A 141565-nucleotide genomic window follows, 5' to 3' on the forward strand; every position below is an offset into this window, starting at 1 on the left:
GGTAAGTCCCTTCCTCTCTCTGTGCCTCCGTTTTCCCCTCCGTCAAAGAAAGGGGGTAGACTAGATGGTCTCTAAGGCCTTCCAGCTCCAAATCTTATGATCCCAAGGCATCTCCAGTGTAGGGTTAGTAACTGTTAGTAACTCTCTGGCCAAATTGATGAAGAATAGTATGAGAATTCTAACCCTCTAAGTAAGTGAGAAGATATGTCCCAGAAGCACTGTGCTTTCAGAAGCTCCATTTTCAAAGGTGGAAATTTTCCTGGAGGTAGAGGGTGATGTGGCAGGCCATCAGAAAGGGGTGTAAAGGTAGGAGAATATTACTAGATAATAACTAAAATCAGCTCAAGTAGCTGGAAGATATAAACTATACACCTGAGAATGGCGGGGCAGACAGGCCTGCTCTTTGCTCAGATGGGAAAGGAAACAGGATGGGGCAGGTGGGCAGGTACTTAGCCTGGAAGAAGCTGAGAAAAATGGAACACATACTTGTCCACTCCCAGGCAACTTCTAATAAGAAGTCTCTGGTTTGGGAGAATTCTTACCCTTTTTTGTGCCCTGGACCCCTGGTGAAGCCTAGGGACCCCTTCTTAGAGTACTGCTCGTAAATGCATAACGTAAAATACATATAGTGAATATGCTATACACTATATGGTACTCTATATGGTTTTTGAAATATTTAAAAAAACAAGTCCCCAGACCCCAGCTTAAGAACTCTTGCTCTGGCCACTTAATCCACAGCTAGACCAACTCATAACTTTTTCTCCCCACAGGAGTCACCATGGACCACTGCTTTCTGACTAGCCCTGTCTCTATCCCAAGCCAGGCTCCATTATGTTTGTATACCCCAATTTGTTTAGCCATTCCCTATTGGAGGGATAGGTACCCCCTTAGTTTTTAGTTCTTTAACACTACAAAAAGAGCCGCTAGAAATATTTTTGTACATATGGGTTGGGTTCTTTTCCTCTTTGATTTCTTTGGGGATATAGGCCTAGTAGCCAGATGCACAGTTCAGAACTTTTGGGACATAAGTTCCAAACTGCTTTCCAGAGATGGCAGGAACAATTTACAGCTCTTCTTTCCCACAACCTTTCCAAATCTGTAATTTTCTTTTTGGTCATTTTTGACAATCTGTTGGGTGTGAGGTGGAACCTGAGAGTTGCTGTCCATTTGCATCTCTCCAATTATGATTTGGAGAATTTTTTCATCTGGCTGTTGATAGCCTGGATTTCCTCCTTTGAAAACGTCCTGTTCATATCCGTTGATCTTATTGGATAATGAACAACTAATTTATAAGTGACCTTTGAAAATTGGGTCCTCTGTTATTTAGGAATTCTCTGTATAAAGTAGGGTCAATTCTAAACCTCAGGGAGCTTGCCAGCTAACAAAGACAGGAAGACTCAAAGAGCAGTCTCCCTCCCTCCCCAAAATTCATCATTCTTTGATCAGCTGGTGCTGAGTCTCTCTGCTGGGCCCAACAGGAAGGATACATGATTTCCACTAAATCAGGGAAGGTGTTAGGTCTGTGAGTGGGTTTTCCATTAGCAAACAGAACAGACTGGCTCTTGAGGGCTATCTCTGAATGGAGCAAGGATTGAGCACAAGGTCCATCAAAATGACCCTCAGCATCCTGCCATCAGAAGCCTCAGCTTCCAAAGCTACAAGTCCACTAATGGCTACCATTTCTCCAGTGCTTTAAGATTTGAGAAACACTTTCCTTATACCAACTTATTAAGCCTTATTAGCTACAATTTACAAGTGGGAAAACTAAGGCTCATAGAGACTCCCTGACTTGTCTGGGAACATAAGGCTAGCAAGAAGCAGAACAAAGATTCCAACCCAAGTCTCTCTCTCCTGCCTACTGAGCCAACACCCTGCATTATGTTATAATGCCTCTCTAGAAATGTAACTTTCCATAGCTACCCAACACGTGGAGGCCAGGGTGGCCTTGGTCGTGAGAGATCAGAGTCATAATCCAAGCGTGGGCTCCTTCCTACGTGCTTGAGTCCAAGCCATCTTGGTGGGAGGTGGGGGTGGAGGTAGTTGGGTGAAGTACGGTATGACCTTGACCGTATCTCATGGATATCCGGCTCTGTCCCTCCTTAAGGACCCAAGGGATGGTATTTACCCAATGGCCTGATGAGCAAAGGGCTGGGAATCAAATCACTCATCACTGATAGCATTCCTGATAGAATGACCGAGGCAGACCTAGTGACGACAGCCTAATAAGATAGATAAACGGAGCAAGAACAGGCTGTTCTGATTAGAACTAAAGTCTTGAGGCACAGTATACTTTGTTTTTAAGGGCATGTAGTGGCTAGATTCCATCTTTTTTTTCCTAACAAAAATGTTTCTTGTCCATCTCATGGAATCAGTGTGAAAGCTAAGGGACTGAGCTTGTCACACTGTATCTCTTCTTGAGCTAGACTCAAATCCAGCCTCCTTGGACTTACTTCTTTTCTGACCTTAGCTAGAGAAAGAGGATGGCATGGTATCATGGCAAGAATAGTGGACAAGGTGTCAGGAATCTGGGTTCTAGTCCTGTTTCTAACACAGCTTCACTGTGTGACCCTGGGTGAATCCTTCCCTTAGCTGAACTTTGGTTTCTCAATCCATAAAAAGAGGGAGCTGGAATAGATTGACCCACAATAAGATGCTTCTTACTCTAAAATGTTATGATTATGTAGGTGACCAGGAGAACCAGTGACTATTGGCAACTTCTATAAGAGGTGAGAAGGGCAAGGATTCTTACCCAGTAGCTGGGTAAGTGGAGATTAAGAGGATAGCAGCATCTATGTAGCCAAACTTAGAAATTGTTCCTCCATGTTTGTAACAGTACAAGATGGTTTTGAGAAATCACAAAACTTCTCACAAGTGACAAAACTTGCTGCCTGAACAACTAATAGCCAGAGCATGGGGTTCCCTCAGAGCTAACCATATGTCAGGATGAATTGGGCACATTCATGGGGAAAGGTAGGTAAGCAAAAATATCAGAGTTCCTTAGTTCATTTGTTTGTTCACTCGTTCCTTCCTTCCTGGCAATAAGGGTGAAGTGACTTGCCCAGGGTCACATAGCTAGTAAGTGTCTGAGGCCAGAATTGAACTCAGGTCCTCTTAACTCCACGGCCTATGTTCTATCTGCTACGCCACCCAGCTGCCCCAGTAAAAATATTAGAATGACCATGCTGGGTCAGACCCACAGTCTCACGGTCTGCTCAACCACAGAATGCTAGGCACATATAACATTTACTGGACTTAATAAAGTTTTTACTTTCTCTGCTGAAGACCTTGTCTCATACTTTCTTGAAAAAATTAAGGTTATTTACCAAGAGTTCTCCTTATCACACACCATTTGGATATCTATCACTTCTACCTCTTCCTTCACTCCAGTCTCTCATGAAGAGGTGGGCCTTCTCCTTGCCATGGCAAATTCCTAAATCCCTGTACATGCATTCTTGATCCTAGCTTATTCTGTCTTCTCCAGCAGATTGTCCCTTCTGTCCTCCCCACTCTGTCTAAACTTCAATATCCCCTATCTACAGGCTCCTTCCCCACTGTCTACAAAAGAACTAGTGTCTTCTCTATCCTTAAAAAAATAAACCCAGAAACAAACCACTTAATCTGAACATCTCTGTTAGCTATTAACCTTTGTCTTGAATTCCTTTAGAAAGCCATATATAATCAGTACCTCCATTTCCCTTCCTCTCACTGGATTTTAAACCCTCTGCAATCTGTTCCAGTCTTATTCAACTGAAATCAGTCTTTCCAAAGCTAAATCGAATGGTCTTTTCTAAATCTTCATCCATCTTGACCTTTCTGCAGCTTTTGACTGTATCGATAGCCTCCTCTGCCATACTTAAACTTCTATAGATTTTTGTGATGCTGCTCTCTCTTAGTTCTCCTCCTATTTCTCTGACCACTTCTTCTTGGTACCTTTTAATAGTTCTTCATCTACGACATGCCCGCTAACCATGGGTATCCCTGATGTCTCTGTCCTGAGCCCTCTCTTCTTCTCCCTCTATGCTATTTTCTTTGGTGATCTCATCAGTTCCCTTGGGTTTGATGATCATATCTAAGCAGATATCTATCCCAGATCTCTATATATCCAGCTCTAACCTCTCTTCTGAGCTCCATTCTCAGATCACTAACTTGAATTGGATGTTCCATAGGAAATCTCAACCTCAACACAGCCAAAATAGAACTCATCTTTTCCCGAAGTCCTGTCCCCTTCTGAATCTCCCTCTTACTACAGAGGGTACCACAATTCTCCTCATTACTAGGCTTACACCATCAGTGTAATCTTGTACTCACTCTTGCACTTACTCTACGTGTCCAGTCCATTACCAAGTCTTATTATTTCTTCCTTCATAACAACATCTCTTTCTCTCCTTTCTCACAGCCATGGCCCTGGAGCAAGCCCTCATTACCTCACTATAATATAATATTATATGTTATCATATATAATATTATTATATTATAGACTATTATAATTGCCTTTTGTCTGGTCTCTGTCTCCAGGCTCTTCCTTCTCCAGTCCTCCTCCGCTCAGCTGCCGAAGTGATCTTCCTAAAGTGCAGGTCTGATCATGTTACCCTCCTACTCAATAAACTGCAGTGGCTCCCTCTCACCTCCAAGATCAAATAGCAAATGCTGTGTTTGGCTTTTAAGGCCCTCCATAACCTGGCCCCTTCCTCCTTTACCAGACTCTATGAGCTGGCACCACTTGTCATTCCTCACCAGTGATACTCCAACTCCCATCTCTGGGCTCTTTGAACGACTGTCTTCCATGTCTGGAATGTTCTCTCTCCTCACTTCCTCCACCTGCATTTGTTTATTTATTCACCAAACATTCATTGTCTAGAGCAGGGCCATCCAACCTTAGGTTTTTACTGAAACAATAGACAGTATATTTTGATTTGCCATTTTAGTGAGAGCTCTGCGGTAGCTCGGCTTCGTTTACTAAAGCATTTATGTAAATTTCTATGCTTGTAGGCCGGTCCCTGATCTACAATGTAGAACACCATGCTAGATATTAGGAGAGGTAAAAAACCAAGATAAAACACAGTCCCTGCCCTCATGGTCTCCTTACTTTCAGATCAAGGCTATTTCCACTCCATATTTACAATATCATAGAATTGCACAATAAAGTATTATATGAAACAAAATGCGAAATATCAAGGTGTCATGCCAATATAAAATTATGATAATAGTTGTTGTTGAGTTGTTCCAGTCATGCCTGACTCTCCATGATCCCACTTGGGGTTTTCTTGGCAAAGATGCTGAGGTGGTTTGCCATGACCTTCTCTAGCTCATTTTACAGGATGACGGGATTTGTTCTGTGGAGTTTGGATTCAGTCAAAGAGCCATACAAGGACCTGGAGGGCCACATGTGGCCTCAAGGCCACAGGTTCTCCACCCCTGACCTAGGACAACACTAACAAGAAGAATTTAGAAAGGACCAAAGATAGAGAAAGAAGTTGTCTGGGTGCCTTCTCCCCTGCCCTCCAGTAGCTAGGCAGGACTGAGAGACCTGTGCTGGTCATAGCCTAGGGAGACCCGAATCCCCTATACTTACTGGTAAAAGGAGAGGTGGAGCAGAATAGGGTCTGGGGAGGAATTACCCAGAATGCCTCGGTGGCTGGGCTGGGAGCTGAGTAGCTAACCCTGTCTATTCTCTGCAGCAACAGGAGGGAAAGATCTAAATTTTAACCCCCAAACTATTAGCTCTTCAAATTCCTGGATTTTCTTGGGGCTTCCTTACAGACAATAGGGACTTATTCATTTAAGCCCCGGAACCACCTTTGGACTGGCCCATAGACTAAAAGGTTTGGGACTGCCCGGAGGAGCTTTGGGTGCCCAGTCAGTGAGGTAGCTCTTGGAGTAAATGTGACACAGCTTTCTCTTGGTTCTCCTTTCTTGTCTGACTTCCTTCTCATTCTCTTTCATTGGGTTTTTCTTCCTTTCTTTTCCTTCTGTGGTTACAGTTCTGCTGTGTTGGTGTGATTCACTCCACTACAGCATGCTTCTGTGACAGAATTCCAGGGAGATGGAGGGAAGGTGCCTTCCTCCCTCAGCCTTCGGGTGGGAACGCCAGGAGCCAAGATCGCCCTACGTACAACACCCCTGCTCTAAGAAGAGGAGGGTGGCCACTCCCCAAAGGGATGGAGCTAGCTAGAGAATGGAGAGACCCATAGAGAGATCAGTGGCTACCTAGCCACTGGGATCAGCTTGTGATGGCTAGTACTTTTTGAGTTGAGTAGGATCAGATAACTGGACAGCATTGCCCTCTGGTGGCTGAATGTAATGCATGTGGATAAAATTAGATAATGTCTATTCAATGCTTTCCAAATGTTAAAGAGCCCTTCAGATGTCAGCTATTGAAGGCCTGGTAGTTGCTGACGTTGGGATCCAACGCTGACTGTCCAAGCCCTTTGTTGTAGGCCATGCCTTAAAGACCTGCAGCCCTTTTCAGGAGGGTTTAGTGCTTGAGATTCTCTCCAGAGACACACAACACAGGGAAATATGACACAGACAAAGCTACCCAGGTAACCAGACTCCCCAGAGTGTCCTGCTCTGCCTCACAGAATTCACCTGGCTCTTTTACTCCCTTTTCTGACCAGCCAGGAAGCTCCATACTATGAAGGACAGTCTAGAAAAACTGCCCTGGAAGTCTTGGCTAGGCTGTTTTAGACAGGCTGGCTTTAGGCATCGAGAGTGGATGAGGAAGGCAGGTGTCCTTCCTGGGTTTCCAGGCATTCCCCACTGCCTTCCTGATTGTGGTAACTGAAGAGGCATCAGCCAGTCTTGTTTTCCTTGGCCCGGGAAGGAAGAACTAGGACTCGATAGAAGAAAAAGCTTCCTAATAATTCGAGATATCTCCAAGTAGAATGAGCCCCCATGGGAAGTGGACTGGACATCTTAACATCAGGCTGCACGACCACTTGTTGGGTGGGTGGGTATGGCATAGAGAACTGGGAGGGGCCTCTGGGGGCCCTTTCACCTTGGATAAAAGGAAAGAATAAGACTGGAAGAGGGGAGCTTGAGATTGGAGTGCCCCATTTGCTCTCTCCTGTCTCTGTATACTGTAGACATCGGTCTGTACAGCTGGAATGATCCATTTGAGGCCTCCCAGGCAAATATAATTTGGGGGCCTCCTCACCGTTTTCTACAAGAACACATCTAAAAACATGACCATTTGGTGACATGAGGGGGCAGCAGCAGGTGATACTTTCTTTAGGGCTCTATGAATTTGCCCATTTCAAGACCTTGTCTCTAGTACCCCTTGTTTCTAGCCATAATTCTGAAGCCTTACATGTTGATGGCATCTGGGAAATGACAGATTTTTACTGGGTGAGCTCTAAGAGCCAAATTCGTGAAGGATTGATTGTAGGTAGCTGATGTTGCTGCAAAAATCATAGGAAGAGCTGATGTTTATATGGCGTTTGAAACTGTTCAAAAGCATTTCATGCCCACTATGTGTGCTCGTTGAGCCACTCAGCAGCATTATGGGATAGGTGATACGGGCATTAGCAGCAGTATTTTGATTTTACAGATAAGGAAACTGAAGCTCAGAGAGATGAAGGGTAATGATGCCCATGGGCTACATTGAGAGTAAAGATCAGAGGCGGGGTTTGTATCCAGTGCTTCCTTTTTCCCAATCCAAGGTGGAAAATGGCAAAGAGAAAATACCGACTGTTTGGGGGCCCACATTTTACTTATTTTTGCAGTTTAAACTTGTATCAACACCTTTGCATAATTAAGACAGCAGCCAGAAAAGGGACAAATAAAGCTTGGTCAGGGAGGCTCAAAATTCCTCATTTATGTTCATGTTTATTTTTGCTCCCTTGGCATACCCTGCCCTCTACAGTTTATATGGAGTTTTTGAATATGTATAAATGAATTTTCTAGGAGCCTTTCTAGTCATGTGCTTCATACTGCAAACAGGCTTTAAGTTTTCGGCATTCATCCTAAGACATATCTTAGTTGTGTTGGAGATCACTTTTTATGAGCTATATCTTGATGGACCTTCCTGTATCTAGACTCTCTCCCTCTAATTCGTCTTCCACACAGTTGACAATTTGATATTTCTAAGATCTGACTGTGTTACTACCTTGCTAAGGAAGCTTCAGTGGCTCCCCAGTACCTCTATAATCAAAGAAAAGCTCCTTCGTTTGGCATTTAAAGCCCTCCACTATCTGACTCCAATCTACTTCTCAAGGCCTATATAGCATATAACTCTTCTTCATGCATTCTACACGTCAGAAAAACAAATTTGCTTGTTAGTTCCCATATGCGATATTCTATGTCCCACCTCTCTTCCTTTGCACAGGCTGAGCCCCATCCGTGGAATGCTCTTCCTCACCTCTACCTTGTGGAATTCCTGGCTCCCTTGGGGCTTGGTGGCAGTGCTACACCCCCCCCCCCCAGGCCTTTCTTCTCAGCTGTCAGTGCTTTGTAAGAATTTTGTATTTATTTTATACTTCTTTGTGTACTGTTGTCTCTTTCCAGTAGTCTATGAGCACCTTGAGGACAGGGACCATTTTTATAGTTATTGCTTCCCCAGTGCAATGGGCTCAGCATCTGACCCCTGTGTGGCAGGTACTTAAGAAATCTGTATTGAAATACTATATGAAATGAGGGGTGGGGTGGGCTAGGGGATTTCTAAGGCCTCCTCCATGTTTTGAATTTTCTGATTCATAATTTGATCCCTATTAATTTGCGTGGAAAAGCACACTTTCGTTGTTTAGACTGTTATTTTGGAGGCCAAATGTTCTGCCCCTCCTTCTTGTACCTGGCCTGGCCCAAGCAGGGCCTGCACGCACATCCATTTGGCTGGCCTGTTATTAACTTGCTGGTAAAGGCTGGGGAGAGAAGGGGAAGAGACAGTGAAGAAGTAGGCAGCCTCTTGCCATTTCTCTCCTGCCTTATTGGGCCATCGTCCTTATCCTCATCCTCTTATTCTTCTTCCCCAATCTTGACCAACAAGATGGAGGACTGGCCATTTTCTCTGGTCCCCAGGACCTCCCAAACCTCTCCAAAACAGGATTTCGGAGCCAAGGGAGAAACTTCAGCTATCTCCATAGGACATCAAGAGCTCCCAAGAAGGTAAAAACTCTGCCAACTAACACGCCTCTCTCCCTCTGTAGTGCTTGAGGTTTGTGACGTCTTTGTGCAGCTCTGCCGCCCCTAAATCCACTTCATGCACAAGTCAAGAAGAACGAGGTTTGCAAAGGGATTTCCTTACAAGTGTCCTGTGGCGTAGGTAGCACAAGTATTATAATCACCACTTTACAAATGAGCAAACTGAACCTTGGAGACATTAAGTTTGAGAAGCAGTATAGCACAGTGACTGGAGAGCTGGGTTTGGAGATAGAAAGATGAGGGTTCAAATCTTACTTCAGACAATTCCCAGCTGTGTAACCCTGGGCATGTCAGCTAACTTCTTTGGATCTCAGTTTCCTCATCTGTAAAATGGGGATAATGTAAAATGTAGCACCTCCTTCCCAGGGTTTTGGTTTTTTTTTTTTATGTGAGGCTCAAGTGAGCTCATATATATAAAGTACTCTGCAAACTTTAAAGTGCTATCTGAATCCATCATCCATTCAGCTCTCAAAGAGCTTTTCCTAAAGGACAGGGCCAACCATGCCACCCCCACCATGGAACAAATGAGAGCCTAATGAGTAGCAGGTAGGGTCCTGCTCTTGGAGTCAGGCAGACCTGGTTCAGATTATACCTGACACTTACTAGCTGTGTAATCCTAGGCAAATCACTGTGCCTCAGTGTCATCATCTGTAAAATGAGGGGGTTGGACTTGATGGCCCTTTCAGCTCTAAATCTGAGGGGGCATATTAGAGAGAAGTTACAGAGATGAAATCAACAGGATTTGGCCACAGATTGGATGGTGGGGAGGGGTGAAAGGGAGTGAGGAGTTGAGGAGGACTCCTAGCTTGTGAACCCGACGGATGGGAGGATGATGTTGCCCTTTACAGTACTAGGGAAGGTAGGAGGTGGAGGAGGGTTTGGGGAGAAAGATAATGAGTTCAGTTTTGGATATGTTGAATTTAAGATGTGTACTGGACATATTCAAATTGTCTGGTAGTTTCCAATTGTCCAGAAAGTAGTTGCAGATGTGACATTGGAGGTCAGCAGAGAGTTTGGGGCAGGATGGGTAGATTTGAGAATTGTCAGTATGGTAGCTGATGAGATCACCAAGTAAAGTAGTATAGATGGAGAAGAGAGGAGGGCCCAGGACAGAACCTTGTGGAACACTATGGTCCAAGGGCATGAGGTATATGAGGATCTGGCAAGGGAGACTGAGGAGTGGTCAGAGAGACAGGAGGAGAACCAGGAGAGAATGGGGTCCCGAAAACCTAGAGAGAAGAGAGTATCAAGGAGGAGAGAATGATCAACAGTGTCAAAGGCTGAAGAGGGGTCAAGGTGAGTGAGGCTTGAGAAAAGGCCGTTGGATTTGGGAACTAAGAGATCCCTGGCAATTTTGGAGGGAGCCATTCAGTGGAGCCATAAGGTTGGAAGCTGGATTGTAAGGGGTTAAGAAGAGAGTGAGAGGAGAGAAAATGGAAGTGTCTGTTGTAGAGGCTCTTTTGAAGAGTTCAGCTACAAAGGGCTGAAGAGATATAGGAGTATGGTGGGGATGGAAGGATCAAGGTAGAGTTTTTCAGGTTGTGGGAGACATTTGGGAAAGAGCTAGTAGATGGAGAGATTGAAGAGAAGAGATTGAGTGAGGATGACAGAGGGGCGATCTGTGGAGGGTGTAGAAAGGAACAGGATCACTTGAGTTGGTGGAAGGCTTAGTTTGGTATGGAGTAAGATCACCTTGTCATGTGAGTCAGGGTGAGGAGGAGATAGTGGCAGAAGGTGTCTGAGTGGTAAGAGTGGAGGAAGGGTGAAGAGGAGGGAACTCCTGATGGATGGCCTCCATTTTCCCCTATAAAAGATGAGGCAAAGTTCTCAGCTGAGAGACAAAGGGTAGGGCATGGGAGGTTTGAGGAGGGATGAGAAGGTTTGGGAGAGTTGATATGGACGGTGGCGGGTAGAAAAGGACTGCCCAGCAGTAGCGATGATCCAAGTATGCCCATCACCCACTGTGGCTACACCGTACTGTGAATACATAGACATCTCCCTGAACCGTCCCACCTCCAAGATCCCAGACTCTGAATTTGATCACTGACCTTCACCTTTCTTCTGTCCTTTCACTAAATTATTCTTCGAAAACAAAGGACCAAGAACCACAACAAGAACTTTGATCTTCTCCTAAAAGTGGTTCTGAGACCCTGTCCTGTAATTTCATCCAATTTCTTCCTTCCTTCTTCCGAGTTCACTTACCTCCTCTCCAGGCTTCACTCCATCCAGTCGGCCCCTTCAGGAGTTCCTTAACCACCAGCCTAGAATCTCTTTGCCCCCTTCTGAACCTTCCACCACAGTTGCCCTCCTAATTCTCCATCCAAGGTGCCGCCCAGTATCTGATTTCTCTGCTTCTGTTCCCAGGCTGCTGAATGTTGCTGGACAAAGTCTGAAAATTGTGTTGAAAATACCCACCATAGATTTGGGTCCACGCTGTTCCTCAGCAATGCTTCTGTTCAACATTTATTGATTCTTTATATCATTCTGTGCCATCACTGCTCCCAACTTCTTTCCTGTTCCTCAAGCAGTCAGCCCCACCTCTACCACCTCCACTTAAAGCACACAACTCATCCCCTATTTCACTGAGATCTAGGCTGTCCAGTTTGGACTCTTCCTTCATGGGCATCTAGGTGCTCAGTGGCTAGAGAATGAGACCTGGAGTAAGGGAGGCCTCAGTTCCAATGTGGTCTTAGATACTTGCTGTGTGACTTTGGGCAAGTCACTTCACCACTAGCTGCCTCAGTTTCCACATCTGTAAAATGGGGATAATAATAGAACTCATAATATATCACACTTAGCACAGTACCCGGCACATAGTAGGCACTATATAAATATTATCTATTATGATAATCCAACTTTTTGTTCTCACCCCTGCACTGAAACTCCTTTGTCAAAGGTCAATGACCTCCTCGTTGCCAAATCCGGTGACCTTAACTCAGCCCTTTATGTTATTGAACATCCCCTTTTAGATATTATCTCCTCTCACCTTGAAAATACCATACTCTGTTGTATCTCCTCCTCCTCCTTTCTCTCTCTCTCTCTCTCTCTCTCTCTCTCTCTCTCTCTCCCTCTCCTCCTCCTCCTCCTCCTCTCTGTGCCTCGCACCCCCACCCTCACTATTTCTTTCCCCAATTTCTTAGTGTTTTGGCTCCTCTGAGTTCTGTCCTCACAGCTTTTTTCTCTTCTCCCAGGTTTCACCTGCTCCCTATCTGTGGCTGACCGGCACATCTAGATGTTTAGCCTTTATCCTCCCTTTTGGGTTGGAGATCCTCCTTTATGACTCCCTACTTCATATCTCTACCTGCCTGTCCTATGCTGTCTCAAATTCAACGAGTCCAAAATGGAATTTTCCCACCCTCCCTCAATACCACAGCCATTCACTTCCTGCCCCACAATGGAGACCTTGCTATCACCCCTTGCTCTTCCCTCTCATTATCTCTTCATGGCCAACCAGGTCAATTGCAGTTGATTCTTCCTTTGTCATGTCTCTTGTTGATTAGGATAGTGTGGAGATCTTGGGCTGAATGGTGAGATAAAGAGTTGGCCCTGAAGGCAGGAAGGCTTCAGGTTCAATCCTGCCTCTGACATTTCCTAGCTGAATAAACTTGGGCAAATCATCTGGGTCACAGTTTCCCGATCTGCAAAATGGGGATGATAATCCCCATAGTGCCTACCTCCAAGGGTTGTTTTGAGGCTCTAATGTGATATAAATAATGTGTGCAAAACATTTTGTGAGCCTTAAAGCACTGTAGAAATGTCAGTGCAATTATTCCCCAGCCTCCTATCCATTTTCACTGCCACCACCCTGGCATGCCCTCCTATCTATCCACCTGCCTGATCAGCTGTGAGAGCCTCCCAAGCTGTCTCCCTCCCCTTGGGTCTTACGTTCATACTGTTTTGAGGCTGGTTTCCCACTTGCTCGAACATTATTGTACAACTCCACTGCTCAAAACTCTCCACAGGCTCCCTGTTATCCTTGTCTGATAGTAGCTGGGTGACCCTGGGCAAATCAACAGCCCTAAGCCTTGGTCTTCCCCCTCTAGAATGGGGATGATAGTGCTTACAAAGAGTGTCTCTGAAAGTTATTGTGAGGAAAATACTTTGTAAAGCTGAAAATGTATATGTGAGCTATTATTATTAGTCAATCAATCAAAAAATTTGTTAGGAACTTCCTCTGTATCAGTTAAAATTGAAACTCCTTAGGTTGGCATTGAAGGCCCTCAACAGTCTGGTGCTAGCACTTCTTTCCATTCTCCCCTTCTACTACTTCCCTCCAGATGCTCCCTGCTCCAAACTAGATTATTTGCTCATCTCCTGTAAATGTCCTGCCCACCGTCATGCCAAACCTTGCTCCCTAGCATCTCCTCTGTCTATTAACAGACCCAACTTAAGTGCTGTCTCCTCTAGGAAATGTCTTTGCTCCTCACCATCTTTCAGAGATTGTGGACAGTGGCTCACACCTGCCAATTCTTCCAGTACCCAAAGATGTTGTTCATCGGGTCTAGGTGACTTGAGCTCTCCAAGGACAGCTAAGTGATTTCCAATCTCCTCACTTGCTATCAACTCCCTAGTAGTCATTTTTGCTCTGTCTTTTCTAGTCCAAAGGTCATTCTCCTTGGCAAAGAAAACAGAAGCAAAAAATGTATATAACAGAAGTAAATAAAGTAAGTCTTTAAATACCAGGTTGTTTGTATCTTATCTTTGAGGCAATGGGAAATCTTTGAAATGAGGAAGTGATAGGGTCAGACTCCGGCCATAGGAAGGCTATTTTGGCAGCACTGTGGAGGATGGATTGAAGCGTAGGGATCAAATTAGAAGGTGGTCAGAATGGTCCTGGTGAAATATGACGGGAGCCTTGTGAGTTTAGAGGAAATGGATGCAAGAGTATAAGAAGGAGAGTCACTAAGATCTGGCCATTGATTAGATCCGAGGGATAATGGAGAGGTTATAATCAAAGATGACTCCGAAGTTGAGAAGGATGGTGGCACCCTTGAAAGAAATTGGGAAGTCTGGTGGAGGGGTAGGTTTAGGGAAAAGCTAATGCATTCTCTTTTGGACATGTTGAAAATTTGAGATGGTTAGGGGACATCCGGGCAGAGATGTGCAGTTGGCAGTTGACAATGAGAAACTCTAGTTCAAGAAAGAGTTTGTACTTTATTTAGGTATCTGGGGCAGCATAATACCTCTTCTAAGCCATCTTGGATCTAGGCCTCAGCACAGTGAAGATACTTGGGACCTTTTGCTTCCAGGGACTCAGGAGAGAGCTGAGTGCCTGCATCATGGGTAGGGTGTCTTTTGGTTGTGACTCATTCCAAGATAGCATGGGTACAGAGTATGAGCTCAGCCCAAAGACCTTATCACTGTCCTATCCCCAGCTTCTGGGAGTCAGAAGCAGTGAGGATAGAGGTTTCCTCTTAACTAATCATCCCCCAATCTATGGTGGACAAATCCCTCTCTCCCACTCTCTTTATCCCCATGTTACAGAGTCCATGAGACAAAAATCCTTTCCCCATCCCATTTCTCCTCATACTTTCATCTGTTCAGCCTTACCCCTCCACAATCCATATCCTCTCATCCTTCCATTCTATTACCCCCTCTGAAATCTTCACTCTCTTGTTAGCCGACTCTCCTTTATCCTGAATCACTTCACATTTTTCATTCTCTTAGGCTATCAGAAACTTAGCTTTCTTCAAGATTAGCTCCATCCATCTTTATTACCTGAACCAACTCCTTCTCAGTAATCTATTGGCTTCCGGATTGTTTTCCCTTCTTTCTCAGTTTGGTATCTGGCTTGGGATACCTCTCCACTCCAACCTCTGCCTTCATATTTGGAGATCTCAACATACATGTCAATGTCCCCCTGAGCCCTCAGGCTTCTTCTTCAACCACCCCATAGCTTCCTTCTACTTCAGCCACTTACTATTGATCTGACCGTCACCCAGAATTATTTCATTTGCTTGATCCAGAGCTCTGAAATTCTTTTCCCCAAATACAACCCCCTGTTATTCAATCTCTCCTTTTGATTCACTTCTCTTAAACCTATTCTTTGTCCTCATCATGACCCCAGGCCCTCCAATCTTCCCTGTTCTCCCAATCTATCACCCCTACTCTGGCCTCCCTGCCTGCCTTTCAGTTGTGACCCCATGCAGCTGTACTGACTGGGTTCACTACAACTATAGATCTAATCATAGCCGGGCCTTCATCCCTATATGGTCGTTGTTTTATCCTTCCCCCATTGACTACCATACTCTCCAGAGCTGCTTATTCTAAACCTTTTGTTCTCTTGCTAGGCCTCCTCCCTAGTAGCAGAGGACCTTACCACCTGCTTCCCTGAAAAATAAGGGTCATGGTTGCTCTCTTCTCCATTTCGCAGCTCAGAAGATCCTTTCGTCATACTCCATTTCTCTGTTTCTTTACTCTAGTCCTGGACAAAAAGGTGAACCTTCCCTTTGCCAAGGCTAATCCTCCCACTTATGCTGTTGACTTGAAGTATATACTAACAATTATGGAGGCAGCCAGTGATCCAGGGGCAGGAGTGACCAACTGAATCTCTTGCTTCGTCTTCCAAACAGCTTAGGCTGATGGCACAGAAGACATCGTCAGGGCTCCCTTCCTTTACCTCCCCTACCCACTTTGGTAGACTGTACACATTGTTTAACTGACAAACCAGAAGGATGGGCTGTGAGAGGAGGTCATTGAATCTCAGCTACTTCTCTGGTCTCCCTTATTTCAACACTTCCTGCTTCCCTCCCCGCCCCAACCTCCCCTACTCCTATCTCTCCCCCCTCCCCCCTGCATTGATCTGGGTGCTCTGTTCAGGACATTAAGAGTGTGAGTGAGAAAGACTAAGTGTGCTTGGTTTCTTAGCTGTTCTTTTAAATGTTTTGATTAAGCAGCAGAGATTCTCCATCAGAGAAGGGCTGTTTGGGAAGGAGAATTGCCGTATGATATCACTTTTCAAAGGCTTGCCTACATAGGGAATGAAGGGTGATCATAGTTTTGTCTTTCAATGGCTTTCCCATTGAAACATTACTGATCCATAGCAGTGCTGATCTTTGAAGGGGCCATCTTTTTAATATCTTACAGAATAATATCTCTACAGAACTCCACCTTACAGAATAACATGAAGCAGACTTTTTGTTCCTGTGCCAAGTACTTGTAAGTGCTCTTTCTTTCTAATGGAAAATTCAGGGTCAGAGATCCACATTCTGGCCTCAGTTCTGCCACTATATGGCATATAGGACCTTGGGCAAATTACCTCACTACCATGGGCCTCTGTAAAGGGACTAGAATAAGTGAATTCTAAGATCTCTTCCAGCTCTAACATCTTATGATTCTAGCTCCATGCTCGAGGAATTGCTGCTCTGCATTGGTGGAAGGTGTTTCCACGCTGGGAGCTGCCTAACACTAATGAACTCCCAGGTCTGAACTGAAAAGAAAAGGTCTAAAGTAACTTGCCAAGATTTACACAGAGGCAGAAAAGAAAGGAACAGAGAACTGACTGTCCCTGTTGTATTGGTGTAGGAATTTAAAGTGTGCTGAATTATCGGACTAAGTTTGAAATCTCTCTGGGTCAAGCGTAATGCCATATCAAAGGTTTTAAAAGTTGGTCACTGAGGGATCTGAACTGTGGCCTATGGTGGGAATCCTTTCTTTCTCTCCCTGCTCATCAGGAGATACATATGAGCCCCCAAGAGCGTAGGACACTGGCAGACCCAGAGCCAATGAACAAAATGAACACAATTCTGCAGTTCTCTCATGGCAGTTTATTATGGCATGAAGGAAGAACCATCCTGTGCTCAAAGCTGATGCTATATTACAAATGTATGGCTGAAGTAGGATGTGACTATTAAAATAGGATTCCACAAAGCATGAACATTTTAAGGCATTTACAATACAGTGGCTCTTCTATAAACAGACACTTAAATATACATGACTGTAGCTGCAGACAGAAACCATCAGAGAGACAAATCCCAAATTAACTCTTCATATCAATAGACTCTTCTCCTGAACTCCAAGTCTTACATTCAAACACATATTGAAAGGCCTTATAACCAGGAACAAATCACCTGTACACTACAGATATACACGCTAGGGGTGCCGAGACCGGAGGCAGCCTTTTTTCCAGTCTGAATGAGAATGGTAAGGATGCTTTGCAGTCTCTCCAAGGTCATCATTCAGAGCAAGGCGAGCTTCTCCAGGAGACTTGCATGGGGTGGCCCATCCAGGGCTTAAAAGATTCCTTCCAATTGTCAGTATTTCTCATCATGGAGGAGGTTGCTGCTTAGCCCATCTCCACGCTAGACACTTAGCATGCTCATCAGAGGCATCCAAGAGAAATGGGAAGGAGACAAGAAGTCCCAAGGCATTCGTATTCCTGGTCTTCCATTTGGCACTTGCTCAGTTTGCCTAACACCCCTAGTTTGCCTTACATTATGTCAAACGCACGCGTGTTTCAAGCGGTAATACACAGTATTACGGAAACTAACAAAATGATTTGCATATTTGTAACAAGGTGTAACAAGCAAAACTTCTATAATAAAACAATACATAAGCCAGAGATTTATTTACAAACTGTCACAAAGAGAAGTATAAATACTTCTATATTGAATGCTTAAGAAAACACCATTTACAAAATTTGGATATATACAGTCACTTGAAAAATGGCCAATATTCAACTTTGTCACAGGTAAAGAACTGGCTCCAACTCAGTAATGGACAAAAACTAGCTTTGGGTATGTGCCTGTATGGTTGGGGTTTTGTTTTTATTTTTGTTTGATGTGTGTGTGTGTGTGTGTGTGTGTGTGTGTGTGTGTATGAGTGTGATTGTGTGAGTGTGATTGTGTGTGTGTGTGTGTGTGTGTGTGTGGGCGTGCGCATGTGCGCAGTGGGACTATGTTGTTCTGTTTTGTTTCCTCACACCACCACCCCCAGCCGGGGAAGGAGGGGATCAAATGTGGGTACCTGCCGAGAGCTAAACGTGACCAGAACTCTGAGTGTGCTGGCCCAAGATGTCGTCGATCATTCTCAGGTTGTTCAGCCACTCTTCATCATTGTTGCTGCTGCTTTTCATGAGGGAATCGATGAAGTCTGTCTCACTGCAGCTGTCTGGCAAAATGGAATCATTCTGCTGGGGGCCGAAATCATACTGGGCCAGCTCGGCCGAAGCACCCATCCTGCTGAAGGTCCCAGACGCCTGGCTTGTGATGGGATAGCTCGGTGGCTCGATGCCTTGGGCTGGGCTGATTGGGTTGAAACTAGACACGCTTTGGGGTATGGGTTTCATGACATTCATAGCTGGCAATGGGGTTCGAGTTAGACTTTGTCTCAAACTCTGGCTGTTAAGCATGTTGAGGCTTTGAGCAGGCTGGCCTACGTTCACTTTTGGAATCTGCCTGACTCCAGGGGCAATCTGATTGGGGGGTATCACTGACTGAGGTGAAAATTGTTGACCTGTTAGATTGGATCTCACATTTTGTTTGGAGAAAAGAGGATTGGTGGAGAACTGCTGAATGCTGGTGTCTATTTGGCTCTGATTTGGCATTCGAGAGGCCACTGTAGAGATCCATGCCTGAGGGGAGGAATTGGGATACATGTTGGAAATCCGGGGCATATTGGGCTGCCGTAACTGGTGAGGGCTTGCAGATTGGTTTGCTAAGGAGCTGGAACTGAACCCAGTCAGGGTCATTCCAGGTTTGATTGCTGAATGACTGCTGTGAACCGTCTGGCTGACAGAGCTCAGACTAGCTGAAGTTTGGTTCTGGCGCATGGAGACATTGAAGTCGGAGCCAGAGGGAAAAATTCCCTGTTGTTTCCCCGGGGTCTGGGGGATCATAACCATGCCCCCTGCGCTCTGGTTTCCAGTAGTTGAACTGATTCCAGGGGTCAAGGTGTTCTGAAGGATCCCAGGTGTGGATGGCATCCTGCGAGGACTAGGTGAGGGAGTCGGCATGGACTGGCCACAGTCAGAAGGCATCTGCTGTGGCATGGCTGCTCAAAGAAAGGAACATGGTAAATGGAACATTCTTGCTCTAGTGGCATGATGAGAGTGGGGTGGGTAGGAAAGAGCTACACCAGGTGCAGTGTGGGAAGAGGAGGATGGAAGTACCCGTGGGGAAGCATTGGGTAGGAGAAAACCAGGTATCACCTGACCTGCAAGGTACGGGCGAGTTAGGGGAAAGCAGAGTCATGAACCAGATCTTTGCCCTCCCACCCCTAAGTCTGTTTTTGCTATGGTACTTTGAATTTACTCTCAGAATCATTGCTAGTTAGTCCTTTGTCTAGTATCTGTTTGTCTGTCCATCCATCCATCTATCTCTCTATTTTTAAGACTAGATCTCCTATCTCACCCTGGGTGGAAGGGCCCAGGCCTGATCCCGGTATTGATCGGCATAGAAGCTTTAACCTGCTCCATTTTTCTGACCTGGGTTGGTTTGCCCCTCCTTAGGCAGCCTAGTGAACTTCTGCCCTACAGGGTTTACCATATTGGTGCCACACTTAGTGTAGATATCCAACTAGCTTTAGTCCTACTGCAGCTCAGAACTCCCGAGCTCCAGCGATACACCGGTTTCTGTCTTCTCAACAGTAAGGACTATATGCATATGTGCTACCATACCCAGGATCAACTGTTAGTCTTCAAGAGACAAATTTATTTTGATTTCTCTCTTGAGCTAAATAGGAAATTTTCATTTTGGAAAACTTTTCTTTCAATTGAGATACCACTTGGGCCATAAGCAAATGGCTATACCACATGTTGAGCTTTAAGGGCAACAGATTCCAACTAGAAATATTTCATGAAAGACCTTGCTGGCTTCTAGACCTCATGTCCCCTCTAAAGTTTGAATAAGAGTGAGGTTAGCTCCTTACTTGAAAACTGACTCATCTGTTGGCAGAGAAAGGGAGTCCGCTGGTCAGATGGCACTGCCATGACATTTGGTCTCTGCTTTTCCTGCTAAAGAGAAAATGCAAAAGACACATTACATGAGGGCTATTAAGAACACCGATGAGGAACAGCATCTGGCAAGCACTAAGCGAGCGAGGCTATGACACTGTCTGCGTATGGGAGAGTGAACAGGCACATCATAGATTTGGCAAAGGAAAAATGACAGCCAGTCACTTGCACCATGCACCTGAGTTCGCCTAGTTCAACGCAATGCAATTTGAGGCACCACTGGAGATACAAAGACAAGGATGAAATAGTCCTGTCCCTCAAGAATTTTACATTCTACTTGGAGTGATGCAACATGAGTATAAGAAAGCAAGGATAAACTCTACAAAAAGTCATTTTGGTAAGGCCTTGAATAGGAGGCAGCGACCGAGCTGTGCTTTGAAGGAAGCCAGGGATTCTAGAAGGTGGAGGGGAGACAGAGAGGATCACCTACGTAAAGGCAAAGAGGTAAGAGATGAAATGAAATGTCATTTGACTGGAACAGAGAATACATTAAGGGGAGTAATATAAAATCAGATTGGAGCCATGGGTGGAGCCAGGTTGTAGGGATTTCAGTGTAAGACTGAGGACATTTGTATTTTATTCTAGAGGCAATAGGGAGCCATTAAAGATTTTTGAAAAGGAGGTGTGTGGTCAGATATGTGTTTTAGGAACATTAACTTGGCAGTGGTGTGGAGGATGGATCTTTCTTTTTGCCTTTAAAAATACTTTGTCTGTTTTAATTGACAAAAATCTGCCTTCTGATCCTTAGAACCCCCACTCCTCCAGCTGAGAACAGAAGATAAACAAAACCTGTCACAAACATTTATAGTCAATCAAAACAAATGTCCACATGGGCCACGTCCAAAAAATGCTTGTCTCATTCCACACTCTGAGTCCTCCACCTCTCTATCTGAAGGTGGGTGGGATGCTTCATCATTAGTTCCCTAGAATCCTGGCTGGTCATTACACTGAAAAGAGTTCCTAATTCTTTCAGGGTTGTTTGCCTTTACCGTATTGTTGTCATTGTATAAATTATTCTCCTGGTTATGTTCACTTTACTCTGTAACAGTTCATACAAGTCTTCCAGGTTTCTCTGAAACCCTTGGAAGATAGATTGGAAGGCTGGATGCAGGAACACCAATTAGGAGGCTATTTCAGTGGTTTAGTTGAGAAGTTATAAACCCTGACCTGGGAACTAGGGGAAAGGTTGTATGAGCAGAGAGAAGTGGACAGATGCAAGAGACATTGTGGCAGTACGATCAAGAAGACTTGGTAGCTTAATGAGGGAAGGATAACAATCAAAGAATGACTTCAGAGTTGGCAGCCTAAGTAACTGGTAGGATGGTGGTGTCCTCAACAGACGTGGGGGAATTTGTAGGAGGGGTCACTTTGGGGGAAAATAGAATGGGTTCTAGTTGGGTATGTTGAGTTAGAAATGTTTATGGAATATTCAGGTAGAAACGTCTAGTTGGCACTTGGCTATATGGGGTGAACTTTGGGAGAGAGACGAGGTCCAGATATATAAAGATTTGGGTGTCATCTGTATAGAGGTCATAATTGACCCCCTCAAGAGTAGAGAACTGAGAGAGAAGAAAAGGCCCAGGACAGAGTGTTGGGGGATTGTCTACGTTTAGTGGAGAAGAAAATGATAATGAAGATCCAACAAAGGAGAATGAGAAGGAAATCAGATAGGAAAAGAGAACCAAGAGAAACAAAAGCTAAGGGAGGAGTGTCCAGGAAAGGAGTAGGTAATCAACAGCATCAAAAAATTGGCAAGACATCAAGAGGGATGAAGACTGAAATAAATAGTTTTATACTGTAAGTAACCACGCTCTCATTGCCAAACATTCTTCTCCTTTAACTCCTGACACCCTTCAAATCTAGAGAGAAACCTGTCTTTAGCCTCAAACCTACTGGGAGACCAGACAGGGAGCTTGGTGTCTTCCAGTGGAAAAGCAAGAATGGAAGGGGCAAGTGGGCCATTGTCCTAGTCCACAATCCTGAAGCATCTCAGAGTTGGCAGAGGGAGGGACAGAGGAGCCAGCCATAGTTGGCCAAGGGGCATAGAAGTCACATAAAATCTTTGGCTAGCTAGTTTGGCAGAAAAATTTGTAGCTCCACCACTGAGTTCTGTACTCACTCCACCATGGAAGCCTGCTAACTGGGGTGCCAGTAGGATATGATGGCAGCTTCTAGGATCTACATGGACAACTGATGATTTGAGATGCAACATTAAGTGTTCTAAGGCCAATCCGCACCTGCCTTTCCAACCCCCTCCACCCAAATAAGAAACTCAGCTCCCGTGAACTGAAGAACGCCTGTCAAACTACTTGGGTACACACTGCCCATGGAAGCTGCATGACTCAAACCTGCATGATATGCTGCCTGCGCAGGATCTGCTGCTTGAGCAGATGGTTTCTCATGCATCCATTCACTGTGGCCGGAGTGGCTGCTGAAATGGAGCTGCCTGCACTCTGGAGAGGGCCTGCTTCCTGAAGTCTGGCAGCAATGCCGGGATTCCCATCCTGCCAAGAAAGTAGAAAGAACAAAATTGTACAGGGAAGATTACAAAAGAAACCATTTTAATGAGCAGTGGGTTTTCCTTTCTGTCCCAACCTCAGCCCACTTCCTGTCTTATGTCCCACTACACCCTCCAGTAGACCTTTCAGAGCATGGGGATAGAAGGGCGCATTGATCAGCGGACCATGGGGAACTGAGAGGTTCTGTTTGAACTCCTCTTCCTGGTACCTGATTGTGTCAGAGCATTAAGGAGAAGGGAATGTGGCATTTTGGGGGGACTCAGAGATACCTCTTCCCTTCCTCCCTGATCTGGTCTCCAGACACGGCTCAGATTAAACCAAAGTCCTAAGCACTTTGCCATAGTTACAGCTCTGTCTAGAAAATGGTGGGGGAGGAGAATCTCTACAGAAGGACAAAGAGAAAAATGAGCAAAGGACATGGAGAGGAATGAAAGGCTGCCCTACGAGACTGTATGAAGTAAGGGCAGTAATTTTACTCTATGGCACACATGACAACAATAATATAAATACTAGCAGCTGACATTCATTTAATACTTTAAGGTTTGCAAAGTGTTTTAAATGCATTTACCTCATGTGATCCTCATAAGAACTCTCTGAGGTAGATGCTATTATTACTGTCACTTTTCACATGAGGAAACTGAGGCTCAGAGAGGTTAAGTCATTTATCCTGGGTCACACAACTAGTAGCTAGTTAGTGTCTGAGATAGGATTTGAACCCAAGTCTTCCCGATTCCAAGTTCGGTACTCTAATTGTGATCCTGGAAGGCTTATATCAAAAGGGGTAAGCAAATCAAAGTGTGAGTAGCTCAAAGGAATAAAATGGCTAGCCCAACCATGGAGGGATTCCCAAGTCACAGTAGCACTGACAATACATGTATACCCCACACCATGGATTGCCAGGTTTTCGGCATCTTCATCAATTTTGAACAGCCGATGTTGAGTACCACTTCCCAGCATGATTCACTTCACAACATCTGAGTGTGAAAGTGAACACCTGGTTGGTAAAAAGCTGAAAGAAAGGAATCAGAGAAAAACCCTAACTCAGATATGAAGAAAAGAACCACAGAAAGTTAAAGTTTAAGGAACTTTGGGGAGTCTTCTACTCAAAACCTTTCATGTTACAGATGGGGAAACTGAGGTGGGAGGGGTGACTTGGCAAAAGTCATAGAGCTAATTAACAACAGAGCTGAAACTAGCACCTAGTTAGCGGACACGTAGTCCAGTGCTTTTTCCACCATGCCATATTGCCAAACAGAGCATCGACACTCAGATTCCTATTCCTGCTTTCATATCCAACTTTCCCATTATTAGGGTTTGTTATCATTGGCAGAAAGAACCATGCACATTCTCTCCAGCATTCTTCCCGAGGCCATGCTTCCTTTGTTTTCCAAATGGAGGCCCCCCATCCTTTGTTTCGGAATCAATGTTATCAAAGAGAAACCCAAAGAAAAGAGTTGCAGCCTTTTGACACTGAGAATTAGAAGCTTGTGAAAACAGAGAAAACAGGAAATGACCAATGTTTTTAGTGACCAGAAGGAAATGTGGCTAAAACTTGCTGCTTAGTAGCGGGATACTCTAGTTTTTTGCTTAAATACAAGAGATTACCCAAGTTTTTGGAGGATTAAAAAAAATAAAAGTAACGATGAAAGTCATCAAAATGACTCAGTGCTCCTTAGTTGAGCATTAAGTTATAGTAAGGCACAGTGGATGGCAGAGAAATGTCTAAAAACAAGTTTGTCCAAAGATTTCTCCCTAAAATCCAAAGCAATCACTGGCATTGTCACCATGATTTTCTATGTGTTAGGTGGATGTGGGCTTTGCTATGAGGATAGGTATGCTGCCATACCATATTTTTCGGAGGCTGCCACATTTTGTCCCTCCCTCTTTCAGTGTTTCTATTGCACTTCAAAGTGGGAAAGAACATTCAGTCACTTTCACTTTGCTAGAAGCAAGGTCTGGGGACCTTTCATTGAATAGGGCCCGTCTGGATGTCTTAAAGCTTCCTGAGTGGTTCTTTTGTGTGCCAGCTGGGTAGGGTTGAGAGACTAACATAGCTGAAAATATGTTGACTAGCTCTGAGGCATGTTGGCCAGGGTGGCCTCACTCTGAAAGAATGACAACACGTTCCAAAAGCAGCAGCAAGGCAGTGGTGCAATGTGGCATAGTTTTGGTGGATGGCTGCTATAGCGAGAGAGGAAAGAAATGGAGCAGCAGGCTTCCAGCTCTCACCAAGAATGATACAGGGTAGAAGGGCTATGAAAAGAGAGTTCTTGACCATGCCAAGGAGCTACAAGAAGTAGAGCTGAAAAGCAGAAAGGTACAATTGGTTGCTGGGAAATGGAGCCATGAGGACTCAGGCAGGAGATATTTTCTAGCTATGGATAATACCAAAGGTTAAACCCTTCTCTGCCTCAAAACGTGGGATTTCCATGGATTTGCTTTGGGAAAAGGCCCTTCTCCACTAGCATGCTACTCAGTGGGAGATTTTATTCTTTTGTGTAGGAGGGCAAGGCTTGAGATGGTGTTGAGAACGATTCTATTTGACTTTTCCCTGTTGTTTACTTTGTTTTTCTGTCCCAGTTAACTTATAGTTCCAGCCTGGTATGTTGGTGGAATAGGTACTAGGCAGGGGCTTGGACCATACATTATCCCTCCATGGAACTCAGTAGCCTCTAAGAATTCCAGAGTGACAACATTAGTTTATATAAATTTTCCCGTGTTTATCTAAATTCTTCATCATTTCTTATGATGTAATAATATTCCATTACATTCATATCACAGTTTGTCCAGTCATCCCCAAATTGAAGGGCACCTACTTTCCTTCCAGTTCTTTGTTAATGCTAAAATTACTGCTGGGAATATTTGGATATATGAGACCTTTCTATCTTCCTTGGGGTATATGTCAAGTAGTGGGATCTTTGGGTCAAAGGATATGAACATTTTAACAAGTCTAAAATATTTTCCAGAATGCCCAGACCAATTCATGTTTCCACCAACAGTGTACCTAAGACTACTAACCTGTAATAGCACAAATAAATATGTATCATGAAAAAAAGGATTCCAGAGTGAATGGAACGTATGAATCACATATAGTAGTAGAAAAACCCATAAACCTCTACAAAGCTTCAGAAGGGTGGCAAGCATAGTAACTAGATACTTTCTCATCTACTGTGGTCTATATTCCTGCCCTAGTACCATCTATGTCCCTTTTACTCCTGATTTCTATTAATATGGAAAATAAGGATAAATTTCCTGCTTTTAGCCTTAAACCCTTTGGTGATCAGATTGACACTGGCAGTGAAAGGGAATTAAATTCTGCCATTTATTCATTCATTAATTCATTCATTCAGCCAATAGCCTACTATAATAAGCTACCGATTATGTGTAAAAACCTATTATATTACTACTCTGTGCAAATCCCTGCCCTCATGAGTTCTGTTTTGGATACGAGTTGAGTTTGAGGAGATCAAATGTAATATAGGCTGTCCCAAAAGTCCCAGTGCAATTTTAAACTTAAATAACTTTAAGCATTAATAGCTTAGTGCTACATTGAGACTTCTGGAACACCCTGTATATAGAAAATACTCTGAAATTTAATTCAGATAAACATTCATTAATCACTTAAGAGCACTGTGTTAGGTGCAGAAGGAGATATAAAGTTTTTGTAAGGCCTAGTCTCTACCCTTACAAACCTTCTAGTTAAGGAACAGGACAGACACAATTATAATATGATATTAAATGTGTATGGGAGAAGTACAAAGTGATGTATAAGCTCCAAGGAGAGGTCTCTTTGGCTGATCTTTGAGAGAAGTTACAGCAAAGTGGGGGTGGGGTAGGGCCCCAAAAAACGATATTGTAAGGGATGGAGGTGGGGGGGATAGGGAGTGAGAAAGGGTGGTAAGGAAGTAGAGATAATGGGTATAGAAAATTTTGTTAGGAAGTTTGGCAGTAAAGAAAATATACCACCCACATCTCTGCTATCACTTCAATTTTTCCCTAACTTGTCTTGCAGTGTGCAGACTGTCTGTGCTTACTGAAGCAAATGAGTTTGAGGCAAGGACAACCGTGTTGATGCTTAGCTCAGGGCTATTGCATTAGCAAGTCATAACATTAATGTCTCCCTTACTAATCTGTTCGCCCAATTTTAAGATTGTCTAAACTTCCCCTGGAAAATCATGTGAGTTTTCCCATCATGTTATTATTGCCGAGGAGGAGAAATTTCATTATTAATCCAACCACTTCACCAGGCAAAGAGACTAATTGTTGTTGCGGGGAAGGACCATCAGTGGGGATGGCTCAGTACAACTCACCAGCCAATGCCTAGAGAGGATTTCTCCATTTCAGAAAGAACTTGTACTTCTCATTATCCACTAGAGAAAAGAATCTTTACCTTGAGGAGAATTAGAATGAAATAGCTTCCATGGGAAGACAGGGAGTGAATGCAAAATCTCTTATTTTTCTAAAACATGATTAGACCAAGCCAAAAGAAAAAAAAAAGAGAGAGACTGAAATGCACAGAGACACAGAGAAATGAGGTGATGGGTTTTTTTTAACCACCACTAGTGGGAACTACTGAATTCTTTTCCAGGAGAAAACACCCTAGAAGTGTCAATACTAAGAATAGTTCTCTGATGTAGCCCAGAAAACTCCACTATCTGTAACAGAGGTTAATGAACCTCAAGATTATTCTTTTCTTTGCTCTACAAGAAAGAAAAAAAATACCTTCCTTTCTTGTCTGTGGTCAAACCAAAGCAACCCACATTTGAAACTGTCCACCTTTTGATTTTCCTATTGAAATGGACAGGAGAATACCATCTGCACAAATGACCTATAAAATCAAAGTCCCTAAAAACTATGGGTGTTCCCACATCTACAGGGGAGTGCAGTGAAGTGGGGCATTTCTAGATGAGATTGACGGATGTAAATTTGTACAAAATAGCAGGAAGCCCAGTTTGGAGAAGAATGAAAATTCCTAGACAAAAATCAACCATATATGTAGTGACGTGTGATGTATGTTGTAGGTCTGTCCTTTCTCCACAAAGCTTTTAAGGAACTAAAGATACGACCATAAAGTCTCAGAATGGCAGAATCTCTGAGTTGGTGGGGATCTCAGAGGACATCAATTCTAATCCAGACACGACCAGGAATCCCCTCTCCAATGTCCTGGCCAGACAAGCGGTCTCAAATACAGAGATACTTCAGCAGACTATTCAGTAGGTGATTGTTACATAAGACAAAGGCATTGTGGTCAAGGAAAGGACTGAAAATTTTCTTTCAGTGTAGAGTTTATCAAATCAGGATTATCTCTACTAAGGGATGCTTTGAAAAAAAGGACAAAGAACCTGAAAAGTCATTTTATTTAGGGGCTTGGAGGAAAGAATTTGGATGTAAACTCAGCTCTCACTTTTCTAAGAACATGACAAACAAATGGGGCAGGCAATGTTGGTACTACTGTGCTAAGTTTAGTTGACATTTAAAAAAAACCCAAGAAGTTGTGTGTATCAGTCACAGTTTCATATATGATCTTCTTTTTCTATTCTTTGCATATGGAATGTTCATTTTGGCCAATGTCTGTCAAATTCATAAAAAAATAAAATCACTGAAATTTAAAAAAAAATTATCTAAGTGCATGTTATTGGTATTGTGTGCAACAACTAAAGAAAAACCATCCTTCCTGATAGCCTCCCTGCCCCTCAAATTTAGCCCTTTGAAAGTCTCAAATTAGGTTTGCTGTTAGGGCTGGCTTCAGCATAGTGTGGTATCTGGGATTCCCCTTGTCCCTATCCCAAACTTCCCACCTACTTACTGAAGCCTGAAAAGTCGTTGGATGTGAGCTTTTCATTCCTACTAGGAATGAAGCCCCTTGAGGGCTGCTGTAATCTCTGCTCTGTATACAGTGGTTTAACCAGTGTTTGTTCTCCATGATTAACTACAAAAAGCTTAACATGTCCTTGTTGTATGAAGCATAGGCTCAGTATGAATGAGTTGCAGTCAAAGTGCAGTCATTAATAATAGCCAAGGAAATGATGTCCCCAAGGTCATACAAATGGGACAGCCTAGGTCTTCTGATCCTAAGGCCAAGGCTCTTTCTACCATATTGTATAATCCATGTTATCGCAGCCTTCGCTGCTTCGATAAGAGCATACATAATTCATTGGAAAGAATGTTGGCTTTGGAACCTGATAGCCTGGGTTGAGATCCTGGTTCTCCTCTTCTCCTTTACTACCTATGTGACCACAAGCAAGTCACTTTCCCTCTTAGGGACTCAGTTTCCTCATCTGTAAAATGAGGTCACTGGACTAAATGACTTTAGGTCCCTTTCAGCACTAAATTGAGGATCCTGTGATAAGGAGAGAAAGTGAAGAAGGCAGGATTGTGTAACAGAAGGAGCCCTAGATTTGGGGTCAAAAGACCCTGAGTTCAAATTCTGATTCTGATATTTAATGTGTGAGGCTGGTTAAATCACTACCCATTTCTGAGCCTTGTATTCCAAGATGCCATCTATCAACTCTATATCATCTGATCTCTGAATTGAACAAGAGGCCAAAAGAGCCTTGAGTGGTATGACTATAGAGAGAGGTCTTAGCACCTGTGGGTAGTGGGGGGAGCAGAAAGGAGCCAAATCTGGCTTATGAAGACTTGGGGTGCATTTTGGGGAGCTGCTGCTGCATCTGAAACCACTGCAGTGATTACTCTAGTAAATAATCTGTGGGCAGACATTTGGATGCTAAGAGGACTTTAAGGGAAGGACCTTGTGGGGAAGGATTTTGTCATGCCAATAACTGCTCTTCCCCATCCTCAATTTGCCTATTCTGTAAACGTGGATTTTTGAGTCTGAGTTTTTTTAAAAATAGGAACCAAAGTCTATCTGGAAGTTATCAACTGGCACATGCAGAGGATCTAGCTTAGAGTAGAATTTGGGAAGATTTTTGCAGTGAATTTTTCCACTAATGGTACAATGTATTTGTTTTTTGAAAGACACTGCTCTGATAAATCAAGCTACTGTCCTATCAGATGTATGTATGGAAAGAATTTCCATCTTGATTTTTCACTTCTACAGAGTGCATAGACTTTACCGTTTCATTTTATAGATGAAGAAACTGAGGCCCAGAGAGGAGAAGTAGCTTGTTTGAACCCAGGGCCTCTCTAACGCTTCAAATCCAACACTCTTTCTACTATACCAGCTGTTAATTGTTTTTTTTTTCCTTGTGAAAGCCTCACCTCATGAATAAACACACAAGAGTAAGTGATGCCCTTGAGACTTTGTGGATACTGTAAAAGTCCTCAGGAAATTCCTGCAATTCAGAAGCCAGTAGTTTTTGGATTTACTCTTAGAACATACAGATGGGAATCCAGGACAAAATACTAAAGTGAACCTGACAGAGTACCCATACCTGAAGCCTTTCTAGCTTAGCAGAATCTGCCACAGCTTGTATTTCATTGGCATAATCTTGGAGAACCTAGGGACAACTCTGTGCCAAGTGAAGGTGATAGAGTAAGTCTTCTCCTTAATACAATATGATTAGACTCCTCTTTATAAGGACTGACCATTGATGGGCTATGGGCTGGAGGAATCACAGGTTCCCCAAGGTAAGGATGAACTCTTGGAGGGGAAAAGAGGAGGGATTCCTGCTCATGTATGAGAAGTACTAGAAGTCATCTGTAGATCCTACCAGCTTCGATTCTGAGCTTCCAAGGAAGGATGGATTGAAATGTTGTCAATGACCTAAGGGTGCACGGTATTTTTAAGAAGTCATTCAAGTTTGAAGTTCAATTCTTCTCTTCTGTAGCACCTGTTCCTCTCAAGTGTGGGGCGGGGTAAGAATTGAGACAAAAGATGGCCCAATGTACCATCACTTGCCGCTGGACTATAAAGACTCTGGAGGAGAGAGTGAGGCTGATGGAATACCTCACTTAAATCCAGTTCACATGATGTGATTGGTCCTCTCGGAGAATGAAGAACAAACAACACAAAGTTTAACCTACTAATGTGAGTGGAAACAAGTACGGGACTGCCAGACCAACCTGGACAGTGAGTAGAAGATTGCTCTGGTACTACAGAAACAGCACAAGTGTGTCGTCCCCCTCCCCACCCCATTTCTTTGGTTAAGTTTGAAGTTTTGTATATTTCAACAGAGTGGTAGTGTGGTTAGAGTGGTTGAAGACCCTGTCCTGGGTTCCAGTCTTGACTCTGACACTCACCAGCCCTGTGGCCATGGACAAATCATTTTATCTCTCTAAGCCTCAGTCTCCACGCCTGTTGAATAGGGCAACAATATTTGTACCACCTACTTCATATGACTTCTATGAGGACAATGCTTCCTAAATCTTAAAGGATGACAGAATTGTGAGTAATTCTTGCTATTATTAGGGATAATAACAATAGCAGCTCAAATAGGATCATAGACTTGTTCCTGCCAGAAAGGACCTAAATAGATGGGGGAGGGGTGGTGACTACATCACAAGAGGATTCTTCACTTTATAAAAAGAATTTGTCGCAAGATTTCTCTAAGTCAGAGGGACTAGTCAAACAAATGCTACAGAGATGAAAAACAAAGTGAAAGTCACTTGACAACCTGAGTATAATCAGAAATTTTAAAAAAATGTCTATTTAGAATGATGTCATTGAGAAAAATCTATGTCCAATCATCTTTTCAGAGGGTATGTCTATCATATCTGTATAGTACAGCCTGTTCCAAGAGGCTGGTAAAGTTCAGCCATTATGTCTCCCTGCTGTCCTCGCAGGCCCTTCACCCCTCCTCCCCCCCCCCTGCATTAGGAGAGTTGCCCAACAGAAGATTAGGTCTCTGATGCATCTACTGGATCACAAGGTAGGCTGCTCAGAACCCAGCACTAGCAAGGGCCCCAGCTCCCAGGTACTCCCCTCTGCCCGGGCCTCTCTTTTAGCTCCTTGATGTTCTGCCAGGCAAGGACATGCCCAAGGGAACCTGCTCCCTAGTTCCAAAATATATGTCCAAAGGGGACTCTTCCCTTACCCGGAGCCCCTGGGATTTCTTTAGACCATAGTCCACCAGTACTTAATCGTGGCTCTGACTGAGCCCACCCTTCCCAAAAAGTGTTTTAAGCTATAAAAATGTCTCCACAGTAGCGACATTCACCACTGGGAACAGCTCTCAGTGGCCAATTGTAAGAACGCTGGTACTAAGCAGCTTGGGAGAAGGCTTTCCTGGGTCTGAAAAGAAAGAAAACAACTTCCTGAGCTTAGTCAACTCTGAATTATCTGTCTGGGTTTATAAATATTTGGGATCTTATTTGCAAAGCTGGACTGACACTGTCACCTAGTCTATTTAAATGGGAGCTCAGTTAACATTAACAGAATTTTTGTTTACTCAAGTCTAGTAGGAGCTAGAAGGGAGGCTCTTTGAAAACTGAAATAATGACCTCCCAGCCCCAGGGGGAAGATGTGAATCAGCAAGCTAATTACCTCCCTCCCCCAGCCAGCTCTGCTTTCCTCTGCTAGTTCTCTCTAACAGTCTGCCAGGCAATGGAGGCTAGACCCAGCAATGGAGTGGGAAACAGGGGCCAACATAGGACAGTTGGGCTGATTTCTAGCATCTTCTCAGAGCATGCTTTTATTACTTGATTTCAAGTATTGGGACATCAGATATTCCTATATTCAAACAGGAGTACCAAAACACCTTCCAGAGTCAGAGAAATGATTTGGAGAGCAACCAACATTTTGGATGGCCCAGGGCACTGCTTCCCTAAGTTACAGCAGGTGACCTTGGGGCCATTTGGGAAGGGAGGAAGAAAATAGTCTCTGATGAAAGTTAGAACCTCCTCAGAGTAGGAGGGACTTAGAGTTGGAATCCTTGACCACTACAGGTTGGACTAGAAGGCTAACTAGAGATTCTGGGATTTCTTCCTTTCCATGTCCATTTACCACTAAGTTCCTGCAAAATAGCAGCTATAAAGCATTTTGCAAATCCTAAAGTGCTCCATAACTGTTAGCTGTGATTATTATCCTTATGATTCTTCTTCTCTTAGTGGTTTCTGAGGGCAGGGCAAGGCAGGGCTGGTAACAGACTCTATCTTCAGTTGAAGAATGCCCCGCTGTCTGCTTTGTTAGGGTTATTTTCCTGAAGGGTGAGCAGATGGAAAGCACTGGGGCTTGGAGAGCACACAGAGAAAAAGAAAAAACCCCAAATCGCTAACCTCCAAGTGGAAAGCACTGCTTGTTCTCACACAAAGGCTGCTTGCAAACAGACCCGCCATTAAAGGGCACAGGCCTAAGATACTTCTTCATTGTGGTGACTGCCCTCTGATCACTATCACTTATAATGCATCCATTTTCTCCGAAAACAGATGCAGACATTTTGTACGCAGCTATATTTCATACGCTAAAGCTATAAGGCCATGGTCTGCATCAAATCTTCCGCCAAAGCACATGTTGGCTGTTTCCACTGTCCTGAGATTCCAGCCCTTAATGTGAGAGTTTGGGGCTGACAGGAGGGCAGTTGACCCATAAATTTGGGAAGATAATCTTAAATCGCATTCCTCTCCAATATAGTTTTGGCTGGTGGCCTTTCAGCCTATCTCAACTAGGCTGTCTTGGCTCTAGCAACATGGTACATTTCTCATTTGTATCAAATACCCTTTGACTCGAGTAATCTGTTATGCTGGGCTGTGTCCTAACAAGGATCACAGTACCAACTGATTTGCCATGAGGTTCTAACTATAGCACATACATCTGGGAAGAGATCACTGAGCCCCCCGACTTTTCAACTCACTTTATGGAATACCACAACCAATTGAGGATTAAAGCAACTGTGAAGTAAATTAGTTGCTTAGCCAAGAAGTTGTTTTGACTTATTTTGTCACTGACTTGACTGAATAGACTGACTACTTGGGTGTTATGTCTGTCTATACACACAGACTGGTTTGGGGGAGAGTGGGCAACAACAGTTGAATTCGGCCAAACAATCAGTTACTTGAACATTTTTCACTGAAATCAAATAACTGGTTAGTCATGGAATCATGGATTTGGCGGGGGGGCTTTAGAGGTCCAGGCCCCTCATTTGATAAGTGAGGAAACCCTAGCATAGAGAAGTTAAATGATTTGTTCAACATCATACAGGTAGTCAGAGGCAGAGTCAAAAGTTGAACCCAGGTCCTCTAACTCCAAATTTAGATTTCTTTCCGATTCATACAACCAGGCTCCAGGTACTAATAGATTTTTTTTGTTAATCATTTTTGAAAGACCAGTTTGACTACATTTGAAAAATGATGTACTCATTGTTTCATATACGTTGGCCAAAGAAAGGCAGTAGGGTATAGTGGATAGTGCACTTCGCCTGAAATCAAGGAGACCTTAGTTCCAATGCCGTCTGTTTCACTTATAACCTTATGACCATAGGCAAGTCCTTTAACCTCAGTGAACCTTGGGCTACTTCCAGTTTTACAAAGAGGAGCTGTCAGGAAATCACAGGGCTAAATACATCAGTACCCAAGTTCTCATTATAACAACGCAAGTCTCCAGGGTCCTACATATTTGGTGCAGTAGCCTATCTTCTCGTATTTAGAAAGGTGGGGAAAAAGTTTGTGCTTGGCTTAAGCATGCCGCTCAAGTATTTTTGTGTCAATGCCTCAGTTGATACTACATGTGCATATGGACCAAGACTTTAAAAATCAGAATCAGGTGATTGTAACCACATAGAAGTTTAGGACAGTGTACCTCCTCTCTGAAAGGACAGGTCTGCATAAAGGAAAACCTTCTCCAACAAGGAGCAGAAACCCCCCCAAGTCTTTCCATGTGAAATGGGAAGTAAACATGCCCTGGGTAACAGAGGGAGTAAGGAGAAAATTTAAGACTTAAAGGTAATGGAGGACTGGAGATGGAATTCTTAGGTATAAGGTGAAATAAATGGCTAACTCTGATTTGGGGATTCCCTTCCCTCAAGATTTCACTGGCAAGACTCAGTGGTATCAACCTATCACTAAACATCCAGATAGAAACTGAAATAGCCACATCAAATTTAAGTGTTTGATCTGCATGATACCACTGTCTGGGTATTTTAGGTAATTAAAAGGCAACTTGGCAGCTAGGTGGCACTGCAGTGGATAAAAAGCTGGGACCGAAAGTAAGGAAGGCTCCTCTTCCAGTGTTCAAATCCAGCCTCAGACACTTACTTACTAGCTGTGTGACCCTGGGCAAGTCACTTCACCCTGTTTGCCTCAGTTTCCTCATCTGTAAAATGAACTGGAGAAGGAAAAGGCAAACCACTCCAGTATCTTTGCTAAGAAAAGCCCAAATGGGGTCACGAAGAGTCGGACATGACTGAAAACAGCCAAGCAGCAAAGGCAGCTAGGTGGTGCAATGGATAGAGTGCTGGGCCTGGAGTCAAGAAGACCTGGGTTAAAATTTGACCTCAGACACAGGCTATGTGATCTTGGGCAAATCACTAAAATGCTGACTGCCTCAGTCTCCTCAACTGTAAAATGGGGACGATAATAATGATAATAGCACCTACTTCCCAGGGTCATTGTGAGGCTCAAATGAGATGATACTTCTAAAGCATTTTGCAAACCTTCAAGTTCTGGTGATTATTATGATTATGGTTATCTTGGTTTGGAACGGATTTTAAAAAAAATTTCCAGCTGGATGTTTGTTGCTATGTAGTCACAGCCCTTGTTATTCATGAACTCTATTCCAAACTAGCTTGAAAACAGCCACTCTTCAAACTGGCAAGTTGGTAAAAGGGAAGAGCTCCAGATGAATTTTTATGGCCCAATTACAAACTCTTAAGAATGGGTTAATGGAGACAGCCTCACCTCAAACCATTCTCATTTGCAAAGGCAGTATTTTGATATGGTGACCCACCAAGAAAGGGCTACAGTATTCTCACCAAGTCAATGCTGTAACGTACTCATAAACCATCTATCCTCAGCCTTCTAACTATTTATAAACTGTCTATGGCTCATTTTTTCTTTGTCATTTCATTATTACAGATTTGAGATCACTAGCCATCTGGAGCTTCATTTCATCAAGCTCTGATTTGTCCTTGGAGCAAGGTAACGTGGGACACAAGCATAAATGCTGCCTTTCCCCCCATAAATGTCCTTGCTAATTTTAAATCATTTATTTTCTACTACTTTGGTTTATTTAAAATTGCTCATACATTCATTCATACATACATACATACCATACATGTATGGTTATATGTATTAAGGAGAATATTATTTAACCACTGCAAAAGACAATTAAAAGCAATTAATCAGTTTTACTTGTAGATAACTTTCAGACTGTGGCCTAGAAGTGCCCAGTAGCTTCATGTGACTTATGGTATATTATCAATGGGTCAAGAATTTCGCCTCTATCTTGCCACACCCCCTCTCCATCATACATACATACTAGCATTAACATCCACCTGGGGGACCACAGCATCCTACAGAGAAGAATAGAAACTCTGGATGTCACACCCCAATTTTCTGTTCAGTCATTTCAGTCGTGTCTTCTCTTTGTGACCCCACTTGGGCAAAGATACTGGAATGGTTTACCATTTCCTTCTCCAGCTTATTTTATAGATGAGGAAACCAAGGCAAACAGGGTTAAGTGACTTGCCCAGGGTCACACAGCTACTAAGTGAAACTAGGTTTGAACTTAGGTCTTTCTGACTCCAGCCCTGGCACTCTATCCACTGCAGCATCACCTAGCTGCCTCCACTTCCCAATTACTACTATAGAAGATGCCTCTCTGGCCAGGGATATTTTAATAAAAGTGACAGGTAAAATCCACATTCATTCACTAAATTCCAAGAGAATGGTATGAAACGTTTCTCAGACTTCCCCAATTCTGCTTCACTTGTATTTTCTCTGGAGGGAAGGGTCTTTTGGATCTTTTTTTTCAGCTTGCGGACATTGAAGAGTTTGTGGGATGCTAGAGGAGAGGCAGTGTGGGGCAGTGGTAGTGAGAAGCCCAGCTCTGCCAGTTGCTACTGTGAGATCTTTGGCCATGCCACTTGAATTCTCTAGGCTTCGGTACCTCCTCTGGAGAATAAGGTGGCACTGAGTGCCCTTTGAGGTCCGCTCCGCCTGTAAATCTATGATCCAAAAGCTCCGAGATCTCGGGATAAATTAGTCCAAGTCCCTTATTTTCCAGAGGAGGGCAATGAGACCCAGAGAGATTAAGAGATGAGCTTAAGGTTACAGAGGACCTTGGACAAGTGGAACCTAGGGGCCAATTCATCTCCAGGCCCACGAATTGACACAAATCACAAGCCAGCGAGTAATGAAATCAGCCCAACTTGGCTACTTACTTGCGCAGGCTCAAATATGTCCCTTCCTCTCTCTGGGCTTAAGTTTCCTCTTCTTGTAAAATGAGACATTGGATCTCAGTCCCACTCCTTACCTATTTGTGTGACTTTGGAAGGGCAAAGTGTAATAACGGGGACAGTACAGGTCTTAGCATCATAAGCACGTGGACTTGAATGCTGCTCTCTGTCACTTACTAGTGGTATGACTGTGGAAACAAGTCACTTCACTTTTTTGGAGCCTCAGTTTCCTCATCTGTAAAATGGGGGCATTATACCTGTAGTACCTACCCCATGGACTGGTTATGCAGCGCAATGGAGATCATGTGTACAAAATGCCACCTATATAAATATTAGCCGTTGGTATCATCATTTACCTTTCAGGGCCTATTTCCTTATCTGTAAAATGACCAGCTTAGACTAGATGATCTCCAAAGTTTCTCGTAGCGCAGATATTCTGAAATTCTCTGACGTTCATTCAGAGGAATCAGCCCTTGTTCCTGCAGTCCAGTCTTCATTCCCAACAGGGCTCAGGCCTAATCAGGGCTTCTGAGAACATCAGTAGCACCGTGGATGGATGAAGATGGATTTGCACAGTGGATGGGGAGTTTAGGCACATGTGTCCACTTTACTAATATCTTTTTTGGCCTGAACTTCCAAGATAATAATAGTAGCTAACATTTATATTACACTTACTGTGTACCAGGCTCTGTGCTAAGCGCTTTACAATTACTATCTCATTCAATCCTCATAACAACCCTGGGAGGCAGGTGCTATTATGATCCCCATTTTACAGGTGAAGAAACCAAGGCGCACAGAGGTGAAATGACTTGAGGTGGCAGGGCCACCCTGCTAGTAAGTGTCTGAGGCCAGATTTGGACTCAGGTCTTCCTCACTCCATGCCTAGCCATGGCCAGAAATCTCACGGTAGCAAGTGGCAGAGCTGGGCCTCTCACTACCACTGCACCACACTGCCCCTCCTCTAGCATCCCACGAACTCCTCAATGTCCACATGTTGAAAAATAAATCACCGAATTCTGCTTCTTCCTTTACTTTTTTCCCACTTCTACTGCACTGACGGAGTTTTTCTCTTTTAAATGTTATCTCCTTTGCTGCTCTTATCAGTAGATGAGAATTAAGACTTAAATAGCTGCAACCTTAGCCTGAACCACTTGTAGCTTTGGAAACCCAGAGGCATAAATAAAATCACGGGAGACATGAAAACAAAATAGGGTACCAAGAAAGGGTGGGCATCAGTTAGATTTGTTTTTAATTTAAGAAATGCTTTTCTACCCTTGTCCTATGCAAGTGAGGGAAAAAGTGAGCTTTTGTGCAATATTGACCCTAAGCCTGGTAAGACCATTCAGTGGCTCTTGTTCTGGAAGTGAACAGTGGGATCACTTTCATTTGAGGCCCCTCTTAGAGCTTAAGGCCCAGTCCCTGCCCTTCTGTCTGCTTGGCCTAGGAACTGGTAACTCTCCTTAGATGATACTCAGGTCGCAGTATAAACCCTCAGGATGATATTACTGTAGCTTCCCCATGTTGGGTATGGTCCAAAGAGTCAGAGGGAATGCTGGCCCCATGGTTACTGATATCTACTCTCATGTTATGAATTATTTAACAGGTTAAAGATTGGTCTCATCTTCTCTAGCCAATATATAGCCATTGCAGTCTACAGGAGGAGGCAAGCAGGCATTAATAAGTTTAAAGTCATCCACTCTAACTTCACTGGCCCTGGGGGACTTGAAGCTTCACTGGCCTCTTCCACTTTGATCTTTCTCTGATGACCAACCATAAGACAGAACTCTCAATAGAAGTAACTAGGGAGAGAAGTAGGAGAGAAAGGTGGGGGGGGCACAGAGAGAAAGACAGACAGACAGAGACAGACAGACAGAGAGACAAGGTGAAATCACAAGCTCAGAAGCTGAAAGGGACCTTGGAGGTCTTCTGAGTCCAACCCCCTCACTGCAGAGAATGAAGGAGTCATGACATAAATTCAGAACTGTCTCTAGATATATAAAACTGTCTAACGATATCTTTATGGACTAGGTTTCCTGGTTAAAAGGGACATTTATTAGTGCCCCATTATAATACTTTCAAGCAACGCAACTCAAGTTTATCCCTTTGGACTCCACTCAAGTCTATCTCCCTCACCCCCATCCATTCCTCTCTGAGTATACCATGATGCAGAACATTATGGAAAGAGTTTTACCTTCGTTTCTGATTGGGGCAGCCTTACCATTTCCTTCCTTAATTCTTTGGTAGAGGTAGAAATCATTTTTCTCAATCCATGGGCCTTTGGTCAGGCTATATTTTTTCTTTTATTACCCACAAACTTGCTATGGGTCAAATTCTAGTATCCAAGACATGCCTTGGCTACTGTCGGAAGTAGCTCAGTCTTTCAGGCCAGTACTTAAGAAATTTAAGTGCTTGAAAGTGGCTGAAAGAGTTGATGGTGCATGGAGCTTATATTTTAGGAGGACTTGAGCAAATCAGTCAATTTCTCCACTCTCTCAGTGTATGGAAAAATGACTATGCTGTCCTTGCTCCATCAGCCTCCTCCCCCAGTGGACTAAAGCGATGACCCAGACAGGAAAGAAGAATCCCACAATTTACCAACAGGCAGTGAAAAGCCTAACAAGGCACTCAAAAGAGAAATCCAGCTTTATATTTTGTAAACCTTTTAGTCTCCATATATCATGAGGAGACTGGGAGCCAACTAGTCTGAAATGAAAGATTTTCCAAGTTGGCCAAATATTATATTTTGGTTTTCCTGATAAATTGCTTTCTATTTAATCAAATTGAAGAGTCAGGTATTATTCCCCAAAGTACAAATATCCAGAACAGAGCTCCTTGCCCATCAAAGATTATTGAAATTGCCTATAGTCTGAAATCAAGTCCTAAATGGCTTAGACGTTTCTCAGAATTAGGTTTGAATCAAAGGATTATATTGAACTGGTAACTTGCTATTTACTTGCTCTGAAAAAACACCACCTCTCTCCTCTCCCTCCCCACAACTATCAGCATAAAAAGGCAGGGAAAAATCTGATAATTTATAAATCAATAAGTAAATGGGATTCGATCTGAAAATGTATCCTAATAAGGAGCTAGATTGTACACTCCTAAAGGACAGGGACTATGTCTTTGTTATTTTTGTACTCTGCACAGCACCAACCACAGTAGTAGGCCCATTGAAGTCATTCAATAACCATTTGTTGAATGAATGGATAAACCAGTTTAATGGCCTATTCCCCCTAAATGCCTTTTTAAACAAGACAAAGAGATTGGCCTATTAGAGGGAATTTTTATGGTATGATCAATGTTGCTCTTGGGCCAGCTGGTCCATCTGAAGGTCAGAGGTGATGATGATTTCTTAGGCTTAGTACCGCTTTTGGGAAAGGGGAGAAATTCTGAAGGTCTTCTGCCCTCTCCTCTTCCCTCCTCTCCCCTGCTCTCCCCTCCTCTCTTCTCCCCTCCTCTCCTTTCCTCTCCTCTCTCCACCCTCCTCTCTCACCTTTCAAGCCTATTTCCCTAACTTGGTCCAAATGGTAAAATATTTCCAGATTGAGAACTGTGAAGCTTCAATGATGGTTTTCTTGCCCCTACTGAGCAGATGAAACATTCCTGACCCACCGCTGCCCTGTATCTCTAAATGAATGTTCCTAGGGAGACATCCAACTGCCATATTCAGGGAAATTGATCAAATGAGAGACACAAGATTTCCTTTAGAATAAGTGGAAGTCACACAAGTGGAAAATGAGATGCTCTTTCAAAAGGACAGCCCAAGTTGAAATGAAATCATCAAAACTTTAGTGGAGAAAATGGTCTTTTGGCATCTAAGCATCCTTTTTTTTCCGTTTTCTGCTACAAATCAACTGCTTTTCCAGGAGGGACTCCTGTCGGACAGGATTAAGGCTGTGTCAAAGCTGCAGGACCAAGCACCGATTTCTCTATTTATGTGACTTGGGATTTGGTTGCTAGCCCCGGTGAGCACAGCTGCTCCTTGTTTACTCGCTATGTTCTGGTCAGGAATGGCAATCTTTCCATGGCTCAGAATCTTCAACCTGCCCTCTCACTCCACAGGCCTAAATTCAGACAAATAATAAAGTTGGTATTTCCATTGCCAGATGATGTTGTGTTTCCTTTCCTTCTCCTCTCATAATCACCCCTTTGGTCATTCTCCTTCCTTCCCTTGGGGTTCCATCAGATTCTCTCTTCTCTTTTAGGCTCACTGACCTCCCCCCAGTTCCTATTCCTCAGTTTACCACCCTAGCATTTTAATTTTGTTTAAAGCATTTGAATGGGCCCTAGAGATCACCTATTTCAACACCTTTATTTTATAGATGAAGAAAGGGGAGCTAAGAGATGGTGAATAATTTGTCCCAAGTCACCTAGTGAGGTAAGGGCAGACCTGGGAGAAGAACCAAGGTCTGCTGATCCCCACCTTAGGGTTTTTCGCCTCTTGGAAATCCACTTTTATGCCCTTTGTGGGACTCCAATTCATAATCCCTGATTTAGCAGGGGAGCCCCTCACCCATTAAGCCAGCAGGACAGGTATATTAGGTTACCCTGCTTAGGTATCCTTGAGCCTGGAACAGGACTGCTTATTCTTTCTACCCTCTAATCTCCACCCCCAGCTCCAGTTACCTCTTAAGCTAGCACCATCTAGATCATTAGGGAGCAAAACCTCGGGCAGAGTCCATGCTTGTCATCTGTCCTCAGTATGCCCCTTTTCAACCATTCATGAAACCCACCCAACCACCCAAATTCTTTTTAGCCAATCCAAAATCCATGTCATATTCCTCTGGTATGATATATGTATGTGTCTCCCAGACTATGTTCAGAGACAGCCCCAGAGAATTCTCTCTTGGTCCTGTTTGGGTTCACTAACTTTGTATAAGCTATTTAGAGACATCTTGGTTGGGGGTAGGAGCTAAGGAGGAACACAGAGAAATGAGGGCCAGAGGAACATACTGGCCTGGTCTAGGGACAGATGAGAACTTTTTGTTTGTACTCTCCAAAGACTAGGTGAACGTTCTCCATACTCTGCTGCCTCCCCTCCCCTCTCCCCCCCCCCCCAAATACCTGTTGACTAATGAAAACAATTTTGTACAGTGCTGGCCCAAACTCTTATATACTACATATTCTAGATATTATGTTATTATGTCAAATATGTTGGGATAGGACCAATTCCATTGGTTTAGGGCGCTCCCAAAGGAGGCACTTAGCTCTTCTTTGCCCTTTAAATAGCTTCAGAGAGTTACCTAGCCCTAGAGCACTGGGTAGCTAAGAGGCTTAGACCCCATACTGATCCAGCCAGTATGTGTCAGAGGCAAGACATGTGGCCAGGTCTCCCAGGCTTGGAGGCCAGCTCTCTACAGAAGTCAAGCATTTGGGTGACAGACCCCAGTGAGATTTGAACTCAGGAAGAGGTCAGCTCTCTATGCAGGAAGTTAGGCTACATAGGTGACTGGGAGTCAGGAATACCTGAGTTCAAATCCTGCCTCACATACTTCTTAGCTGGGTGACCCTGGACAAGTCACTTAACTCCTTTCAGCCTCACTTTCCTCACCTGAAAATGAGGATACTAATAGCACCTCCTTCACATTGTAGTTGTGAGAACCATGTAAGATGACATATATATGTAAAGGACTTTGTAAACCTTCAAAGTGTCAGATAAATGCTTGCTAACTATCGATAGTCTTATGAACTATTACCCACCATGCCATACTGCCTTTCTGAAAAGGTTTTACACATTCAGTCAGTCTCTAAGAAAATAAATGGACAGCAAGTATTCCTTAAATAAACAGGGTCGTGTTCTCGAAAATCTTAGTTGCTCTCAAACTCTTGGCCACTTTTTGTACCGCCTCTAACCCAATGACATCATATGAGCTCATTTAGTTTGCCTAGTTTGCCCTATAGAACTTCCTTCCTACCTGAATCTGCCCCAAAGGGTCGTGTTTTTGGAGAAATACATAGGAATAGGGCCAAGAAAAGTGTGAAATGGTGACCGTACACATGTGTGGTGGGTGGAGGGGTAATCTTTGCTCCTGAACTGACAGGGGAAATGTGGCCACATGTCAGGCCCTGAATATAGAACTAAAATCAGGTCTCCTGTCTTTTAAAATATTTAATGGCTAGAATTAGGCTCAGGGTTTAGTACATATAAGGAGTATGGTATTGTGGGCAGAACTTTGCATTGGCAATCAAAGAAACTTGGGTTTGGGGCAGCTAGGTGGCGCTGCAGTAGAGTGCTGGCCGTGGAGTCAGGGGACCTAAGTTCAAATCCAGCCTCAGACACTTACTACCTGTGTGACCCTGGGCAAGTCACTTCACCCAAATCACCTTAAAAAAAGAAAGAAACTCAGGTTCACGTTCTAGCTGTGCCATTTATGAGCTGTGTGACTTAGGCCGGGTTATTGGCCCTCTTAGGACCTCAGGCTCCTCCTCTAAAAGAAGAAAGTTGGATTGAATGACCATTGAGGTCTCTCAGCCTTGGCATTCTATGACATTTCAGGAACACGACCTTATTGAAAAAAGAAACACATTCTAAATCAAACTAGTAGAATTAAAGGCCTGATATTTTTCACTTATTCTTTAAAAAACCTTACTTTTTCATTTCACACCTTACCCCCCCCTCCACACACACACACACACACACACACACACACACACACAATGGTCTTTAGATTGCTGGGACAGAAGTTACTACCTACAAATGAGTTCATGTCATTTCAAATTCTTCCAAATCAACAAGGTTGATTTCCCTAGAACTGGGAAGGTAGTGGGGACACCAACAGAAGGAACCATACAACCCTGCCCCCCCAAGAATGGACAGAATGATACAAGGTTAAAGAATGAAGGATAGCTCCAAACTTATAAAGGCTGATTTTGCCTTAACAGTCACAGTCATCAAGAAAATTCTGCCTGGTGCCTCTTTTGTCAGTTATCTGCCAGGGATGTGGGAAAGGGATTATCTTGCTGCCTACCTCACCTGACACTTGAAAAGCACCCTTCCTAACAGAGCTGCAACTAGGAATCCTTTTACCCAGGCACGTCTCAGGAGAGGGGACCCACAGTGATGAGACCCTGGGGCAGGGTGAAGGGGCCAGGCAAATGAGTGAGTTCATGATACCCAGTGCAAGGAGGCATGGGGACAGTGGCTTCTGAATTGCTGCAGGGAGAAAGTATATTCTCCCTAGGCAGTAAATATATATTCCCTTAGATGTTAGCACCCTGGAGAAAAGTCCCAGTCACCACACCCTAGTTGTGTGTTTGCTTCTCAGCCACAATTTCCAAAGGAAAATACAGTTGGCTGCCACTCTTTTCTCCCAGAAAAAAATTGTATACTACATATAGAAGGAATGATCTCATAAACACCTTTCCCAACAAACAATACAAGAATAGGTCTCTAGGGGCTTCCATTAGGCATTCTTTTCACAGTCCAATGAATTAATTCCTTACAATTTGAACTTTACTGTGGTTACTTTCCATTTCCTGGACCAGATATATATGTCATTTTCCTCTCTGTCATTTCCCTTCTTCACCTCACTCATGAATCCTTGTTGTCTTCTCTTTCTCACTTAAGGAAGAGAGAGAGAGAGACCTGTTGAAATGGGAAGTCCGTGTAGGCCCTGCACACAGACATCTTGCAGCTGGTGCAGCTCTGTCAGCTGACTTCAATGCTTGGAACGGAAATCTTAACTCTTCCAGAAGAGGACCATTGGCTTTAAAATGAACTGAACATCAATAGAAAGTCACTCCTCTTTTCATGAATTACAGTAATACCATCTTTTTTTTAAACAAAAGCTCATTACATTAAGTGCAACAGAGGCCTCTTAATAAATCTCTCTATGGCAACCAAAGTCCATCACCAATCAGGAGTAGCCTGTGCCTGCCTTTCTGCTCCTAACCTGCCAGGGCCTCCCAGGGTCACAAGAGGTTTGTTTGGCTTTTTAAAAACTCCAAGAATTATCTTTAAGGGCAAGAAAGCCAGTAAGTTATAACTTGTCACTTTGTCTGGGGGCAACAAGCCTCATTTGGATGTATTAGAACCCCTAAGAGGAGAGTTATAATCAGCTAATTGAAGGATCAATTAGGGTGAGAAAAGAGACACTCGAGAACAATTTGAGTAAGACTAGAGACAGAGAGAGGTATTTCCTGATCTCTGATGGATTTGATCATACATATATCTCTGAAAAGTCATTTTTTCTTTTTGAAAAATGCTTGAGCAGATTTTACTAAAGAATAGCATTTGCTTCCAAGAACAGAAGGCAAAGATTCAACCATAAAAAGTTTGAGAAGTTAATGCTTTAAGACAGGGTCAGCAGTCACTGATGGATGGATGGATATAAGGCCTTCCTGCCTCCCCCAAAATATTTTTCCTTGGCTTAAGGCCTTGTCTCCAAGAAAGCCCATTAAAATGGGAGGAGTAAGGCACTGGGAACCACGAACCACACTTTATCACTCTGGGCTTTTGTTTTCTGTTATTCTTTCTCTTTGAGATGTCTTCTTTCCCCTTCCTCACCTGTTGATTGCTATGCCCTCTTGAGAGGTCAATTCAAATGCTACCTCTTTAAGGAAACCTTTCCTTGGCACTCCTACCTCCCACCCCCAGGCCCAGAAGCCTCTCCTTTGGACCTTTCCCCTCACTAATGTGCTTAATCATATATTACTAGGAATTACATTTAACTGGGCATCTGTCTTTTTCTACTGACACTCCCTTAAGCTCTTGGAGAACACGATGTCCCTAAGGCATGATCTTTGGTCTGGAAAGGACAGAACAAAATTGGCTAATATGGAGGTGAAACACAAGATAAGTAGGGAGATAGTAAGAGAATACCCAGCTCCCCTTAATAATGAGATCAAATCAGCAGGCACAGGTCAACAACATCCCATGGGGCCGAATGAGGTGGGGGATTATCATTGTGGTGCCAGCGTCACTGATTTTTTCAAGACAGTGGAAAACAGGAGAGACTGGTTAAGGACAAATACTGCTGTGATTTTTGGAAAAAAAGCGACATACGCAAATTATAGACCAGTGAGCTTGACGTCAATTCCTTGCAAAATTCTAAAATATTCTTAAGGAAATGGTTAGTGAACATCTAGAAAAGAAAATGGTGGTCACAAAGAACTAACATGGCTTCATCAAAGAGTAGGTCTTAGCAGGTTACAGATTAACTTCATTTTTTCTTCTCTTTTTGAAGGGTTACTAGACTGAGAGAGCAGGGAAATTCATTAGAAATAGTTTATCAGGATTTCATGAAATTTTAAAAAATTTTTGTTGATGCCTTTTGGTTTTACATCACACTCATTTCCAGATATTAAAACTCTTTCCCCAGCCCAGCCCATAAGCCTTCCTTTGTTTATCTAGAGTTTAGCAAAGCACTTAACAAAGTTTCTCATGCTATTCTTATGTACAAGATGGAGAGATATGAGCCCCACGAAAGGCCAGTTAGGTGGATTTGGAACTGGGTGAATGATCAGCCCCCCAAAAGTAGGCATTTATGGTTTTATGAGGTCAACATTGGAATGCCCCAAGTATCTGTGTTCAGCCCCATGCCGTTTAAAATTTTTAACAATAACTTAGATAAGGTCATAGATAGCATGCTTAGCAAAGGTGCAGATGACATAAGGATGGGAGGGACAACAAGCTCAAAAGAGATCTTTATAGTCTAAAACATTAGGCTAAATATTATGATTAAACTTCATAGGGATAAATGTAAAATCGACACTTGGATTCCAAAGGGCAACATTACAAGTATAGGGTGGGGAAGGTTTGGCTAGAGAGCGGATCATCTGAAAAAGACCTGGAGGTTTTAGTAGGCTTAAGTCTCAATATAAGTGAACAGTGTGATCTGGGAACCAAGGAAGCTAATTCAGACAGGCCATGTTGAGAGAGGCTGAGTTGCCAGGACTAGGGCCATGCTGGTCTTGCTTCCCCTGCCCTGGTCAAACCACAGCTGGAAAATTTCTTGATGCCACATTTTAGGAACGACACTGATAATCTAGAGAGTAACTAGGATGTCAGAAAGCTTTGGGATCATGCCCCATATGAAGATCCATTGAAGAAACAGGGGAAGTTTAGCCTAGAGAAAAGAAGACTTAGGTGGGACATGTTAGATGTCTCCAAGTATTTGACAGTCTGGCACACAGAAACAGATTTGGGTTGTTCTTGGCCTAAGAGGGGCAGAAGTAGTAGCAACAGGTCCAGGTTACAAAGAGGCAGACTTAGGTCTGAAGGAAACTTCATACCAACTAGAGCTAACCCCAAATGGAACGGGCTGCCTCTGGAGATAATGGGTTGCCACTCACCAGAGGTCTTCAAAAAAAAAATAACAGGCATGTTATAGTGAGGATTCCTGTTCAGATGCCCATAGAGGTCCCACCCCACTCTGAAATGCTATGATTCTGCGACAGGGCCCATGTCTTATCTAAGCTATGTTTTCCCCCATACCTAGCACATTTAATAAATGTCTGCCAAATTGTAAGTTGGATTATTTATGTATCCCAGGGAGATTGTGATTGAAGGGAGAGGTAGAGAAAGACTAGAGTAAGGAGCAGGTCCAGGAGTGGCCTGGCAGTAGGATCAACATAAGGACTGCTGGAGGCTGGGACAGGGGCACTGAAAGGGGGAGAAGACTACACTCTTCACTTACTAGGCAGCTAGGTCATGAGGTGGATAGAGCATTAGATCTGGAGTCAGGAAGATCTGAGTAGAAATCCAGCCTCACATTCTTACTAGCTGTGTGACCCTGGGCAGATCACTTAACCTCTGTTTGCCTCAATTTTCTCATCTGTAAAATGGGGATAATAATAGCATATACCTCCCAGGGTTGGCCTTAGGATAAAATGAGGTAATATTTATAAAACACTTTGCAAATTTTAAAGTACTATATAAATGCTAGCTACTACTACCACCACTACCACTACTAGTACTATTACTACTCATTACTTATTTACTACTACTACACTACTAGTATTTCAGGATTTTGCCTAGACTCCTTCTTGAAGACCCCACTTAACATTCATATTGCTTTAGCAGGATCCTCTGTAAAGGAAAACTCAGAATATAACCTTTCAAGTTAAGGACTCTGTCCTGGACACTACATCTGGCCAAAATAGTGGAATGTGTCCTAGACAGAGCAATCCTGTTTATGCAATTCCAGAATATTATCAACTTTTCAAAAGCCCCAAGGTAAGACTCAGTTTAATTCATACTTGTTGAAAATGAACATAAAACAAGCTCTGGGAAGCTTATCAAAACAAACAAATAAACAACAACAAAGCCATGCCATGTTTCAGTAAGACTCAGAGAATATTTGTGTTGTCAGGACCTCAGATGTCATCTAAACAACTCCCTCATTTTAGGAAACTGAGGTCCAGATAGGGGAAGGGATTCATTCAAAGTCACCCAGGGAGTGAGGGGATCATTAAGAAAGATCCTAATGCTTATGAATCGGTACTTTGAAGCTCTGTTTACGCTTTAGCCTTGCAATTTTCCTTTATTGACAGTGAAGCTCAGAATGTCCCTCTGCCACACATCATCAAACATGTTCAGTCAAGACATGATAAAATCATAATGTCCCTGTTCCCTCTAATCTTGAGTAGAGTCACCCATTGTGCATTAATGGAATACTATGTACATTTGATCAACAAATCATCTATTTTGACAATATTATGATCCTATATGGGCTTGAATACATACTTTGTGGTTTTGGGTGAGGCAAAAAAACGAACAAAACCCCTAAACCCCAAGTGGAATTCATATATAGAAAATGGGCAGAGCTAGTCTCTTAGAAGCAACAAATGGCATCAGATTCCTCAATGTGAACATTACTCAAGATCTCCAAGAACAGATCAAGGTTTGATTCCTGAAAGCAGAAACCAAAAGTCTCTAAGAGTCATTATAGGATAAGACTGGAAACATCTAAGAGATTTCATTTTGGCTTTCCAGCCCTGATCTAGCACCACCTCCACAGAGAGCAGGGCAATGGATGAACTGTATGTGCAAAGGCTAAGAGAGTCATTTTACTTCAGGTACTTCTTTCCTGTGGTTGAGCTGCTAATGGATTCAGTTTGGTGTCCCCAGGCCAGTGCTCTCATAGAACACATGCTGATGCCAATCTAGCCCTAACAAGTCCCAAGAGGATTTTCCAGATGCCTGAACAGCCTAATGCCACTCAGGCACTCTAGCTCTGGAGCAGGGGTGGGGAACCTGTGGTCTTGAGGTCACATGTGGCCTTCTAGATCCTTAAGAGCGGCCTTTTGACTGAATCCAAATTTTACAGAACAAATCCGACTGAAGGATCTAGAAGGCCCTGTGTGGCCTCATGGCCACAGGTTCCCCACCTCCATTCTGGAGGTTACACTGTCTGTCATTAAGGGCCTTAGCACAAGCTAGTGCTTGGTTATGGCTCTACCTTGGGCACGGCCACAAGTGATGCTAGAGTTAGAGAGAGCCCAACTGCCCAGTTGGCCAGAAGGAAAGATCCAGTCCAGACGGCTTAATTCCAGTGTTCCCTGAGCCCACAGCTGCACTTTGCAACCTCATTTTGCTCCTTATTGCAATCAATGGAGCAATAAAGGAAGTCATGGGCTATCTCTGGGGGGTTGGGATGTACTTATTATGCCAAATGGCACATTTCCATAGCAAAACCTAAATGGAGCTTATAAAGGAGCAGCTACCAGCAAAGCAGAAAACAAACACCTACAAGGAAAACCCCAAAGTATGTGAGAATCTGTGCCCACCAACGGGTATGAACTAGTTTCTCACACTGTCTTCCATGTGATGCTGAAAGACTCTGAGGATACCTTGATGACGGCAATGTTTTCCTCCTAAAAATGAAATGATATATCCAAATATTTACTGTGTGATAATTGGGGGGTATAAAATACGCTTAATTCTCTTTACTTTATACCCAAATTTCCCCAACCCCTCTTTTATCTTAGGGGCTAGTCTAGAATTTCAGGTCCCCCAACTAACATTTCTACGTTCTATCAATAGCTTTTCAAGCCCCAAAGTGTGGTTCTGCAGTAGTTAGTTTGGGAAATGTTGCTTTTAGCCAATCTCTTAGCTCTTGTTAGCTTATTAAAATACATTTACAGCCAAATGTTTTCCCAAGTTACATTTTAAACCTCATGGGGAAGTGACATATGCTTACCATCTAGCCTTCAAAACCTGGGAGTTTGACACCAGCCTAATCAGAAGGGAATAGGAGTTCAAAACATACTCTGGGAAACCCTCTGAGTAGGAATTGACATAGCTCTGCTGATGATGGGAATCTCCGTGTTAGCCCAGGGTGGTGGACACTAATCTTTCTGGAAATGGGAGAAAAGTCCTCAAAGTAGAGGTTGGCAATTCCAAGAGGGTCTTTGGGGTGCTCCTTTAATTGGCTGCCATCACTGTTGTCCTTGTAATGGCAGACAGAGGTAATGTTTTCTTTTTGAGGGGCAGCTATGATCCTTGCTGTTCCTCTTGCTTTCATAAAGAGAACCATTAGTAGAAGGAATAAAGCTGAATGAGAGGAAAGGTGATGAATATAGTTTTAGTCCCCTTTCTGAACCCAAGGCTGCCTGTCCAATCACACCAAGGAGCCAAAGGCTGGACCAGTGTCTACTAGGGAAGCCACCTCACAACACCCAAATGGACATGGGAGCATTTTGTCCTTTGAGCCTGGATTTTCCCAGATGATCACAGTTCTGAGTATACAGTGAAGAGCATGATTTCCCTCTAAGATGCAAGGACTGACTACATTCTGAATGTGAATTTCTATCAATGATTTAGTGTAGGGCACTTGAAAAAAATCCCAAGGTTTTGAAATGGAAAGTCTGCACAATCAGTTGGCGGAAGGTGCGTGTTACTATCTAAAGACAATCTGGCCTTGGCTCTCACGCTCAAACCTAAGATCCTGGGGAGTGCTCCTTATTCGTGGCTGAGATTTTCGACCTTCAGTCTTGGTCATTGTCCCTGCAAGCAGACTGGCTCCCCAAGCCCCACTTTCCCCAGCTCCCTAGCACCATTTGTCTGCTCTTGTGTGAATCAGTAAACTGTGAATCATCCTCATGTACTAGAGAAGCCATGAAACAGACACTGAGACAATATCAGTTCCTGTTTACAGTCACTGCTTTGTTCCCCCACCCACACAGAGAAATTTCTCCAAAATGACCAGAAAGAGAAAGAAATTGAGTTCATTTTTTACCAGGAAAGTTATTTCTAGGTATTAAAAATGTACAGTAATCCATGTCATGCATTTTTCACTGAAGCCTAAAAAATGATAAATTAAGGAAAACTCCAATACAACAACTGAACCTATATTAATAACCCTCATCTCTGACTTAAAAATCCAAGGTAGCAAGTGTCTCCTCTTTCTTATGTGGCAACAAAATATTGTTGTTAATTAGAAAGGGATTAATAAGTGATTAAAACAATTTGTTTTGAAGGACAAAAACTAGACATGTTGGAGCCCTCCTTCTTTTCCCATTTTCCATAGGTTATCTTTGACAGGGTTGCTAGAGAATGACTAAGGGCCACAGAGCAAGTCACCTATTCCCATTCAGGAATAGCTGGTGCTATAAAACATCCCTTTCACCTGGCTATCATCATTAGCAAAATGATCAACAAGGAAATGTGCTTTGTTTCTTGGCCTTCTGAATTAGCTGGTTTTGTGATCTCGGTAGTAGCCTTGGTTTCACTAAAGGAATTGACTGCCTGTATTCATGACATTTACTCAACTCTCCCAGAGTTACAGATGATGGAGTTATGTGTCCCTTCCTTTCTACTTAGTTGCTCCACTTAGGAGTGGGTGATAGAAGAACTTTTGTGGCATATTAGGGATGAGGAAACATAACCTAGACCTTTCCATTGGATTTCCTATTTATGTCTTCACCAAAAAAAAGCAGACTGGCAAATCAGTCTAACATTTGGTGGATGGATGAAGGGCTGAGATGACAGTCAGGATGATTCAGGCTCTAAGCTCCTCAGTAGCAACAGTTAAGCCTAACTGGTTCAGATAATAATAATGGCGACAATGATGGCGTTTCTCCCACAACAATCCCAGGAGGTTGTCAATACAAGTATTATTAACCCTATTTTACAGACTAGGAAAATGAAGCTCAAAGAGAAGGAGACTTACCCATGGTCACAGAACTATTAAATGTCAGGTCTCTAGATGTCAGGTTGAATGGTCTTCCCATGGTACTCAAGATAATTTTCTTAGTTTTTGACTTTCCTTTGCCATAGTAGACATGACTAAATTTAGGTTTGAAATTCTGTACCTTAGTTCCTTTCATTTTCAAAAAGGGTATTTTCAGCCTATATGTGGTTCACAGAAAGGAAATTTGACATGAAACCTTTGACACGAAAAAAATGGGAAGATAATGCACAAAACAGCAGCAGCAAAGTGGCTTTCCATGAAAGAAGCACTGATTCCAGTAGAAGATAAGCTTCTTGAGGGCAGGGACTGGTTTTTGTTTGTGTCTTTTTAGCCTTGCACCTAGTAGTTGAGTTGAACTGAATTAAGAGGGGAGGAAGGGTTGTGTTCTTTGCAGGGCATTTCAAGTAACATACATTCAGAAAATACTGGCATCTGAGAGCATGCCTCGCCCCAGAGAAAGCCCTGGCTGGGGAAGTCCCTTGCTAGTTCTAGACTGCTTTCAGCTTTAAAAAATCTCACTGCTTTTGATGTGGGGAAATGGCATGATCTGTCCTCTTGGTGCACAAAAAAAGCATACCTCATTGTGGGCAAAAAAAAAAATAAAATAAAGACTCAGGCAAACATAGGATGTTGTTTCTAATTTGCATCAGAAAGAGGAAGGTCTTCTATTGAAGAGATTTGAACACTAAGCAATATTGATATGGTAGAAAGGTCACTGGCTTAGGAGGCAAAAGATCTGAGTTCTAGTCTTGGCTCTGCTGTACACTAGTTGTGTGACCTTGGGCAAATTCCTTGTGACCACTTACCACATGTACAACTTTTGGTAATTCATTTAACATCTTTGGGCCTCAGTTTTCTAATCTGTAAATTGGGGAGAAGGTGAACTGGATGACCTTTAAGGTCCTGTCCTGCTCTAAAATCTGTGATCTTCCATCTATCTTGTGTGTCCTTATTTGTTGTCTTTCTTATTAGGGTGTGAGCTCCTTTAGGCAGGGACTCTTTTTGTTTTTCTTTGTAGCTCTAGCACTTAGCACAGAGCCTGGCACATAGTAGGCACTTATTTATTATTCAATCATTTTTCAGTTGTGTCCGACTCTTCATGACCCCATCTGGGGTTTTCTTGGCAAAGATCCTGGAGTGGTTTGCCATTTCCTTTTCCAGCTCATTATACAGATGAGGAAACTGAGGCAAACAGGGTTAAATGACATGCCCAAAGTCACACAGTTAGTAAGTGTCTGAGGGTCTGAGGCTAGATTTCAATTCAGAAAGCTATCTTTTCCTGACTCCAGGGCCAGCCCTCTACCCTCTGCATCACCACCTAGCTGCCCCTCCAGACCTGGCACTCTAGCCCCTGTGCCACCACCTAGCTGCCTACTAGGCACTTAATAAATGCCTACTGCTGGATAGCAAGCATTTAAGACATGCTTGTTGACTGACTAATTTGACGATCTCTACACTCTCTTCTGGCTCTAAAATTCAAGGAGCCTATTTCACTCTCTGCTTCCCCTTTCAAAATGAAAAGAATTCATAGTAGGATAAATGAGAGTATTTATTCCATGATGTAATTGGGAAATCAGCTGAGCGAACTTGTCACCCGGAAAGTTTGTAGAGGCTGCAAACCTGAACAGGTGTAAAAAAAGGGTTCAGATGAATGTATGTTGCTAAATGGCACGAAATGAAGAAAGCTGGAAGGATTCTTGTTTTCTTTTGTTTTGCCAGTGCTGTTCTGAATTCTTGAGTCTGAGGTCACGCTCTCATGCATGACACTTCTTGGTTCTGACACTCAGAAACAGAACCAGAATCTGGATGGCCACAGGACTGAGTGTGAGTTTCAATGTTCTTAAATGGCACTCGAGGCTAAGGGAGCATTTGGTGTTATCATAGACTCTCACTCCATCCTCTAAACGTTTCAGGCTTTGCTAAATTTACACCAACAAGACCTGAACTTTTAAATTTGCTGCAGTTACAAATTAACCTCCCTTCAGCTCCCCCCGAACTCAATCACCAAGAACACCAGCGCTACAAGTTTCAATGGCTCTGCCATCTCATTGACATGGACACTCCTTCCATGGGGACAGAGAGCAAACCATCCATGCCTTTTCATCTTGTGCAAATCTTGGCGATGTTCTTTTGTCAGTTCTCCATAATGGATCTAACCAGCATGCTAGAGGGCTTCCTCTGGGTCTTTGAATATTTCATGGAGACCAGCCCAGCACTCTAGCTGCCCATCTGTTATTCCTCTCTCATTCTATGACATGACTGACCCACCTCCTTTTCCACTTTTATATATATAAAGAGATGTAATATAAGTAATATATACATACTACATACGTATTATATAATAGAAAAATAGAAAAAATACAATAGAAATATATATCATAGAAAGATATATAATATAATATATCATTATAGTTGCCGCTTTTTGAAGTCATCATCATTGGTCAAGTGCCACAGATTACTTACACAGGAATCCATGTGGAAGAATATCCATATATGCATATATATGTTCATATGGAAAAGCTAGCTGGAATGGGGTAGAGGGTGGGAGGGCAGACTTCACAAGCAGAAACTCTCAGTGGCCCCTTTTCTACAGCTGAGTTTCCTGGGGCACTGAGAAAGTACTTGCCTCGGGACACATTGCTAATATGTATCAGAGCCCAGATTTGAACCCAAGCCTTCCTGGCTCTGAAGTCAGTTCTCTAGCCACTCTACCATTCCCATTCTTCTGTTGTACAGCCTTGAAATCTGAAAAGAGAATTTTTTCCCCCTTTCTTAGGCTCTTTTTAGTAAATTTTATTTTTCAAAAAAGAAAGTATGTACATTATTATGAAAGGCCTAATTTTGCACTCCTCTTCTTCTGCCCCCCCCCCAGCTTAAAGAAATTTTATTACTGGTCTTCAGAAATCCAAAGAACCTAAGAGGAGGTTTTAGAAAATGGTTGGATTTTAGTTGATGCTTTAACAAGTTCATTAAAACTTGTTCATCAAAATCTTATGGAAGCGAATGTTGAAAACTAAAACTAAATAAATTAAAAAACTTGTTCATCAAAAAATAAAATAAAAACTCTCTAGCTATTGTTTAATAATAGTTCACACAGCTTTAGACCTTCAAGGTTTACAAAACTCTTTCCTCATAACAGGTAGAAGGGAAGTATTATTATCTACTTCTTACACATGGGGAAACAGAGACCTGGGAGTTAAGAAAGCATCAGAGCTGCAAATCCAAGTCGGGTTCAGCGCTTTCTCTACAACCATGCTGCTTCTGGATTTTTCTCGAGGTCTCTGCTTAGATTATCCCATTGGGAATAAGGCTCACCTTTCCATTCACATTTTTACCTTCAGCATACCGGATGACGACAATTCCCAAAGTGTACATACAATGTGAAATGGCTTTAAATTTCAACACTTTACCTCATTCTTTTTGTCCAGCCAGGAAAAAAAGATGCTGAAGTTTAAAAGGTTAACATTTGACTTCCAGACCCATCTTAAATTCCCACTTGAAAAAGTAAGATGGCTTTGAAATACAGGATCATTGATGTCTCTCTGATAGCCAAAAACCCCCACTAAACTCAAAAATAAGATATCAGATTCTTAGCCAAACTAGTCTTTTCGAAGCCTGAATTTCCCAAGTCCCACAGTTTGTAGGGCTGAATTTCCTGACCATTCAGAAGAGTGAACATTTTTTTCAACCCCGAAACACTGGCCTCTGAGTTTCCAAAGCATGAAATGATCAAACGAGATGACATTTTGTAAAGCGTTTAGCACAGTGCTCAGTACATAGTAAACACTATATAAATTCTGGTTGTTGTTGTGAGTAACTGAGTAATCCCTCCCCCATGCCTACCAAATCACCCAATGTTAAAACAGTGAAGAGGACGAACAAATTAGTATAAATATAAATATAAAAAAGCAGTCACTAGGGAAGATGTTTTCACATCTGTAAGGCAAGCTACATAGAGGTCAAAGCCCAGGTTCAGCCTTGGTGCTTTTTCTAAGGCAGATTCCTTACTAGCATCCTTTATTCTGGGAAAAGACACTTAATTAGCTGAAGGGCTTGGTGCTCTGCCTTCAAAAGCATACTCCTCTTCCATTCCCTCAAAGGTCTCTGCTCTGACATTATGCTATTATCAGCATAGCCTTTGAAATCAAATCTGCCTTTTTTCTCTAGGGAATTAGAAGGTAAATTTAAAAAAAACTACATTTTTTTCTTACTCCCATAAAAAATAAACACACAAAAAGGCACAAAGAAACATGGAAAGACAGAGAAAGCATTCCCAGGGTCTCCTCAAATTGGTCTAATGTCTTGGGTGGCGGCTAATTTTGCTGGTTTTCAAATAGAGCACTTTTGAGAACAAGCCCATGTGAGGTCCCTACAGACTGACTTCTTCCAGTCACGAATGAACCAAGAAAAGGGGGTTCTCCTCATAGTAACTAGGCAATTTTGATCATTTTTCCTCTTCAGTAGGTCATGGTATGAGGGTTAGAAAAGTCAATTTGTAATGTTAATTAAGATGACGTTAATTCAATCTCATAGTCCGCTAACCAAGTGAAGCCCAAACCAAGACAATGGGCACAAAAAGAAACATGGGTTTCCCTTATAGGAGTCTCCCTTCGAGGACAAAATCAATCCCATGAGTTTTAAGAGACTCCAAAAGATTCATTTGGGTCTTCCAACTTAGGCTGGATCTAAGCAATGCCCCAACCATCATCTGAAAAGTAAAATATTCACTCAATCAACCAATGACTCTGTCTACAGGATATTACACAAATGTGATTAAACTTTATTTTTCAGATTTATCAAATTGACTGGCAATTTGGTAGACAGCCTTATGAAAACTTTCCCCTGTGACTTAAAAGGTGCCCTTTCATAGAATCGTTACAGGGTCACAGATCTGATTGGAGTTAGAAAAGTCTTCGGTGGTCATCTAGTCCAACCTTTTTATTTTACAGACAGAGAGACTGAGGCCCAGAGAGGGATATGACTTTGCTAAGGTTTTCTTTCCTTGTTTCCTGTTAGAAACCTCACCCTCAGCCATCATTAGATCGCTGCATTAATCAACAGTCATTTATCAAACGCTTACTATTTGGCACAGAAGGGTAGTTCCTCCTGCCCTTGAGGTGCTTACAGTCTGGGCAAGGAAGACATGTACATATACAGGTGTATTAAAAAATGGACACCAGGTGATTTTGGCGAAGAAGACAGTGGCAGCTGAAAAGATGCTTGCCTTCGTTTTTTCACATTTGAAACACAGGCCTACTCTTGAACTTTCACCTCCTCCCCCTTCAGAAATCCCACCATGGGTGCAGAAGCAAAACCAGCTGGGCCAAATTTGTGACTGCTTGTGCCCAACTTCCTTTTCAGTTGAAAGGAGCTGTGAGGGGTACGAGTGAGCAGCTGGGGACAGGATCTGCCCTTCCTATGCTTATTTTTCCTGACCATGAGCCCTGCCAATCGTGTTAGGTGTCAGCAGGGGTGCACCCAGCCAGGAGAATGGTGTTTACTGGAAGCTTTGAAATAACAGGTGGCCCGGAGGAATTTTTGACTGTATCCCGCCAAACTATTTCCAATGCTTAGGGAATCCAGAAAAGAGTTCCAGGTTTTAAATTATTGCTTGGCCTTTCCTTCTTCCTCTCAAATAAAAATTACAGTGTACAGGTAAATCATCATTAGCTATAATCCCCCTTTGACATCCTCCTTCAGAATATACATTCCTGGAGGTGATATTAACACTAAGACCCTTTACGATATCCCACAATACAGACTGTGTTTGCACGAACAGCTGCCAATGTTCCCTCCATAAGAAAGAAAATATTGGGGGAAGGAGGTTCTTCAGATTTACCAGTTGTCTGGTCAACGGAGGGTTCTCAGGTGACTGACTAATTGAAAGGGATACAATTAGTCATTGAAGATATAAAGTTTTATCACACACACCATGGGGATTTGATTCAGCCTCTCCTATTCTTCATAAAAGTTAAAACACCAAAATGCTCCAACCTTGGGTGTGTTGCATAGCAGCTAGACCCCTACCCATGCTCTCCTTCAAAGGTCAGATTTCATACTTTGGGGTTCTTTTTCCAACTGGCTACTACCCATATTTCTTCTTTCCAACAAAGCCTCACCTTTCTCTCACTCTGGAGAAAAAGGGAATGGAGGTATTCCACAACATACTTAAATGCACATTTTGATGCATGCAGGCATACACACACACAAACACAGGAGCTTGACTCCTGAACCCCAACCCCCCAGATTCTTTAGGATACCATTCATTTCCTTTTGGGCTTCTGTGTTTTTGTCTTTAAGCAATTGTAACTCTTAATCACTGGTTACCATGTGCAAAATCCAAGGTGGTGTTTCTTAATACTGCTTTTGCAACACCCTGGGGTGTCTCCAGTCCTCTAGGGGGCTGAGGTAGTGAAGAAAGGGCTGTCATAAAAGTCTCAAAACAAATTGAATTGTACTTAACTTTGATTTTTAAAACAATGAATATATGCCTTCAGCACTTCGGGGCAGAGGGTGGGTTTCCCAAGGACAGTGTCTGACAGCTCCTGGTAGGTTGGAAACCACCGATCTAGAACCCCTATTCTTCTTTCCCCCTTAAGCATAGGCGCAAATGGCTTTGACTTCTTTTTTTGAGTGACTTCATTTAAATCAGTCACCTGATGAGAAAGTGAGATTCCCTGAAGACCCAATGTCCTCATTCTATAGAGAAAGGGAGGGACTACTGTACACAGCTGGAATTTTCCTTTATGTCTAACTGTTCCTTCCCAGGGATTTGCTTTCTATTTTCCATTCAGAATCTGCTCTTAGAAATGATGGTACAGATTTTAAACAAAAGTTCGGCCATTCGCAGGTAGCCCAAGGAGTTGTAATCGCCTGAGAAGGAAGGCCCTTTAGTGTGTGATGACTGTTATGTAAGTTTGGGCTTGTAAAATCAATGAAACACTGGGATTTATCTAACTGCAAATGAGAAGCATGCCTCAGTTACCCTTATCTTAACCAGTTTCTCCCAATTTGTCTCAAGTACGCTCTCCCTCTCACTGGAACTAGTGCTCGCTCTCTCTGTTTCTTTCTCCTCCTCCCTCCCTCTGTGTATGTGTCCTCCTCCCTCCCTCTACGTCTCTGTCTCCTCCTTTCTTTGTCTTTGTCTCTGTCTCTGTCTCTCTCCCCCTCTTCCTCTCTGTCTCTCTCATCCCCCCCTGTCTCTCTCTCTGTGTCTCTCTGTTTGTTTCTCTGTCTCTCCCTCTCCCTCTCTGTCTCTCCCCATCTCCCTTTCTCTCTCTCTCTGTCTACCTCTCTCTCTGTCTCTCTCTCTCCCTCTCTGTCTCTCTTCCTCTCTGTCTCTGTCTGTCTGTCTCTCTCTCTCTCTGTCTACCTCTCTCTCTCTCTCTGTCTCTTCCTCCCTCCTCCCCCTCCTCTTTTCTCCCTCTGGAAAAGCTGCCATGACCAAGTATTGAAGCCTCAGAAGTTACATGGGGAAATGACATAATCTAGAAGTCTGGCCAGCTAACAGGAGGTATTGACATGCCATGACAGGAATCTTTCTTGGTACTTCTTGACTAGAAGGATAATATTCTCAGTACAGAGGTGGTAATGGAGTGAAAAGGAGGGAATAAGTCAGTCAGTGGACAAGCATTTATTAGGGAGATAAATAAGGGAATAAGGGAAGAGCATCAGGGGCCTGCAGTAGGGGAGGCTAGTAGCTGAACTCGTTGGCACTGAATAAATGTTCTTTGGGTTGGGTTCTGTAATGACCATCTCCCGTAGCTCCACACAGCACAAAACTGAGCCCAGGGGCTATCTTGGGAAAGCCAGCAAATCTCTGCTTCCCCACACTGTCCTCCCCATATGAAGAGCACTGAGGTCCGATTGAAACCTAGTGGCTTACCTTGATGGAGGTGGGCAAGTCCCACCCTTGGAGGGAGGGGGTCAGACCTAGTCCCTCTGTTATAAAGAGGATACTTCCAACCATCCTCACAGAATTCTGTATTCATAGGGAACCTCAGAGCTGGGAGAGACCTCCGAAGTCATTTATTCCAACCTATAGTTAAGCAGGAATCCCCACTGCAACATTCCTGCCAAGCAGCTATTCATCCTGTCCCTGAAGACCGTCAGTAAGTGAGAGCCCACTTGCTCTGGATGCAGCCGCCTAGACTTTGGGGCACCTCTCATGCTTAGGCAACTTTTCCAGCTTAGCTGAGTTTTGGAGAATTTGGTTACAGGATGATTAGCTTGTCGGCACAAAAACTTGTGATAACGGGGTACCAGATTAAGGAGAGGTGAGGATCTGTTTTGGTGGGTGGGGGAGAATACTCCTTGCTCTACTGAAGTAAATAAAGACATGGGAGGAAGAATGCAATTCAGTACAGTGGGAAGTAAGAGGACCTGGCCTAGACCTTTGACTCTGCCACTGTGTGTGACCTTTGGCAAATCTGCTCACCTGCATGGGCCTCAGTTGTCTCTTCTGTAAAACGAAGGCATTGAACTTAGCCCAGGGCTCTTAACCTAGAGTCTAAGATGAACTTGAATTTCTTTTGATGACTGCATTTCAATGTAATCCTGTATTTGCATTTAATGCATTTAAATCTAATCACAGAAGGACAGACACGGTAGGCCCCCCTCCAGAAGAACACCTAAAACTGCTTTCATCAAAAGAAGGTTTCTGTGGATCACTCCCTCTAAGAGGCATCTGCAAAATGAAGCAGGAACTGAGAGAGTCACAGCATATAATGAAAGGCCCCAGAGAGAAGTTAAAACAAAGGGTGGGTCTGACTCAGTTGCCCTTCCTTTCACAGGGCTTCATTTGACAGATCCTCTCTTGAATAGGTCTTGGGATGGAGGTGACAAAAAGTTTTCCACCAAAGTGACAGTAGAGAAGAATCGATGTCTTTGGTGGGGAAGAGCCAGAGGTAGTTTCTGGCAATGTTCTCCTTTGGAGCCCCCTTGGAAAGCTGGGATGACTGTGAGTTCCTGAAGGCTATGTCAGAGAAGTCTAAGTTCTTGCTGGTCCTACTAAGCCAGAGAGGCTTCTGGGACAGTTTTGGTAATAAACTACATGCCTGTTGTCCTGAGACTGGCCTAGTTAAGTGCACAAAGGCTCCCTCATCACCAGAAGGCTGGACATCGAGTAATAAATTTGCAGGGCTCCCATGATCCAGAAAGACCATGTATCAAAGGGCAAGAGGGCTCACCATCTGGGTTGGTGGGAGGAATAGCCACCCCTAATGACAGCAGGGATCCTGTTAGTATGTTTGGGCCTTCCAGGTTTTTCTAAGCTGGGCACGTCACTCCCCTTTGCACACACTTATAATCCAGCCAAATCGGCTTTCTGGCCCCAGGTCTCCCATTCCGTACCTCTGCGTTAGCTAGTCCTTGTGCATGGAATACATGCCAGCCTCACCTTTGACCCTTAACATTTCTAGCTAAAGCTCAGCTCAAGTCTCACCTCCTACAGGAGGACTTTCTTGATTCCTCCCACCCCTACTAACTGCTAGGCCTTTTTTCCACCAGCATGGAAAAAAATGACCTTGTATTATTTACTTGGTGTATATTCTGAGGGCAGGGATGGTTTCATTTTTGTCTCTGCATCTCTAGCACCTAGCGTAGTTCTTGTAGGAGCTTGTTGATGAACTGAACCTGATTTATAACTAGTCAAGTTCTGGTTGAAGAGAGCCCTGGGATGAATGCTTGGGGCTGCAGTGGCAAAGTTTAAATAGATAAGTAAATAATCATGTCTTTTGTATTATAAGTAGGAAATAATTTTTTTCTAGCAGTATTATTAGGTTGTGCCGAATCAGCTGCATTCTTGTGCTTGGTCCCCTTGTGACCAAAAGCACCTGCTAGCTAGAGGCACAGTGTAGGGCCAGGGGATGCCGAATTACACTCACTCATCTGGGAAGTTGTCTTACCTCAATGGGTAAGGTTATTCATCAGTAACCTTGACCTCATTAACACTATAAACTGGTCAGACACACACAATTGGCTGGCTTCAACATGCTTTCCCCTATGTCAAGCCTGATCTTAGGGTCATGATACCTTAGGTGTGCTCTCCATAATTAGGCCACAATAGAATAGAACATTTTCCCAACTCAGCATCAAATCAACAAGAACCAACTTGAGATGCTCTCACCTGTCTAGGCTGAGAAGGCAAAGAGGCAGGTGACATGTGTCGCTGGGTCCTCTGCGGCTGCTGCATCATCTGCTGCAGTAAAAACTGTGTACTGTTGGACTGCTGGGCCTGCAGCTGCTGAGCAGAGGCCTGCGGAGGCTGCTGCAGGTAGTGGAGCAGGGATGGCTGCCCTGAGCTCGCAGACATGGATGCCACCTTCTGGGGGGCTGCCTCAGAAGTGAAGTGGGACAGGGGCTTGGTGTTGCCAAAGGAAAAGGGCTCCTGACTCCCAGGGCCTTCACTCACGAGCCCAGATTGCAAACCGCCAGAAGCTTGCTGCAGGATCACATTGAGATTTTTTGATGGGTTGTTGGTCATAGTCTTATACAGTGGGTTCTGCTGTTGCTGTGGCTGTGGTGGCGGTGGGGGCTGCTGCTGCTGCATGCCCGCAGGGTTACTGACATTTGAGATCAGGGTGCCCTGTGGACTGAAGGACTGCTGATGCAGAGCTGGGCTGGAGAGCTTGTCTGGCCGATATGGTGAGGATGGGTTGGTAGTGGCCATGCTTGAGACCAAACTGCTCGAGGGACTCTTGATACTGGTGGTCGGGATGGCAGTGGAGGTTAAGTTGGAAAGCATGACATTGGGAGGGCTGAACTGCTGCTGTTGCTGAGTGAGAATGGGACTGGACAGCATTTCAGAACCAAAGGGCCCGGAGGGCCCGCCCCCAGAGTTACCAGTGACAGACAGATTTGAAAGCAAGGCAGTGGGAGAGGTCTGGAGGTTGCTCCCTTGCAGACTGGTGGATGATATGCCAGACACCATGATGCTCTGAGGGCTGTATGGTTGTTGATGTGGTGATGACCCTGGTGGGTACGGTGGAGAAAGGCCTGGAGAAGCCATGGTAGACCAGCTGGATGTTGGCATTTGCTGTTTTGTAGAAGATACTTGCTTGCTGGCTGCCAGGGCCTTCAGTTGGTGGGCATGATGCCAGTGAGGTCCAGACAAGGTGGGTAAGGAGCCAGTTAGCATATTCCGGGGCTGGCACTTTGTCTGGGCTGTTGAAGAAATGGGGGAGGTGGTAGGTTTGTTAGGAGGACGAACCGGATAGCTCGCTCCCGCAGAGGAGGGCCGCATCTGAGATGACCCACTCGTTACTGTCTGACTGCAACTAGGAGAAAATTCCTTGCTAGTAACATGGTTCTCCAAGTGAGATGTCTGAGGAGAAGGTTTAGGAGTGCTCCTCAAGGCTGGTGGTGTATGAACCATGCCAAGTGGTTCTTCTGGCTTGCTCCCCAGGATATTTTCAAGGTCTAGATCATTAGGAGACGGGTCTGGCATTTTGGTTAGCTCTTCAAGGAGATCTTGAAGCTCCTGATCCACAGTCTGCAGACTGTTTCCTTTTTCATCATAGTGAACCATACTGTCTGGTCCACCCATTGGCCCTTTCTGTCCAACTTCAGTATTTGGTGGCATGGTGAATGAAGATCCAATGTCATTATCATTCATCTGGCTATTTTCAAGTAGGACAGAATGGTCAGCCATGCCAATGGATGAGGAGTTATGATCCAGAGAAAATGGCGACATCTGTATCTCAGAACATGAGCTACTGGGGTTGGTACTTTGTCCCATAGAAAGAGTAACATCATCAAGGCAAGGTCTCTTAATGTCATGAGGGTAAAGGTCATCAAATGAACTGCTGTCAGGAAAGCTGTCTCCTTCCAGTTTCCTCTTAATGGATCCCTGCGACTGAAAGAAAAAGATAATAAGTGTTTGGCACATCAGAGCAGCAAAAGAAATTAGTGAAACAGAGCTCTTCCAACAGAAGCCAGATGCCGAAATGAGACCTTAAAGGTAAAATAGACCTATCTCGATTAAAATGAGCAGATGCCAAAGCTGGATAATATTTTCTCGACTTGTTTCTTTGTCTCTTTTTCTTTTAAACAGTTTTATTACATTTCAAATCAGGCATTAAGCTCCTTATATATTAAGCATGCCAAATAGTTATGTAAAAGGTCTTCTTTGCCCAATTAATAGGAGAGTGCAGTGAAACGAGGCAGAAATCATCAACTGGATGATTTGTTGCCAAAGCCAGACATTTAAGAGCTAACTAGGAAAAATCGAAGATATTTTTTGATTCCTCAGAGCCAATATGTCTGAAATAATCTTCCAAGCTACACATTTTCCAATTTTTTTAAAGTGACATATCAACATGGACATTAAGTTTTCAAACTGTCTCCTTCAAAGATGCTTCCTTGATCACACTCCATCTCCTGTCTCAGCTCAGTGCTTTTGCCCAGGCTGTCCTCCATGCTTGGCCTGTACCTCTTACTCACTTCATCCCCTTAAAATTCTTGGCTTCCTTTAAGAAAGCTCAGGTACCATCTTGTACACCTTATCATCTACCGTCTTGGGTACCATCTCCTTTCCTGATCTCCCCTTCCCCACCCCTACCTCCTCCAGCTGCTGGTGTGCCCCTCCTCCTCAAATTATCTTGTATTCCTTTATCCCTATACAGAAATTCCAAAAACCCCCCCTACCCAACATGCCATTAGAATGTAAACCCTTGAAGACAAGGGTTATTTAGTTTTTCTTTGTATTGCACAGTGACTGGCGCATAGTAGGTACTCAACAAATGCTTGTTAAAGTGAATATTTGGGAAATAACAAACGATGGGTAAAATCTTTAATCTGGAGAATGCCTAGATTCCTATGCTATAAGATCCTTGGATTTTAAAACAAAATGAAGACATTACTAACTCAGAGAATTATTAATCCAGACCTCTTGAAAAATGCTCCCTGAAAACAATGGCTCTTTCATTGGTTTCATTCCTCATGCCAGGCCAGACCTTCTTAAGTACAATTTTTTTGTGGCTATCATTTTAATAACCACACCCTGTATATCAATGGGATTAACACTACAATCACAAGTGAATAGGGACAATAAGAGGGGGGGAATATACTACCTGTGTCCTAATTAATCAAGAGAGGAAAGGAGGAGAGAGAATCTGAAATGGATCGAAATACCAAGGGGGTGAGGAGGGCTCGGAATAGATAGGTTTCCTCTTTAACATGTCTTTAGATAACTTTGGCAGCCTTACAAGGAAATGTGAGGTTGACCTAATGATCCCTGATGCTTAGACATTCTTCTTTTCTGACTGGCTTATATTTAAAGCTGAGCTCACAGTATGGAGACTGTACACTTGCAAACAATAGAGGAGGCAGGCAGCAGTCCCTCTCGTGGGTCTAATTTGGGCTTGGAGTTCTAAATGATCACCTGTCCACTTAATAAACATTTATTGACTGACTGACTGATGTGGATGTGGAGAGTTCCCAGGCACAGTTCACAAGCAGCTGTGTCTAGATCCCAGGTCAGGAAGTTCTAGTCTCCTTATTTCCAGCTCTTATCACAGCTTCAAGGAGAAGTATATTTCTCCCTTTTAACACACACACACACACACACACACACACACACACACACCCCCAGGAGAGGCAGTATTTGGTTTCATTCCAGAAATGGCTGCTTAGGGTTTTCCCTAAACCTGTAACACCTCTAAAGGATAGTAAGCTCTCACAGAAGACACTGCCAATCCAGGACAAAGGGGGCTGAAACATCTCCAAGTTCTCTGTGGGAAGTACTGCCAACTAGCAGGAGGAAAAATGATGGTTGATCTGTGCAGAGTTCTAGAATAAAGAGCTTTACTGAAGGCAGAGAAGATCAGGCCAGTCACACAAGCAAATGCTTCTGGGGCCTCAGAAGTATGAAGATAGGCACTGCTAAGTTGGGGAAAGGGCAATGGAACGGGAGTGAGAAGGAGGCCTATGGCGTGCAAATGGGTACCATCCGTAGTTCTCTCTCATTTTCCATTCCAGGGCATATGGTCTTGGAACCTGCTCTTGAACAGGAGAATCCAGCCTAGAACCCAGAAAGTACTGCCCCACACTTTTCTTTTTTCTTTTTTAGTTTTTCCTCCCCATGCCTTTCTAACAGCAAGAGGACCCCAAATAAACACACATGGAGCTAATGGCTTGAAATTTGGAACTCATGAAAGTAGATTTGATGATGTACTCTAATGGAGGGAAGGTAACACAGTCTGCAGCAGCTACTTCTCATTTGGTCCTTTTAATACAAATTTTAGATGCCTATTTGGGTCCTCAATAGACAAGGAAGCCTTCAAAAAGAGAGCTCAGCCTTTGTAGCAGGCTGGAGGAAATACAGCAGGTATACTCTCTGACATGAGTCATGAGATACTTCTAATTCGAAACACTGAGGTTTGGCGTCCTCCAGATATTGAGGCAACAATGATGATTCGCTTCTTTTGCGGGAATTACAGCCAAGGATCTGCCCTATAGTGGCAGAAGCTTCAGGGTAGAGTGTGGTGCTTTGCCTTTCTCAGGCTTGCTTTCGAAGGCTCCTTTGATTGTACTTAGAAATCTGTTAGAAGCAAACGTGTTATTTCTGATTTTATGGTGAGGGTTTGCAAATACTAGTCATAAAACATGGAGCCTACAGAGTCCTAGTGGTACAGTTTGAATGCCCACCAACTGTAAACAAGGCTTAGTACAGGAGGATTGTGGAGAATGCCAAGAAAGAGAGAAGGGGAAAAAGAAAAAGAAAAGAAAAGCTAACTCTCTTAGCTTCGGCCTTTCAAGCTAAGCCAGTAGACCAATTATCCAAATACATTTTCCTCCCTAAATTAAAAAAAAAGGTTTGCTTCAGTGCTTCTCTGCTGTCACATGATCTGTGGCTCATTTATAATCCATGATGTTCCTATGCTCTCTTTTCCAGAGGTGGGCCAGATTCTTTTCTCCATCTCTCCAGACCCATTTGAAGGTCCTCAAAGGTCAAAGTAGGTGCACTGCCATGGCCCTGGAGTGGTTCTGATGAGAACGGGGTTGAGAATTTCACCAAGACACTTGCCATTTTAGGTCATGTGTTTGTAACTGCTGCAAACTCCTCACTGCTCTGGTTTGACTTCCAAAATCAGCACTACAGGATTCTGGGTCAACTAAACTCCATCTGTTGTTTTTGGCAGGTCCTTAATCAACCATTCCTGGGTACTTCTAGACCAGGGGTTCTTGGGGCCTGTGGATAGATTTCAGAGGGCCAATGAATTTGGATGGGAAAAAATACATCTTTATTTTCACTAACCTCTAGCTGGAATTGAGAATTTCCTTCCATGATTGGATTCTGTCAAAGGGCCACACTTGAGGACCTAGAGGGCCACCTGTGGCCTCCAGGCCACAGGTTCCTCTAGACATATCACCCTACTTGCTGTTACTCATATATGCCAGCACTTTTCTCGTCTCTGTGACTGGAATTCTCTCCCCTCTGTACCTTAGCCTCTTAGAATTCCTGGCTTCCTTCAAGCCTCAACGCAAACACCACCCATCTATTCACATATATGGTGTTTGCCCCATTAGAATGTGAGCTAAGAGCTTTTTCTTTGTAATCCTAGTATTCAGCACAGTGCCTGGCACATAGTAAGTACTTAATAGATGCTTGTCCAATTCCTTCACATTACAGGGACAGAAACTAAGATCCAGAGAGGAGTGTTGACCTGCCAAAGGCCACACAGTAAATGACAGAGCCAGAATTCAAATCCAGCTTCCTGACTCCCAGTCTAGTACTCTTATACATCCTGCTTTCCGGGGGTGGGGGGAAGGGGAAGGGAAGGGCAGCAGTTATGTCGACTAGTATTATTTGGAAATGAATGACTTCATACCAACATCAATTTACTACACACTGTAGAAGTTCAAATTCATTCGTAAAAGCAAGAGCAGAGTAGACAAAGCTACCAATGTGATCTCATATGACTTGATAAACAATCATTAAAATTCATTGCAGAGCATGTGATCGCTCTCCCTCCCCTCAAATTATTAGGGAACAAAGACAGTCCTTTTGATCTGGGCCAAGTTCAGCTTTGAACTCAACATTATTTCTATTCCACTTTGAAAATATGACAATATGGGAACTCTTTTTACGATTTTAGTCACAGAACGAAAGAAGAGGCAAAGATTTCTTGGAGGTGGTCTAGATCACCAATGCACAGGCCCAGTTCACAATGCTGTCAAAGAAGGAAAAAATTCCTAATTGTTTACATTGCTCTTTCCAAAGAAATCTACCAGACACAAATTATGAACATTTCATTTTTAACTTCCTACACTTTGAGGTATACAGGAAAAAAAATCTCCTCCAACCCCCTTGAAAAAGCTGTCTGTATTTTCTGATTGGTGAAGGATAGAATGACAGAGTCAACAATTAAATAAATACTCCATTCTATACAACAGATGCACCTTGCTTTGGACACTGAGAGGTGGCGGTTTGTCCCAGGCTTCGGGTTCACTTTCTTTATGTTCTCTCCCCACCCCGCCTCCACCTTCACTTTGATCTCTATCTTTCAGGATTTTTTGTGTTTTAATTTAGAAAAGCCAAAGCTTATGGTGGAAAGTCAGAATCAGCCTAATACGTAGGGAGATAGTTTTTGTTGTTTTTGTTGTGCGGGGGGGGGAATCAGGGGAGGGGAGCCTTCTTTAGGGCTCTATATCCCATACGCAACCCTACTTGGAGGGATGGCTCAAAGGTCCCACTGGGAGTGCATATATCAACTTGGCATGACATAGAGCCAATCATGACTCTCCTGGTGAATTTCAGAGGCCCCTAGCTACAGGTCCTTTTGGAGCCTCAACTAGAGGGTAGAACTCCTAGGCCCTAAGTAGAAAGAGCACACTCCAAATCTAGTGTTCTTTATAATCCACTCGCATGGACTTAAGCCTCTGGGCCTCATTTTCCCCTTCAGTAAAATTGTGGGGTTGCACTCATACGATCTCTGAGGTCCCATCCAATTTAAATGTTATAATCCCATGACCACATGAACGCATGTCTTTATGTTACTTTGGACCCTTCACTGCAAATCCTTACAAAGAGACAGTACCTCCAACAAAGCTCATAGAACCTCCTGCTAGAGCCTCATGTAAAGCCAAGAATCTCTTTGTTGTATGGATAAACCATTGCTGACTTTATCTAGTTGACAAGTTCATATTTTAGTATACTGGGTTTTCTTAAGCACAATTTTGCCCTTTAAGAAATGGCTCATGTGGTAAAATAGAACCTTGATTCAGATCTCTATCGTTGTAACTCCTTTTGCGAGTGGCCAGCACAGCATGCTAGGGGCTCAGGCTCACTAACATGGCCTGGCTTGCTTGCTAGGCAAATTTAACCTCCTCCACAATGGCCAATATCAGTGAAGTCAGCACTTCATTTTGGGTCTATTGAAAATCATTCTCTGCACTTCCTTCCCTTCTTTGCAGGGGGTGTGTGTGTGTGGGGGGGGAGGATGACTATGGATATGGGACACTGCATATACTGTCCTGCTTGATTGATGTGTGGATTAGTTTTGCTGAACTGCTTTTTTCCTCTTTCCTTTTTAATTCTTTGTTATAAGGGATGACTCTCTCAGTGGGAGAGGGGGAGGTATATACTGAGAAAGGAAGGTGATAGAAAAGCAAAAGATGTCAATGAAATTAATTTCAAAAAGAAAAATGGTTCTCCCTTCCCACTTCTGCAATTTACCAAATATGTAAACACCTGATATTCATCAGCTGGGATATCTTCTTTGGAAGCAAGGGTTTTCTCAGGAAATAGCCCAAATCAAGGGGAGGGGGATGGGGAGGAAAGATGATGGGCCATGATCAGGGCCATGTTGTAGGGATTTGGTACTCATGGGGCTCCAGAGATCATCCTGGGGAACATGACAGTACAGGGAGAGGGAGACCACTCCCTTTTCCTGTTTCCATCAATGGCACTGACTGACTGAGCTGTCAGTTATCATCAGGCCTGCTGGTAATTGTTTACAGAGAGGAAGAATCTGGGGGGCTTTCCTTTTCTTTCTTCTTCTCCCCTTTGGTGGCTCATCCCCTCCCAAGGATTCTTAGGCAGCAACATGAGAACACCAAGTGTGGTTTGCTGAGGATGCCAACGGCCTCTCAGAAGCCCAGCAGAGGTGACCTCAAAGGCCATTTTGTACAACCTGTACCTTTCTCTAGCTTCTCCCCACATTGCCCCCAGTTTTGTCCTTCAGGGCCAAACAGAGTGAGCCCAATCCCTCTTCCACATGACAGCCTTTCAAGTATTTGGAGATAGTTATCAACTTTTGGATGTACTCCAGTTTATCAATAGCCTTCCTAGAATGTGGCTCCCAGAATGCACAGAACAGAATGCACCGGCTGTGATCTGACCAGGGGAGAGGACAGCAGGACCATCCCCTCTTTAGTTCTGGACACTCTGCCTCTCTCCATGCAGGCCAGATCCCTTTAGGGGTTTTCTTTTCTTTTGGCTGCCCAGTCATGTGGTTGAAAATGCCTGGGTAACAACAGAACCTCCCAGATGAGGGTCTGCAGATGAGGGTCTCCTTTATCACCATAGAACTTTGAAGGGGTAGGTGGGGATACCCTAGGGGAGCCTACTGAAATTGATGTTAAGATTTATTATTATTATTAAAGATTTAAGAAATGGGCTTCAAGAAACCATCTATATTGCAGTTGGCACCAAGTTTGGATGCGAACAGTGGTATGTGTAAGCATGCAAACATATACATGATTATCAACACAGTTTACACACAGACAGTGGAGTTTAGCACTGCAAAGAAAATCCCCTCTATACCACAGAAACAGGATGTCCTTGCATTTCAAGAAATGAGAGCTGAGAATGTCAGGGAATCCTAGATGCTGACTGACTCGTAAGAAGGGCCATGACTCACTGACTAACCTTTGCAAAGGGTCCTAGGAGGGGAAGATTCTAACCCTGCTAGGAAGGCGCTTTGACTGCCAGTGAGTCAATGCTTGTCTGGTATAGCTCACCAAGTGATGAATTTGGACTCCCCATTCTAAAGCTCATCCTCTCAGTTGCTCCTTAGGAAATTCAACTGTACTAAAATAGTCTCATTGACCTGTGCCCTCGCTGATGTTCCCCCAATAATTCAAATCTCAACCTGACCATGTTTGTGCATCCCACGCCTCTTGTCCATCTCTTCCCTTAAGTCTGTAATGTGCTGGGGGGGGGTTCCTGGATGTATTCTGTCATTGTGAGGGTACCAGTGGAGCAGAGGGGCTGTTGACAGGTTAGCCTTCAATCTGGACTTATGACATCTCTGATTCTGACTCTTCTTCGAAGTTTCTCATTGGTTATATGTTGCAGCCTTTATACTGCCATCTGTGTAGTACTCAATTCCAAATCTTTAGAGACCGTAGTATTCTATGACTTGTAGCCCTACGATAATGGCAGAATCAAGATGGGCCCTTGTTTCTAGGAGAAGCCTTTGCAATTTCCCTAAGACAATTCAACCTGTTTTCCTCCTCCTGTTTAACTCTGAGCCCAGGTGCCGGCCAGTTGCATTGTCTGTCCAAGCTTTCTCTCCTCTCTCCCCTCTCCCTCACCTTTCTCCCTGCCATGACTACTGTAGGCAGGGTCAAGACAGTGGTACTATTCTATATGGAGATATCTAAAGCAATATAGTTGCTTTGAGGGTCAAAGGAGATAATATATGTAAACCTTCAAGGAGTAATAAAAATGTCACCGAATTATTATTACTTTCATTTCAGGGTTGTTGTAGGAAAAGTGCTTTGTAAACCTTAAGGCACGATGACAACGTGAGCTCTCAGTACTGCAGAAAAGGGAAGCGAAGAGGAAGGGGAGGGAAGCAAGGAACAAGGGTTTAACTAAACTGACCCAAGGTTTGCTGCTGCTTCTGATTGCCTCGTTTTTAAAAATACCACACACTGTCAACCCAAAGTGGTCAGCATTTGCCAGAGGCAAAGTGTTTGCTGCACTCAGCCATCCATACTTGAGTGTTTGTGGCTTAGACAAGCTTCGATGAGAGCTATCTGCACATCAGCCCCAAGGGTTTCAAGCAGCACCAACAAAAGCAGTCACGAAAGGAGCAAACCCAATCTGGCAACTTTCCATTCCAACATACACATTTCAAGAAATGCTTTGTACCTTTTTGTAGCCACATCAGTTGGGAGGACTGACATTTCCAAGTGTCCCAGGACTCACAGATCCATCTTGTTTAATAATAACATCCTTTCTGACTTTCTAAGAAGAACCACAGAAATGGAACATCCAGAGGTGGTAGGGACGAGAAGACTCGTTTAGCCTACCTGCCTCATTTTACAACACAGAAGTTCATTTGCCTAAGGTTACTCAGGTAGGTAGGGGCAGCTAGGTAGCGCTGCAGTGGATAGCGTACCAGGCCTGGAGTCAGGAAGACTCATCTCCCTGAGTTCAAATCTAGCCTCAGATACTTACTAGCTGGGTGACCTTGAGCACTCATTTAACTTTGTTTGCCTCAGTTTCCTCCTGTGTAAAATGAGCTGGAGAAGGAAATGGTAAACCACTCCAGTATCTTTTGCCAAGAAAACCCCAAATAGGGTCCCAAAGAGCTGGACATGACTGAGACAACTGAACAATGACAACAACAACACAGGGAGTTAGTAGTAAAGCTAGAACTGATTACAGGAGTCTGATTCACAGGCCAGTGCTCATTTCCACTATAACCTTGTATCTCTTGTCAACTGTCCTCTAGGAACCGAAGGGTGGTTTGGGCTGGCCACATAAGACCTTAACTCTGAGGTCAGGGACCATGAATTTCTGACTTAAGGAGTTCTAGGAACTTTAGGAGTCCAGGGCTTTTCCCCATCTGTCCCTTGGAAGAGAATAACTAGCTAGCATCCCTGCCTGCCACTGTCAGCAGCCTGGCTAGGCCAGGCTCCTGGAGCTTTCTTCCATCTGTTCCACGATGATGAAGAACAGTAGAATAGAAGCATAGTGTCTACAACATGGAAGATCATGGTCCTGCTATAGTTCGTTCTGGTCAGACCACAGCTGGAGTGTCTGTGTCCAAATCTGGTTACTGCTTTTTAGGCTAAAGAGTGCCCAGAGGAAGGTGACCAAGATGGAAAGGGGACTAGAACCCATGCTGCATGAGGACTGCTTGAAGAAACTGGGAATCGTGAGCCCAGGGAAGAGGAGACTTAAGAAGGCCATGACATCGGTCTTCAAGCATTTGAAGGGCTGTCTCATGGAAGAGGGGGTCAGATGTGTTCTGTTTGTCCCCATAGGGCAAAATTAGGAAGAAGTTATAGGGAGCCAGATTTCAGCTCTATATCGGGAAAAACTTCCTAATAATTAGAGCACTCCTAAATTGGAACTGGATGCCATGGGGGAATAATGTGTTCTCCTTCTCTGGGCATCTCCGTGCTGTGGCTGGAGGACCACTCGTTGGGAGTGCTCCAGACAGGGTGTAGGCTAACTTACCTGTGAGGCCCCTTTGTAAAGAACTAGATTTCAACAAGGATAATGATGATGATGATGATGATGATGATAGCGATGATAACATTTATATAGTGCTTTAAGGTTTGCAGAGTACTTTATCGACTCATTTGATCCTCACAACAATCCTGGGTGGTGGCTGCTATCATTATCCCCATTTTATAAATGAGGAAACTGAGGCTAAGAGAGGTAAAATGACTCAGTCAGGGTCACACAGCCTGGGAGTGTCTGAAGCCAGACTTGAACTCAGGTCTTCCTGACTCCAGGTCCAGAGCTCTATCCACTGTAGATGATGATGATGATGACAAATCACCACAGCAGGGCGGCATCAAGTTTTTTGATAAAGATTGGAAGGAAATTTGGAACTGCATACGACTCATAATTCTATCCCAGGAAAGGCATTAGGTGTTAGGCAGAATACAGTATTCTTTGTGCTATACCATAGTGGATTGGTGCCCTGGACCTGTCCAGGCTCAGAGAGAGAGAGAAAGAAGACTCATTGCCCCCAAAAACCAAGACGTGTCTTCCCTGGGATAGAGTTAGGAGTCCTCTGTAATTCACAGAAACTTGACACTGTCTTGAGGTGGTGATTTATCTTTATGGTCACTGTCAACTCTGCTTAGATCCAGTTCTCTACAAAGCATCAGAATAAATGGTTTGATTAACAACCTCTCAATCTAACCTATGTCTGAGTGATTTAGACTGGGCAGGGAGAGCAAATATCGGAGAAAAGGCAGTTAATTCTCTTGGTAAGTGGAAGTTCCTCAGAGTTTCAGAGACTTGAAAGATCATGGGAGAAAGAAAAGCTACTACTCATTCTTCCCAAGTACCATTGAGAAGATGAAGAAGCATTGGTTAGGTTCCCACTCTGGAAAAATGATTGCTGGTGGCCTTCATGATCTCCAAAGTCCCTTCTACATCTCACCGTCTACGTTTCCAAAGTCTGGGGGACTGGGGAAATCACATCCCCAGTAAACAAAACAAAACAAAACAAAAACAACCCCATCCATGAACTAGTGGGGTTGTAATAGCTGATCTCTAAGGCCCTTCTATCTCACGGTCTATGATCCTAAGTGCCTATAATCTATTCTCTGGACTTCACTGTCTTCCTCCATAAAATGAGGGGTCAGGGAAGAAGGCAGTGGGTAGACAGTTTCTAAGCTTCCTTCCAACTCTAAGGGCCATTAGTCTAAGAGATTCCCTTCCTCCTTCAGTACCGAAAGAGAGAGAAATGGATTCCATCGTTCTGTTCTCCTTAACTTCTGTCTCCTCATTTGTGAAAAAGAAATAATAATAGTGCATTCTCACCTCCCAGGGTTGTTCTAACAATTCTATGTAAAGCACCTTGCAATCCTTAAGGCTATATGTAAATACAAATATATACATTTATATATACATATATGTGTGTATATACAGATGCTAGCTATGATAATTGTTATTCTCCTACAAGAACACACCCCCTGGGTTTGACAACCTAACCTGTCACTCAAACAAGGCGTTTGACTTTATTATAAACCTCATTGATTATGATGTAGGTTATTCCCAAGGCTTAAATCCTGTGCCCCACCCTACAACACACAGCCTGTGCACACACACCGAGTAAATCCATGTCATTATTCCAAGGTATTATCATTCCCCAGTTAAAATTTCAGGGTGAGCTAGTCCTGTGTCCTGGCGAAGGGCTCACTGCCTTAGCTGAAGAAAGGAAGGCGAGTAGAAATCATCACCAAATGATATCTCTAGCCCCCAGTGCTTGCTAGATGTAATGAAATACTGAGGCCTACAGGAACATGCCAACAAGGAAGGCTGCTAAGTTCTCAGCTCCCAGACTCAGGCTCAGTGTGAGAAGTAGTGATCTATTTTTCAAGTTAGTTGAGAGCTGCTGTAATCCAAACCCTGCCAATCAATCAATTCATCTTGATCTACCCACATGTCAATCAAAGGGGCCTAGAGTTGGTTAAAAAACAAAACAAAACAAAACAAACTCTGGCTCTCGATTAACTGCTTCAACAGGCCTGAGTGTTACAACATCCTGTTCCATTCTCAGTTTAGGTCAGTAAACTACAGGGAGGCTATTAAATCAAAGAAGTGAGTTTAGGTATTCGAAATAAAAAGAGGCTAATCGGAGTTAGACACTTGCCAATTCATGCCTTATCCTGCTGTCCCTACCTTTCAACCCTCCTGACGGGACAGATAGCTTGTATTGTATATGATAATAGTGGAAGAGAGCAGACAGTTGAGGGGCACAAAGCCTTCCTCATGTACTGCCCCACCCCCACCTTTCCCTATTCTCCCTAATCAGGAAAATAGATAAATTAAGGCCTATGGGTGGGACCCAGCATGAAGATACCACCTGCTCTCTTTAGCAACCCCCCAACCATCTGCTGGGAGAAAAACCAAAACAATGAGCAGGACAGGTGAGTGAGGAACCAGGAGAAGGGGAGTCTGCTCACGGGGGCCAAAGGACAGAAGAAATTGGTTCGAGGAGGTGGGGTGAGCAATTTAACACAGAGCCATTCTAGCTCGGGAATAAAAGCCAGGCTTTCCTTTAATCCGGCGGGTGACGGAAAGAAAAGGCTCTGCATTCAGCTGTTAATGGCAGCGAGGCTGCAGTAGTTCCCCAAGCTTGGCCTGTTTAAGGAAGTTAAGTCCCCTCCTGTAGGCTCATAGATTTAGAACTAAAAGAGACCTCAGTTCATTTAGTCCAGACGTGTCAATCGCTCAAATGTCTGCTGGCCACACTCTTGAGTACAGTGGGAATCAGATTAAAATATAATTGGGAAATCTGCCCCAAATTAAATAAAAATGCAATTAAACACAGGCGATGTTAAGATGGGGTTTTCTAAGTCAATAGGCACCTGCAGGCATCCTTATGGTTTAATAACCCTTCTAGTCCAACCCCCTCATTTTACTATTGAGGAAACTGAGGAAAGTGGAATGACCTGCCCAGCCTCTGAAGGGCAGTAAGGGTCAGAGGAAGGACTTCCAAACCTAGGACTCTTTTACATTGTACCCTGTTGATTCAAATTCATCTGGGTAGGCCTAGCCATGCTCATACTGGGGAGGAATTTGTCAAAGTGGCCATAGGGCTAGAGTTGAAGTGAGCAGAAACCTGGCTTCACATCCCAATCTCCTATATTTACTTAGGTGGGTAAAGCTGAATAAGTCATGTGCCCTTTCTGATTCTCAGTTTTTTCATCTTTAAAAGGGAGATAATGAAACATAGTCTTAGTTCACAGGGCTGGTGAGACTCAGATGACATTAACACTAGAGAAAACAAAATGAACCAAAAATCCTAAGCTAGATTGTAACCTCCTTGAGGCCAGGGACTCTCTTTTATGTCATCTTGTATGTTCAGCACTTCACACAATGCCTAGCAACATAGTAGGCTAATAAATGCTTATTGACTGACTTACTGACTTTCCTTCAGTTTCTCCTCTCCAAAATTCATTTGGAGAAAGCCTTAGGTGGTGTAAGCCTTACACCAGGAGTGGAGAACCTGCAGCCTCAAGGCCACTTGGGGCTCTCTAGGTCCTTGGTGAAGCCTTTTGACGGAGTCCAAGTTTTACAGAACAAATCTTGTTATTAAGGGGATTTGTTCCGTGAAGTCTGGATTCAGTCAAAGGGCTGCACTTGAGGACCTAGAGGGCCACATGTGGCCTCAAGACTGAAGGTTCCCCACCCCTGCCTTACACTATACCTCTGGAAATGGCCACCTTCCAGGAATGAAATCAAGAGACAATTTGTTTAGGCATTGATTAGGAGAGTCTGGAAGCCTAATGCCTCTTCATCACCACAGCACCACTTCTGAATGGCATGAACTTTAGCCAGGCCCAGGGAGGCCCTCAAGGGCACACACAGTCTTCTCAATCCCCAGCTTGCCTGCTCTGTCAATCAGGGTTTTGGAACCAAGGGCTATGCCCTCCAACAGGGTTTGGATTTCACAACTGCATCTGGATTTAGGAGGGGCAGAGAGAGAGAGAGAGAGAGAGAGAGAGAGAGAGAGAGAGAGTGTGTGTGTGTGTGTGTGTGTGTGTGTGTGTGTGTGTGTGTGTGTGTGTGTGTAGGATGCTATTTACTACTATCCCCTCCCCCTCCATCCCTTCCTACCAGCTGGAACTTTGTTCTACAGATGTATGCCTCGATTAGTCATCAGAAAACTTCTAGCAATCACATTTTCCTCCTAGAATATCAAGTGTGTTGGTTTGGCTGCCATTCCTGAAATGTCCTTCCTAGTAAGAGTAAAAGCCAGGCTTTTCTCTCATTGTCCCAGGACCACCTGAGGTGGGCTACGGGGCTCAGGTCTGGCCTGTCCAGTATGGAATTGTGATATTTCAGGAAAATCATATGATTGCGGTCCAGCATATCCTGAATGACAGTGAGGTCTGTCTGATATGTCCAGTTCAAGTTTAATGAAGTAATGTGACTTAGCAGGAAGAACAATGGACTTGGGAGTTACAGAATCCTAGAATTGCAGTGGTGGAAGGGTAACTCAGAGGTCAGCGAGTTCAACCTACTCAAAGCATGAATCCCCTCTACATCATCCTGCCTCTGCTTGAAAAGCTCCAGCGCCAGGGAACTCACTATTTTCCCCAAAAGGCCATTTTATTTCTGGCCTGCTTTAATTGTTAGAAAATCACTCCCCAAGTTGAGCTGAAATCTGTGTCTCTGCCGCTTGCCCCCAGTGCCCCCAGTTCTGCGCTCTGGGGCCAAGCTGAACAAGGCTAAGCCTTCTGTGATGACCATGAACTTTCGAATATTTGAATACAGCTGTTACATTCCCCACCCCCATCTCGAGCTCTTCTTTTCTTTAGGGGAAGTCTTTCCAATCCCTTTAAGCCAACCCTCACATGGCAGGGTTTTGAGTCTCTTCATCAAATTGCTCCCTCTCCTCTGGACGAACTCCAGCTTAACAATGGCATCTATTCTAACCTCTTAAAGCCTCAGTCAGATAAATGTCTGCAAGGTCTGTGAAATGGGGAGAATGCCTACCTCATAGGATCAAATGAGAGCATGAACAAGAAGCACTATACAGGGCGAAGCAAAGGATTATTAGGATTAGTTATTATTTAACCAAATACCGAAAGAAATGGAAGGTCTGTGGCCTTTTCTGTTAGTGAGAGAATCAGGTATGGTCTGTGAGTAACTCCAGGTCCCTCTCTGACTGTTTCGAGCTCAGCCTGTGAATTGCCTCACTTTCCCTGCCTTTTCATCTCTACAGTATCATTTTATGATAATAATAGCTTACATTTATGGAAGGGGTTGTTGGTTTTTATAGTCCATTAATTTCAATACCCCATGGAACCTTTTACACAGCCAATCAGGAGACTCTGTTGCTTCTCTCTTGGGCAATACAGAGGTAGGGAGATAGTAATTTGCAGACATCCTTTCTTTTGATCAAAAGGGATATTATAGCTCCATCTACCAAAAAGGAATTGAGGCTCATTTCTTTTCTCCTAGTCACTGCTGTGTTTCCAGGGGAGTCCCACTAACACACCGACCACAGGGCTTTAGGCCACAGGACCAGGTGAGACTGTGCTAAGATCAAGTCCTGCTGGTATTTCTGGTAACTAAACCCTTTTGGAGGGGAGCCAAGTTGGACCCGTATCAGACCAAATTCCCAGGCTACAGCCAGCTGTGTGATAGCAAGGCTCCAGCATATGGCTGTTGCCAGAACAAACACCACTTAGAATATACTAACTGAGCCCCAGCCTTTTAATAAAGTATGAGCCTCGTGCTTCATAAAGACAATGGGTCTTGTAATTAGCAGAGAAGCCTCCGAGCTTCCTTGATTTGTTTTTAATCTGCCTCTGTTTCTCCCAGCTCCTCTCCTACTGCCTCACCTCGTTAACTGGTATGTCCCTGTATGACACCGGAAGAGCCACAGATTTACAGGCTAGGAAGGAATGGCCGGGGTCGGCTAGGCCACAGAGGATATCTGCCTTTCCACATTTAGCTGGCAAGGTGGAATGGGGATAGTGGCTTCCAGGCTTTTTTCACCAACCCTGGGACACTCCATGGGCTTGCAGTCAAGACCTGGGTTCAAATTCTGCTTGGTTATGTAACTTAAACTTTCTGTGCCTCAGTTCAATATCCCCAATAAGTGGTCACAGCCTCTTCTCAAAGACCTCCAATGAGAGGGGCCCACTATCTCTTGATGTAATCAGTGACACTTTTGGAGAGAACTAATGGTTAGGAAGTTTTCTCTTACATTCTGCCCTAATCTATCTCTTTGATTTTTTTCAATTAGGATCATAGATCTAGAGGTGGAAGGGACCACAGAGGGCATTTAGTCCAATGCCCCCCATCCACCATTTGATAGACAAGGAAACTGAAACCTAGGAAGATTAAGTGACTTCTACCCATTGGTCACAACTTTGCCCTCTGGGGACAGGAAGGACAAGTTGAATCTCTTTTGCTTAAGATAGCTAAACATCCTTTGAGTGATTCTTGCATGGCCTGGTCTCCACCTTCCAGGTTTCATGTCACCCCTGTAATATTTCTGGTTCAGAATGAGTCAGATATTTCCTTTACAAGCCTTTTGTTACCAAGAAGGAGCTTTCCATGACAAAGGCTCACTCAATCCAGTGACCTCATCAACTAGAAGGTAGGATGGCCTAGGAACCATGGCCCTAAAGTAGGTAGGAGGCCAGGATTTGTTCCTTGGTTCCACTGGTCTCAAGTGAGTAACAACAGAGCTGTGGCCATCTGCAAAATGGAGCAACTCAGAACACGCCATGTGACTTTTTTCCAAAAGGCACTCAGAGAGGGCTCTCACCAACCATGTCTTCATCTAAGTCAGCCTATATTCACAGCAATAGGGAAGGTATGGATTTTGCTATAGGCAGGGGTCCCTGAGGTAGTTAGGTGCTGAATAAATGTTAGCTGAATTGAAGCAGGGATTCATGGGAAAATGGGAGAAAGAGAGAAAGCTCAGACACAGTAAGAAACTGACTCATTCAAATGAGGTTTTATGTTCACTAAAGCGGTTGGCCTAATGAGGAGGGGATTATAACCAGACAGTAAAAATATAGTTCCAAGTTAAAAATAAAATCCAGTGGAAATGTTCTTTTATGGGTACAAATTTGGTAAGGAAGAAAAAGGAAAGTGTTTTTTGTTAAAAGCACTGGAAACACCAAGGGACATCCACTGAATAGCCACTTATCACCTGCCCAGAGTTTGGTCAAATCTGATCCTTTCTCTTTTGAGGGGCAATGGAGTCTGTTCCTTCTTCTGAAGGTAACTATTTCCAGATATATCGGGTCTTTCCCTTTCCTCTCAGAGGGGATGAAGATAGAGAGAGAAGGAGTTAGGAACAGAAGCTTATAAGATACCCATAGTTAGGGGGCAGGAGGAAAGAAATTGGGCCACCATTCTGAGAGGTAGGAGGAGCTTCCGAAAAGCACAATATCACAGAAACCAAGGGAGGAGAGTGTCAAGAATGGATGTTTAATAGGTTCCAATGGTGCAGAGAGGTGGAAGAAGAGGAGGACTGAGGGAAGGGCACTGGAGCTTTTTCCAGTATAGAGGATAAGGCAGAAACCAGGCTTCAGGAAGTGACATTCTTCCCTCACCTCCCATGAAATCTAGGGCTTCTTTCAAAGCACAAGGACCTGTACCATTCTCCAGGTGTTTTTAGACCTCTTCCCCTCTGGAAATCTCTTGGTTTTGCTTTATATTTACTTATTTATGCATGTTTATCCCCCCTCCCCTTCCCCACTCAGTCATTGGAAATTCCTTAAAGGCAGAATCTGTTTTGTTTCTGACTCAGAGTCTAGTACGGAGCCTTGCACACACCATAGGTGACTGATAAATATTTGTTGAGTTGCCCTGAAGGTTAGAAGGAAATAGGTGGCAAGGAGGCAGAAGCCCAGGGTACAGGAGGCTAGGAAGGCTTCCTAGGCTGGGCTGTATATACCCTTACTGGCTCTAACAGGCATATTGCTATTCCAGAATTTTGAAAGCAAAGCAAAGAGGACAGTTAGAACAGCAGCTAGAAGGGGTAGGCAAGGTCAGTCAAAAGTAGTTTTTTGCCCACAGTGGTGCTTATTTTATTTTAAATAGAGGGGAGGCCTGGGCAAGTTTGATGATAGAAAGGTTGAAGCCCTTGGTGAGGGAGAGACTGAATGTCCTAGTTATGGGAGTAACTTTCAAGAGAAGTCGAAAAGAAATAGGGTTCAGTACAGAGGTCAAGTGCCCATTTTCAAGCAGAAAGAAACCTCTTTCTTTAAGACTGGAGAGGAGGAAAGGCAAGGTATGCCAACAGAGATGTCTTCGGTGAAGGCAAGGCTAAAAAAAATAAAAGTTATTACCCTCAAGCAGCTTACATCCCACTGTGGGGCTATAACGTGCACAGACAATTATAACACCCAGGTAATTTGAGGAAGGAGAAAAAACTAGCCACTTGGGGAGGGGGGAGGAAATCAGGGGAAGAATGTTCAAAGAAATACTTTAGTGTAGCCTTAAAGGAGGCAGAGATGAGAAGGAAGCACACTCCAGAGGCAGGGAAAGGGGCTCCCAAAGCCAGGAGATGGATTACTGAGTTTAGGGACCAGCTAGTAGCCCAGTTTGGCTGAAATGCAAAGTATGGGGAAGCGAGGATTAGGAAATACATCTGGGAAGGTGGGGTGGAGATAGATTGCTGAACATCTCGACTTCTGGTGCTGGACTTACAGCCTTGAGACAACTTACACTTGAATTGCCTATGTGTTGGATTGGCCAAATATGGAAGCTATTGTTGGATTATCATCTAACTCGTCTTTCCGTGCGCCCTAACATACCAAATAAAATGGCGAATGGGGGTCTGTCTGGGTAGCAGAGATTTTCCCATTTCAAAGAACCTGTTGAAGGGCTGTTTTAAATGACATTTGGTTACAAAATCCCCCAAATCAAAGGACCCTCAGGAAGGCATGATGCAAAGGCCCAAATTCAATCTGGCAGTGGGCATTTTCCTTTACCCATCAGGACACACCAACAAAAATGTTCATCTAATGCACCATCATCATTTGCCAGATGGACTTTTGAAGCAAAATTCCTTTAAAAACAACAATTCATCTCCAACCCGTGCACTATTTTAATGGCCACACGCTTATGTAACGAGAACACGTGTTGGCCTCGAGTGCCAAGTTCTGGCCTGGAAAACTACCAACCCCAGTTATTGGCTTGGCAGCAACACTGCCAAAGCCTGTCATAGTAGAAGAGGTAGTTTAGAGACTACAGAATAAAGCATATTGCTTCCATTCTGAGCCCCTCTAAGATGGTCTATTTCCTCTTCTGAACCCTCCATAATTAAAGGCGGCTGGGAAGAAGGCTGCAACTTCATTCTGGCAGACACAAACGCCTTGAACTTCCTGAAAGCAGCACTGCAGCTCTCCTGCTCCCTCGCCCTGCTCCCTGCCCTTCGACCTTTCTGCCTCAGAGCCCCAGTTATGGAAAACGAACAACTGGGCCAAGAGTCCTCCTGTCACCAGTCTGAGTGCAGGGAACCAGAGGCCTCTGTAAAAGTCTGCATCCAGTGTCCAATATCCCTAAGGCACAAGCTGAGGGGAAGGACCAACAGATGACCCGTATGCAGGGACAATCCGGAATCAGGTGTCAGTTCCTGGATTCTCAAAGTAGGCAGATGACTGAGTGAAGTGGGAAGAGCACTAGACGAGACCGACCTTGGATTTCTGGCTTTGCTACTGACTCGCTAGAGGGATCTGAGCCAGTCTCCTCTCCTCTCTAGGCTTCTCTTTTTCCTCTTCTATAGGATAATGAGTTTGGGCTAAAAGCTCTCCAAGGGCACCTGTCATCTTAACAGGATGCAAGCTTCTTTTTTTGGTCCCTCGGGGTATATTTCATGTCCCAAGAGGCAGCAAAAATTCTTCTGGCCCTACCTTCCCTAGACTCAAAGGTCCATTTGCTTCTAAAGCCTTTGACTATGATCTTTCCAAAACAACGAACTTACTAAGCTTCTCAGATTGGCTCCATTCATACCTACCCCATCCCATCTTAACAACATCATGAGCCCTTCATTCAACCGACGGTGGAAGTGCCTACCATATATTAGGGAAACCAGTGCTCTCTGCCAACCACCTCTCCACCAAACATGGACCCAGAGGCATGAGCTGATCAGAAGAGTGTCAAGAATGGCAGGCTATACAAAGGATAGACGGGAGCATTAACGGAGGGCTCCAGTGCATGCACATAGAGAAGGCTCTTACTTCTTTTCTCATGTACCAGATATACTTCTCCTTTTAGAGAACTCCAAGGCTTTTTAGGGATCTAGGGATGATTTATCCTAGGCATTCAAATTACCTACCAGCCATAACAATAGACTGAGGGGATAAACACAGACCCAGTATGGATTCTACTCTTTCAAAGGCCTTGAGACACAGGGCTTAGTTTTAATCAAATAGCAGTATTAATATTGCCTTTGCCAGAGTTCTCCTGGAGATCAACCATTCTGCATTAAATATCAGCCCAAGCTACAAGGAGACGAGGGGAACACTGGCATGCAGGGGTGCCAACGTCCTCGAGCCGCATCGAAGTGTCTCCCTTCCATCACCTAATAAAAAGATAATGCCTGGAGCTGAGCAAACAAACTAGTGGAAGGATGGGTCAGTTAAGCTGCTGTTCCTTAGGTTGGGGATGAAAAGCTCTCACTGCTCTGTCTCCTGTGTGGCATCTCACTTTGTGCTCGGGAAATGCTTGACTATCTCCAAAAGCTTTTGCATCACACAGGCCACAGTGGATCAGGGCAGCAGCAAGCCCAGCGAAGGGAAATCCCAGAGCAGTTTGCACTGCAGCCATTAACTTCTCCCCAGCTGCCAACAATCTGCTGATTCCTCCTAAGCCCATTCATCTCTCAGCAAAGCCCTTAATGCACACTCACATACACTGTGGGCACTGCTGTGGATCTGGGGGTGGGGGTGGGGGCGGTGGGGAGGAAGGATGACAAGGCAGATAAGAGTGGGGACTGAATTTTTAGTAGTTGAATGAATAGGCCTCGTTGGCCCACAATAACTAATAATGATAGCTGGCCAGGAAATCAGAAAACAAAATACACATGTGGGAAATTCAAACATCAGTGATGGCAGCTCCCTAAGTATGGCACCTATACCAAATCTGTTGGTGCCCTTTGAAAGCTAAGCTCGATTTTTAAAATTTCTCTAGTATATGCTTATACTTTTCTATATTTCATTTCATATGCTTCTTAGAAGGAGGTCTCCAGTTATTTTCATGGGGGAGCAGGGTTCTAGTTCTTCCACTGGACTGTAAACTTCTGGAAGGCAAGGACAATCTCTTCTATTTCTTTTGTACACCTTCTCCCTGTACTTAGTTAGTTGTACCTCAGTGGATCTGTGTCCTCACCAGTGTGGGCAACCCCTCCACTGCTGCTGACCACAGTCCCTCCATGCCCTCTGACCCTTGGATCCCATATGCTGCTTTTTTAGGTGTTTAGTGCCAGAGGCCTTTTTCTGGTTCTTTTCATATTTCATGGGTATCAGGGCAACTATACAAGCTGTATATTATCCTTTGCTCAGTGGTTAGAACATGGTACTCATGAGGCCAGGGGTGATTTAGGGAATTCTTCCATTGGATGGGAGGTTGGACTACATGATCTCTGGGTTCCCTCATGGAGTCAAAGAATTTTAAGAGATTAAAGAGACCTGGATTAGAATCCTAGCTCTGTCACTTACTGGCTATATGATCATGGGAAGCCATTTCACCTTTCTAATCCTCGGTTTCCTTGTCTGTAAGATGCGGATGATAATACTTGTGCTACCTACTATGTGAGAATCAAAAGAGATAACACTCTACGAAAATTAGCAGCAGCAGCAGCATCATCATCGCTACCATCATATTCCTGCCATACACAGTAGCTTTGGGCAAGAAGCAATGTGGGATAGTGGACGGGGTACTGGCCTCGGAGTCAGGAAGATCTGGGTTCAAATTCTGCCTCCGATGCTCACTAGTTGTGTGACCATGGGCAAGCAACTTAAACCGTATGAGCCTCAGTTTCCTTACCCGTAAAATGAGGGGAGGTGTCAAACTAAATAGTCTCTAAGGTCCTGCTTAGCTTTGAATCTACGATCCCATAAAGGGAAGCAATAACCTTAAGCCATGAGAATTCTCAGTGGTCCCCCTCCAAACAGAACTCTGGCAGCTTTTCAGTTGCTAAGTCCCTTGCAAACTGGACTGAATGAGATTCAGCTCTTGATATTTATTCCTTGAAAAACTGGAGGGGGGTATTCCCAAGGGCATTGTTGTTTCCGGCATTAAAAGACAAGGGAAGAGCTGAACAGACCTTCACAAGACAGTACTTAATTGCTGCAGAACTAATCTGGACTGACCCCCATCCAAGGAGTCACATTAGCGGGAACTCCCAGGACGCTGACAGTGGACCACAATGCCCCTGGCATATGTACATAACAAGGACCCATCAACTCAGAGAGGTGGAAGGGGCAAAATCGTCAACCTTTCACGTTATTTCTTCAATAGATTCTCTTTGAAAAACATATTCTGTGTTTAGTCTCTTGCCTGAAAGAGCCAGCCAGCTAAATATACACAGATCATTCATTCCAACTCTGTAGCTATCCAGCATGCCACTGACCAGAGATGCTCAGCTGGGATAATATTCCATAAGAGACAACAGCATGGTACTCTTTTTTTTTCAAGGATGGAATATTTCAGCCATGTTGCTAATTTTACTACCATATATGGAGACAAGAGGACAGGATGCCCTCAGGAAAATTGTGAAGTAGCCAAAATTTGTCCCCTTCCAGCACCTTCTCCGCCCTTTGCCTCCCACAGGGAACTCAATGTCCTTAGCTTGGCCAGAGAAGCCTCCACCCCCACCATGGTACCCTTCCAGACTTTTCCCAACTGCCCTCACAACTCTTTTTTCTTCAAAGAAAGCCTGACCTGGCCCAGGCCCTATTCCCTCAGTATCTCAGGTTTATAACCTAGCTCAACCACTACCCTTCTGCAGGAGGCCTTGTCTGGTCCTCCCAGCTGCTAGCACCTTCCCTTCCAAGGTAACCTTTTATCTCTTCTCAATGTAATTTGGATATATACCTATTTCTATATATGTTTTCCCACTCATTCAATATAAGCACCTTAAAGGCAGGGTCCATTTTTGCTTCTCTTTATATCCCCAGGGTTTAGTGAAGTGCCTGGCACACAGTAGGTGCTTCATAAATGCTTATTAGTTAACTGATGGGCACTTTCTAGCTGTGTGATCGTGGGCAGATCACTTAACATTTCTGCCCCTCAGTTTCCTTATCCGGAAAATGGGGATCATGCCTATAAATGAGATAGCAAAGCAAATTGTCAGCTATTTTATGCAATGTGAATCCAGGTTTTGAAAGGTAAATCATAGTTCAAAGGCAATAGGAAAGCCCCAGGTTCTTTAAATCCTGACTGGGTGCACTATGTCTCACGGGGTATCCTACACAATTCAGGTAAGGCGTGATATGTGCTCCTGTGAAGCTTCCAGTCTAAGAGGGGGCCAGGACACATATGTAGATAACCCTAAAGCACATTGTGACATAATATGTGAATTAGAAAGATAAAAACAAAGTGCTTTGTGAAATCCCAAAGGATGTTACTGAACTGAGTGGAAGGTAGAAAGATCAGAGAGGGCTTTGTGGAAGAGGCAGCTAGGTGGCTCAGTGGATAGAGCGCCAGGTCTGTAGTCAGGAGGACCTGAGTGCAAATCCAGCAGCTGACACTTCCTAGCTTTGTGATCCTGGGCAAGTCACTTCACCTCTGTCGGCCTCAGTTTTCTCATGTGTCAAAGGTGGGTAATAATGGCATAGACCTCCCAGGGTTGTTGTGAGGATCAAATAAGGTGATATTTGTCTAGCACTTTGCAAAACTTAAAGCAATATGTAAATGCTAGTTGGTGTTACTATTATTATTATTGCTTGAGCTGGGCTTCAAGGATGAGCAGAACTGAGCAAAGAGAAGGAGGGATGACCTTCCTTGTGTACAGAATAGTGTCAGGGTACAAGGCACACGGTAAATTCTTTGTAATGTGAATAATCTCCCTTCCCCCATCCCCAATTTATCACAGGATTATAGGATTTAGAGCTATAAAATACCTCCCAGACTATCTATTGCAAAGGTTCTCAAGCGTTTTCTGTATGTCATGACTCCCGGGGCAGTCTGGGGAAGCCTGTGGACCCCCTTTCTGAATAATCTTCGTAGATACATGAAATAAAATACGTAGGATTTCAAAGTAAACCAATTCTACTGAAACAGAGTTATCCAAATAGATCTGAAAAGCAAGGTCATCAACCCTGGGTTCAGAATCCCTGATCCAGTCCAAACCTCTAATGTCATACTTAGATAGTTAGGCTCAGGGATGGGAAATGAAGTGTCCAAGGTCATGCAGCTCATCAATGGCAGACCTCATGAGCACCTGGGCCTGGGACTCTGAATTCAGGGCACTTTCTATCATCAACCACATGGTCTCTGTGTTTCTGCAGGTTTGGACTTCTGATTAGCAGGCTAACATTGTAGCGCAGACACAGGTTCGGATTCTTAAAAAAAGCCCCATTGACATCTACAAGATGTGTTATCATCCAATATATGATAGATGTATATGTCTGTGGACCTTAGCAGACTCCTTCATTTTTTTTTTGCTTTCTTCAGCAAAAGAGGCTGTCACGAAAATGGGGCTACTTCATTAAAAGCAAAACCAAGAAACCAAAACGGAATTTGGTTTTCCGTGGGGAGAACATCAAACAAAACTGCTGATGGCTTTGACTGTATTCAGAACTCTCCTTCTATATGGACACATGGAAAGTGTTTAGGATGACATCACGGAAGGTCTCACTGAACTGAAGGAAGTTCCTCTTTGGGGGAGGCCTTATATGGCACTTCCTTACAGTTGCTGCATGAGCGTTGCCAAAAACTCTGTCTATGCAATAGAAAAAAGGCCAAGTCTTGGCTGTCTTACTAACAGGAACCTCAATGCAGTTCCCCTCAGAAGCTATTCGAAAGTCTTTTTCAAATCCGCCTCAATTATCCAGAACTCCTAGGGAACACACAGGGCGTTTCAGCTGGTTGACAGGATGCCAATTCAAAATCAACACATTTGCTGCAAGATTTTCCTTCTAGTAAGGTGCAAAGCCTACTGTATGGTCATTTTTTGCTTCTCTTTCCTCTACCAATATAAATAATTTTCTACTAGGAAAGAGTACAACAAATATGATTAAGAGGGATCAGAGGCAGAATTTGTCCCATTGTAAGGAAAAACCTACATAGTGGCAGCATAGTATGTGGAAAGAATCCTTGATTTGGAGTCAGAGGACATGGCTTAAAATCCCAGTGCTGACTTATATTACCTATGTAGCCCTTGGCAAGTCATTTCATCCCTCTGGGCCTCAGTTTCCTCATCTGTAAAATGAGGGTATTGGACTAGATTACATCATCTCTAAGGTACTTTGGAGCTTTAAGTTTCTGACTCATGATCCTAACAATCAGAGCTCTCCCAAGATGCACTGAGGTGACTTGAGAGGCAGTGAGTTCCTTATTACTGGAAGTCTTCAAGTAGAGGTCAGGTGACCACTCATTGGGAATATTGTTGCCAGTAGTAGTTGATTCCTATTCAGATTGGACTATACTGTTTCTGGAGGCCTTTCCAATTCTGGGATTCTGTGAAACTCAGGGTAATAACAGGGGAACACCTAGCTGCTTTAACTAGGTTCAACTCTCCTGGCTTGGACAACTTACATCTGAAGAATCTGCAGATTTGTTTGCTAGACACTGTCAGTAATATATGAGGAATTACTGAGAACAGTAGGAAACTGGTGATTGGCAGAGATCATAGTTTACAAAAAGGATGGGAGGGGGTGGGGGGTGGAGAGGAAGGTGGATTCTGAAAACTACAGAAGCAAATCAGTGTTAATCCTCAGTAAACTTTTCTAGGATGAATTATTTAACTGATATCTGTAAGCCAGCACGTTTTCCCTAAGAAAAAAAAGTATTAGTTTCTCCCAGAGAACAAGAACTATGTCCCATTTTATACAGGTGCTTAATAAATGTGGAATTCGATTGATTGAATTTGAGAAAGTAATGCCAAAGTAACCTCATTTCCTTATTTTTTTAAAAACAGAATTATTAGAAGAGAAAGCCAAAAGACATTGACAAATGTCTTGCTGAAATCTAAATGTACTAAGTTCCTCACATTACTGTTATGAGCATGATAGAGAAATGTGAGCTGGGTGATAATAAAATAGGTGGATTTTCAGTTGACTGAATAACGGAATCAAAAGACAATTGACTACCGAGTGTTATTGAAGCCACTTTTAAGTGAGATCTAGTGGCAAGCCCTAGGGATGTCCTCAGGCCTAGCCAAATCAACATTTTTGTCAATGGCCTGAATGAAGACACACATGGTATGCCTATCATGCGGATGACATGAGGTGGGAGGGGTTGCTAACAATGATAGGATAGGAACTGGACCTATGATTTCACTGGCATAGTGTGAGGAAACTTTCTACCAATGTGGGTTGGCACCTTCTCTGCAACTTACAGAGTTGCCTAAAGCAGAGGTATCATTGGGAAATATTTAACAAAATAAATGAAAATACAATAAAACATAGATAATGTTAATATGTAGTTTTGTAAGTAAATCTGCACCCATTGGGATCCTCATGTATGGTTCAGTGCCCTCATTTCTATTTGAGTTTGACACCATTGACCTACAGCATGTTTGTCCAAGATCAGGGTCAGAGGTAGGACCTGAAACCAACTGTCCCTGGCTTTGAGATGGGCTGTCTAACCACTATGACATGTCCATTGCCTCTCACAACATGTTGGATGCCAGACCTAGGATCCAAAAAGATCTTAATAGCAGACTGAATCTAAGAAGACAGAATCTCAACAGGGTTGGGGGAGAATAGATGGCCATTCATATGAATGAGACTTCAGGGTTTGAGTGGCCTGAAGGTCAGTATGACTCAATGAGATGTGGTAGGCAAGAAAACGAATACTGGCTTAGGTTGAATTAACAGAAGTAGTGCATCCCAGATTAGGGAAGTAACAGCTTAGCTCACATCGCGAGTATTAGACATAAGCTTCTAGAGGCCACATTTTGGGAAGGACATTGGCCAATTGGATCTTGTCCAGAAGAAAACGACCAGGATGGTGAGGTATCTGGAAACTGTGTCCTACATAGATCAGCTGAAGGAATTGGTATGTTTAACCTGGAAGAGGGAAGGCTTAAAGAGACTCATCACTGTTTTTAGTTATTTGAAGGGCTAGAATGTGGGAAAGAGAGTAGACATTTTGAGAGAGGGCAGAGCTAGAACCACAGGATAGAAAGTCTAGGGAGGCAGATCTGAACTCCATATAAGGAGAGACTTTCTAAAAATCAGAGCTAGCTAACAATGAATGATACAGGCTGACTCGCAAGGTAGTGAGGTCCCTGACACTAGATGTGTTCGAGCAGCCCATAGGCTGTAGAAGGGATTCCTGCAAAGGGCGGATGAGCTCAGTTGTTCTCCTCCAGCTGCGAGTCTATGATTTTTAAAGATACTTAGCTTAAAGGGGCTCAAAGGACAAATACCAATTATCTGCTTTGCTGTTTGGAGAGGTTTCATCTGAAATCGGATTCAGTTGTTTGGCAGACAGCTCCATGGAGGTAGCTGAGGCAGGTTGGTTCAAGGTCATTGTTCTAAATGCAGCACAAACCGCACATGCTTACTTAATGGGCGAACACAGCAGCAAGAGGATTTTCAGCTCTTCTTACGAGGGTCCCGAGGGACGCTAAAAAGGGATGGGGGTTGTAATTTCTGTTGTTTCCTTGGGCACCCCAAGACCTTTTGAGGTAAGTAGGTGCGTAGAGCTCAGTTTCTAGGCTGAACTCTGCCACCTCACAGAGAGCTGAGCTCCCCTCCATAGGAGAGGATGACTTCAGGCTCTTGCTTGGAATGATCCTTGCTGTGTAAAAGCCAGCCCAAGAGCCCACCTGCAGGATTACAAAAAGAGAGGGAAATGCTGTGGTCCCAGGGCACAGCACAAATAATATGACCATGGCCACCATCCTGGAAGCAGTGTGAAACAGAGTTCACCCGTGGTCCACAGCATCTCTTTAAATCACAGGATTTCAAGGACTTCAGTGAGCAGAGAATCATAAATTTCCTACTAGAAGGGGCCTTGGAGATGATCTAGTCCAAGCTCCTCATTTTATAGAAGAGGCAATTGAGGCCAAGAAAAGTGAAATGACTTCCTTCAGATTACGCAAGTAGCTAAAATTTGCCCTCTGATCCTGTCTCCAAGCCCAGGGTTCTTTTGTGTCTGCCCACTCCCCCTCATATTGTAATTAAGGAAACTGAGGCTAGCCAAAGAGGAAAAGGGACTTGCCCAAGGTAAAGTTAGAAGCGAGTCTAGAACCTCAAACTCTTAACTACCAGTTGGCAGTACATCTCTAGTAAACAGGCCAAAGAGAAATCACAGAATCCCTAGTTTGAATTTGGAGATGCTGGGGGGCACAGAGACTGAGCCACATGACTTGGTGGCCAGACTCAGACTGGAAACCTGGCTAAGGACTCAGCCTGTCCTACTTGATTCAGTGGAATGGAGCCATTTTCTTTTGAGTCAGAGGTGTAGACAGGGGTCTCCACATCTCCACTGGAGAGAATTTGTGACCCTCCTGACAAATATTTTACCTAAATTATCACTTTTCCCAGGAAGATTTTTTTTGGGGGGGGGCCTGGGAGTAGGCAAAAATCAATAGAATTCTAATGCAGTTATCTCTATTTGTAGCTAGGAATGAAAGTTGTTTAAATTTTTTTAAGTCAAGGCAAGAGTACTTACTGTTACTGCTACTTAAAAATGAAACCATGTTAAATTCTGCTTTCCCTTGAAAACAAAAGGAAATAACTTTCTAAATTAGTTTTTTTTTAAGTTCTGCCTTGCCTCTGTAGCTTTCACTTGTAGTCTGAGAGGCAGTTGGCTCAGATGAAAGCTACCTCGGCCTGAGATTCAGAAGCTTACACAGCATCCTTAGCCTGCCTTTGCAGGAACCCTGTTGAGAGTCCTTGGGCCAGTCATTTGACCATCTGTGCCCAAATTCCCCCAATCTACCCCTTTCTCCTAGAAAATGGGGGTAACTACTTCCTACCAGAGCTCACTCCATGGGTGGGCAACATAGGCAGCCACCCAGGCTGCCCCAATGTAGGGAGCTATAAAGATGGATACTTCCAAATCAGATTTCATGTAAATGCATGTATTTTAATGCCAGGATAACTCTGCTCTTCAAAGCCTGGGGGGATTTCTTTTGTGACAAGCAAGTTGTGTGTTTATTGTGTGGCTGGCTGGGCAGTGCAGTTTTCAGACCTTGCTTAGGTCATCCCAAAGCCTGCTGTCGCCTCTCCCCTGGCCCCTCCCCACCCCACTGACTACTACTCTACTGCTCTAGCTCAGGGAGGGAAGCCAAGAAACTGTGGGGCATATTGAATAAATCACTTGAGTTGGGAGGGACCTCGATTCATCTCTCTGCTGGGTGATGCTTCCTTTCTCTCAAAAGCCACCGTTTCTCCTTGTCCAAAATGGGAACAGTAATACCTACACTCCTTACGTTACGGAATTGCTGGGAGGAGAGAGCTTTGCTAACCTTAGAATACCATTAGAAATGCATGCTCTCATCAGCCTTTACCATGTGTCAGCTGGGTGCAATACAGTATGAGATGCACATGTTGTCTGATGGGTTAGTGACCTATGACAGACATGGGAATTATTTACTGCAGAAAGCTCCTCTGTGCTGCTGTGAAATCATTTGCATGGTATGGTGGGAGGGGGAGGGAATCCGAGACTCCCAGAGGAGGAAGTTTCCTTGGAGGCCTAACCCACATCTAAAGCGTGAGTCCTGTCTACTCCATCCCACACACCAGCAGCCACACAACCAGGGAATGCTGGAAGTACAAGGGGCTTTGGAGACCATTGAGTCCCATCGCCTCCTTTTATGGTGGGGGGTGGGGGGCGTGAAACTCAAGACTGAAGAGGTAAAGGGATTTCTCCAAGGTTACAGACCAAGTAAAGGACAGTCGGCAAAGGAACCCAGGTATTCCAACTGCAAAGCCGAGGGTCCTTTCTATTAACACTACACTGCCTCTACAAACAACCTCCCTATTTCTATCACTGGACAAGGGGCAACTTTCCATTCCCAGGTTGTGCTAAATTCTAGGAGTTGGGCTGCTGTAAGCTAAATGTGACCCTCAGGTGGCAAATGCTCTTTACCTGAGGCGCTCTTCCAAGGTCGTGGGGTTGAGCATGGTTTGTCTGTACTGGGCTCTGTTACCAGCCAGAGTTTACAGAACTGCCTGAGAACAGAATTAGGACATCATGACCCAGACACCTGCTGGGGGCTGGGGAGAAGGAAAGCAAAGAAGCAGGTTGGGGTGGGTGAGGGGATGAACTCCCAAGGGTGTGCAGGAGTTAAGACCAAAGAGTTCAGCCATGTTGGCAGCCTTAGCTCTGAGGTCGGCTATTGATTAATCACTTTAATAGCCCCCTGAAGTACAAAAAAACATATATCTCTGTATATCTACACACACACACACACACACACACACACACACACACACACACACTTAGTAAGACTGCTGAAATGAAATTTCAAAGAACAAACTTTCGGAGCAAACACTTTCTTCTGGTTCTAGAAACTTAGCACTCCAGGCAGTGTGTGGCCAAAAAAATCTGTCTGTGGAACTGAGATACACTCATGACCATTTCAGTTAAGAATCTTAAACACAAGAGGGCTCAAGATGTAGCTCATCAGCCTGGGCTTAGGGAAGCAACAGTCTCATTTTCATAGTGTACAAAATTGTCGGGATCATCAAATACACACAGGGCAGGCATAGTTAGCCCAGAAATCACAGGATTTCAACCCAGAAAGACTCTTAAGAGCTATCTAGTCCACCCCTCCCATTCTCTGAAGGGGTAAAGTGAGGCCTAGCATAGGGAAGAGACTTGCCCAAGGTCACCAGTGGAGTAGAATGGCAGAGCTCACATCTGACTTAAAATCCAATGTACTTTGGCCTAAACTACACCATCCTGCTCTATCCTTAGGAAAAGCTCCTGGCAGCTGTCATCAGGTAATACCTTTTCTTTGATTTTTCATCTAATTTCAAGATTTTGATTCTCCCCTTGAGAATTTCTTGGCAGTGAGATGCCTTTAAGTCATTAGGTAGTTTGGTACCAAAGGAACCCACCTTTGGAATCCACAGATCAGTAGTATGATGTAGTACAAAGAACACGAGTCTTAGAGTCGGAGGACTGGGTTCAAATCCTGACTCTGCTCCCTATGTGACTCAAGGCAGGCCACTTCCCCTCTCTGGAACTCAGTTTCCTCATCTTCAAAATGAGGGAGGTGGGCTAAATAACCTCTGAGATCCCTTCTAGCTTTAAATCTGTGACCCTATAATTGCTATCAATGTTAAGGGAGTTTGGCATGGAGAGGCAATGTCTAGACCTTAGGTGACAGGGAAATCATCACCAAAAATGGAGGTCCTAAGATTTGGCCTCTTCTTGGCCATTGTGTCCCAGTTAGATTTTTCTAATCCTAACAGGATCCTACTGTCGTGGAAAAGCCTGAGAACAGCTGTGTGCATTGCAGGAGAGCACCCAAAATAGAAACATGCACACGATCTGCAGGCACTTGACCCAGAAAGTTCATAATTGCATCATAAATACAGTATTCCTCACAGTAGTTTGACCATCTACTATATTAAGGCTTTCTCAGAAGGTAAGAAGGCTTCTTTTGCATTCATACCAGAGCTCCAAGGACACATATTTCTTCCACATACCTCCAGACTAATTACCAGTCCCAGTTCACAAAGATGCTTGATCACTGGGACTGTGGGGTGAATCTCTCTTCCCCAAAAGCTTGTAACTATATACATTTTCTTCTCCGTCCTTAGATAAGGCCACTGATGGCCCAGAATAGTCTCATGACCTCTGACCCAGGCATACCTGAGCGAATAGGTATCAGAAGGTGGTGTCAAATATATACAGCCATTGCTGAGCCGTGTTATAGAATCATCATCACCCAGCTCTTTGATGTTTCCTGTATCTAAGTCCTTAGGTAGCTTAAAGTGAAGTGGGATCCATGAAATTTGCCCTAGAGATAAATATCACCTTGGCAAACACAAACACAGACACACAGAGAAAGTCACCCAAGTAACTAGACTCCCTAGGTAGATGAACCAGTGTGTTTTAAAACCATCTGGTCATAATGCTAATACCCACTCATGAAAAGCCCTTTTGGTTCTATACTATTAGTTAGAAAATTTCAGAAGAACCCCAATACATTTGGCTACATGTGGACTTCCAAGAAGCACAAGGAAAGGGGGACAGTGAGAGGTGGAAGTTAAAGTGCAAATGATCACAGAAGTCAAATGTTGCTACAGCAACACTGAAAGCCAACATAAACACCAAGCCTTCAAGAAAAGAGCATATGAGCAATGCAGAAAGTGTACAAAATGCATTATGCCATCTTCCTTCTTCTAAGAGAGAGACTTTGGAATAAAGCTTCCTGGAGAATGGGAAGCCTTTCTAACATGTACAAGTAAATGCAGGATCCAAATTTGGTTGTGTTCTCTCATGCTTCCATTCAGATTGGTGGAAGAACAAATCTGAATGAGCTTAGAGGACTTGGAGGCAACACCTTCTGCTTCTGACTGGTAACTGATGACCATTCTGATAACCATTCCGTTATCCAAGCAACATTTACCAAATGGCCATCATGGGTGGGGCAAGATGAGGCCATGTGCTAGGCATTGTGGACTTTACAAAGAAGAATAAGATATGATCTCTCTTCTCTGAAAGCTTATAGTCTACTTAGGGACATGACATATACACTTTACAAAATGTATGATTTCATCATTTCATCTGTGGTCACTCCCTCCACTGATGCAGAGTCGTACCCCCCCTCCCCGCCCCGCCCCAGGCCTTAGTAAATGGAAGTAAATGGTCATCATGAGATTTTGTGGCCAAAAAGAAAGAAAAAAATCCTCTGGTAATTAACCTTTAAATGATAAACCTTTCTAAGTTTAGTTAGGCTAATCCTCATACAACAGATTCATAGCTCCTTGTTGGGCCAATAAGCAAAATAATTTCAGTTTGACAGAGCCTTCTACAACTTGTGCTCCATTTTGAGAACCTTCAAGAATTTAGAGTCACATGGAAGTTGTAAAAACCAGCAAAGAGGAGATAAAATCATTACTAATTCCAAGTAACATAATGATATAGTTAGAAAACCCTGGAGAAGCAGCTAAGAGATGCAGTTAATAGCTTTAGTAAAGTAGCAGGAACTAAATCAGTCCACAACATCATCAGCACTCCTACATAACAAAAACAAAACTTGGAGGAAATAATAGTGAAATGTCCTTAAAAATAACTACAAAGTATATAAAATATCTGAGAGTCCATTTACCAAGACACAACCATGATTTATATATGTACAATTATGAAATACTCTTTAAAGAAATAAAAGAAGACAAATAGCTAGAAAGATATTCATTGCTCATGGTTGGGCCACACCAATATAACAAACCCAAGAACATAAGCTACTTAGAGGATACTTTCTTCAACAAAACTGCTGTAAAAACTAGAAAGTAGTTGCAAAAAGAAAGGTTTATACCAGCATCTTATATCACATGCCATATAATAAGTACCAAATGGGTAACTCAACTCAAATATAAAAGTTCACAACATAAAAAATAAATTGGAGGAAAAATGGATGGAGGTTTTTTTACATTTATGGGTAGAGGGAAAATCCCCAAACAAACCATAGAGGAGAATTTATTAACATGAAACTGAAAAGGTTTTGCCTAAATAAAATCAATGCAGTAAGAAAGGGCACTGTCCATTATGAAGAAAATTTTGATAAAGATCTGATATACAAGATATATAGAACTTTATCACAAATATAAGACCAAGAACAATTTCTTAATAGATAAGTGGCCAAAGGATATGAACACACAGTTCTCAAAAGAAATGCAAACTATTAAGAAACCATATATAAGATTTACTCTTCAAGTCACTAATAATAGGAAAAATCAAAACAACTGTAATGCTTTACCCAAAGAACTGGCAAAAGATGACAAAAGGTAAAAATAGCCAGTGTTCAAGGGACTGTGGAAAGACAGCAAAGTTAATACACTGTTAGTGGAGCTGTGATTGCTTCAAGCATTCTGGAAAAGAAATTGGAATTTTACCCAAAAAAGTGCCTAAAATGTCCTTATTCTTTGACCCGGAGATCCTACTGCTAGGCATGTAGCCCAAAGAATTCAAAGACTTCAGAAGTAAAAAATAATTGCCTATTTGCCAAAATATTCATGGCAGCACTTAGGTATGTTAGCAAAACACTAGAAACAAACTGGGTGCTCATTGATCAGAGAAAGGCTAAATAGACTGTGATATGTGACTGGAATGGAATATTATATCATCCCAAGAGATGAGAAATGAGGAATTCAGAGAAACATAGGAAAATATATAGGAACTTATGGAAAGTGAAGTAAGCAGAACCAGGCAAACAATATGCACAATGGATACCCAATTTAAACAGAAAGAACAAGCATTTACTAAGCACCTAAAATGTGCCAAGTGCTAGAGACACAAAACAAAATAGTCCCTGCCCTCAAAGACTTTTCCATTTTACTATAATCAATGAATAAATGAGAATACTGGCCATGAGAGGAATAAAGAGAATTCCTCCATTTTACAGTTGAGTAGGCTGAGGAACTGGATGTGATGTCATCAAGAACAGGCTCAGGAATTCCCCTGTCTTGTGTGTGAATAACTTAAAGGCTCTCCAGTACATTAAGTAATAAATTATTGGGGAGAGATTCAGAAACAGAAACCAAATAAAAATGAGGAAAATGTATTGCCTTGTGTTAAAATTGTGAGGGAGCATGAAAGTAATCAGCCTTATGTTAAATCAGCCTAGGGATAAGATACTTCATTGACTGTGGATGGCTATACACTCAAAAGCCAGGATGGAAACTCTCTCATTTCCAAAGCCATGCAGATAAGTGAATGAAAAGGAGACATCTGCATCATCTCTGAAATATCCTCTGATAAATGCCTTCTGCATGGCATCTTGGGACGGACAGCACTTTCCAGTTCTCAAAGAACTTCCACATATAGTCTCTTCAGATTTAATTGAAATAACCACCAATGACTAAGTACCTGGCCTCTGCTAAGCCTTGTGCTGAGAAAGATCAGTGTAAGCTGACTTTTTTTCAGATTCAGACTCAGATCCATAACACCAACCTTCTGTATGCAAACACAGGTCTGGTCTGGGGAGAGGTATCCTTTGCCTTCTATAATCTTTGTCATTTCAAAACTTGGATTTAGGGTGATTTTTGAGAACAAAAAAAATAAAAAGTAAGGTTAGCAGTATTCCTTAAATTAAAGGCTGGCTGCCAGTCAAATATTGAAAACCTTGAAAACAGGGACTATTTCCTTTTTGTCTTTGGATCCCCAGTATCTAGCACATAGGAGGCACCTAACAAATGGCTTGTTGACTTGAATTAAGTGGTTCTAAGTCTAAACAGATAACATTAGAGCAAGGGATATATGATATCTCAAGATGCACATGATCTCATGGTGGGGAGTTGGGAAGGGGAGGTAGGTGTCATCCACGTAAATTACCAAGGACAGGAGGAACAGAAAGCAAAACAAAATATCAAAAGTACAGCGAAGACAACATGATGGAAATGAGACTGTAACTCTTCCCAAGCTTCCTTCTCTGTGCCTCTCATATTTTGTCCTGTAATAACGAAAAGAATGTAGGTTTCCTGGCAAGTTGATAGCCTAGTCTTCCATTCAGCTGTCAATCTTGGTCCCTTAGTCAATAGTAGGAGCAAGAGAATCTCCGTCATTCCGCTTGTGTGGTAAAATTCCTCCTTAGCACCAGGTCATTTTCCCAAGGCAAAAACAAACTGCCTGGTGACTAAAATTTGACCACACTGAGGAAAGCCCAACTGGCACCTCCTCCATGGTTTTGGCCCTACACCAAAGGTAGCAGCAGCAGCACACTCCACTGTCCTCATGTGCTGACAAACAAAACAGCCTATCCACACCTAAATAGGTGCAGTCCCCTTCAAAGTCATTCCCTTGGGAGGCTATACCTCAATTTCAATGAGGTTGCCATGGTGTAAACCACTATGGGATTGACACCTCTTTGTGAATGGATTTTTAAGCCTGGAAGTCCTTCACCTTAAGATTTGATTTTTTTTTGGAAACAGCCAAAAGTCACCTGGAGTCACATCTGCTGGCTAAGTTGAGTGATCAAACTGAGAACTACCTTTAAAAATATGGCATCAAGTTATTTCATGGGTTGCCATGAAACAACTTTATGTATCCTTAAAAATACTGTCACCTGAAAGGCAATAAGAAGCACATGATGGGTGCATTATCAACAAGGAACTGCAGAAGAGAAACAGTACAAAGTATGTCATCAGGGAGATGTATGGCCGAATAAGAGGATAGGCAGGCAGGTGAGGAGACCCACGTATAAATTGACAGATGGCCTGCACGCTCCATTTGTATGTCAAGAACTAGATCATGGGTGGGGAACCTGCAGCCTTGAGGCTACACATGGCCCTCTAGGTCCTCAAGTGTGACCTTTTGACAGAATCCAAATGATTTGGTCAAAAGGCCATACTTGAGGACCTAAAGGGCCACATGTGGCCTTGACACTGCGGGTTCCTTACCCCTGAACCAGAGGATGGATGGCCCCCAGCATATTGGAAAGACCAGCTATGGGAAATTTATGAGAGGAAAGATACCAGATTCATTGAGGATGAAAGAGCATGGAGAGGTTACAATCTGTATTGTTGGAGGGAACACTTACATTGGTGGTGTCACAGATCCATCCATGTATCCAAGAGATAGAAAATATTGAGACCATTTTCCTTGTATGGCTCTTACATAAGCTAGCTCTGAAGAGTGTGTTCATCCTTAATAAGAAGACAGCAGTAATCTAGATGGAGACGTTCTGGTCTGTTTAAAAAAAGAAAAACCATCACCCCACCCTACCCCCCACCCCCTGAAAACCCCCCACAATGGTTTCATCACTTTGTCAAGAGTGTTTCATAGGCTCATAGGATCATTTTCAATTCAAACATTAAGCACCTGTTGTATACAAGGCACTGTGTTATACATTAGTGATATGAAGGCCCCTCAGGGAGCATACGCCGTACTGTTCTTAATTCTCCTAGGAATCTAGCTCATGGTGAATTACGAGAGAGAGAGAGAGAGAGAGAGAGAGAGAGAGAGAGAGAGAGAGAGAGAGAGAGAAAGAGAGAGAGAGAGATGAGGCAAAGAGGGGGATTTCAAACCAGTGCCTAGATAACAGTGACACTAAGTGGGTTTTTTGTAGTGTCCTAATCAGTGACCAGAAAAACGAAGCATGATTTCAGGACTGTCCCTCTGCACCCATAACACAAGCCCTGTGGCCCCAGGGCCACCAAAATAAAGGTGATTTACCGAAAATGTACTGGGCCTGGAATTTTATAAGTAAAAGCCCTCTAGTTATGTGAAATGACATCACCTCAGAGCCTTGGGCTCCCAATTCTATTAACAGGAAGGAAACAGACCCACTGCTCTTTAAAAGCAGCTTCCTCTTTGCTCTATTAATTTCAGAGATTAAGCAAGCCACTCCTCTGGAGGCATAATAGAGCAGCCTAACAGACATTATGTCTGCTGTAACTCCTGCTAACCGATTCTCAAGATTTGGGTGATGTGCAGGCCTTGCATCTCAAAAGTCAATAAGAGAGACCATGATGTCAAAAGCTTTCAGCTTCTCTTGTTTTTATAACTATGGTGGACCTTTGAAGTACAGTGAAGATCCCTAAGCTGGTTTCAGAATCTGGGCCACAGACTGTTTCTAAAGGAGGCAAGTGGAAATATGTCAGATTAGCCTTTAAAAGGATGCCAGGACCAAAGACGTTTATTGAATGGGAATCCCTTTTTGTACCCTGCCCTTCGAATCCCTCTTCTCAGTCATACTGAGAAAATCAGCCTAACCAACATACACTTCTTGTAATTCTGACAGTCTCTCTATATTAGGGAAAAAGAGCTTCCTTCCTTCCTGCTCTAGTTCAGAGTGTTGTGGTGGTGTAAATAGCCCTGAAAGGAGGGGGCAGAGACCTGTACTTTAGGTCCAGTTCTGCCCTACCTCTGAGACCCTGGACAAGACATGGGATCACAAGGTTTAAAGCTAGGACAGACCTTAGAGATCACCTAGTTCAAATCTTTCATTTTCCTGAGACCTGAGGCCCGGAATCCAAGGTCACACAGGCACCAAGTGGCAGAGGTGGGATTTGAACCCAGGTCCTCTGGCATCAAATCTAGTTCTCTTTCCACTGTAAAACACTGCCTTCTCCCTCTCTGAGGCTTGATTTTTTCATCAATAAAATGGAAGAATTAGACTAGAGAGTTGCTAAAGTCCTTTCCATTTTTAACACTCTGCCTCAATGAATGACCACAGATTATGGCAAATGCCCGTTGACATTTACTAACACGATAACCACTGCCTGTTTCTCCAAAACTCCAACCACATTATTTGCATTCAAGCTTATGATCAGAAACATCCAGCACGGCCTCTCCTCTACTCCACAGTTCACTGTTGGACTATTCCTAGGCCCTTCTGGGCTCTAAGAGGATTTCTGAACATAGTGGAATAGAAGACAATGTACCCACTTCCATTTTCCTTAACAATTATTGTCTTCTCAAACTCAAACACTGTCCAAATTCTCATTTTATTCTAGATTCTCAAAGGTTTTTTCCTAAGATATGAAGCAAACACTAGGATAAGGACCTCAATGGAAGCGAAATATATACCCTTCACATATGAAGGTGACACTCCTGAAGAAAGTATTAGCTTTGCACTTGTTTTTTTTTAAATTATGAAGACTGTTTTGTGACACTCTGGGCCTACGAGACACAATTCTGAACTGCCTAGATAGGGTGAGGGGCACAATCTCTGGCCACAGAACAGAATAAAATGGGTGAGGGCACATACAGTACTGTTAAGAACACAGGGTTGGGAGTCAGGAAATCTAGGCCCTGCTCCCAACTCTGCCACATATCATGTGACCTTTCTCTCTGAGCCTTAGTTTCCCCTTCTATAAAATGAGGGGGTTGGACTAGATGGCCTGTAAGATCTCTTTATTTCTGATACCTTCTGACTACTGCTTATCCTGGGAACACTCCCTTACTCTGACTTGGTTAGGCCCATGTGCTAACCAGCAACAGATAAGCACACACTTGAGAGAAGAAATATAGTTTATGAAGGGGATCACAAACACTTTACATAAGTTGACATGAAACAGAACAGCAGAAGGTTGGCCACCAGGGAATTAATTTTTTTAAGCCATGTCAGTTTATAAAGACCTTTTACTAACTCGTGGAGAGGTTGGGATCTATGCCAGTGGAAGGAACAGATTTTTAAAAAGGCACAGATCAAGGACTCTGTCCTGGTTCCTCTTCTCTTCTTGGTGATCTTATCAGATTCCCTATGCTCAATCATCGTCTCTATGAAGATAATTCCCAAATCTATAAATCCAACCCTCATCTCTCTCCTGAGCTCTCCTGTTGGGCATTTCCATTTGGATATCCCATTGGCAACTCAAAATCAACATGTACAAAATGGAACTTCTCACCTCCCCTTTTCTGCCTCTAAACCTGACTCTTCCTCCAAAACTCCCTTTTTCTCTTGAGGGTACCACTATCTTGCCAGTTACTTGGGTCCAAAACATCAATTATCTTTGACTTTTTCCTCTTCCTTACCCACCCACCCTCCCTGCATATCCAATCAGTTGCCAAGTCTTGTCAATTCTACCTCCATAGCATCTCTTCTAGAAGTCCAGTCCTCTCCCATCTATCCTCCATACAGTGTACAAAATGTTCCAGGACCTTTAGTGGGCCCTGGTTCCTCCAGAATAAAATACAAACTTCTAAAACTTGGCTTTTAAAGTTCTTCACAAACTGCTTCCAAACTCCTTTTCCAGGTTGATTGCAAATGACTCCCCTTCACTCTGCATTCCAGCCAAATAGGCCTACTTGTGGTTCCTCAAAGTCTGCCACCACACCTTTATACCACCTCCTCATCTCTACCTCCTACAATCCTTAGTTTCATTCAAGGCTCAGTTCATTAGCTTTCAAGAGGAATTCTCTTCTGATCCCCCTCTTCTAAAATGATCATGTATGCACTTAGCTGTTCACATGTTGTATCCCCCAGTGAAATGGAAATCTTTGGTGGGAAAGACTACTTTTCATTTGATCTCTGTATCCCTAGTGTCTAGCACAATGCCTTGTAAATAGTACATCCTTAATAAATACTGATTGCTTTGGTTTGGATGGAAACATGGGATTGAAACTGGATGACATTTTCTTTTTACCAAGGCACAGATTCATAAAACAGAAACACTTTCTTCCTATAAAATTCTTTTGGGATTGAGTTTCTGGGATACAGACCTCAGGCTATAGAGCCTGTCCAGATAAAATAATTGACTTTACCCCTTAGAAGCAACCTCTGTCCTAGCATCAACATCTTCTGCTTGCTAGTGCTAACTCTATGGCTGCCAGGACTCTGGACCCCTAAACCCATTGCCTGCTAGACATAGGATATGTGCCAGATCCCTCATGGCCAGCTGGACTATCAGGCCTACCTTTGTGTACCCACTCCCACCCCCCACACAGCAGTCCTATCCTTACAATATATAATTATATAAATTACCCATGATCTGACCTGATGGGAGGGGATGAGGAAGAAATGAGAGAAGATGGAGAAGAAAGGAACAAGAGAAGCGACAGACATGCAAGGAAGACCTTAACGATGTTTTTAGGGATGCACCAATGTCACAGGTTGTCTCCCCTTCGCCCACAAAAGAAAGCAATAGAATGCTAGAGTAGGAAGTAACCTTAAAACTTCTCTATGACAACTCCTTCCATATGTAAGAATTCCTATGGAAACCTCTCTGATAGGTGCTTATCTAGCCCAGTGGCATTGGCTTTGGTGTAAGGACTAAGAGGAACAAAATGCAACGGAATCTAGATGAATGTGGAGTCCTCTTCTGGTGCTCCCACCCTGGCTTAGACTATAGCCCTGGAGCCTCAGACGCTATGCCTGTGGAGTTCAAGCTCAAGCAGGTCCTACGACAGACTGGAAATCTTTCAAGTACGGCCTGATCATGGAGTGTCATGGTGCCTGAGGATAAGCCAAGCTAGGGTTGGCCACAGCATGACAGCAGCTCCCCAAGACCTTCTACTTAGCCAGAGAGGGACTGTGGACTATTTGAGGAGAAGCAGAATTTGCACCAACAAGATTATGAGTAACTTCATCCCAGTGCTCTGGCCTTTTGGGATCTTTTGGGATCTTTTGGGATCCTGACTCTTCTATCTAACCTGCTAGTTATCCTTTCTAGCTTTTTGCCAGCTACACATTTGATGGGCCTTTATCAAAGTCATTGGTATAAATGGTCACCAGTGTAGGGTCAAGTACTAAGAATTATACTCATTAACCAGCTCATAAAGACATGTGTATATTTTTCCAACTCCTCCCACCTGGCCATACAACCTTTTCTCTACATAGCAGAAAATAAAACAACATACCTAAGTCATACCTAAGCAAGGGAATAAGCAACCATGGAGGAAAGCAGTCATTCGATTTTTACATCAGGCCTATTGATGACTAATTCTACAGAGATGGGAAATGTGAGCAAGAAACAGCAATTTCAGTATGGGCCAGTAACCCCTGGTTGTCTGCAAGGGTCCTTCCAGGAGCATGACTGGCTACCTGAAAACTCAGATTATAAAGGAGACTTTCCAGTTCAGACTAGAGGGTACACTGAAGAGCACACACTCCTCAAAGAATATTTTAAAGAACACTATCTGCAACAAAGCTTACAATGATCTAGGTAAAAGCATCAAATGTTACTCAAGCTTAAGATCTAGGAATTTGGAAACATTTGAGGGAGTGTGTAGGAAGCCCAAAGATTTGGCTTCTTCATGACAATGTTCTGACTCAGTGAGCTTCCAGTGAACCAGTTTTTGATCAAAACCCCATCATCTCCCAGCTCTGTCACCTACCTTATTCACCAGGCTTGGCTCCGAGTTATTTCCAATGAGGACAAATATTTGCCATTACTAGGGACATCTAAAAGAATGTGAGGAGGCTTTAAAAAGACTGTTCCCAAAGAAAAATGCCAGAAAATGATTTGAGAAATGGGAACACCTGTGGAATAAGCAGGTAGCCCTCCAAGGAGGTCAACAAATAGGTGCAAAATGGAACAGATCTGCAGGCACTTCTACAGTGATCTGATTCAACTAGACAAAGACTTATTGACCACCTACTAGGTGCTAGGTGCTTGAGGTAAGAAAAGCTCTGTTCTCCTAAGGGATGCTAGAAAAGGTCTCATGGAGTATGGCAAAGAGCACTAGATTTGGAGTTAGAAGACTTGGTTTCAAATGCAGGTTCTGCCACTTAATACCTGTGTGACTGTGGCCAAATGATTCTCTGGGCCTCTTTTTCTTCTTCATGTGCAAAATGAGGGGGTTGGACGAGGCATTCTCTAAAGGCTCTTTTTTCTCTTTGACAGTCTATGATTTTCTAAGTCTAGATGCATGAGTCCTGTTCTGAATGCCACGAGGAACATTGGGCATTTACAATAAACTCTGAGACTCCTGCAGACTCTCTGGAAGGAGACACTGAATGGCTCCAAAGTAGAGCACCAAAAGGCAGAGAAACTGGCCAAGTCTATCGTCAGGGAACATTTCAGTGCTTGGCAATTCATAACCCATTGTGCAATATTTCTGTGCATCAAAGAGAAATGATTTGCAACCATTTGCAAGAGATACAAGGCATCTAATTATAGTATTGTGCTAAGAAATATGTCAACTTCCTCAAACATCATATGTAGATTTACAAAGTCAATTGTAAAAGCATCAGCTGCAGCAGTTGCCACTTAATCTAACCCAGGGCCAGAATGACACTCCATTTGCAGAAAGAAATAGGAAGGGCTTTCAACCTCTGGAGAGAATAAAAGGTTGAACAGTCCCTTGCCTCAGTGTGACTGCCCTGCTTTGCAATGTGACCTCACCAGGTCTTTTTTTCTCTCTTTAACTGCTGACACCGTGAAGCTGTTGACCTTTCACCAGTGACCTGTGTAATCAATAAACAACTCACAAAGTCTTTCTATGGAGCTGCCCCAAGCCCTGGTTTGTCCTCTTTTGTGCCCCACCAACTGCCATTCCATTTGAACTTTCCCCCCAGATTCCTGTTTTGGGGTGAGTGGCCTTCATGCATTGCCATGTAGGCTTAAAACCCTACACACCTGTGTCCTCTCCCATTTGGCTATAAATCAAAGTTGCCAAGGCTCCCAAGCCACGGCAAGTGTTGGGTAGTTTGAAGCGGCTTGTTCTCAAGACACAATCCTGATTCAAGGAACCAATACTTGTAGAAATCAACATTACAAGCAAAAGCAAAATGTTTTTCAAGTTAGCCACTTCCTGAAAACTCACTCAACCTTAAGTGGGCAATGGACAGCTGCTTATGGCTGCCCTTTCTGAGAAGTGAGAGAGATGTTCTCTGCCACTTTGGGAGGCCAAAAGAGGACAAGAGCCCAAAAAGGAGATGACAGCAGTGGAGAAAATACCAACCTTGTCACATAGGCCCTTAACGACAAAACTGGATTCAGGCTGTCTATACTGCTGGGGCATTGGGCCATTTTAAAATCTTTTTTTTAATGTTCATTAGCTTTCTTTAGTACCATGCAACCTGCCCTCTGTAATAAAAGAATCTCATACAATTGAAAAAGCTAAAAACAATTAGAGTTCCAGAATTCCCAGGTAATCAAGAAGTGGAATGACAGGGTTGAAAGTGATTGCATATCTAATGGATCAAAATAAAAAATCTAAAATCAAATCTTAAACTTTGAGATTTTCTCAGATTTAGAAAAAGAGTATCACAAACCTGAACTGAGAGACCAAGAAAATGAAGGTTGGTTAGGATCGGTCTGGCTGGGCTTCAAGGGTCTCAGACCACTTGCCACAGGTCAGCAAACACACATTTCTAGGGCTGGCAGGGATATAAAAGCACTTGGAGCACCCTGGAGAAAAGGGGTGTCTAAATTGAGTTAGAATTGGTTACTTCCATTGATATTCCTGTTCAATTGGCCTCCCTACTTCCCTACCTCCTAAACTAGCCAATTTCTATCTGCATTCACCTAGGTGAAATGGAAGTAAACTCCAAAGTTCCTACCTGTTCCAACCCTTTCAGTTCCTAGCCCTTACTTGGACATGTAGTATATTGCTCTAGAAAACACACAAAAAAGGGGAATTTTAAGGTGATTTATTCCTGCTGGCCCCAGACTTCCTATACTGGTTCTCCTGGAAGGGCTGGGGTAGGGAAAGCAATTGGTTTTGTTGACAGTTTCAGCAAACCATTGTCCTTTGTGGGAGGTACAACTAGCTCTCTAACCCCAGGCATGACAGGAGAACCCCAAACTCTGTGAAATGGCTAAAAAATGGTTAGCAACCAACATTGGCATTCAGAAGGACAAGGTGGAGGAGAGACCCTGTGCATATAGCACAGAACCTTGGACTACTAGTAGACCTGGGGTCTGCTACTAGCTGTGTGACCTTGGGAAGTACCTTCCCCTCTGTGTTTTCATCTATAGAATGAGGGGGTAGGACTAGATGACTGTTTCAAGCTCTGACAATCCAGCTCTCTGACAATTTAAAGGTTTCTTAGAATAGATATCTACCCATTGCTACATAATCCCAAATGGGATTATTGCCTAACCCTAATTAGAAAAGGTGACTTCCTGGTAGTGACTGCTTGAAAAACTATATCCAAATGTGGAAAGATCACAGGATTTGAAGTTAGAGGACCTGGGTTCAAATCTTGACTCTTATTCTTACTAGCTGTGTAACCTTTGGGCAAGTTCCCTTCTTTGTGCCTCATTTCCTCATCTGTAAAATGATGGAGTTCAACTGGGGGTCGTAAGGTCCCTTCTACCTCTATATATGACTCCGTGACCATCTTAGACTCCCTCTCTATCAAGCTAAAGGTTGGAGAAGCCACTGAAGACCAACTGAACAGATAAATCACTTGGATTCTTAAGTACCAATTTAAAGAAGTGTTAGCTTTGGATCTTATGGCACTTTCATTAATCCTCATGACAACTCTGAAAAGATAGAACCAGAGACTTCAAGTTATCTAGAAGGAAACTGAGGCTCAGAGAAAAGTGCCTTACCCAAGATCACACACATAGAAAATGGGAGAAATAGGATTTGAACTCAGGACCTCTGACTCCAAATCTAGTATTTTCTTTCCACTGCAGCATGCTTCTCACGTTATACATGTGGACGGAGAAACTGGGGCCCAGTTTGTCCAGTTTGTCCGAGGTCACACAGGGAATCAGTGGCAGAGTAGAAACAAACTTGGGTCTTCCACCTCCTGGGCCAGGAAGAGTCCTTCTTCCAGCGTGACCTGATTAAGGAACATTTTGAGGTTTGCACCATATTTGTCTCTTAGCCTTACGCATTCATTACCTTTCCAACAAAACAAGATTGTATCAATAGGAAAAGTTACCCAATGAAGTCGTTTTGTTTTTGGTTTGGTTTTTTTTGTGTGTGGTTTTTAAAAACAGACAGAAACAGCGACTTTGAGGAGCAATAAGAACAGGGAGGGAGGAGCTAGAATGACCAAGGCAAAAGTACAGCCTTCATTAAAAACTCCTGAAAAAGTGCTCCTGGGTTTATTTCGTCTTTTCAAATCCATTTCACAGATCTCAGTGGGTTTATAATAACATAAACACATCCTGACAATGCTACTTAATAACAGTAATAACTCACATTTAAGGTTCACAAAGCACTTTATATACATCATCTCATTTGATCCTCAGGACAACTCTGTGAAGTGGGTACTCTTAGCCCCATTTCACAAATGAGAAACTGAGGCTCAGAGAGATTCTCAACTTACCCTTTGGTCACATAGCTACTAGTGTCAGAGGTGAGATTTGAACTTAGGTCTTCCTGACTCCAAGACCAATAGTCTTCTGGCCTTTAGATCTTTCTAGCAACTTGCTTTTATGCCTGAACAAATTCTCTCAAGTCTTAGAAATGCAAATATTTGCAATGTTATTCCATAAATGAGATCAAGTCAGTGTGGTTGCTACCAACGGTTTTGCAGGATACAATTTCACTTGTATCCGTTTGCCTCTTCGTTCCCAATTGGCTAGACTGGCCCTGCTTTAGAAAGAGAAAAGAACAGGCAGATATAGCTACACATTTCTGAAGTGGGTCCAGAAAATTTTCTTTGAGAACTCATTCAATGAAAGTGTACAAACAGGCATTAAAAGAGGAATGTCATTTCATAAAGAGCTTCTCAACTCTACGTTGAGACAAACATAACCCAAATGCAATGCGGACACTGAGCTTTGGGCTCCAAAAGGAGATGGAAGGGAAAGCTAACACTAATATTTTTATTAGACAATCCTATTTGGGAGCAGACACCAATTTCCGCATTCAAAACTATGAATGTGGATTCTCATGGCCAGTTTTCAACATACTCTTAACCTATTTAGCAAGCAACCAGCTATGCATTTCTGGGCTATACTGGAAGAAGACAGAAAAACAGAGGGCTTAATAAACCCTGGCCATTAGTGTCAGACTGAATCACTTGACCCCACAGCTCAAAAATACTCAGCCCATAAACCCCAAATGCTAATAAGACAGACATCTTTCCTCAATCCAGTCAGCCTCTTTTCCCTGAGTCCTAAAGAACACAGGCTGGGGCCTCATTGTAAATGCATGTGTCATTAGGCACGCCTCACTGGGGCTCCTGATATTTCAATAAAGGAGGAGGAGGAGGGAGCTAGTTTAAGAAAAGTGGCCCAAGTCTTGCTTCAGGCCTGTTCAGTGTCAGGTCACTGCTCCTGTTTGCTTGTGCTGAGCTAAGCTTCAGTTAACAAAGTGAACTTGAGATGTTCTCAAGTGTACGTGAACTGCTACGTATCATCACTCCTAGATGCTACTCTGTCCACTTAGGCTGGCCTCTTCTACACTGTCAGGTAAACTATTTCAAAGCAGAAAAAAAGTCACAATCAGAATCTGAACTCCCTCCACACACCTTCAATGGCACTGTTGGCTCAGATTTCTTGAAAGATAAATATTTAACTCCAGATTTTCAATCAAACACAAACATATTTCTGGGGTTGAAGATTAAACCTGCTTGAGCTAAGAAAAAAGAATATCAGTGCTGTGTGCTTCAGGGAGATAGTGTGAGATCTTGGAAGAGCACTGGGATGTGCTAGAAGACCTAGGTTTGAATCCTGAATGCATACTTCCTACCTGGGTGAATTCGAATAAGTTCTTTCCCTACTCTGGGCCTTGTTTTCTGGATCTATAAAATGAGGGGGTTGGACTATGGGATCTCTGAGGTTCATTGGGGCTCTGACACTCTACTTTCATATGACTCATTCAACTGATTTCAGAGCTACAGACTCTCAGAAGTTTTATCCACTGTTTTCCTTCTGTCATATACTCAGATGACTAGGAATAAGGGCATACCTGTAGAAAGCTTCTAGGGTAAAATTCTACACAAATTCATCCGCTGGGTCAATCATTGTCATTCATTCATTCTGCCTATGTCTCTCTTACCCTTACGATTTTGTTCTTTCTGCCTCTATCACTTTCCATTTGTCTACGTAGCTCAGAGCTGTAGAGTGGGTGTAATAAAAGAGGCGATCTGCTCACGCTGTGCCTCAGGTTGGTTAAGGGCTAGTCAGCTAGTTCAGCCCTTCAGCTGGCTAACTTTGTTATATCCAAACCATGACGTCCTGATACATCTTTACCTTTAAAATGGTAGCAAAATCTCGGGCGGTTTATGAAATTCACTTCATATCTGTTTAAGAAACCCATCATGTCATCGGATTGTATCTTGGCTGGCTTTCACTTGGGCATTAGAAGTTACAGGATTCTACCTTCTGTATCTGAGACTCTGCTAGCCATTAAAATATAGCCTAGCTCTCAAATACTTATGAGCTTATGCTCAAGACTCAGGCTAAAACCAAGCAAAGTACTAGAGCTCAGCTGTGCAGGAGGAATTTGTGCTGTCAACATGTCCTACTGTAGGAGCTTACTGCTATAGTCAACCAAATCTTTCTGAGCAGTGCGACTGAGGTACAAAAAAAATCTGACCAGCCAGGCCCTGCCTGCCAGCAACTGATCTTTCATCGCATCTGCTTGATTGGTAAAGTTGTACTAAGGAGGTGACTCTAAATATGAATAGGAAGGCAGAAAAGTCTAGGAGACTACTCTAAGATAATTCTATGAAAACCAAGGTCCATAGGGATATGGCAAAGACACCAGGACCAGTGGATTTAAAGACTGAGGAGCAGTGAGACTTTAAAATGACCTTTTAGCTCAACCAAGATGGCACAGATGACAAATTTATTTTGAGGAGCTCCTAGAGGGGAAGGGGAAGATGAAGTTAGAGCAGTTTTAAGAGAAGGTTCTAGAACAAACCTAGAACAAGAAGCTTAATATCGAGGGCTGGAGTGAGATATGCCTGAAAAGGAGAGTTGAGTTAGAATGAGAGAGACCCAAGGATGCTTTGAAATGTCAGAAATGAAGAGACAGCCACATGGCAACATACGGTGGAAGACCGGATTGATGGAGTGGGACAGTCTTGAGGAGGTAAGAGGGGGAGAGAAGAGTTCGAGGTGTTAGTTTTTAAGTGACTGGAAGCAAGTTCTTGATTGGTAAGATGAAAGATCAGAATGATACAAAGGCTGTGAAGATGATAGATAATGATGGAACAGAAGGGAGAAGTCAGGAGAACTTTGAATCGCTATAGAGGACATCCTTCCTTAAACCTGTGTGTGCGTTGTGTTGTGTTAATGATGTTAGGTTTGGAAATTCAAAACCTTTTTATGTGCGTTGTGTACTTGTGTCAGATATAAAGACACAGAACCCAACAGCTACTTTTTTCACTGAGTTAAAAGAAAAAAAACACCTAGGGATGTCAATTTGGTGCCAAATGAAGTCTTGTCTTCAGAATAAGCATTTCTGATTTCTCTTATTGAAAGTCTATGTTGCCACTGATAATGTATTCTGGTTTTTCAAACATGTTTTAGTGTGCTTTTAAAGCTCTTGACTTTTCATAAGGTTCTGAATCATACGATTTTAATGACTGACTTTATCTTCACATCATTTTTTTTGTCAAATTTAGGGATTTACAAAGCAAACAAGCCAGTTAAACAAAGCTAATTACATTCACCAGCGACATCCTTGCTTTTCCCCCTCAGTGCCCGGTGATTTCGGCTCCTGGTGCTCTGATAGCTGCTGACAGCTTGCTGGGACAGAAGAAGGAAGTAGGTCAGAGTAAGCCAGGGTCAGCAACAGAGAATCCCATTAGACAGGCTTAGAGGGCAATCCTGAAATCGAGGAAGTGTGTGATGTAGTGACAACGTCCCAGACACATAACAGCCAGCCTCGGGACAGCCTCCGGCAGAACTTGTACATTTATCGGCGAGTCATTATAATGACCCCAGATAGAGCTTCTCCAGTTGATTTGTGATTCCTAAGAGGTTCTGCAGAAACCAAATGACAAAAATGGACTTGCAGTTAGCAAGATTATTCCAGACCACAGGCAATATACCACGAGCTTACTCTTGCAATGTGACCCTCTAGCTTACAATGCAGGCCTAGTTTCTGGGGGGGGGGGAGAGCAATCTCTTAATATCTACAAAACATGGCTGGGGATGGGGAGGAGGGGTAAGGGGAGGGAGGGAGAGGGGCAGCTAATTCAGTTCAATTCAGTAAACATCCATTAAGGGCCTACTATGTGTAAGACATTGGGGCTATAAGGCAAAAATGAAAAGGTACCTGTCCTCAAGGATTTCATGGGCTGTCATTGATTTTTTTTTTCAAAAACCAAACCGAACCAAACCCAAACCAGTGAGAGTATACAAAGGAGTAGATAAAAATGGAACTCTTTCAGTAGAGATTTCCGTCAACGTGAGTCATTTTAGAAATCTAGACAGCTTGGGGTTTCAGCAGGGTCCAATTCCTCCAAGGAGGCTGTGGCATTTTCACCTTTAAATGGGCATAGTGGTCCTGCCAATAAGGTCTTTGACACCTCTAAGACAGCCAATGTGTTGCAATAGCATTAACAAGGTCCAAAATTTCGATCTCTTCTGGGGAAAAGGATGTTATAAAACAAAAGTAACCAACTTCCAGGTCAGGAAAAAAATAATCTGAATGAATGATGTTGGAATAGAAAACATCCCTGCCCCTAGAAGGTTTAAAAAATGCCTTCTCACATCGAAGCACAGATACCCTTGGAGCAGACATCGACAAGGAAGCCCATCATTTTCATAGGACTTTTTAGAGGAAACTCCCGCACAACCAAGGATCTAACTAAACTTTCAGTCTCAAAAAGATTGGTTCCTTTCATTGTCTTATCATATTCTCTTTCTTCATAAGAAGAAATTGGAATGAAGCATTCCTTCATGTGTCTGCTTGTTTATGTAACACCCTCCAAAGAACCTTTAGATTGATGAGAGCTGCAAACCAAGCAGCCTAAATTTATACTGGTTTTGTTGGGTTGGAAGGAAGGGAAAGCCCTGAACCTCAGCTCTCTGGGGGTGCCTGGGCTAGGGCTCCCAACACACATGGTTCAAGTTGCTCTGACAATCATACCCTTCAAACCATTTCTATTTCAATTACAGGGAGCAATTTCTCGGGATTGAAGAGTGTTCATTTTGGCATGTTTGTAGCTCAGATTGAAATAAAACATTTTGTAGGGGAAAAATAGGGGGAAAAAAGCTGGTGTGGTATCTTGGATAGTGATGGGCTTTGAGTTAAGGAGATCTGGAGTTCAAGCTTTGACTCTGTCACCGGGTAACTATTGGCAAGTCATGAACCACTCTGAGCCTCAGAGCTCCTCACTATTGACCCTATCTTGGAAAATAGGTATGTATTGACAGGGTTCATTGGAAGCTACCCTGAATACAAACACAAACAAAAGGATATTATTATTTTCTTTGGGTTTGAAGGACATACAGATAGCCATTTCAACGGGAGTGCACGATGTTTCAGGAATAAAGGCGTTTGGACTAGTAAAATGGCTTCGATTATTTTAGAATGTTCATTTGATTTCCTGTACTTGCAAAAGCCAAATCACAACTTGGCAGGGCCCAGAACATCCCTACCCCTTGTCCTTGGAGGAAAATAACAATAGTAAGTCAGGCATTCATAGAACTCTCTGCTTTTCTTTTCAAAGTCCTTTGCAAACATTTAACAATAAATTCATGAAAAGTCTTCCATGGTCTCTGAGCTACCTTTCCAGCCTCGTCTCCCATCATTCCCCCTCTGGTGCTCTGGGACACAGCTCAAGTGAACTGCTCATGCTTTCCCAATTCTGTTCTGTACGTAGAGTCTTTCATTTCTGTGCCTGGAAGGGACTTTGCCTACATCCCACCCTGTGTCATTCCTCTTAGTCTTTCAAGGCGCAGCTTGGATGCCACCTTCTCTAGGAAGGCTTCCATGATCCCCTCCCTTCCTAATCTTCCAGCACACTCCATTCTAACCCTCTTGCACTTGTCTCATTGGAACTTGCATTATGCTTATTTCTATTAATGCCTTATTACACCCCTCCCCTCACTTCAAATGAGATTATAAATATGACCTTGGGCAAATTACTAGGCCTCATTTTTTCACCTGTAAAGTAGGAACACTAGATGGTAACAGAATTTGAGATCATGCCATCTGAGTATCAGCTGAAGGAAATGGGACTATTTAGCGTGGAGAAGAGAAGACTAAGAGTACAAGATAGCTGTCTTGAAGAATTTGAAGGGCTAGCGTGTATAAAAGGGATTAGACTTTTTCTGCTTTGTCCCAGAAGGCATGTCTAGGAACAGTGGGTATGATTTTCAAAGAAGCAAATTTCTGCTTGAAGTAAAGACAACTACGTGGCATTGCAGTGGATAGAACACCAGGCCTGGAGTGAGGAAGACTCATCTTCATGAGTTCAAATCGAACCTCAGACACTGGGTAAGTCAATTCACCCTGTTTGCCTCAGTTTCCTCATCTATAAAATGGGCTGGAGAAGAAAAATGGCAAACCACTCCAGTACCTTGCCAAGAAAACCCCAATTGGGGTCACGAAGAGTCAGACACAACTGAACAATCACAACAAAAGTGAGCTCACTGGGTTGATATAGGGAGGTAAGTTCTCCCTCAATGGGGGTCTTCCAGCAGAATCTGAATGACTACTTGTGTTCAGAATGTGGTAGCAGGGATTACTCTGGCACAGGTGTTGATCTACATGACGTCTAAAGTCCCTTCCAACTTAGAAATTCTGAGATTTTGTGACTGACCATCTCTAAGACCCCTTCGACTCAGTGATAGATTGATGACTCCATGGCTGTATTATTTTTTTGTCCTTTTCCAAAGTAAGCTTGTTAAAGTGTTGAAATTGAGCAATCTCCCCAAGTGAAGGGTGGTGAGGGTATATCTAAATTAGGTTCAAGCCAAAAGGAGGCAGTACAATTCTAGGTCTCCCTCGAGGGCTAAAGAGTTAGGGTTGGTCCCATGATTACAGTCATTCTAACGTTCCGCTTCAAGTCTTGCTTTTCTGAGTCTGTCTACCCACCAACATACTTGGAAGCCTAAGCCAAGTATGTGCTATTGATGCCAAACAGCCTACCCACCTCCAGGTGAGCAGGCAGTAAGCATTTTCCCCAAGACAACTAGCTGATGAAAAGGCAAAGTTAAAAATACATCGAACAAACTAGAGCAAGTACTACACAGTACCTTTGGCCACAGGGAAAAAACGGAAGCTCTCTCACAGCACGAAAATCTAAAATTGGTTGTACACATTTGATAAAAATCAATATAATCTGCAAGCAACTGAATACTCTAAAGACAAACTCACTGTCTAATGGCTCAAAGGACCCTCTACCAATGGTTTTCATTGCTTGACCAAAATGTTTTTTATAGTCTTGCCTAAGTTATTTCACTTAATGCCACCATGAAACTTCCTTTTCCCATTATCTATGACCACAAAGGGACCATATTTCAAAGTTTCAGGGCAACCTATGTCAATGGCTTAGTGATGCAACCTCAATAGCCCATTTCCCCAACTGGGTTATGAGCCATATGAAAAGGGGTTCCATGAGAACCCACCACTGCAGGCAACATTCTCCACTGGAAAACACTAACTATCCAGTGACATATGAACAACAGTTATCATATGCAAAAATTTTTTTGGTATTTTTTTTGCTCCAAAGTTCCCCTGCCCTGCCCCACCCACCCCATCCTACCCCCGGCTCTTTATCTGGAAGGTGTTCTCTAGCTTCAGATTTCCTGGCACTAGAATTCCTGGGATCCACAGATATTTTTCAAGCCCCAAAGTCTTCTATGACCAGACCAGTTGGAGAACAAACTTCAGCAGAGGGTCTCTCTAAGGTCCCTTCCAAGTCTGAAGCTTAGCTCTTACGATAAAGAGGTCAGAGAAGTCCTGGGGAAAAAGCACTTTGTCAAATTCAGTGCTTCTGCTCACATGACTGTTTTCCCCCCAAGCTTTCACATGTTCCTTAGTACCTGCCTTCCTAGTGAAGAGGAAGAAAGAGGATCAAACACCTGGTTTTGAAGTAGCTTATTCATGTTAACTAAGTTGCAGGGTCCACTGGCTTTCTCCTTCTTTCTCTGCCTTTGGAGCAAGAATTGCAGGCCAAACTGCCTCCAAGTTCCATGGTTCAAATTTAGCTTGCCAATTGCCGATTGCTAATGCAAAGCCTAATCCACTGTAGCCAGAGAGTTTTCCTTACCTAAAGCTGGGATCACTGGAGACTGTAAGACTGGAGAGATAGGTCCAACTCTCAGAGATAAGGGGGCAGGGTACTGCCACAAAACTGTGTTAAGGTATTTATAGATGGATGAACCTATACAGCAGTAAGATCCAATTTGCTTGAATCACAAAGAATGCTTCCCCTGTTCCACCCCCCAGATCAAACTACTTTTGATAGTGCTCTCAGATGTAGTAGGGGCTCCTGCAAGCAGCAGAGGAAATAGCAAAAAGCCGCAATTGTGCAAGAACACCGGGACTCTCCCATGGGGGGTTACTACTGTTTGCCTAGCCTGTCTCCTAGTGAAGAAACCATAAAACACTTTAAAAGGGAACAGGGAGAGGGAGTTGTCATCAGTATTCTGAAGGAGCAGGAACAGGGCATGCTAGAGAAAAAGGAAAAAGCAGCAAACACCTAAATACTATGTTTGGTGGGTCATAAGCAAACCCAAGGAAGGCAGGTATCTGGGGATACTTCACCAAGCCTGGGAAACAGAACAGTCCGATGGGGGGAACCCTGGATCTGGAATCTGGAGACATGGAGTTCACATCCCAGCTCAGCCACTAGCTAGTTGCAGTGGGCAAGTCACTTCCCCATTCTAGGCCTCAGTTTCCCTATCTGCACAATGTGAGGGTTAGACTAAATGTTCTCTAAGGTTCCTTCCAGCTCTAAATATATGCACTCCTGCATCTATGACTCATAAAAACTAGGAAAAAATGGTTTTAATAGTACCTTAGAAAACTGACTTCACTAAGCAAAGACAGGTCCACTTGTCTTCACCAGTTCAGGCTAGGAGAACTGCTCACCACCACGATAGAAAGGTATATCAAACTGTCTTGAGGATCCCAAAATAAACAGTTAGTTCCCACTTACAACTATGTGTAATGAGCCTTTTGATTGCTAATAAAGGAGACCAGCTTGGAGAATCTCCACCTATCCTCTTTGCCCCTCCAAAAAGCTCCCAGTCATTTCTTATCTCTGGAGGCCCACATCTCTCCAGTGAATACCAGTCTTATATTGCTAACTGCCTTTTATACATTTCTAAGCGGATGCCCTGTAGGCATCTCAAACTCAACTCAGCATGGGCCAGAACTCCTTATCTTTCTTCTAAAGCCCACTCCTCTTCAGAGTTGATCTGTTACTACTGAGAGCAAGGTCATCCTCCCAGTCCCCTAGCTTTGCAAGCTCAAGTCATCCTCAATGCCTCACTAACCTCTGCCCTGTATATCCAATCAGTTGCCAAATGTGGCAGTTACCATTCTGACCTTCACAGCATCTCTCATAGCCAATCCCTTCTCTCTCTACACACAGCCACTACCCTAATGGAGGCCCCTCATCACCTTTCACCAGGAATACAGCAAGGGCGGCCCAAGTGTTCTCTCCACATTCTCTCTCCTCATTTTGGTCCATCCTCCATTTTGCTGCCCAAGTGATTTTCCTAGTCAACCATCCAACCAAACGGTGTTTGTTAAGCACCTACTATGTTCTATCCAGACATTGTCCTAGGCAGTGGGGATAAAAATACAATAAATGAAAAAGATCTCTTCATACAAAAACAAACAAAAAAACCCAACCCTACATTCTAACAGAGGAGACAAATACATATATAAGAATGTGCAGAATAAATATAAAGCAATACAGATTAGTTAAATACAAGGTGGCTTGAGAAGAAGGGCACAAGTAGAAGAGGGGAATCAGGACTGTATAAGATGGTACTTGAACTGTGTCTTAAAGAAAGAGAAAGATTTTAAGGGGTAGCAGTGAAGAGAGAGGGCATTCCAGGCCTGGAATGTCTGGGGTGGGGGTGGGGACAAAGGCACAGAGACCCAAGAGGGAGTGTTGTGTGTGAGGAACCTTGGCTGGATTGCGGTGTAGGAGACGGGGACTAACGTCCAATGAGGCTGGAAAGATATATGGGAGTCATGCTGTGAAGGGCTTTAAAAGCTAAGCAGAGGCATTTTATATGTGATCTCAGAAGCAACAGGGAGCCATTGGAGTTTAGCAAGTAAGGAAATGACAAGGTCAGACCTTGGGCATCTGTGTGGAGGATGGGCTGGAGAGAGACTGGAGGCAGGGAGACCGCTGAGGAGGCCATTGCTGTAGTCTAGGTGAGAGGTGATGGAGGCCTGAACTAGGTGCCTCATTCCCAGAATGGATTCCATTCTCACCTCTATCTCCAAAGCTCAGTCCAGTTACTACTATTCTCCTTCCCAAACTACCTTGTATTCATTTTGTACATATCTTGTATCTGCTTAGTTAGAATGGAAGCTCCTTGAGGGGAGGGACTATTGAATTTTTGTCCCCAGTTCTTAGCACAGTGCTCAGCCCACTGTGTTCAGTTAACAGATGTTTGTTGAGTGATTTCTATAGGATTGCCAGGCCAGGCTTCCTGCAGCTAAAACCTAACCTGACTGGAAACGTCTATGGGCACTCCAGAATTCTTTCACAGTGACATGGTTTGAAACCACATGACTAAGTCTTTAGAGGAAGATGACTATGAAGGAACTTTTTGAAATAAAAATGCAATGAAAAGGATGGAAAGAGAGACTGAGAATGAAGGAGGGAAGAGAGGTTGTCAGAATCTAGCAGAGGTCAACATCAACTCCAGAGTTCTACTGAGATGTGGAAGGCAATACCCTCCCGGATTTGCAGTGACTGAATCAACACAAGGAGGATCCTCTGTGCTGGCTATTGCTGGCCATTACAAGTACACCATACAGAAATCACAGGGTTAGAGCTGGAAGGGACCTTGAAGGCCATCTGGTCCAACCTCCTCATTTGACAGATGGGGAAACTGAGGCTCCCAGAGGAGCAGTGACTTGCCCAAGTTCACACAGGGCTTAAGTGGCAGAAATGGGATTTGAGCCCCAGGTCTTCTGATTCCACTTTGCATCACCCATCCTGCATCTCTAGAGTTAGGACTCCAGAAATAAACATTAGCTCAAGAGCAAATAAAAGTTCCTGCCTCGCTCCAGTAAATCCTCTTTGAACAGGAGGAGTCTAGAATGGCTATGTGTTATTTGATGGGAAAATACGCTGAATAGGGCTGGAAGAAAGAGGAGGACAACACACAAGAATTCCTTTCTCCCCCACCCCAAGGCAATCCTCTCCAGCAGAGGCCAGATCTTCAATGTTAAAACTTTATCCCCTCTGAGGAATACAAAGGCTTTTATTCCAGTGAAAATGCAAATAACCCTGAGAGGGGGGAACAGCTTTAAGCTGGCTACAATAATTTCTACCTTCCTGTGACAGAAGGATCTGCTGGCTCTCTTGGATGGGGAAAGGGGACTGACTATATCCTGTTGAAAAATATCAACCTTAGCCAGTGCCCTTCCAAGGCTAGGGGTACCCAGCACCACTATGTAGCAGCATCCCCAGACCGCTCCAGAAGGTTGAAAGCAATACAGGCTGGTGAAAAAGAATTCGGAAGGAGTTAGGAGATCATAATCTACTAATGCCTGTGCTACTGACTTTCTGTGTGACCTTGGACAAGTCACTGCTTTGTTTGGGTCCTGGAGGAGGTTATCTTTGTGAAGGCCCTTCTGGCTCTGATGCTATCTGAACCTCTAATCATTGGTAACCTGGCCATTTCTCAGAGCCTCTCATTTAATGACCAGTACTTCCAGAAAAACCAATAGTGGGGGCCCAGGGATGGTACAGATGGTTGAGTGCAGTGGGTGTTGCCCAAAAGAAAATAATACACAGTCCTCTTTCTTCTTGCTTCCTGTGCCTATGTAGCTGTCCACATAGAGAGCAGGTACATCACATCTATATTTTTTTTTTTGGTGAGGCAATCGCGGGTGACTTGCCCAGGGTCATATAGCTAGTAAGTGCCAAGTGTCTGAGGTTGGATTTGAACTCAGGTCCTCCTGACTCCAGGGTTGGTGCTCTATCCACAGCACAACCTAGCTGCCCTGATGTTTCTGTTTTTAAGACTAGAGGCTGAGAGTTATAAAGTTATAGTACTGGAGTTAGAAGAGACCTTATAGATCATCTAGCTCATTTTACAGACGAGGAAACTGAAGCCCAGAGAGGGCAACTGACTTGCCCAAGGTCACAGAGACAGTAAGTAGTAGAATCAAGATTTGAACTCAGGTCTTTTAGACTCTGAATCCAGTGTTCTTTCCACTATGCCAAGAATGATTAAGCACATGGACAGAAGAAGAGCAAGACAAGTTGGGGCACGCAGTAGATAGAAACCTGGGCTTGGAGTTAGGAAGCTGTTGCTGTCAATCAGTAAACTGTCCATGGGGTTTTCTTAGCAAAGATACTGGAGTGGTTTGCCATTTCCTTCTCCAGTGGATCCAGTGGATCCATTTTGTCAGGCCATCAGAGGTTAAGTGACTTGCCTAGTTTCACACAGCTAGGAAATGTCTGAGGCTGGATTTGAACTTGGTCTTCTTGACTCCAGATCCAGTTTTCTATCCACTGAGCCATCAGCTGCCTCTGAAGTTAGGAAGACTCGAGTGCAAATACAGCAGCAGACACTTACTAGCAGGGTGACCCTGGGCAAATCACTTAACCTCTATTTACCTCAGTTTCCTCAACTATAAAGTGGGGATAATAATAGTACCTATCTCCCAGGGTTGTTGTGAGGATCAGATGAAATAAAAATATGTAAAGCACTTGGCACAGGGCTTGGCACATAGTAGGCACTATATAAATGTTAGCTATGAGTATTAGCATCATTATTATTCATTTATAAACCACTCCCTTTGTAGAAGGACTCCAAATCTTAGTGGTCAGGAGTTAGCTGGCCTCATTCACTAGATCCCCTCAGGGTAATAGCCAGTTCCACCTGCTAGGGGAAGGAAAGCCATATGGCCTTGGCTTGCAACAAGGAGAATTTCAGGCATAGGAAAAAGTCAAAGCCCAGAAAAGCAAGACACTTAAAAAACCAAAACGGGTTCAGGAGCACTCTTCTGGCCATTACTTATGCTTGCTTAAGAAAATACTAAAAGTACTTTTTTTTCTCTCCCAAGTCTCTTAGAACAGCAGAGAAATTAGTAGGAGGATCGTTTATATTTTGAGTGCAATTTTGAAAAAAAAAGTGGGCCAAGTCACTTCATTTCTCTCTTGCTGCTGTATGAGATAGTGCATTTCCTGTCATGGAAGTGATCAAGCAGAGGTCAGATGACTAGTTTGCAGGGATGGATTCATGCTTCAAGCAAGGGCTAGACTACATGAAATCAATTGCTTCTAGATTAGAGAGGCTAAGATTCTAATTTTAACCAAAAATCTGTCCCATCTCATGATCTAGACCTTTTGGAACAAGAAAGTGGAGCTGGGTCTATGATAGGCTAAGAACTCATTCCTGAAGTCTATACAAGGAGGGGCTCAAATTAGACAATCACTAATGCCCTTGCCAACTCTATAGTGATGATAAAGAAGATCAAAGACTTGCAGTCCCTCTTGACAAGCAAAATCAAGGGGTGGGCAACAACTGGGACAGACCCCTCAATCACTCCAGGAAGGCTAATCTGAATTATTCACAGGGTTTGAAAAACATGATTGACACGTAATCTGGAATGTCGATGGACCTTATTTCCCTAAGAAATAACCCCATTGAATCAAAGGCACAAAAATGATTATTTCCTGCCCTTTTGGGGGTAGTCTGTAATTTGTCTTTGGGTGAGTTACTCTCTGCTTTTAGAACCACAGAATGTCAAAGCTGGAAGGGCCAATCAACTCATTTTACAGAGGGAAACATTGAGGTGTGATGACTTTCTCTTCCTCACCAGCACATGAAATGTCTAGGATGGTTATTTAAGTCTTTTGGGCTAAGCTGAAATAATGACTCTTTGTGAAGGGCTTTAAGATGCTAAGAGAAAAGTTCCTAAATAAGGGTAAACTGGAGAACAGGGAGTGGCCTGGGGCTCTGAGTCCCTCCCAAAGAGGCTTCCCGAAGGCATACTAGCAGCTAAGAGAGATAATTTGGGCTTGGTGTGGCAAAGAGACTTGTTGGGTGGGTGACTTCTGTGACATGACGGTTTTTCTGCACAAACAAACTGTTTTAGAAGGGATTCTGCTCTGGCTTACTATCAGCTAAGTCTCTCCCTTTTTCCTCACTTAGCTGCCCAGAAGATATTGGAAAGGGAAGGAAGAAAATGTGGATAGTAGGACAATTCAAAAGACTAGAAAAATGACCGAGCTGATGCTCCCTCAGTGATGAAGCTGTAGGCCAAGTTTTAGATATCAACCATGTTTTTCTAGTATGTATGAATCCCTGCAACTGTTACCAAGGGTTCTCTAGTTTCTGTAGTGGCTCCAACATGGCTGACTATCAACTGTGGAGCCAGGGTCCTGGAGACAGGTCCAGAGCATTTTCCCAGCCAAATGAAAAAGTTATAGTCTGGTGCCTAAAGCCCAGTACATCAAACAATATTTCATGTTTTCAGTGGCTCTGGATTTGGGGGAAAAGTTGTCCTTATGGCTTTGCATCCCTTCAGCCCCCATCTCCCTAATTTGTTCATGTGCTCTTCCCTCCTTCATATACTTTTTATTTTTTCCCTGCTCCAAAATCTGCTTACCCATTCTTGTGAGCCATTCCTATAATGTTTATCTTGAATCAGATCATTATGGGCAAGTACCATTTTATTGCAACACATACAATTTTCTTAGACTCTGCCCTCAGTTAAGATACCTTTTTAATTATTTCTGAGAATGGCAAAGATGTTACTGCCTCACATCTGAGCTATGTGCCTATAGACCCTTGTGTCATACAGTGGATCGATAATTTTAGAGACTTGTTAGTAAAAAAGAGTTTCAAGTCTGGTGTGAATTAAGATCTAGAGTTTCTGTAACTTTAACAAATAAGACATTTCAAAGCAGCCTCTTTGGACGACGATCTTATCCCTCCAATTAAAGTCCCTGAAGTCTTAATACCCAATAGTGATTCTTTTCTGTGACTCTTAAAAAAAGGCAACTTGGCATTCTAAAAGTTCTATTGGTGAAACAGCCTGCCAATTCATCTATTATAATCAGATTTTTAAAATGTGAGTGCTACCATAAAAAGCCGGTCATCGGGTGATTAATTATTTTGGCCACAGCAAACTGAAATAGACAAACCCACAAAACTCTCTTCAGTCCTGTGTGGCTTTATGCTGTGTTGGGGGTGGAGTGGTAGACCAGGGGGCAGAGGCTACTAGGATCAGACAGGTCTTAGACCATTGGCAGACCAATTTACCTGTGAGCACTCTCAATATGGGATCCTTGTCAAATGACAGAGTTGACACGCCACTGGAGGAAGCAGGCATTGTTCTCATTGACATCATGTGAATTGCAAAGGCAGAGAAGGTGTGTAAGAGTTGTTTTGTGAGCGTGGCAAGCCAGCCAATGAGTGTGTGGAGCCAGGGCTTCTGATAGAGAGCTGTTGACATCCTCTACTTGACAAGGATCAAAGCCCATCCATTGTCCTATCAGATTGGGGAGTTTTAGTTGTTGAGAACCCTTCACAAATTCACTGTATTTCCATCCCAGATTCTAGACTGATCTTCATATTAGTGAACCAACACCAACTAGAGGTGTATTCATCTGGAGTAACTTCCACAAAAACTAAAAATGTATCAATGGAATTATCTTTTCTGTTGGCCTCTGAAATTAAGTTGCCAATAATATCAATTCTTGATTACTTGCACAAAAGGAGTAGAGGCGAGACTAATATAAAAAAGAGACATAACAAGGTAACAGGTACTTTTGCTACTACGGTTTTACAATGTAATCGCTCATCCCTGCACCTCCTAGTTGTCTTCATAACTAGCCCCAATCTACTTGAAGTAAACAATGCCTCCTTTTTTTAAAAGCGATCTGGGCTATGCCATTGACTCACCATGCGACCTCAGATAAGTCACTTCCTCTTCACATCTTTAAATTCGGAAGTGGGAGATGTGTGGAAAATGTGGGAAGTGATTAGAATAGATCACTAAGGTATCCGCCCGCCCTAATAATCTAGGAATTTCTGATGCTTTCTATATACAAAAGCTCTAGAAAACCAAAAGGAAAACTTGGGAGACCAATCATAATAAAATAAAAGCCGAAATTTAAAAGTTTGCAAAACATTTTATATAAACCATTTCATTTGATATACATGCCCATAAATAACCAGTAAGCCTTGGGGTGGGATTTGAGCCCTGGCCTTCCTTGAAGCCAAGAACAACATATTTTCCATGGCATCATGCATGTTGTAATATCAAAAGTCCACACAGTATGAAATTCCCACCATGCACAAATCAATTCAATCCTTACTCCTGCCAAAAGGTGGCAGGATCTTTGAGACAACAGTTGGATATCAATGGTCCTTTCTAAAACACAGCTTTGCTTTGGTGCCCAGTGGCACTAGTTTTTTTGAGAGTAGATAGATCAACATACTACAGGATTTGTTTAGAAGGAATAGTCTTGTTTAATTACATTTTTTCCTAACTCCTGGAACATAGTCTCAACTTCATTTTAATATGCATGACCATAGGAGATACCAAGTAACCACAGAGTCATCTGTGACCAAACCTCTCTCAGTAAACAGTGCCAAGAGCCCTAGTCCCTTTAGTATGAAAAGACAATTAGGCAGACAGCTTTGTTTGGGGCTGGATGGCCAAAATAACTGACGGAAGGAATTACATTTTTTTTTACAGCTGCCATTTTGTCTCCACAAAAACCAATGTTTTTCCTTAGAGGCAGCATATAAATTCTGGGTTTGGAGTTAAGATACCTGGGTTGGAATCCTAGTTCACACTAGCCATATGATCTCTGGCTGTTCTATAAAATGGGGAGTGATATTTTGTGGACTCAGAGTGTCATGGGAATGCTGTGGGTTTCTGATTTGTAATATTTCAGTTTCAATTAATTAGACAGCTGAAAGGACCTTGGAGCTTCCGAGATCCTCCCCAGAATCAGAGCTCAGAGAGCTAGAAGGGACCTCCGAGGACAGCAAGTTCAAGCCCTTCATTTTACAGAGGAAGAAACTGAGGCTCAGGCCTCATTTTCCAGAGGCACAAATTCATAGAAATGGGAGCAATTGGCCCAGAGCCACAAAGTTAGTCTGGACTAGCCCCAGTATCTCCTGTCTTACTGTCCAGAGCCCTCTCCACCACACCACACAGTCTGCATTCCAGAAGTGTTAGAGGATTTTCTGTACCTTTACTGATGAGAGAAGTTCAGCTAGTATCTGGAATCTCGAAACAAGATTCAGGGGGGTAGAAAAGCTTAAGGTTCAATTTCAGGTGCTGCTCTAACCAGGGCAGCTGTGTTACCCTGGGCAAGTCACTTCTCAGTGCAGAGTAGATGAAACTTTGGTAGAGGAAGCCCTCACCATGTACTCTCATGCCAATAAAATCAACGGTCCATGTGTATCCCCTTGGTGGGGATCCTCATCTGATCCTAGAAGTACCGTGAGGGGGACATCAAAATTAGTGTTCCCACTGTAGAGATGAGGAAACTCAGGTGCTGAGAGGCTAGTCTTCCTGATGTCACACAGCACTCTAGACTTCTGGCCTAGCATCCTTGATGTCATACCTCAATCCTTCCCTTAAAGGGGAGCACATTTCTAATAGGGCTCCTTAAGTCTAGGGAACAGGGAGAGGGGGTCAAAGGAAAATATTCCCAGAGCCAGCAATCATGGGAATAATTAAAACAGGGTCACTTTTGTAAGGACCTTATGAGCTAGAGATTGCTGACAGTTTTCTGTGATAAAATATTAAAGAACTAACTATTCTCATGGGTGACAACAGCCTGAAGACTAAGGGCTGCTTTGAGACAAGACAAAGTGTTCCACAACACAAAAATGAAGGATGGCTTTCCTGGCTTTTTGTTCTAGGGGTTGGGATAAGACAAAGGAACAGATTTATATAAAGTTGGGCTTAAAAATAGGTCTGTTTGTTGAAGATACAATGATTTCCAGTGGTTCTCTGAGGACCTCCCCATTATTCAAAAACAATGTTTTCTTTTCAATTAGACCTCAAGTGCCATAGGTTCTGAGTTTGGATTTGAATAATAACAGAGGGGACATTTATGCAGCTTCCAGCATTCCCCTCTCAAGAATCCTGGCTGTAGAGGTACTACCGATGTAATGATCCCCATTCCTTCCAGAAAACTGACTTTCACAGAGGTAAGTGCCTCACCCATAGACACAAGACTAATAAGGCTGCCTCAGAGTTCCTGTTTGCAAAAACATTTGAGTACAGAAAGTAACAAGAGCTAAAACCACTGGCTCTTCCCCATTTCAATCCAAGAGTATAAAACTCCATTTTTCCTGTGAGGCCATGAGTGAACATCTTGCAGAAAGAGGAGGAATAAACATTCTTTTCTTGTAAGAAACTCTTTGGCAGCCAGAGATCAAAGTCAATCACAATAGCACTCTGTGGAAGTGGTAGCACCTTCATTTTGGCAGATGAGGAAACTGAGGCCCAGGGTGGTCAAGTGACTTGCCCAAAGGCATAGCATGAATAAGTGTCAGAGTCTGAAGTCTAAGTCAGGCCTTGGAAGTTCAGCACTGGATTACTAGGGGCTGCAGAGCTTTGCGGAATGATGTTTTGCAGGGAGATGGGAAAGCAGAGGAGTGGAGGTGGGTACATCATGCCTTTAACAATCAAGGGAACCATTCAATTTCCCTCCCATAAGATCAGGAGGCAGAAGGGAGTAGAATAACTATGCTTTCCCTCTTTGGGCCTCAGCTTTTTCCTCTAGAAAATAAGGGAGTTAGAAGAGCTTCTCTCTAAAGTCTCTTCCTGCTTTGATATTCTACAAGTCTACAAACAGCTGGTCCAACTCCAAATCCCCTGAAGTATTGGAAAAGGGCAACAAAGTCGATTTCTTTTGAATTCAGTTAGAATGATAATAGTTTATTTTTAAATAGATAAGATGAAAAAAATAAGAATGAGGTCCTTGCTATTTGAAATGAGTTCATTTTTGATTTCCATTAAGAGAAAGAGGTTTGAGAAACGTGCTTTTGTCTTAACAATGAGAAAAATCTGGAAACTACAGTAAAGCCAGCAAACAGGTGGCCAATATGAGGCACACATTTCTATTTATCATATGGAATTACTGAAGCCCAGAGAGGAAAAGGTCACACAGCAAAGTTGGAGGCAGAGTTTGGGTCTCTGGGTACTAGAATACAGTGTTTGGTTTGTTTTTTTTTTTAATACCAAGCCATGCCGCATATAGGTTATATCTTGTCCGTATGATTTCATGACATTTACTGAGTATATAAAGAGTTTGCTTTTTTTTTCTAAGAGTCAAATGACTGAAAATTAAATTTTGTTTCAGACTTTGGAGAATTTCAGGTTCTCCACCTCTTCCTCTTTAGCAGTGGAGGGACTATTGGAGACTCCTAGAATGTTGCAAATTCAATTCACATGTTCCAGAAACATTCCCAGAACAACAAGTGTCTTCCATGCACCATATGCTGGGCTAGGTGCTGGAGATACATGGACATAAATAAAAGTCTCCTCTCTCAAGGAGCTAGCTCACTTTCTCTAGGAGAACAAGAGGTGATAGCTGGAAGATGGGGATGGCAAGACGCTGAATGCAAATTGTCCAACATGCTCCTCCCATGGCTGTTTTTTTTTTCAAAGGAACCTCTCAATCAGTTCAAGAGAAAGCAAGGGTGCTAACCACCATAGCCTGCCTCCACTCCATATAATTAGTTTGGATAAGAGGCAGGATTTATTCTCTCTGGGACGGCTAGGTGGCCTGGTGGATGGAGCTCTGGACCTGGAGTCAGGAGGACCTGAGTTTAAAATTGGCCTCAGACACTCACTAGCTGTGTGACTCTGGGCGAGTCACTCACCCATCTTTGCCTCAGTTTCCTCATCTGTAAAATGGGCTGGGGAAGGAAATGGCAAGCCACTCCAGCATCTTTGCCAAGAAAACCCCAAATGGGGTCAGGAAGAGTTGGACACTGCCCCAAAACCAATTGAACAACCAAAAGACCACCCCAACCCCTTCTTATCTTAACTATTAGAATAATAATAGCTGACTTGAGGTTTTAAGGTTTGCAAAGCACTTCACAGCATTATCTCATTTGGTCTTCCAGACAATACAGTCAGGTAGGTGGTAGAATTCTCCCTAGTCAAGTGATTTAACCATAGTTACCCAGCTAGGAAGTGTTTAAGGCAGGATTGGACCCTGCGTCTTTTTGATTCCAAGCATACATCACATTCTACCTTATGTACCGCATTGCCTCTAGACATGTAACAAACCAACTCCCTTCCTGTTCTCCAGCACCAGTAGTATGGAAGCTTCTGGAGAACAAGGACTGGTTACCATTTTTATCTTTGTAGCCCTAGTACCTAAAACAGGGGTGGGGAACCTGCGGCCTCAAGGTGGCCTCGGGGTTGCCGCAAGGTTGCAGGTTCCCCACCCCTGACCTAGAAGAATGCCTTACCCATAGTAAGGGCTTAATATATAATATACTGGTTGGATTGACTAAAAATTACTCTCTAAAGATAACTTCAGCTGCCATCTCCTGAAGTGGGGTGCTGAAAGCAGAAAGCCTTCCCAACTTAGAAAGCTGGAGTTTCTTTGCACATCTGATCAAATTTGTTATACTGCTCAAGCAGATAAAAACAAAGGAGACAAGCTAATGTGGAACTGTGGATATGAGAGCTAGGAAATCAAAGGATTTCAACAGAGTTGAGGGTTATTTCTCCAAGGCCAGTGACAGACCCATCCTGATTGGAATTTTAGTTAGGCAAACTGGTCAAGGTCCACGGAGGGGGGGGGGGGAGGAGGGGAGGAGAGAGGGACACAGAAAGGGGAGGCCAGACACCTGGAAGACAACCTTAGTCAAGTTCACAATTTTGCCAAAGGCTGGTCAACCACTACAGATCAGTTTGAGCCTGAGGGGGAAAAGAAGCAATGGACTCTGGGGTCAGAAGAACAGGGGCTTCTGGCCAACTCATTTCACAAATTCCCAACTGGGCTGTTGTAAGGCTAAATATGGCAATACAAATTTAGCCCTTTCCCCCTCTCACTCCTCCTCACTCCATCTTCACCCCTCCCTCTGGAATTATTTATTTTATAATATTTTTAATTTACTTATCTGTGTACTTGTTTCTCCCCAATAGAATGGAAGCTCCTTGAGGTCAGGTACTGTTTTTGTCTTTGTATTCTCAGCACTCAGAATAGAACCTGACACATAAAATGCTTGTTGAATTGGCTTCAGTTGGGAAAAGACAGGAACCCTAGACTTGCTCAGGTGAAATAACGGATAGGCTTCTTTCCACTTTCAATAAGCGTATATGTTGGGCTCTTCATAACTACTCCAGATGAGGCAGACACAAATTCCCACTAGGGTCTAATTTAGGATGCCTTTGCCCCATGGCTCCAACCTTATATGCCCCTCAGCCTCATACTTATTATCTCCCAGGGACATGATTACGAAGGCATCTGTGAGAGGCCAGGCTTAGCAAAGATCACAGAGCTAGGAATTGTTTCCTGGCTCCCAGGTCCCCTGTTCACCTACTGCCATTAGGGGAGTCAGGGCAACATCCAGAATGGCTAGATTTCTCTGTAGTGTTAATGAAGGAATGACCCATTGCTCTGGATTTGAGCAATCAGAGAGCCTCTGGGGGGACAGGGACCTTCTTCTAGTGATGCAAAGTCTACCTGGAAAACCACAGTCAAATGAAGCTCACTCATCTCTGCTCCCCCCCATACTCATTCACAGCCCTCTTAGAGATCAGATTGCTGGGAGGCTCCAGGAAATTGGTGCCTAAGGGCAAGATTCTCAGACACACAACCTGGCCTAGTGCTGGGCTTGGTGTCCAAGAGACCTGTGCTTGAATGTCACATGGGGCACTTTCTAGCTGTGTGACCATGGGCAAGTCATAAGGTCTTAGAATCAAAGCTGCAAAGGACCTCAGAGGCCATCTTGTCCGACTTCCGTTTTACAGATGAAACAGGGCCAGAAAGGGAAAGTGATTTGCCCATGGTCACAGAGATAGTAAATGTTTAGGATTTGAACACAGGGTTTGCCTCCATAGCCAGTGTTTTTTTTTAATACTATATCATATTGCCTTCCAAGTCACATTATTACTCCTCTGTGCCTCAGTTTCCTCTTTTATGAAATGAGTATAATACCTGCAATACCTACTTTGCAGGGCTATTGTGAAACTCGATGGAGATTGCACATTTGTAAAACATGCTGCCAACTTTAAAGTGCCTGATAAATGCCAGCTGTCCTTAAGTGTCAGAACCTTGGAGGGCTCCAATTTAAAAGGGCTTGGCAATGGTACAAATTGAGAGAAGGTCTTGAGTCTTAGCCTACCACCCAGAGTTCTCGGAGAACAACAGATGATAAAGGCATGTGTGTGGCCCATTTGGGCTGCTGTCTGAGAGCAGCAGCTGAGGTGTCTCCTTTCTACTGTACAGTTCCCCCTTAGGGTTCATTTCTACCACTATGTCTACAGTTAACAAGATCTTGCCACTGTGATCTCATTGGAAACAACTCGATTATTCACTTCTAATTCCAATGGCAGCACAGTTCCGGCAACATTGAGTGCGTCAGATTTGACTCCATCTCCCCAAATTAATTTCAGAGTAGTGGTAAGTCAAATGGCATATTTCTCAGCGCTTTTGTTAGAATGTGCTCATGTGCAGCAAACTGTGAAGAAAATGTAGTAATTAGAGGTTAAATTAATCTCTGACAGACAAGCAGCTTAGAAATGCTGGGTCCTCTTCACAAAACATGGCATCAAGCATGCCAGTTATTCAGAATGAAACACCTGAGACTGGCAACTTAGAAGTCTTAACTTCCTGTTAAAAATCGATTGGTGTTTCCAAAAGCCAATGTTAACAATGAAATCACCTTTAAAAAATGCATGCTCAGACATTTTCGGCCCCTACATGGTACTGGCCACCTTCCTTGCTGGGGCTCCAGACAGCAACTTAAAAAAAAAGAAGACAAGCTAGAGTCTTTTCTGAAGCACTAATGTCTAGGCCCCCAGAATAATTGCCTTCAAACGAGTTTTAAATTACAGCATGCATTCTACAACTAACCTATAAACTTCCAATTCTGAATCCAACATGCCCCTCTGATGCCCTAAGTGTTAAAAAAAGGAAAGGCCAAATTCATATAGGGAGGATTACATTACAGGAAGATTCCAAATTCTGTTCTATTCTATTCTGTCCCCAGGAGAGCTAGGCTTCTGCTACATTTAGTATCATTGTTCTTTCACATCACCAAGACTAAACCACCTGTCAAGGGCCAATGTCTTCCCTCACCAATGGATTTTATAGGTGCTTCTAAACCTGGTCTCCCCAATAAGAACCATAAGCAGGAATTTGGCCCTAGCACAGCCCCTGAAATACGTGGGGGACACGTTAATAAACGATAAACAACAACTCAGTCGTATAACATTTTAAGGTTTGCAAAGCATTTTTCTCAAGATGACCCTGTGTGAGGACAAACTAAATGGGGAGGAGGGGAAAGAGATGAGAGACTTTTGAGACTGGATGTGAGCATCTCCAAATGGAGAAATCCCCCCCAATATCTGTGGGCTCACAGACTTTAGTACCTCCCCAGGGAGGCAGTGACTTTCAATACTCATGGCACATGCCTTCAAGTTTCCAGCACTGTTGAGAACAAAGTCCAACTCCTCCTCCCCCACCCACCCAAAAGGTTTTCTTTAACATTATATATCCATCTGTCATACACTGGGATATCAGGTACAAACTCTATCATGGAGACAACAAGTTTGTTAAAGGTCTCACAATTCTTTTTTATTTTTATTTTTCAGGGGAAAAAAAGACCCCTGAGCAGTGTGGAGGAGATTACCCAAAGCTTTAGCCTTGCCACACAAAACTGAAGCTGGCTTTTTTCCACCCTCCATTCTCCAAAGGATTATACATTACCTCCAAAGGTGGACAGTATAGGAAAGTGGATTCCCTGGGTTCTAAACACCAAATCCACTCAATAGATTGAGTGACACAGAATGAAACAATAACACAGTTAACAACCTCCCCTGCTGAGGTCAATCCATAGCATGACTGTAACAGTCTGAAACTCCAGCTGTCTCTTCCTGAATTCAAGAGACATGTGGGGGTTCCTGTGGCCTTTTGGTCACCAGGTATTCTTGGAAAAAGAGGGGAAAAACCCCCCAGCCCTGTCCAAGTTGCAATTATAGAAAAATTGTACTTGAGTGTTTTTATAGCCTTTTATTGGGTCTTCAATTTATATATTATGATTGGAGATTGTGAACAAATATTGAGTTCATACTATGCAAAATTCGCTGTGGAAAATACAAAGAAGTGCAATGGAAAGAGTGATAGATTGGGAGTTTTAGAGGATTTGAATTCCAATTTCAGCTTTGTCACTGAAGCTATAGCTGCATGACCGTGGGCAGGTGACTTCACTTACCTGGGCCTCCGTAAAATGAGGGGCCAGATAAGATGAACTGTACATCCCCTTAGCTCTAAATCAATTTCTGAAATAAAAAACTGCTGAGCTTCATTTGTTTTCAACTGTAAAATGAGGATGATGATGCCTACTGCTTGCCTCACAGGGCTCTTGTGAGGATCATATGAGATAGTACACGGAAAAGTGCTTTGCAAACGAGGAAGGTCTATAGAAAAATCAACTATTATTACAAATTTATTAAGCAAAGTTCCTCTTTGCTCCTTCAAGGAGCTCACAGTCTTGTTGAAGGAACAAGATGTGAAGTTAGCTAGCAACAACAAGTGAATAATATAGCAAGGTGACTAGGAAGGAGGTAGGTAGGGATTATCCCCATTTTACAGATGGGGACACTGAAGTAGAGAAAGGTAAACAGATTTGTACCCAAGTAAATCATGGAGGTACAGTCTCAAAACCAAGACTTCTGACTCCAAATCTAGGGCTCTTTCCACTATCTCCTCTTGTAAGCTAATAAGGGGCTACTGTTAAGTTCTTCCCCTCCTTAGATGATTCAGGAGAGAGAGTCCAGAGTCCCTAACTCAAACATCTGCGAATTGATCGAGAAATATGCCTTCCTGTATGGTAGACATTTTCTTTAACACAAACTTATGAAGTTGAATTGACTAATACTCTGGAGTATTAAACCCTCCATCTCACCACCAAAGACCTTGTAAACTGCTACCAGGCCCTTCTATCTCTCTTGTCACACTAACTGAAAGCAATTTTTCTCATGGTAACACATGCTGTTTAGGTAGAATTGAAATCGTTTCTATTGCTTGTATGGGAAAAACCATTCCAAGTTTCAAACAAACAACCCATAGACGGTTCTCTACTTTGCTGGAAAGAGTTGGGGACTCACTATTCAAGGTTTATTAAACAACTGTGTGCAATTCTTTTTTTCTTTTCTTTTTTTAACCATTAAAAAAGCACTGATGAGATAGACCACCAAAATCTTGCCAGAGCAAACTTCCAGAAAGAGTGAGTGGCCTAATAAAAATGAAATTTTACTCTCCCTGTCCCCTGACCAGAAACTTTCTTTAGTCTTTTTCCTGAAGCAATATTGGGAAAAGGTATATGTTTTCAAAGTTTATTGGCTCCTTCCAGATCACCCCCACTCAGTGTAAAACCTTTGGTATGTAACATCTTAACTGGTTGCTTTGGAAATTACTAGGAGGACAGATTTGGGGTGGGGAAGAACAAAGTTGTAAAATGAATCTCTGAAGAGTTGGAAAGGGCTGTGAGAAGCAAGGAAAAAAAATATAAATCAACTAGATTATTTTTCTATTCTCTCCTCTGCTCCACCCCCCTCCCCCCCATGAAATTCTCCCCTGACACTCTGAGTTAGCTGACTGTATGATGAACAATACTCTATGTAAATACTATATAAATGCGAGTTACTTCTTCAAGTGCAGGCTAGTTTTCCTAGGGCTTCCTTTTGCTCTGCTCCTTTTACAGGTGTTAAACAAGATAAGCATTAGCATTAAGTTCTTTCCAGTTCATTCACTTTGCTGCAGTTTTCTCCTCAAAGTCCCACAGACGACTTTTAGGGACTTAATGTTGGAAAATCAGAACCGTATTCCAACCGTGCTTTGAGATGTGTAAGAGAATACTTGAAAAACTTACAGTTGACTGGTGCTACCTAGGTTACCCCTCAATGGCATTGAAGCTGGTATATTAAGAGAGGTGTATGATGGGAATGGGTTTATTGTGCTGATCCATAGTAACCGACTCCTGTTCGGCCATCATTTATCTTGCGCACCAGCGACATATGGGTTTGTCTATTCACACTCTCAGCATTCTCTCTGCTCCAACAAACAGTCAGCCTTTTCTGCTTGGCTAAGGAGATTTTTTAGTTACATCCATTCTGTGTGTATCAACATTTATGGCAGCAAGATAATTGCTAAAGAACTCAGGGGGATAAAAGCTCCTTCTTTAGAACATAAGTCCCCAGCCCCCTTCCAATCAATATTCATATAAAGCAGGGCAATTGGCAAAACCTCGCATGGCCTTGAGTTCTCTAAAGTTTGAGATGTTATTAAACACACATACACACACAACTGGGAAATGGCTGAAAGAACTATGGTATATGAATGTGGGTAAATATTACTGTGAAGCAAGAAGTAAGAAAGAGGAGGAACTGGTTATACCTTAGGAAGATTTGTATATGAACAGATGCAAAGCCAAATCAACAGAACCAAGAAAACAACATATACAATTACAACAATGTAAATGAAAGGATCAGCCAAAAGGAAGTTGAACTCGGAGTAATGGGAAAAACCAATGAAGGAAGGTCCTGGAGAAGAAATATAGGTCCTTCCTTGAAAAAGAGAGGTGGGGGACTGCTAGGACAGAATATTGTATACACTGTCAGATTAGATTTTGCATCAGGTGTTTTTACTTAATTGGTGGTGTTTTTTTTCTTTCTCACAAGGGAGGGTTCAGCCTTTGGAGTGTGTGATATGATCATGATGTAAAAACAAAGGTATCGATAAAATGTATTAAAACAACACACATACACACAGACACACACACGCCCCAAGACACACACACACACACACACACACACACGCCCCAAGCCACACCACAAGATATGATCTAGCATTGAGTTCAGATCCCCTTGTCTGAAAAGGGAGGGAAGAATGAGTAGTTTATCCTTTAAATTGTTGCTTAAATAAATGGAAAACAAATTTGTCATATGGAAATGTTTTTTTCTCCTAGAAATATTCAATTAATTTAAAAGGATTGTGATGATTTGAATTGGTAAACTTACCAGTTGGCTACTGGTTAAACTATTATAGGAAAAACTGATCAAGGAAGTCCATATGCCACAAGTAAGAATTTTAAAGAACAAGCAGAACGAAACTTTACATTTTTCTACTCTGCTTTCTGCTAAAACCTGCAGCAATTTTATATTTCCTCTCCATCGGCGTTTCCATTTAGCTAGGTCATACTATCTCCAGTATGAAAAAAAAGATTTCCAAAGCAATGAAAATGTTGATTTCATTCATACATGGCCTGAATGTTAGAGCTCTAAGGACTCAGGCAGCTTCCTTCCCAGCTCAGCTCCCAAGCAGCCTTCCTAAGTCCCTCCTCCCAGCTGTTAATGCCTGTGAAATTACTTTGTATTTACTTGCAATATACATGTTGTATACATGGTGTGTCTTCCGGGAGAATGCAAACTCCTTGAAGTTAGGGACATTTTCAGTATTGCTGTGTTGTTTTGTGTTTGTGTCTCCTGTACCTAACACAGTACAGGTGACCGAATGTTTGTGGATCTCAATTGAATAGTCCAAATACCTTTATTTTACAAATGAGGAAACAAGCCCAGAGTAAATGAGATGCCTTGTCCAGTGTTACATAGTTGCCTGGTGTCAGGGCCAAGACGACAACCTAGATGCCAATCCAATGCCCTTTAATTACACTACTGCAGCAGAAAGAAAGACAAAACGCCCTCCCCCCAATTATAAAGAGGCTTTACAATTTACAAAGTGTGTAAGGCGGGTATGGCTCACGACAAACGGAGCAGTTCAGATAATTTAAGTGTTTTGAGTCCAAAACCTCGTGGCCTGAAGCCAATTTCTCCCTCCTCCCTCCCTCCCTCCCTCCCTCTCTCTCTCTCTCTCTCTCTCTCTCCCCCCCCCCCCCCCCCCGCTCCATCTCTGCACCCCCCTCTCCCCCTCCCCCAGTACTCAAGTTTCTAAAGGATTTCTAAGTGGTGACTTAGAACCAGGTGCATTTCAGCACTTGAAATGCTCCGCCTCAACTAGAAGGTGGTTTTTTTTATCAGTCTTGGGGTGGGGGTGGGGGGCATTAAATACGCTCTGGGCTACCAGAGGATTACTGCGGTTAGCTTTCAGTCTCCCACCTTGAGATGGGCTGCATTTATTTTTCTTCCCTGAGCAACAGGCTATTTCCTGGTTCAGTTTAAAAATTCAGTGACGTTCCTGTTTCAGCCCACACATCTGTGTCACTCTCAGCGTCAGTGGCAGGAAAACATTAGAAGTCACCCTTTGCTAATGCTTTCCTAACATGGAGTTTCCTTGTCTCTTCCGCCACCCTTCTCCTCCAACCCCAAACTGTCTTTCCCCCCTCCCAAACAAGAATCACTGAAAATGGGCACAGCCGGAAGGAGGGGATGATTTGTAAGTTAAGGAGATGCTGGAAGAAACAAAGCTACTGTTCTTTTAACCTTTTTTTTTTTTTTCTCCTTCAAGGGGATGAGGAGTCAGCTTAAGTCCTTTAGAAGAACCACAGACTTCCTGACAAGCCCCTGAATCTCTCCCTGTCAACAACCCAACTGCCTACATTCCCAGGGCAAAACAGCATCCTGGCATGGATGTTTGAGGAGATGCTGGGATTCCGCACATACCCAGAGGCGGCAGCATACAGGGAACAGGGAAAGGAGTGAGCCATTCAGGAGCTTTCAAAGCAACAGGGCGAGGCAATGGGATTTTCTCAAAGGGGGAAAAGTTATTTCCTTTGCAAACTCGAGGCTTTGGGAGCAAGGTGGCATGCCCCTTTAAGGGGAAGAGGCCATTCAGCTCCTCGGCCTGGCAGTATAGAGTCGGGCAGAGATAGGGGCAGGTTCAAGGCCACTTCAGCGCCTCCCTCACCGAGGCACCATATGTTCTCTAACTCAGAGCTTTATAGCCCCATCCTCTTGCTCCAGAAAGGAAAAGCAAAGCGAGGAGTCCCAGGCGGAGCCCGAGGTTTCACACTTCTATCATTCCCTTGGAGTTTTAGGGGCCTGGCTGTGGGGTCTCTGGAGCTTCTCCCAGGCTGGGGAAGTGTCCAGCCACCACTATTCTAACCATCTTTCAGGAATGAGAAAAGGGGTGGAGGGAGGCGGAGGGGAGGACAGGGAGTGAAGAGAGGAGTGGGGAGCCATGGGAGGGAGCAGATAGCAGCAATGTTTCCATGGGATGAAACTGGAGAAAGAGGGGGCAGGGGCGGGGGCGGGGCAGACGCGGGGGGGGCGGGGCATGCTAAGCACAGGATTCTTCCCTCAGTCAGAGCCAAGCCAACCTCTCGGAGTTCTGACTACCTCCCCCTTCTCCTTATTGGTCACTTGTTCTTATTGTCAGGCTTCCCTTCAACAAACACTTCCTGAAGAGTGGGTTCGCATCTCGCGTCGAATACTGCACGGATTACAAAGTGCCTCTTTTACACAAGTTGCTCCCTAACCCTCTCCTATACAGTCAGCTGGGGGCGGGGGCGGGGGAGAGGCAGGTGTAAAGAACATGGGACGGCCATACGATTCCCTCCAAAGAAAGCCCTTGGGGAGTTTGAAACCCAAGTAGGGCCAAACCCAGGGAAAGAAGAGGGGGAAGGAGAGTGAGGAGGCGTCCGAGCTGCCAGTGTGGCAGCAGCTCTGGCTCTGGTCAAGGGTGGTTGCTAGGGTCCAGGCAGGGAAAGCGAGAGAAAGCACCGCACCCCCGTTCCACCGAGAGACACGCACAAGATATTTCTTTAAACCTGGGGCCAGCGAAAAGACAGTGTTCTGCTGCAGAAGCTCGCCTACAAGAAGGGTTGGCGGGGTGGGGGGGGGGAGAAGGGGGAGGAGGGGGAGGAGGAGGAGGTGGGAGAGGACCCGGTTAGTTTTGAAAAAGCACTCGGGCCTCCTACTACTCAGTGCACTACAGCCATAGGGAGCAGGATCAGTGCCCCCTACTGGCGAGGCAGCTCGCTTCAGGGCCACGATAGGGAGCCCGTTTGGGTTAAAGGTGCCGTGCCAACTGTACTGGGAGAAACGGAGGAAACTGACATGCTCAGTATCTAACAGTGAGGCTCACGAATTTCCCTGGACCGTGCTAGGGGGCTCCTGTGAAATGGTCTCCAGACACAGACACACAGACACAGACACACACACACACACACAGACACACACACACACACACAGACACACACACCCTGGAGCGTCTCAGAAGCCACTTCTAGACAACCACCCCCTGCCGCCTCCCCCCTTCCCCTCACTACAACCTCCTGGGAAACAAAGGGGCTTTTTATTAAACAGATTGTTCAGAAGGGCAAGGGGGGGGGGGAAGAGGGGGGAATCGAAAAGAAACTAAGACAAAAAAAGTGCCTGCCTCCTGGGAGCCCTGAGCCTTGAGCCCTTCGAATAGGAAAGGCGTTAGGTACCGTCACTCTTACCCTACTGCCCAGGCAACATCTCTAAGGAAACTGGGGAGCAGCCCCGGGCCTGGCACTTTGCCAGGACTACGGCTTCTCCCCGGGACCAGTGATCAGCACCCAAATGTTGAGCTCATTGATCTTCCAAGGTCCCTTCCAGTTCTAAACCCCATGGCAGCCTCTTTCCCTGGTTCAACCTTCGTTGTGAGTGCCAAGCTGTGGGTGGAGGTAGAAGGGAAGGTGCGGGGTGGGATGCATTGCTCCCCATGGCCCCGATCTTCATAAAAATAAGTCAGGGGCCCCGAAGGCAACACCAGAGACAGCGGGAATCTTCCCAGCTACAATGGAGATAGCGAAACGAGTCAACCAGGGACTTGTTTACACAGGGGCTGTCTCACCCCAGCTCCTAATCACAGGGTGAGAAAGCTGGAGCCGGGCACAGGCTCTCACTCCTAGTCTGGAGGAGATTTCCCAGGGAGCTTCATCTGCGCTCACTGGGGTCCACTCGGCTCCACATTCCCTTCAAGGGCTCGGAGCCAAAAACTGTGGCCCCCTCCCCCCTAAACTCTTCCAGAATAACTCGGGCTCCGGGAGACTTTGGCTACGTCTTTTGTTCAGATATTGCTGTGTTCCGTACGCTTTGCTCGCTTCTAAACACTATCCACTAACCTGCTTGAGCTGACCGAAAATAGACGGGGTTATTCGTTCTTTTTTTTTCCCCAAAGATAAAACAGTGCCAACGATTCGCTTCTTTCTGATTCACCTGATCCCCCTTTAAGGACCTATTCCTGGCCTGACTGTATAATCGCAGAAGTCTCCCCCCAACGGCTTTCATATGGTCACCTCTGTGTGAACGAAGTTTCCATCTCAAACCCCCAATAATTCAGCGAAAAGCAGCCGTTGGGCAGCCTTCTGTTTACACAGGGAAATCACGACTTCAAGGGCTAAGTTTATTGGTAGTCTAATCCTATTAGTGTCTGTTCAGTCAGCATTTAATCTAGGATAAAAATCGGGCAGTATCTATTGCTATCCCAGGCTATTTTCAGCTATACTGCATCTGAGAACAATGTACGAGCCTAACAGAAGCAAAAGTGGCTTTGGGGGGAGCTTCCCGTACTCCGAAACCCACCGCCAGATTGGCAAAAATCAAACTAGGGTCACTTGAGCCTTTCGTGGGGTTCTCTGCTGAGCCAGGCTCGCGGAGGGAGAGCCCTGCCCGGGACTGCCTTTCCGAGAAAGAGGAGGGGAGGGGGCGTGGAGGGTAGAGTAATAGCCATACATAGGGGCTAGAAGACACTTGCTGATTTGAACTATACAGTGAGGCGAGGGGCTGAGCAGGTTTCAGCCTCTAGCCCCCAGTGCGGCACCTGCCCTCCCCAACAGGCACAGAACTGAATCCAGACTCTAGTTGAGATAACTAGGCACTGCACTTGATCTGCTTCCTCGAGAAAGTCCTCGCTCTGCCCCCACTTACTCGATTGCTGGAATCACCTGAATTTAACCACCATTTTCGACAGTTAGCATAATGGGGAAGAAATTTTCCGGAGGGAGAAGAGGCTCGGCAGCAGGTTTAAGTGTCTGCTGGACCTAACTACCTCGATACCCCCACACCCAAGACCAAGTAACTAGCGGAGAGGCTTGCAGGTGAACCCACTAAAGACATCCGTAGGTAGGATACTTTTGCAGTCAGCCTCTGATCAAACTTTAGAGCCTCCCCCT

At 43.6% G+C, this 141565-nt stretch overlaps 1 protein-coding gene across 1 annotated transcript; it reads right to left on the reverse strand.

Moving 5' to 3' along the window:
• Positions 1–16884: 16884 nt before the first annotated feature.
• On the reverse strand, positions 16885–113066 carry MAMLD1 (mastermind like domain containing 1). Its single transcript, XM_036740309.1, has 5 exons — positions 112753–113066; positions 62160–63887; positions 22438–22593; positions 20005–20089; positions 16885–19128 (listed from the first exon to the last, which is right to left on the reverse strand). Exons 1-5 carry the CDS (start codon positions 112765–112767, stop codon positions 18113–18115), a joined length of 3000 nt encoding a protein of 999 aa, XP_036596204.1. The 5' UTR covers positions 112768–113066; the 3' UTR covers positions 16885–18112.
• Between the last annotated feature and the right edge of the window lie 28499 nt (positions 113067–141565).

Source organism: Trichosurus vulpecula, chromosome X (assembly GCF_011100635.1).
Source record: "Trichosurus vulpecula isolate mTriVul1 chromosome X, mTriVul1.pri, whole genome shotgun sequence".
NCBI classification, from domain to species: domain Eukaryota; kingdom Metazoa; phylum Chordata; class Mammalia; order Diprotodontia; family Phalangeridae; genus Trichosurus; species Trichosurus vulpecula.

Coding starts and splice junctions, on each gene's coding strand:
- MAMLD1 (XM_036740309.1), bottom strand. Junction 20,090..22,437: donor GCAGGCAGCATATCATGCAG/GTTTGAGTCATG, acceptor TTTTCTCTTTAG/CAGGAAAAGCAGAGACCAAA. Junction 19,129..20,004: donor ACAGATGAGTCAGTTTTCAA/GTAAGGAGCTAA, acceptor TTCTTTGAGCAG/CCATGCCACAGCAGATGCCT.